The 144,179-nt window shown below is 40.9% G+C and overlaps 2 protein-coding genes and 2 long non-coding RNA genes across 4 annotated transcripts in view; all 4 read left to right on the forward strand.

The window, feature by feature from the left end:
• The first annotated feature begins 54,410 nt into the window (after positions 1-54,410).
• Positions 54,411-88,024, forward strand: LOC148185467 (uncharacterized). The gene is made up of 5 exons (XR_015775921.1): positions 54,411-54,525; positions 59,583-59,738; positions 65,485-65,557; positions 66,970-67,086; positions 87,895-88,024. It is a non-coding gene; the product is annotated as an uncharacterized LOC148185467 (long non-coding RNA).
• A 20,247-nt stretch (positions 88,025-108,271) lies between these two features.
• On the forward strand, positions 108,272-111,444 carry pou3f3b (POU class 3 homeobox 3b). The gene is made up of 2 exons (XM_042513195.2): positions 108,272-110,139; positions 110,441-111,444. The coding sequence occupies exons 1-2, from the start codon at positions 108,928-108,930 to the stop codon at positions 110,537-110,539; spliced, it is 1,311 nt and encodes a 436-aa protein (XP_042369129.1). The 5' UTR covers positions 108,272-108,927; the 3' UTR covers positions 110,540-111,444.
• A 21,839-nt stretch (positions 111,445-133,283) lies between these two features.
• Positions 133,284-136,455, forward strand: LOC148185468 (uncharacterized). Its single transcript, XR_015775942.1, has 3 exons — positions 133,284-133,403; positions 133,644-134,237; positions 135,385-136,455. It is a non-coding gene; the product is annotated as an uncharacterized LOC148185468 (long non-coding RNA).
• A 3,496-nt stretch (positions 136,456-139,951) lies between these two features.
• Positions 139,952-144,179, forward strand: part of mrps9 (mitochondrial ribosomal protein S9) — a 16,848-nt gene continuing 12,620 nt past the window's right edge. The window contains exons 1-2 of the mRNA XM_042513369.2: positions 139,952-140,108; positions 140,432-140,614. Of these exons, the coding sequence (XP_042369303.2) occupies positions 140,010-140,108; positions 140,432-140,614 (282 nt within the window). The 5' untranslated portion in view covers positions 139,952-140,009. The remainder of the gene's footprint in view (positions 140,109-140,431; positions 140,615-144,179) is intronic.

The following is a 144,179-nucleotide window of genomic DNA, read 5'->3' on the forward strand; positions in this document are numbered from 1 at the left end:
CAAAGTACAATCTAGCCTTGTGTGTGTCTTCATCAGTGTGTGTGTTTGTGCGCCTGTGCGGTTGCAGTGACTCACTCTCCCTGACCTCCGCGCTGCCCACACACACAAACACAGAGAGAACGCCCGGCGCTAGCTTTGTGCTTTCTCATCAGCCGACCTTTGACCCCTGCCAGCAGCCTCTCCGACGTGGAGCTGAGCCGTATTAACCTGGACCTCTTCTGTTTCCAAGCACAATCATCCGTCCGCATAACAACCGTGGCCGCCGAATCCGTCGCACCGCTGCTCCCCCCGTCATCGCGCAGGAGTAGATGTGTAATAATACATGCATGCTCACACCACAAATAGGCGCCTTGCCGCTGCACGGCACACCTTCGCGGGAGATCAGAGAAGAGGAGAGGGGGCGGTGATGAATATGAGGGGGGGAGGGCGGGGGTGGAAAAGGGAGGGAGAGCGTGTGAGAAAGAGGTGTTGTTGTAGACGAGGTCTGTTCATATTCTTCACTTCATTGGGTCTCATTATTCCCCAGCATGTGTGTTGTGAGCATGTCCATGTATGATTCATCCAGGAGCACCTCAGCATGGCTCAGGGAAATTACCCAGCGTGCTAGACACACACACACACACACACATACACACAAACACGCAGTGCACAACGTGTTAATAATAGTTGCTCTTTCCAAGAAACAGACTGACCAGATGAGTCCAGGTGATGATTTCAGATTAAATTATTATTTTAAATTCACTTCCATGTATGTAGCCATTATTAAGTCTAGTCTCTCGCTTTCTTGTTAATGGATATTTTCACGTTGTAACAGCATATGTTTCTCACTGTTATCCATACACGCCAACTTATCTTGTTATTGTAACACAAGTTGGTTTGCCATTGTATAGGAAATCTTTACAAAAAGAAGCAGTCAAAGCTGCCACTTGAGTGTGAGTTCAGCTCACTCATAGGCTACGTTACCAAAGGCAGGCTGTTCTCATTCGTTCTTCATACATACGCCTATTAAAAAGAAGGCACCAGTATACCAAATACATAATCAGGGAGGGTTAGGGTTGTAAAGGAAGAGTATAAAGAGCAGAAGTCCGCAGAAAGAGGCAGGCTTGTGTGATGGATGGGTCAAACAGAAACAGGACTTTTCCCCAGTTGACCGGTGTTCATGTTATGAAGTCAGGTGAAATTTGAGTTATTTTAAGGGATGTTGTCTCAATGTTTCCTTTTCTGAACATAATGTAACTTAACATTAAGTACGTACACATTATTAGGAAATGTAAGCATGTTCTAGTAGCAGAATATACAAGTATGAATGTGAAAATGAGCATAATTAGATCCCTTTAGTGTTCTTGTGGTCAAAACAACACTGGAAGGAGGACTTTAACTTGTAAAACTGCGTGCATGTTGTGTCCTGCTTCTGCTTATGATAAGGTATAAATCAGCTCAATGAAGTGGAAGTAATGTGAGTACTTGTTACATCTTAGTTCCTTAACTTAATGAATGACTCTCTGAAATTAGATATGGAAGCCTGAAAAAACATAGTGAAGCGTAGTGTTTTATTGGTTGTACTCTGGGTAAATAACATAGTTTTCATGTCTTCACATTGGTGATAGCCGTGGCCAGAGGTATTATGCTCTCTGGCTGTTTGTTTGTCTGTCTATTTTTGTGAACTTGATATTTCAAGAAGGCCTTGAGGAGTTTTCCTCAAATTTGGCACAAATGTCTAGCTGTACTTAAGAATACGCTGATTAGATTTTGGTGGTCAAAGGTCATGTCAGCATGACTTTGCACCTGTCTCATTCTTGTGAATGCAATATCTCAAGAAGGCCTTGAGGAGATTTCCTCAAATTTGGCCCAAACATCCACTTGGATTAATTCTAGTTCATCTTTGGAGATGGGGAAAGGTGTCAAGTATTTTCAAGTCAAAAGGCTCAAGTCAAAGTAGAATCATTGGTGTTTAAGTCCAGTTGAAAGTCTCTTTTTGATTTTTTTGAAGTCCAGTCTAAAGTCATCAAATTTTACTAGAGTCTGATTCGAGTCTAAGACATGTGACTCGAGTCCACACCTCTGAGTAAAATTTTCCAAAATTGTTTCATCATCAGAAAGACGAATCACCTCATGATTCACAAATAAAATTTGGACAAACAATCAAAGCAAACAAATCTCCATGGCGACGCCTCTCTTCCACACAATCACAACACCTCCACTCAACAACCACACATCCAGCACACCCATCACCTTAAATACTGAAAACACACATGGACCTGAACACATACAGTAACACGCACACACACACACACACACACACACACTCTCTGAGCCAGACCAGTATTTATGAAGCTGCCCGCCTGCCTATCTCTTCCCCAGCGCGGGCGAATGATTTTCTTTGAGTGCTGTAACTATCATGTCACACCATGTTGTCATTATAGTGATTGCCGACGGCCCTGATAACCTCCCCGCGGTGATTTGTACCATTGAGGAGTAGTTTCATTTTTCTCTCTTTCTCTCTCTATACTCTCCGCTCTCATCTTGATTGCGGCGGCTCCCATCAGCACCCCTTCGCCCTGTTTGTAGTCGCGGCGAAAGAGATCTCTCCTCCGTGTGCAACATTTCATCTGCCAGCCGAGGGGAGACGCAACTCCATCATCCTTCTACCGCGTCACTCTCCCTCCTTTTTTTTCTCCTCCCTCCTCCCAGCTCCTCTTGCTAAACTCTTTACCCTGTACCTCACATTCCCTCTGTCTTTCTCCGTATCCCCTTTCATTTCACAGAAAGCATCAGCCATCTCCTGGTATGATACGGCTTGCCATCAGCACTGTTTACCGCCCGCCTTTGATAGAGGAATCAGCTCTCCCCTCCCTTCTCTCTCCCTCTTTTTCTTTGTTTTCTCCCTCCTTTATTTCTGCCCCCCCCCCCTCCTCACGTAAGTTGTCATTTGTTGCCCATTGTCTCGGTGGTATTTAGTGGCGGGGAGATTAGGCAGCTGTGAATGGACTGCAGCTGTCTGTGCTGGATTAGGGGAGTTTAATCAAAGTATTTTCTAATGCGCCTCGTAATGATGATCCATAGGGACGGAGGCTCTTTAACAGATAATGATAGCTAGGCTGGCTGCCGGAGATGACTCGCTTGGAAGCACCACAGTCGCCGTCTTATTGTTGCTTTATATAGGCCCGGCTTTGCTGGAAGAGTGCTTCATAACAGCCCAAATAGTTGCCTTTCAGGAAACAACAGGAGTTGGATGTTGAGGTTTTGACTCATATTTTGTTTTTTTTATGGTTAAATGTCACTTTTGATGCTCTGACACAGAAACGCTGTGATAACAGTGGAAACAGGTGTTAATTGGCCCCTTCCAGTTACAACTCTGGTGTTAATGATATGCCTCCTTCGCGTGACACAACCGAGCTATTGTCTGAGGACTTGGCTTCCCTCGAAGTGTTTTGGTGACAGAGAAGTTGCTTTTGTAAGCCTCTCAATCCTTCTGCGGGAAATTCAGTTCATGGACTCATCTGCAGGTAGCCTTAGTCAGCAAAAATGCATTCATTTGATTCAGAAGCAAGTTCTGGTCATCCCTTTTTAAAGGGACAGTTGACACTAAAATCACATTTTTTTATCCTCTCACTTGTGGTCTTGTTTATTAATATAGATAATTTTAGTCTGAGTGTTGGAGATACCAGCCGTAGAGATGTCTGCCGTGCACACACCATACATAGAAATACACACTAAAATACACACCAAAACAACCTAGACTGATGAATAGCACTACAGCTAAGAGAAAAAATATGTAGTTTTTGATTTTGGGGTGAACTGTCCCTTTAATGCTGATATTTCCAGCATTGTAAAGAGTGGTGTCATCCTGAAAGCTGACATTTTAATACCGCTTGACACACGTTTCAAAAACACAAGCCAACGTTAAGTCTAAACCGATCATTTTAATGTAATCGAGACTCCTTTCAGCCTCACCTCTGAGGGCATGCGTGTGGAGGGGCAGATTGATTGGAATAATTTAAAAAAGAAAAGTAAATATTTGAATACAGTTGTCTGGCTCCTGGCAATGGAAACAATTCATTTGGATCAGGTATCCAGAATATGGCAACAGTGTCAAACACATCTTGAACTGAATCCCAGTCCGGCTAAACTGGCTGGCAGAATCAGTGCCAGGGGTGAAAGAGGAAACTGAGCCAATGGAAATGGAGCAGCACATTATGTGTTACAATGTCCATTTTTGCCTTCTCCTTTGCGATGACTGGGTACATAATTTACCACTTCTCTTTCATTTTAACACATTTTTCTTAAAATATTGGCAGTGGAGAAATACAATGTGTCTGAGACAGAAATTTCTCCCATGCATGCTCTTCTGCTAAAGTTACCACTTAAACAATATCTCGAAAGTTTCAAATGTAGCTGAGCATGATGCCTTAACTTAGTTGCATCTGAAAAAAAGCATCCACAGCTGTTTGATAACCCTGAATCTAAAAGTGATTGTGTTTCGTGTTGATATGTGACAGATGAGAACAGGAGATGAGGTGAAGCACGTGAAGGCCAGCAGACTCGCACTGCTCATATGGGCATAAAGCACACCATGTTGTCTTGAAGATTACAGCTCTGCCTTTGGGATGAATGGTTCTAAAAATGCCACTTTACTCATCCTACTCCAGCCTCACACACTGTTATAGTCCACAGCTATAAATAGACTCGTCTACCTCTTCAAGGACACTCGGAGTTGTCCAGCCTTCACTAGTAAACACTCAGGAGGCTCTTTAAGGTCTGATTGTATTCTTGAAATTGAGGTTTTTGCAGCTAATGTGAGGTTCTGGTTTTGAGGACGGGTCATCTGTCCATTTTTTTCGCATCGGCTTAAACTTGTGGGACAGAAACTGCACAGGGCAATTAGCAAACCGAAGCAACACTGGAGACACAAGTTGAGTCAAGTCAAGTTGAGCATGAAAATCGGCCAAAACTTGGTATATGAGGACTCAATTGGGGTAGACCTAAACAAATACTTCACCCATCAAATGACCATTTGTATGTCAGTTACTCACCCCATGTCACATTGAAATAGTGACGAAGACTGTTTTTCTTGCTTGCCTCCACATTGAACAAAAAGACAAAAAACCCTGAACATTTTTAATGAATTGAAGTAACAACAGAAAACATATCAAAAAATCTGTTAACTCTCAAACAGTTCATGTAGTGTAATCCAAGTCTCATTTATCCAGTCGTATGCTCAGTACTTTCCAGTTAATGCTTTCTGACAGAAAACTGAACAAAAAGTAAAACTTTTCTATACTTAATTAAAAACCTGACTCCACTCACAGAAACTGTAATTTTACCTCGCTGAGGACTGAGTCTGCTGTGCTACTGCTGCCTCGGTCAGTTAGTTTATTTGTGTAATTGTGTGATTCTGATGAAACCATATTAACCCTCAACAACACCAAAGTCACACAATAACACAAACAAAATCGAGTAGACCAGCAGCTCCCGTGTTTAGCGAGGTAAAATGATTGTTTTTGTCAATGGAGTTTGGCTATGAAGAGAGTGTAGTTACCTGTTGGAAAGGGCTTTCCGTTTGGGAAATGAGAGATGAGACTTGGATTATACTGCAGGAGTTCTGTGAGAGTTTGTAAATGTATGTTTTTATATAGTTTTGCTTTTTTTAAAAACATGGCCCCTATGACTTTAATTCAAGTTTTTGGAGACATGCAGGGAAACCAGCATTTTTTCAGCTTAACACTGGGAGAGTAATTATTAAACAAATGGTCTTTTCAAGGGCCAAGTTATCATTTAATACCATAAAATGTATATAATATACAGGATTGCTGACCATTTTCAGTGGAAAAAGAAATACTTTGGTCTTATATTTAAGTACTGCATCTAATCTATATAAGCATGGCTGTCTTAGGGAGACCGTATTTCCTCAAATCTGACTCATCAACTTCCTGGACTGGGTAAAAGTGGATAAATAGCACCCCAACAGAGCCAGCATATGGAGCAGATCATCTCACAGCCAGCTGACTTCATTTTGCACCTTTATTACTAATCATTACAGCTAAAGAGAGATAATATCTGCAGCAATGGGAATTAAATGACTCTTATTACAACTATTAGCCTCACAAAAGTGTTAGATCTTTTTTTTCTGTTTGTTGACAGCATAGTTTAGCGGAAAGCATTATAACTTGCAGATAACATGTCACCCTTATTTGACCCATATTGAGACTGCAGTACTCACAAATACTCAATTGAAAACTAAGTGGTTAGACTGGGAATCTCTTGTTTCCACTGTATTTTTTATCCACCCTTCAGAAGAAACAGAAAAGAGGTACGAGAGATTTTCCGAGCATCCAGGACAGCTCCGCCGTTCGACTATCTGCCTTATCTACCTCCAGTATTTTGACAGTGCAGCGCAGTGTGTCTCAAAGAAATTGTGTCTGTGCAAAGGAAGTGGCGGGGAGCTGGCGTGTCTGGTGCTAAACTCACAGCAGAGCACGTCGTGTTGCGATATGACCCGGCGCTGACTCGCAGATGATGGAAGACAAAAAAACTCACACTGCGACGAGAGGAGGAGGGAGAGCGGGAGAGGAGAGAGGGTCTTTTTAAACTCCGATGTTGCCTCCCAAATAATGAGAAGAGAGAGAGAGAGGGGAATCAGAGATGAAGGGAAGCCGCCTCTTCGTGGCTTCCTCCTTCCTCCCTCCCTCCCGTACGCACGGAGGCCCCATGCTGCTCAAGACAGATGCTGGGGGAAACAGCGAGGCATGTTGCTACTGTGGCTTGTTTCTCAATCAGAGGCTTAACTCGCCACCTAACACACACAGTATCTTGGCACAAAGATGAAATTTGTGTGCTTGTACACACTCACACCCACACACACACACACACACACCTCCTGATAATATCCGTTGAGATGCGAGATTACAAACGCTATAGCTCCACCTGTTCTTTGCCATAACAGGTGCCTGTGATAATTATTTCACCCTCTCTGATGAGCCCGGCTCACACTAGACGGCACGCAACTGTAGCATGCAGAATATTTCATTAAACTATTGCTTTGTAATTACTGTATCTGATTTACATTTGATCCCTTTATCTGCGCAAATACAGTTTTCCTTCCAAAATGAACATTCTCAAGCTTAGTATGTCCTAGGAGCCAACAGATGGTCATGTGTCAGAGGTCACTGTTTGGCTTTGAGGTAACAGCCGCCTTCAGGAGGGTCAATCTGTGTGTTCAATAAGCCACAGACCTGGCGAGTGCGCAAAATTGATTCAGTCCTCAATGGCAAGCTGCTGGGATCCGCTCCTGTGGCTCTCTCCTCGTCCTGTTTATCTGCAACAGTTATCAGGGCTAATCGGAAGTCATGCCCTCATAGACAATAGGTGTGGTGAAATCAGACTCAGCAGGCAGGAGAGGACATGAAAAAAGGTCAAGGTTTGGACATCGAAAAGAAAATGCATGGATGTTTTCCAAATGATATCCACACTAATGCAAAAGAAAATGACATAAATCTTTGAGATGCTATAATTTGAAGGGACTGGCAGATGTAAACAATGCATTGCATGCAAAACTTTTCTGAACTGATCTTTTGTAGAAGAGATCGTCCAAAAACCTCTCAAAGGACTCCTAAGGGGTCAAATCAACAATGATCATTTGCATCTTTGCTTTTTCTGCTATCAGACCCCACCAGTCCTCTCCCATCCATCAGTCATTCTAGGTCTTTTCCCGCTATTTGCTGCCAAGACCAGGTTTGACGTGAAATAAAGGTCAAGGTGTGGCCATCGAAGAGGAATTGCAAGGATGTTTTTCTTGTGATATGCACACTGTTGCTAATGCAAACAGAGACAACAAAAAGCTTTTGAAATGCTATAATTTGCAAGGAATGGCAAATGAAAGCAATGCATCACTTGCAAAATGTATGACCTTTTTACAGAATGCATGGTCCTCACCTGCAAGAACTTTTCCTAAAATTTCTCGAGGAACACCTGATTGGTCATGGCCACCAGGACTATGTGCATCTTATTTTTCATTCCTCATTTCTGTTTTGTTATTACACCCTGCCATAGGCAGCCTGTTCCAAATACCTGTTGCCAAAACCAGGTAAACCCCACTTTGATACAACCTCACCTGTCTGGACATGGAAAAAGGTCAAGGTGTGGCAATTGAGGACAAAATTCATGCTAGTTGTCCTCACGATATGGACACTGTTGCAAATGCAAAAAGAGATGATGAAAAACCTTGGCATAAAAGTTTCCAGTCACCTCTCTGTCAGCTGTGGTTAATTTGTGCTAAATTTAGACTCTTCTATTGTGCACGTGTTGGCGGTGCTTTTTGTGGTTGGCTTTGGGCGGTGGTGGCTGCGAGTCACTCATCAGGATGAGAAACATGACTCAAAAGTCTGTAAACTCACCTTCTATTGACCTCTGCTTGCTAGCTAGGTTAAGGTTTTTAAATGTAATCATCAGTAAACATCGAGGACAAGCACCAGCTGAGCGAGCGTCCTATTGTACAATTGTTCCAAATAAACTGGACGACCTCCATGCTGCATCACTTTCCAGCAGGATACAAGTGATAAGTGTACAAGCTGATGGGATCACACCTCACTGTAGTTGTACCTTGTAGAATTCAGTGCAATAAATAAATATTTGACTGGTTGATTTAAAAACCAAACAAACTAGGAACCCCTAACGGGATCATCTGCATCTTTTGTTCATTGCTCCATGTCTGGTCTGATATCAGAGACCGCCATTCCTTTCCCATCCATCTGTTATACCTAGTGTGTACCTGCATTTGTCTTTGTACCTGTTTGCCTTTGTGCCCCTATGACCTTTTGTATCCTTGAATTTGTCTCATTCACCTTTGCTGACTGGCTACCTGTTGCCAGAACCTTCTCGAACTTTCTAAACCAAGCTTTCTAATTCAACCTCTGACTGGAATCTGCATGGTTAGATCTGGACTCCTAAAATTAAAGTTTTGATTCTTGACTTTAAAAGTCATGACATATTTTTTCTATTGCCCAAGCAGGACTTTGAGGAACCATCAGGGTGGAGTCTGCAGCACTTCCTCCTAGCATCTTTTGGCATTCATGCAATTTTTAATCCATCAATTCAGATGCAGTTGACACCCAAAAGGTTTTTGAGTTTAGCTCCTTTAATAGGCCCCTTGAGAGTCTGGTTATTAGTTTGCTTTCTGCTGCAAAGATTGCACAAGCATTTACATTGTGACTCTTGGCCACAAAGGAACACATTTCTTCCTCACGTCTCATAAATGAAATGGCTTTTGTTTCCTGTATGGATGAACAGAAATAACAAGGCCACGGCTGTCTTCTCCTCGTTGACCCGCCGTCCTATCTGCGACTCTCGGAATAGAACAAGACAAAGAAAGCCTTTTGCGTTGGCGGAAGTTTGCAAAAATAATTTCTCGCAGGGATCCCGGATCAAAAATAATGGCGCGACCGGTTCGTTCTTGCTCTCTCTGTGGGCTGATGCCTGCACTTACTTTTGACTTTTGGCTTTTGATAGCTGTCTGCATTGATAGATGATATCACCGTCGCTGGCTGGAAGTGCACTCGGAAAAGGTTTTTTTTTTTTTTCTTTTTTCAAGCTGTAACGTTGATGATATACATTATAGGACTAAGTGTGTGTGGAGTATGATTCTGGTGCTGCCTCATTACTGCAGGATTACATGTGCATCCATCGGCGTGGTGGTGGGGGGGGGGGGCTCAATCACTCTCCCCTCTACTCGTCTAATTCACAGAATGATGTAATTATCCCTTTTTTCTCTCCCTGACACCTCGTGCACATTCTCTCAAGCACGAAAACATTCACGCCCGCAGTCACAGGTATTTTCTCTGCCCCTCTTGGTCACACACACACAGAAACCAAAGGCCACTCTGCGACAAAAGAGGAGCATTTCGTGCCTTTGACATGATCTCCCCTCCCCACAGTGGACGAGGGCCGACAAAGCCGGGCGGTGAATGAGGGTCAGCTGCAGCCTGGCCCCTGGGAGCCTCCCGTCGAGCCTTTTAATGAATGTCATTTTCTTGCATTAACCACCCCGATTGTTGGATAATGGCCTCCCAACAATAACATTTAACCAATTCCCCTGTCTTTTGGGCTGGCTCATTTGGGCCACAGCAGGGGGTGGTAATTGATTGTGTAATTCCAATCAGAGCTGTAAACAGATTGGAGGTTTCTTCAGAGCTCTCCAACAACCCTCATGCTGGATTACGTCAAAAAAATCTTGCAACAAAATAACCTCCTTTTCCAAAAAGGAAACTAAAACATGCATGCGTTTTTAGCTTCTCCCAAAAAAAACAAAAAAAAAAAAACATGTGGCTTCTGCGTGACCCTGGCTCTGTTGTGTGCTAACACGTTCCACTGCCTTTCCTTTTTTCTTTTTTTTTCCCACCCTCCCCTTCCTTACCCACTCCTCTTTTTTCTCACATTGATTGTATTTCTCTCTCGTCGTCTGCTGCAGAGATCCAGAGACTTAGGAGCTGGCTGAGGAGGAGGTGAGGGGGTTAACTGCACTCGCCAATTTAGATTTACTGTGAGACAAACACTGGTTGGGTGGAGGTGGGGGCGGCGGCGGTGGTTGGGGGGGACATGTTGTCTCCATGGAGATAAGGGAAAACGGCACATTGTGCGTGTGCAAGTGTGTGCACACGCTCAGGCGCTCAACTTATTGTCACCAGAAAGCTATTTATTTACTAATTGGCGTTCACAGAGAGCGCTGTAGTGCTCTGTGTGTGTGAAACGTACACATTTACACATTCGCCTTGTGTATGTTGTCATTTAGCTTAACTGTGGCCTGTTAGTGTGGAGGTGTGGTGCCATCCGAGGGTTGTAAGATACCTGGTCTGAGATCAGGATCTGCTTTTGTCGTCCTCCTGGTCGTTTCCTTCTCGTAAATGTGAATGACGGTGTGTGTGATGCAGGAGAGTGACTCTCAATCTGCCTTGTCTGCTTCAGTTTTTAACTCCTTATATTTCCCAGGATGCCATATGGCGGCATAGACTTGTTGCTTTTAGTTGTGAGTGCTATCAGTTTTTTGAGGTTGTGCTTTACGTCCACAGTGGACTTCTCCTAAATGATTGTTGGATTGTCTTGCAGAAGCATTGATGATTGATCGTAGCTCATCATAGCTGCAGTGCACTTATCTTTGTATCTGTTAGCAGATAAAAAGATGTCTTTGTTTCAGTGTTTGAACCAGGACACCTTTGAAGATATGTGAATTTTATGTCACTTGTACACCTGTAGTTCAGCTTATTTGGGCTGAACAAAGAGAAGAATAATAAATTGAAGCCTGTTAGGACCATGCTTACAGGAAGGTATTTTTAAAAATGTCATATGTCATACACATCATCTACACCAACACATCCTTGAGTAAATAGCCAAATTAAAGCATGATATTGTGACATTTTAGTGGAGGACTTTAAATAATTAGTTCAACTACAAAAGCACAAATCTTCACTTAAACCTAGTTGTAATGAGTATTTCATATTATCATTCACGTTCAGAAAGTTAGACAAGAAGATCGATACCTCACTCAAATATGTTTGATAATAGCATGGCTCAACTGTTTAATGCTTAGCTGTAAGCTCAGCCTTAAAATGGTAAGCTTTTCTGCTTCAGTTTTTGCACAGATTAAACAAACACATGATGTGTTGATTAGGAGATGTTTGTAGGCGTATTGGGCGTAGGCTAGAGGTTACATGGACTGACTATAGACTGTATAAAGTTATAGATGTTGCCACCTTGACAAATGATTTGTGGACTCTTGTTTTGAAGCTTTGAGTTTGGCATTTTTTGCAGTTTCCATCTTGGAATTTTGGAGCCAGAAGTGATCATATTTGAATGATAGTGTGGAGCTAAACCTAACATTAGCTGCTAGCTTGGTTAGCATGGTGCATTTACAGCAATGGTTACCTGTGAGTTATTGTGGTCAGCAGATGAACTTAGGCCAAGTCCATATGTATGCAGGTATTTTGGAAAATGGGCTGTTTCCCCCACATTATTCTTAAAAAAATAAATCCCGTCCCACAAGTACTGCGATAAAAGCAAATGAAAATGCAACAACACAATTGAAGCGCTGTCAAGAGCATGCCTAATCAACGGGCAGAGACATAGCTGAGACCCTAAAGCCATGCAACGTAGAAACCTGCAAATAAACTATTACCAAAAGGCTACCTGGAGCAACTTATTTGTGATGTCTCACAAAGGAGAAAATGGTGCACATTTTAAAGTAACAAGACAACGATATTCAAACCATTACAAAAGGTCGATTGTCAGTTGCCTAGAGTGAAGTTTGCATGTGTACAAAAGGCCAAAACACATATAAATAGCTATTTTTCAAATGTACCTGCATACATGTGGACAAGGCCATAACATTTGGCAACCATACACAACTTTTCAGTCAGTCCAATTACAGAAGTTTGCAGTAGTACCAGAATCACCTACACCTACTTGATGAATGAACCACATTTAATTTAGTGCAGTGTGAATGCAACTTTGACTGTATAGGTTTCATGCATTCGTTGTTTTAGCGTGTTTTCAGTGATTTAATTGGCATCATGATGTGTGAAATGAAGTCATTTAAATTCTGTTAAAACCCACTTTTCATCTATATTTACCTCTGACTGTGCCCAGAAGCTTTGACCTTGTTTGACCTGCAGATTAAATCCAGTCTTTTTGACCAGGTGTACGAGGCAAACATACACAATCAAACAAAACAATAGAGAAAGAAAAGTTATTAGTTGTACCTGTTGTTTTACCTCTACGTATGGCAATATTCAAACAGTCTCCAGTGATATTTTTTTTTTACAAATACTGTAAATCCCACCAAAGATTATCATCGAGATCTCTCCCAGGTGGATTCTGGGTAATAGTTTTCCTTACTCATCATCCAAACACCGGAGTTAGGAGATCAGCAGAAACAACTTCTCTGCCGTCCATTCAGAGATGATCATATTATTTTATTACGCCTCAAAGACTTGATGCGAGCCTAAAGATTTATACCGGCACCCAATCTGCCGATGCTTAGTTTGATCTGGGTTCATTTCAGCCTCTGCCTCCTCCCCACTTTCTGCTGACTCCGTGCGATCCGAGGAGGGTGAGTAAATCTAATATAAAGGCGTTATTGATTTGCAGGTCCTTAATCACTTTGATTTGGCCCAGTTTTCACTGACCCCCACTGCAGCTCCGAGTTCCCCAGGGGTGGGCCTTCAGCATCGCGGACGGGCAGACATTCAGAGGCAAATGCAATTTTTCTCCAATGCCAAAGAGATTTAGTAATCCTATCATCAATCATCTCATCACTAATATTTATACATGTGGTGTGGCGATCGATAGGGTTTTTTTATTCAGCCCATCAGTGTGCTGAGGGAACTTTATGCATGAAGCTGCATCAGTGCACAACCTAAATGACTCTATATGGAAACCTGAACCACCAGACAATTTGGTTTGTTTTGAGTTTAAAAGTTTTGACTTTTTAAACTGGTCAGACTGAAAAAAAGTTGATGGCCAATAATATGTGGACGCTTGCACATCGAAGGGGACCTATTGTACTTTTTCTCATTCTCTCTCATATAAAGTGTTACAATGTCTGCTGTTCATATTAATCTTGGCCAAAGTTTAAAATAATGAGGTAAACATATGAAGAAATATCTGTTAGCAAAAACTTCAGGCTTCAGGCCATCCTGAATACTCTATTTGTAACAAATTTACTGCTTTTTGGAGAAGCTGACATCAGATCTTGGATTTCTATATATGTTCATTTGCTCCAGCACAGGACTGCAAGTGATTACATTGCATACAGCTACATGTAGCCACATGCTAACCCAAACCCTAACCCTAAGCCTATGTACTCTTGGTTGCTGATTTTATTTTATCCCCGATTTCAGATCATGTTTCTGTTGGAACAAGTCAAGTTGTGTTTAGAAGCTTACATAGGTGTTTTATTTGGTTAAAAGTGCCGCTATACTCCATTACAGTCATTCCTTGGCTGCAAGTACACTGCTACATGTAGCTGCGTGCCAATGTCAGGGGAACATATAAACCTGGTTGCAGACGTTAATTTCTGCCTGATTTTGGATCTTATTCCTGCTGGATTGGTCAGGTTGTGTTTAAAAGCTATTATTGGTGGTATCTGCTGGTAGAGTGTTGCTCTACTCGGTTACAGTCATTCAGCAGCTGCAAGTACACTGCTACATGGAGCTACATGCTAACAATAGGGAAACATTTAATTGTGGTTGCTGATGTTGTTAATTTCTTTCTATTTTTGGATCATGTTCCTGCTCAGACATATCTGACTGTGTTTAGAAGCTTTTATTGTTGATTGTTAATGGCAGAAAGTGTTTCTGTGTTCCAGTCATCGCATGGCTACGAGTACACTGCTACTTACATGCTAACATAAAGGAAACTTGTCATTTGGTTGCTGGTATTGTTAATTTTTCTTGATTTTGGAGCAAATTCCTGCTGGAACATGTCCAGTTGTGTTGACTGTTGTTGCTGTTTTTGTCTGGTAGAAAGTGTTGCTATGCTCCTTTACAATCATCCTGATGCATTAATGGTGTAGAGATGCAGAAATACAGAAGACACAACATTTGCCAATCGAAGCTGCCTGGGCTTTTTCAGAGGGATGCTTAAAGAGACAGGCACTAAAAAAGAGCGTTTCAGACAAAGGGTGAATACAGGTGCTCCAGCATAGAAAGTATGACAAAAATAAACCACTTTTTGATCATTATGTAATGCAAAAATGTTCTAGAAGAAATCCAAAATACAAGTGTGAACCTGAAAATGAGCAAAATAGGTTCTCTTTAAACCCATACTGTAGCAGCCGATCATCTTCTGTCAAAACCAAAACGGCTTTCACTTTTCTTTGGTAATATTGGAACCTGGATGCAGTGATTTGCTCCCTTTCATCCACGGGAGATTCGGTGAGGTTAGGAACTGATACTCATTGCAACACATCAGTGTGGATGTGGCCTTTGTTTCTCTGTAGTTTCATATATGAGTTTATTCTGCCTTTTAGTTCTAGACTTTTTGCCAAGGAGGAACAGAGAGCGTTTCCATTTCCATTTTTAGCAACATAGTGCAATAAGATACAGATGATTTCCACTTTACAGCAGCAACATCCACTTTACAGTCAAAGTTTCAAGCAAAAGGAAATAGGTCAATAATTAATATCACTCTTTGACAGAGAGTAAAATAAAGCCAAATATAGCAGCACGTACATTCAAAACAAACTCGCACATGTATGTTTTGTGTGTCTCAGTGTTGTTTTCCCACGTGACAGTGCGAGCCATGAGTCTAATAGATGTGTGCTGCTATGTGCTGGATATCATGAACCAACTGTGTGACTTGGTAAACAATGCTAATTAAGAGAGACAGTGGGATTGCCTCGGTGACCCCTCTCCCCCATCAGTGTTTGTTTGTTTTTATTGTTCATGCTAATTAGGCTTAATCCCCTGTTCTCTCGCTGTGGACTCTGACCGGCGTCGGGTGTCTGCGTCGCAGCCAATCAGGTGCGGCGATACTGCGGGGCTGAGATGTAGAGGAGGGGTGATCGCTGAGGAAGAGAGGAGGTGGGAGTTGAGCTTATAGCAGGACTGTGTGTGCATGTGTGTCTGTGTGTGTGTGTGTAAGGGGGTGGGGGGTATCATGTCGGGTGGGGCCCCTGGCAGCCATTGTCTTGCAGTACAATGATACGGCTCACAAGTGAGCAGTGGGCCAATAATGAGGAGGAGGCCCCGCTGAACAGCGTGTCCCTGCCAATTGTTCTGCCGCCACAGTGGGAGAATGGAGCTGTCCACACACACACACACATGCACACACACACACACTACACATCTATACTCTTAACACCTTCCTTGCAGTATGCCCACTCTCCTCTCTCTGTGCCACACACACACAGCCACACACACACACACACACATGCTCTCCCTCCATCTCATATCTCTGACATGGGGAGTGTGTTCACTAATGGCTAATTAAAACAGGACTATTAATGAATGGCCAAGCAGCAGACATGATAAGGAAACTTAGAGGGGTGAATTAACACATCCTTAACATGTCATCCAAGCCAGCTGCAGCCCACTGCGTGTGTGTGTGTGTGTAGCTGTTGTTTTAACACATGCACATAATGTATATTTTGGACAATGGAATACATTTTTTTTTAAATCAGGCGTGCTGCTCCTTTAAACGCACAATATATTAAGCTCATACTCTCAATAGAGTCCCAGTGGTGGATCTTCCTATAAGATCCTATAAGTAACTAATACTTTTCCACCAAAAAAATATATTTTTTACATGTGGAAAAACGCTCTAAATATAGCCTATATCCTGGCTTTGATAGTGAGTAGCTCGTGCTCCCAAATGGCCAAAGTATCAAGTTAAAAAAACACTGCAGGTGATGACATGATATAAGGAGGTAAAAGTCCCTATCGGGCGTGCCGGAGGGATGGTGGTTGGGTCCAGCAAACTCGGGAGCCTGCTGTTCATTTATCAAGAATGTTTCTAAACCCAACAACATGCTTTTGTTGACATCCCGGCGTTGATTACATTGTCCCAGAAAGTCAACAGTAGACAGAGAAGGATACCTAGAATGAAATATGTAGATGCGAAAGTCCACTGACAAAGTGGCGATACGTGACGGAGGATGAGATCATGTTGGGTGGTCATAAAACTCTCTCAGAGCTGTCAGTCTTTTTCTTGTCTTTGCACTCCAATAAAATGCAACATGTTTGATATTACTGGAAGTTTTAGGTCTTAGCTCATGCAAATAATTACGTAAATGTTTTCAACAGCCAACAGGTGCACTCCTGTAACACCAAACAGGTAATCAGGTAGACAGCAAACATGGACTGGGGAAGTTGTGGCGTGAATAAGATTCTATGTTTAATTCTGATATCTGATCCACCAAGTAGAACTTATTTTAATGAGAAATCTTTTGAAACGGTTCACCTCTCATACCCAGGGAGTCCTCCCACTAAAGTACAGCTAACCAGCTGAGGCTGGTAGACCAAATTGACAAGAACAAAGTCGACATGTGACACCTTTTGCTGTGTCTTTCTAGAGTTAAATGTTTTTGCAGAAACTGAAGGAATTGTTAATATGTTGCATTTCTTTAAAAGAGTTTGGTGTAACATTTTACACCAGGAGCCGGATGGGAAATAATCTCAATCTCACAGAAAAGTGACAGTAATGGAGTAAAACAATCTCCCGGGCCGTTGGCTCACTCAGCCTCGGGTGCTGCCGTGCTGCGAGGACCGTGGCGAGCTCGATGGGGCATGATGGGTCGTGGTGTGCAGGCAGAGGTCAGCAGAAGCCATTACTGAGGGCAGGAAGTGGAATTATGCACGACTACCTGTGGGTTTGTCCCGGCGGTCAGTGGGGGTCACTCACGCCTCAGTTGCTGCCCAGTGAGCCCTGTCTACTGGTGGTAGTGGGATGTGTGTGAAATGTAAAGGAAGTCTGTGTGTGTCACTGTTTATTAAGAGGAAATGCACATTAATGAGTCTGGGATTTAAAAGCTTTTCTCTATTTTTGGTAGTCCTGAGTATTCCAGTTGAAAAAGCGGCACATTTGTGAGTAATGATGGAGTGTAACTGAGGACATTTATAGTTCTGTGCTTAAAATGAATTTGAGGTACTTGTACTTTACTTGAGTATTTTCTTTTCATGGTACTTTATAGTTTTACAAACTGCATTTCAGAGGGAAATATTGTACTTTTTACCTCACTATATTCATCTTTAGTCACTTTACAAATTAAGATTTTTTGCATAAAAAACAAAACAAAAGAGTGGTTTATGAAATTGAAAATATGAATTTTTAAATTTTTATTATTTTTAAAATTTTGAAGTTGTGGTTGTTTTTTTTAAAATTGAGGGTCTTTTTTAAAATCTTTTTTAAAGCTTTTTTTTCTCTTCTTTTAAATAATTTGGTGTTTGCTCTGTTGGGGCTTTTTCTATTTATTTTATTTTTTTTGCATGTGTTCTTTTTTGTTGAAGATTTTTCTGCATTGGGTACTATTACTTTTCCCACTTTAAATACTTTTCATTATTATTCTTAATTACTTCTAACTGAAGTACCATTTTCAATCAAGGACTTTTACTTGTACCAGATTTACTATTTTCAGCAATAGTACTTTTACTGAAGTAAAGGATCTGAAAACTGTTTGTGAGTGACACTTTGGGAGAAAATGGTGACCTCTCCTCATAGCAGAGCAGCAGGCGGTGCTTCCCCTCCTCAGAGCTGCACAGTCAAACTCGTTTTCTCTGCTGAGATTCTTGTGGAGGGAAACGGCGCCTTTTTGTGAGCGCTCAGCACATTTAGAGGTCAGGCAAGGTAGTTCTCAGAGCAGAAATCCTGCTGCAGAGTGCACGTAACTTTCTTCTCTCACACACAAACTGTCACTTTCACACAAAGAAGCGATACGCGAGGGGAGGTGAGGGAGCAGGGTCAGATAGGGAGGAGGAGGAGTGGGGGTTGATAGAGTGAGAAAAGAGAAGTAAAAAGTGCTGAACAGATGAGAGGAAGATGTGTAATGATTAGCCAGCGAGCTGGCCGGTATCAGGAGGCAGTTTGGGGCTTTATGGTCGTCTTCATGCTCTGTCAGGAACGACAGGAAAGCCCATTTCCTCGCCTGTGGCTCTGTGACCAGTGGAGGACAAACTCACGCAAAGACAAATACACCTCACCACATGCACTTTAAACATTATACAGGAAGATTATAATCAGTTTATCATCTTCAGATTAATAGTGTACTTTTAGTTTTTTAGTACTTTTAGAGTAAACAAATGAGACCACAACTGATATGATTTAAAGTTTCCTTTTCACATCAGTGGCATTTTTATGCCTTTATTTTGCCAATTCAAAGTACAATTTTGAATTGGATTTTTCTAGTTTGTCCATCATTTTTATAAAGTAAGATGAGGTGGTGCTAATGTTAAAGTAATGGAGATGTAAGGACACAGCAACATCACTACACTGACATCTAATAGGGCAAAAAAAAACAGATCTGATGATCAGACAAGTCAACAGTCTGAATCAATCATTTTGGACGTTAAAGCCAAGTTCAGATGTACACAGATTTTTTTCCTTATCTGTTCTCAAAGAAATAAATCATTTTCAAGTAAAAGTGAAAAAACACCACTGAAGTGCTGTTGAGACCATGCCAAACCATCAGGTGACAATATAACTCTAGCCCAGAAGAGGACGTAGACCAATCAAAAACCTAAAAAAATGCTGAAGCGGTGACCTCTGCGGCGTATTTTCACGCCTCTGTTCTTCTATATAGTAAAGGGTACCTGTACAATTATGTGTTAACATGTAAAAAAGTCCTGTTTGCAAGGGTTGAGCCAGCACTTTTTTGGCAATGTCCAAAATTACACTAAATGCGTCATTTGTGATGCCTCAAGATGGAGGAGTACCAGTGCACTCTCCGACATTATGACGCAAAGACTTTGTTTTCCCATAAATATTAACACTGAAAACAGTATCTTCATATCTTTAAAGTAAATAAATGATTTTTTCCCCCTCTTAAGACCACATTTACCAAAAATCCCTTTTTTTCACAGTTCTTATAATGGTCACCAATTTTGGATTGGGCTTAACTGAACACATGTTGAAAATGATTTTGTCCATCAGGCTTTTCACGTCTTTTTTTCCCTGTAAATCTGACCTGAAAGCGTTTACTGTGTAAATACGGATCCAGGCTGCTAATCATGTCGACGGCGGTCTCATTTGTTTGCAGCACTTAGACTAATATAAAATTAATTAAGGTATCACCTCCAAACATGCACGCCACAGACTATGACTCACACAAACACACAAAATTAAATGCACACAGTTTGTCACACTTTCACACCTTATATCCCAAAAACACACACTCCCGCAAACACTAACAGATTGGCCAGAGATTGACGTGTACTCCTCCCTGATCAGTAAAGCTGATGGATTTCGGCGGGTGTCTCCCCGGTGGCTGTTTTGCGAGGTTCGGCTCAGCGGTATTAGCTGACTGGCTGCTATTCAGAGGTCAAAGGTCGACCAGCCTGTCTGTGCTCTCCTCAGCAATCTCCCTTCTCCTCGCCGTGCGTCCCCTCCTCATATTAAATCACACTTGACACACCTGGAGTACTGAAGCAGCCTCATCCATATTTTATCCGCCGCGCCGTTTTTTAACGCTGCAGCACTTTTTAAGGGATATATTTATTAACTGACCCACGCTGGCGCGCCGTGATCGGTTTTGTTCGGGAAATAAAATGAAAAGGAGCTGTGACAAGTTTATGAAGTAAGCACAACGGCCCTTCATTACTCTCCTGAAACCCCCTCCGGCGTTTTCTGATGCCAGGTTACTCAGCGCCGCGGCTGCGGTGGCACTCAGCGGAGTGAATTGTCAGGGAGAATCTTCCCTTGTGCTATAACTTAGCTCTTAAAGGCCTATTATTCCTGAAGAGGCCCGCTGCCGAAACCAGTTTACTGTCATAACTCAGAGAAGGAGGCCCTTTTCTTTCAGGTGGCAGGGGGAAAATGTTTATGGAGGAGGTAAATAATTCAATCGGGTGCTTTATCGCGCAGGGCCCTTGCTGTCATTCACCCGTTCTTCACTTTTTTTGGCTTCTTAAACAGCATGAGAAGATGTGCACAGTTTGCCCTTTTTTAACCAGATTTTAGCAAACATGTGGGGGGTTAAGTGAGAAAAAAAACAGGAAAAAAGTTGCTTTTGTGTTGTGTATTTGGTGTGTAAGGATACACACTTGTCACCTGCTCACACAGTCTCACCCCAACAAAGTACTTTTGGGGTTTTCTATGAATCGTGTCTAAATATCCGGCTTGCTTTCTCAGCAGCCTGCAAACGTGGAGCCGCGTTTTTATATTTGCCTATGTGATGGTGATGGTGATAGCCGTTGTTCGAGTTATTGTGTTTTTGAGTTGTCCGTGTATCCTTCCATCCCATTCTCATGAACTCACTGTTTTAGAAATGCATTATGGGAATTTCTTCAATTTTGGCACAAATGTACTCTTGGATGAACTGAGGAGGTTTTTGTGGTCATAGGTCAAAGATCACTGTGACTTTGTGCGTCTCTATCTAGGAGACACAATATCTCAGAAAACGATGAGGGGATTTTTAAACTTGGCACAAACGTCCAGCTGGAATTGATGATGAACTGATTAGATTTTGGTGTCCAAAAGGTTACTGTTACTGGGAATTTCTCAAATTTGGCACAAATGTTTCTTGGAGTCGAGCATGAAGTGGTTAAATTTTGGTTGTCAAAGGTAACTGTAACTTTGTGTCCATTTCATTCTTGTGAATGCTTTATCGCAAGAACACCTTGAAGGATTTTGTTATCCAAAGTTGGCCCAAATGTACACCTAGACTCAACATTTTGTTGGCCGGAGGTCAAGGTCGCTGTGACCTTTTGTCCATCTCATCCCTGTTTTTTGTCACTTTGACGATGCGTCCGTCTTATTCTCGTAAACATGCTATCTAACAAACACCTTTAAGGAAGTTATCGATATCTCAAGAACACCTTGAGGATTGTTATTTTTTTTTTTTTTTTTCAAATTTGGCACAAACGTCCACTTGGACTGAGGAATAAACTTATAACAAATTGGTGGCTGAAGATTTAAGGTCAAGGTCAGTATGACCTCACAAAACATGTTATTGGCCATAACTCAAGAATACTTCGACTAATTATAACCAAATTTCACACGTCACTAATAGGTTGAAGATTATAAAGTGATGAAATTTTATTTTACAAAGGACAACTTCACTGTTACGTCATAGTGTTCTGAAAAATCGTTTTCTGGCCATTACTCAATATCATATCTCAGAAACAGAAGGGGAGACATTTGGTCAGATTTAGAGTTGGTGACTCTAAGCTTGAAACTGTGCTGATTGTGTCGTTTTTCTTTGCCGTCACGGGAAAGATGTGTGTGAAGCATCCATGTTTTCACAGACATGGATGTAAACTGTAACTGTAACAACTTGACTTGTGTGCAGAGGCATATAATTATAGGCGTTAATTCTAGTTTTATTTATACAGAATGTTAGTTTTTGCAGAGTTAAAGCCCAATTGACCTGTATGACTAAAGGATAGGGATATCTGTATTTTACGATCCAGAAAGGTCACGTGGATGAGTTAATCAGCCACTAAATGGTGCTTTTTAACCAAGCTTTCCTTCATCCACCCCCCGAGCTCTCATTTCCTCCCTCGTTTCCTGCATTTCATCTCTGCTTTCCATTCTCCCCACGACTGCCCTTTACTATCCTTTCTCTCTCTCTGTCCCCGCCACATACTTCTCTCATTCTGCGTGTCTCTGTGGGGAAATATAACCAAATTAAAAATCCATAATCATTTATTAAAGACAGTTTCACACAGTCTGAAGTATGCTGTTTAACAAACCAGCCCTTCAAAGGGAGACCTCAGAAAACCTAAAAACATTTTTTTTTCTTCTGTTTGTTGTCAGTACTTGATTTGATTACTTCAGTCATTTTTCCATTTAGTTTAGTTTCCTCTTGCTTGGTCCTTGTGATATATTTCACATCATATGCCATTGCACATTTCTGCAAACCACACACATTACATTTGCACATTTCATACATATAATTTTAACATTTCAAAAATGACATAGTTCTGATTACATATATATTAGCCAACTTCAGCGTCATCAGAAGGTGAAGGAGATGGTGTTAAGCTTGAAAACAAGGTGACCAACATACAACAAAACCAAGTGTTATTCAGTGAGACATTGGCAGCATTTCCAGCCGCAATTGTGCCACCAGAAACGGGTGTTTTACATGAGACATCAGCAGCATTTCCAACAGCAAATGTGCGACCACAATGTGACCAAAATTTAGCTTAACGTGCTGTGATTCTGCTGTCAAAACCAACTTTTTGGGCAAAACCTGTAACTTGTACGCTCACACTTAACAGATTATCCGGTCATGATGTGTTTACTAATTTCCTCAAACTTTTCTGGTTATTTTTATTTTATTTTTTTAAAGAAATCAAACCCTTTTGCTCTTTGACCATGGTCATCAGACCAAAATATCTACCTACCAATTGTGTGATCAGTCAGGTAACTAATAAAGTTTCACGACCCTCCTCAGATTGCCCATCAAACAGCAGGTGATCGGGCAGAAATCAAGAGTCCAGAGCGACTGATTCGAGGTTAATTATTGAGCTTAATCCATACAGTGTCTTAAGACTCATTTCTTATTTTCTCCAGAAATCCTTTGGGAAAAATCAAAAGCATGACAATCTGGCAAAGTAAACCCATGTCTCTTACGGATCTCACTCCAAACTGTCACTTTCAGTTGGCGTGATGACAAGCAGTTTAATGACCTAAAGGAAAACAGGCGCAGGGACGTCACAACCATTATGATTAGCTCAATCAGGAGCTGCTGAATGAAGCATGATTGACACAGTCTGTTGCGAGATTGCAAGAATTTACAGGATGATTTACAAAGAGAGAACGAGGACTCCCTGACCTGCAGCGAGCTCCTGCTGCTTCATTTAATACATTTTGCTAATGGTTAGGGAGAAAATCACAAGCTCTCGGACAGAGTTCTGCTTCAGGGTGATTGGCTTTCACTTGGCTTTCGCTTGAAGTTTCAACTCGAACAAATACTTCTTTGCCTCAGTTTCGGCTGCCAAGAGAGACTTTTCTGTCCATTTCTCTCCCTGTTTGCCTTCTTCTCTTTGTTGGCACGAATTCACACTTTATCTAAAGCATTGTTTGCTTTCAGTCTGGAACACAGAGGAGTAGATTTGGGAGCAGAAAATACTCAGTGTCCCCTCAATTTTTGCGCATCCTGAATTCTAATGTTTGACCTCTTTGTCCTCGTTGTCTGGAACCTTGTTTCATATTTTGGTTTTCTCTCCAGATCAAAACTTTAGCTTGGCAGCGTCTTTCTCACGGACCAGTACTTCTTTTCACTCTCCCATGTCTGCACACTTTTCTCACATTCTTAAACTTTCATTTCGCCTGCAGTTGTGTTGCACTGTGGTCGAGTGTTGTGCCCACGGCATGTCAGCGTGATTTGCCCAAGTGAAACCTACGCCCTGGGTCACAACTCGGAGTGGAGTGAGAGGTTGTTTGGGCATTTGGCGGGTCAGTAAGAGAGTAGTAGCCGATGGCCGAGTTCCTGATAGAGTTCGGTGGCTGGACTGCGAGTGGCCAAAGAACAAATTTTGGCCTGTGTTGGAGCAGAGGACAGACTGGATTTATAGGGCAATTTATGAGAACAGTTGGAGCTGCCGGTCCTCACTTTCTTTCTCTCTCTCTCAATCTCCCGGCACTCGGATGCACGCAGACACACATTCATAAATTTTTGTGTCCACATGAAGCCCACGCGCAGCACCTCACACACTCAATCTGCAACCTGAAGCGGTTCACACACACGCGTTGCTTGGAGGATGACACACCTGGTGTGGGCAGTAAGTCATTCATAGCAGCACAGAGAGGCGGACAAGACACACTCGCTATAATTCAGGCTGAATGTCTGACTGAAGGAAGGATACAAGAATCCGTGCATGAAGGTTTCATAGATCTCAGTGCCTGAGTAGTAAGAGTTTTTTAGCATACTGTGAAAAAAAATGTGTCAGCGGGTCACAACAGAAAAAAAGATCAGTACCAACTGTTGCATATTTTGGATTAAATGTCAGCATTGTACATTTCTGTTATTATTTACCCAATATGTTGAACTCAACTTATTTATATTGCACCTTTCATACAAATATGCAGCCCAAGTTTCTTTACATGGCAAACACAGCCACAATCTAAAGGATACATTTCAGAATGATGTGGTCATAGTGTGGCTATGTTTAGGCACAAAACACACTTGGTTACGGTCAAGACAGCCACGTTTTGGCTTAAAATACCCTTTTTTTCTTCTTTTTTTGCACAGTGGCCTCTAGAAATGCACTGATGTCTTGCTAAAATACACTCGCTTTTGGTCGCACAATCATGGCTGAAAAAAAAGCTACTGATGTTTCACTTAAAAATACTCACTTTGGCATGGTAGCAATGGGAAATGCCAATGATGTCTTGCTAAAAAACATCTGGTTTTTGTGACACAGTCATGGCTGTCTTGTTAAAAAGTAACCACAGTTAATTGCACAATCACAGCTGGAAATGCCACCAATATCTAACAAAAACATACCCGCTCTGTCTCACAGATGCAGCTGGAAATGCTGCCAATTTCTCGCAAAAAAAACACCAACTTTAGGCGGCACAATCATAGCTGGAAGTGGCCGCATGTGTCCTGCTAAAATGCAACAAATTTGGTTGTTGGTTGCACTTAAACAGAGTTGTCGTGCCAAACACCATCCCCTCTGCGTCCCAATGACAAACTCAACTCATGTACATGTAATCACGACTTTGTCACTATAAAAGCAATACGTCTAAAACGGGCAAATGTAACATATCTGTGGCTTGCAGAAGCATACAATGCAACATTTTCTTCTGGCAACTGGGCTGCTTTTTTTTCTGGCTCGTCTTTTCTTTGAATGTCTCTCCAGAGCTCTGGTTCAGTCTCTGCACCTCTCAATTGAGTTTAATTTATTAAGTCAAACAAATAAAATACTACATTGCCGAGGGGAGTCCTTCTGAATAAGCGATACCTCTTACTTTCTATATTACCCATTTCTTATTTTCTGCCGTTTGTAAATACTTTTGAATCCCCTCTTCCCTCAGCCACTCTCTCATCTTTAGTTGACTTCTTTAAATCTTCTTAAGCAAGAGTCCGAGCGAACCTGAAGGTGACATGCTTATTTAAAATTCCCTGCTAACTGCAGCTGATTGCAGAGTGTCTGCAGGGGACAGCAGGACCGAAGGGGGTTGTGATGAATCTTTTTGCCTTTTTTTTGCCGCCGTCCTCATCAGCAGCCATTGATTAATTGGATTAACCTGAAATGATCTTAATCACTGATCAATTTCCATTAGGCATCCTTAAATACGTCTTAATGGGATTGGAGGAGTGTCAGGTGCATGCCTGTGCAGAGTTGTGGTTAAATGTGTGTGTGTGTTGGGTGTGTTCATTTATGTCAGCGTTCACATGATGTGATGCAGAAATATGTGTGTATGTGCATGTAACTGCTTTTGTGTTTGTAGTGCATACTGCAAATCTCGAGGAGTTCATGTGTATTTCTCACAGTTACTTATGTTTGGACCAGCATACCTATGAAGGTGTGTAAAGGCGGAGAATTCTGCAGAAAACGTTAGTATTCCCACATTGGCAACAACTGTCTTCACTGCAAAGAAACTGCAAAAAAGGAAGACAGACTTAACAAAAAGAGTCTGCAGCCTCATGTTCACATTTATGTAGCTAACATTAGCTGAGCTTTGATTTACAGTGTGTCCTCTCATCCCGTTCTCATTCTGAAGTCGTAAAATAGCACTGCTTTGTCAGTGCTTCTGGACACCAAAAGGCTTTACAATGACGATAATATTGTTTATTGCATTTATTTCTGGAACAGTTTATTGTCCACCAAAAGTAAATATCATGACATGCAAGCCTACACCTGACAAAAAGACGACCACGTCACAACTTTTTCATCGTCTCTCTCTCTCTATCGCCTCGTTTGGCCCATGGGAGCACAGAAGTGAAAAAGACTGATGTTTTATTTCATTTCCGTAAATCTGTAGCCCTTCGACTCAGGTCAGAAGCATTGCACCACATTAATCACACCTGTGGGTGCAATGTCACCCTGTGCACACGTGTTTATGCTGCACACACTCACTCGTTTTCTAGTGTAGTGACGGGAAAGAAAAAAGTAGTGATGTTTTCTTTCATTCATCGGTTCCTGGTATTGAATATATATATAATCATTTCTGTCAAACAATAAGCAAGGAAGAAAGAACTGATCCAAAAAGAACAAGACATTTTTAAAAAGTACAAGAATATTACCTGAATTTTCTCTTTTTTTATGCAAAAAAAAAATAAAACAAACAAGTAAACAACCTGGAAAGACTGTAAACAAATTAGAAAAAAATACTGATTTTTTTTTTAAAAAAGGAAAATATAACACAAACAAGTAAAAAGTTATCATAAAAATTATAATAATTTTGTAAAATAATTTTAAATATGTAATATGATAATTAGATATAGTTTTTCCTTAGCCATTTTGTTTTTCATTTGACATTTTTCTCTAGTTCTTTTAATATATTTTTAAAAATCAGCTAATTGTGTTAGCACAAAGTTGCTCATTGTGTTTTTTCCCCATGTTTTTGACTGAAAATTCACCAATTTGCTCAGTTTGCTGTGGGTTTAGAGGGATTTTATTGTTAAAATTAAGTCCTGTAATGTTTGCAGTAGCTCATTTCAAACCATAAAATATCCAGCGTCTTCCCTCCACCTCGTCTCTCTCCCCTCCTCTTTTCTCTCTCCCACTGTCTCTCCTCCCTGCCAGCTCCTCTGTGATCCCACTGTCTCCCTCTGTTGTTGTTCTAAACAAGCAGCAGGGGGTTGTGGGTAGAGGCCTACACTCACGCTGGGTGTGTGAGTCACCGGAGGGGGGGAGAAGGCGAGGGAGAGGAAGGCGGGAGCGAGGCTTCCCTGCATCTCAGAGGTCACTCGCTCGTGTGTCGCCTGACTCATTTGCAGACGTCAAACACTGAAACCCTTTTTTACGCACATCTGGGCTTTTTTTTTTTTTAACTCACGCATACACTGAATAAAACCGCTTTTAATTCACAAGTTTAATTGCACATATATACACATTACGCCGAGTGTAATCGGCCTCAAGGACACATTCATCAACGGAGACGCTCAAGCATAAAATAAAGCAACACACAGAAGAAAACCATAAAAAGCACACATAAATCTTCAACCTGGGAGCGCTCGAGCGGAAAAGAATCCCGCTCCATGGAAAGAACAAAATCATACGCCATAAACATGTAAACAAACTCCCACACAGGCGGCATTATAAATAAACCATACTGTATGTGTTCACATAAAGAAAAGTGTGTTTTCTGGCACTGACAATTAATGCTGTAATGTAACTAAGTACCTTCATCCAAGCGCTGTTCTTAAGTATGAATTCAAGGTACTTGTACTTAACTTGAGTACTTTATTTCATGCTACTTCATACTTTTACTCCACTTCATTACTACATTTCAGAGGGAGATTTTGTACTATTTACTTCACTACTTCTATCTGACAGCTTTAGTTACTTTACCACTTAAGATTTTTGCATAAAAAAAGCATAGAAATATGATCTTTGTTAAAAATTAAATGACCACACAGTTTATACAAGTTCAGCTGCATCAACGTATTAATCAATCAGTCAATTCCCAGAAAATTAACTGGTAACTATTTTTTTTTTTTTTTGTAATTTTGATTTTTCCATTTTTCCCTTTTTTTCATTACTACAAAGTTTTGGGTGTGTTTTTTTTTTTGTATAATTTTGATTTGTCTTTTTTTGTTGTTGTTTTTTTTTTTGCTTTTTAGATAATTATTGGGGAGTTCTTTATTTTTTCATTTCAAAGTTTTGGATGTTTTTTTCTCTTATATGTATATATATATATATATATAAATTTGATTTTTTAAATGTTTTTTTCATTTATTTTTTTTTCTTTTTGATAATGTGGGGTGTTTTATCTCTCTTTCTCTCTCTCTCTGTATTTATATAATTTTTTTAAATTAATTTTGGGTGTTCTTTCTTTTTAAGTTTTTCTGCATTTGATACTTATACTTGTAATACTTTAAGTACATTTTTGTGATTATGCTTACTTATTTTAACTTAAGTCCCATTTCCAATGCAGGTCTTGTACTTGCAACAGACTATTTTTACAGAGTAGTATTAGTACTTTTACTAAAGTAAAGGATCTGAATGCTTCTTCCATCGCTGCTGCTGTGTTGAGGAATCTGTGAGTTTATTAGCAGGGGATGATATTTGTTGATGGCAGGAAGCAGAGGCAGACAGATACTAAAGGAGGCAGCGGGAGGCGAACTTAATTTACTCTATGGATGGAGATATACAGTCTGTGTACTAGCAGAGAGGAAATACGCAGCATGGATCCCAGTTGTACACAGCTGTACGGTCCACACATCTCTGGTGGAATACTTAGCCAGGGGATTATGGGGCCGTCTTCAATTTGCATAACTCCATTAAGGCATCTTTCGCTCCCTCTCTCTCCTTTCTCTATCTCTATCTCGCTCGCTCACGCAGAGACACCTGTGTAGGAAAAGCCATAAAGACGTTACCCCTGTGGAAAGCAGAATTACATTTTCTTTTGCATTTGAGGAAGACGTAATCCGCGCTACAGCTGTGAAAATTGTGCAGTGATACAGAAAGAGTGGAGAAATAAAACATTATGCTGCTCGGATTTCGCTGCTTTGGCGCCGGCCCAACGCGCCGAGGTCGACACCAGATCAGGAGTCAGAGGATTAAAGTGCTGCGAGTCTTACAAGTGTTTGATTCGGGGTGGAAAAGTGATGCAGGGAAATTTTGTGATTAAATGTTGCTAATATGAAGCGGAGAAAACAAAGAGTGGCCCAAAAAGTGACGTTGCTGAAGTGCCTTTGTGCAAAAAAAATGGACCCCTTCTGTTCTTTAGTTCACCCTGAGACCTTGGGCGGTTATTTCATGTTTTCCTCTGTAAAATAATGTATTTGTTTTAACTTTAAAAAAAAAAGTTGATTGAATTTGATAAGCAAAGTTGAGGTTATTATGTGATGTTCCAGCTTGTCTACTTATATTATTACTTATATTTAATGTAGCCACTTATTTTTTTAAAGTTAAAAAAAGCCTGCCTTATTTTTACAGTGTCTTTTGAATGGATTTTTATTTTATTTTATTTTATTTTATTTTATTTTATTTTAGTTTAGTTTAGTTTAGTTTAGTTTAACAGATATTAATATTGTATTTTTTTATTAATGTTTAATTTATTCATTTATTGCTAATTTTCAGGAAAGTTTCTAACTTTTACTAATTATTAGCTAATTTTTCTGACATTTCTTGGCTGATTGCCTTCTGTCTTATGTTCCTTGCGCCGGTTTCGAAGGGTTAAAAAAGAACAAGAATAAAAAGGTTTTGTATGTCTTCAGCAACAGGTTGAAGTTGGAAAAGTCTAGTATTGTCACTGTTTAAATACTTGCAATAACGATGCGTACCGGAAAAAAGCCAAACCATTTAACGTTCCAAAATGCATCTTTCAGTTTGCCGATATTTTTACAGCAGGAAGCTACAGTTAGCGTTTGCTCGGATGCTGTTAGCTTTGCAGGAATAACCGTTCTTTCTTCCTTTAAAACAATAAGATCAGCTATAGATGGCCCGGCTGTGTGTGGCGCTAAGGAGAGCGATGACCCCGAGGTCGCCTCCTTCCTCTAGTGTCTTTATTCCGCCGGCCCCCGCAGTGTCCCCGTCCCTCGCTCCCTCCCTCCTCCTCAGTCACTGTCTCTTCCCCCCTTCGTCTTTCTCACTTCCCCTCTCTGTTTCTGTCTTCTTCAGTGGCGTGAATCATGAAAGCGAGTCCTGTGTAGTTGCCTTTTTTCCCTCGTTGGTGCCTCGTTGCGGGGAGAGAAAGGGGGGAGAGATGAGGTATTGATTTGAGAGCCTATGGGAGGAGAACAATAGGTCCCTTACTGAAGCCACTCTGCAGCACAAACACCTTCCCCGCAGCCTCTCAGCGCCACAGAGACACCACAGAAGAAGAGAGAGGAGTTTAAAAAACAGATCCAGCGCTCTGCACTTGCAGCTGATTGTTGATAGCTTAGAGGGGAGAGGGGAGGAATGATGAAGGGGGGGCGGGGGGCAGACCTTGGCACTCCCTAATTCCCGGCAGACCCACTAGCTGCTCAGGCCAGGACCCCGAACCCTCTGAACCCTTCCTGCGCAGAGCAGCTCTGGGCCAATCGCGTAAATGCACAGGGCCTGGATCTGTGACACCCCGCAGGTCTCCGGTTCAAATCCAATACTTGGACGCTTCGGGGCACGCTGAACTTCTCTCAGCATGTAAACCCATCACACCCGACTCACCCCACCCGCCCCCACCACCACCACCCACAAACATCTTCATGAATTCGGTCCAGGGTCGACCGGTTTGCTCAGGAAAGAAAAAAGCTTTTCATCCAACATGACTGATTCATGACCGCCATGGAGAAAATGGAGCGAGCAGAGGGCTCGGCACATGATGTCACCGCGAAAAGTGCAAGCGAGGTTATCCGCGGAGAGGTCGATGACATCATCAGCGGGAGACAGCAGAAGCACCTCTTCTGTCTGGTTTAGTTTATGAGTTTGTTGTCCGCGGCAAGAGAAACATACAACATAATTACTTGCTGTCACAGTCAGCTGGTGTGAAGCGGCGTTAGCGCTCGAGAGTCGTGCTTTACTGTGATTATTGGGATGTAAGCAATAAATCTATTGACTATAATCACGTAAAAGATCGCCTTAAAGGGGGAGTTCTGGTTTTTGAAGTGGGTTTGTATGAGGTACTTACCCGTAGTAAGTGCATTACATAGTCGACGGTGGTCGGCACGCCCCCGGTTTGGAGAAGCAGCCATGAGTGTGACATGAAAGTTAAATAATGTGCTGCTGTGAATGAGGGCCAGCAACAAAACACGTTTAGCCACCAAAAAAAATGTTCCACCTTTCCTCGTTTTACCTTTCCTTCCGACAGTCAATTATAGCATAGAATATATAAGTTTGCATAAAACTGCGTAAAAACAGAACCTGTTTATCAAAAAAGAAAAATGCCTGCAGAGGTCCTAAAATTTAGAAACATCCTGAAATCCTTAAATGTCCTGAAATCAGAGAAACATCCCAAAATCCTAGAAATTTCCTAAACTTTAAGTCGCTTATTAAAATCCTATTAACATCCTAAAATCCTTGAAGTGTCCTGAAATCCTAGAAAAGTCCTAAACACCTATAAACATCCTTAAATCCCAGAAATGTCTTAAAACCCTAGAAATGTCCTAAAATCACAGAAACTACCAAAAAACATGGATGGGGCTGCTGCGGCTGGCCTGTAAATTGTGATGTAATACACTGACTATGGATAAGTACCTCATATAACCCCACTTCAAAAAATCTGAACTCTCCCTTTAAGATTATCACAAGTTCTCCACAAGGAAGAACATGAGATTTCTTTCTTTTCATGCTTGCTGATTTTTATGGTAATTTGCACATTCAGTTCTCTGTCGTTCACTCCAACACAACTCGCATGAGTCTAACCACCATTAACGGTCGTACACATTTCAGAGAAGTGATGTGTTAAGCAGAATATTTCATGTTCGGCGGAATAAACAAGTCTCGAGAGACCACGGCTCGTCTATCAACTGTGCCAGGTTGAGAACGCAGGCAGGTCAAACCGCCTGACTTTACCTCTTCTCCTACACAAACACTGGCTGGCCGAGGCAACGTGCGGGTCGCCGGGGCTTGTATACGCTGTTTATCTCATTATGCAAAGCGGCTGAGGGATGCAAGAGGCCGTGGAATAGCATAATCTGTGGAGTTCATTTAGAGTCTCTTATATGTCTGAACATTGTTTGTATCGATTTGTGTTTAGAGGGATCCTGATGCTTTGAAGGATCAGGACGAAGTCAGTTGAGGCCTTTCAAACTTTCTATCACATCGATTTCTCTGTATAGAAAAGTTGCATTCCTCTTGTTCTTTGCATCTACTTGCTGCATCCACTCAGCAGAATATTAGATGATTGATGAGGCGATATGCAAATAAACGCGCTGCAACATTTAATGCAAGTTCAGGGTGTTAATAGAGGACAGCAAGATGCAATAAATCCAAACTTTGTCCAAGAAAGTTGTCAGTTGGTGACTGTTTTGTCTGCAAGGTGATGGATGACCAGCCGTGATTCATATCACAGAACCTCCTATATATTTTGCCCACAATGCACTGCACTTCTCGACAGGAAATGAGACAGGCTCCCCTCCGATGGCACGCCGCAGTGAAAAAAAAAAAAAAAACAATTTCCAACTTTTCAATTTTGCCACAATGTCACTCCCTTTGCGTTACCGGTCAGCCCTGTTGGCGGCTCATGCGGGGACTCGTAATGAATGTGCTTCATAAACGGACATCAGGAGCGTCTGCTGCAGCTGTCAACTTCACGTTGCTCTGCTGTGTATCGTCCCTTTTTTTATCTTCTGGTTTCTTATTTGCTGTGTTTACATGGAGCCTAATGTTCCACTGATTATCAGGACTTTTCAGTTGGGTTGAGAGGGTTGGAGACCTTTGATAATGTGTTCAATAGGAAAATATCAGCACCTAATAACAATGTAAACATTCTGTGTTCACACCGTAAGCGACACCGCAACAGTGTGACGAGCTACATTATCACGAGTCGCTGTGCTGCTCAAACGCCCGTGAATGTTGCGTTGTGATGGACCTGTGTGAATCCAGCCCGTTCTCTTTCCAAACTTATAGAAATGGCCACTTTGACAGTGTTTTCGGCATGTGATCCAAAAGGAACCTTTCCCATCTGCATGAAAGGCCCTTAGACGGCAAGCAGGTGGATGGGACCGCAAATACCGCTTTGATGCATAAGTCCGACCTTCACTTTCCATGTGAATGCAATCCTTTCCCTTTCCCTTCCCAAATATTTGCAAGAAAATAGTAAAAAGTACAAGAAAGTTACCTGAAAATTTGTAAAACAAACAAACAAAAAAAGGAAATAATCCAGAAAAAGTGCTTAAAATCTAATAATTCTGTGGCATAATTTTAAATATGTAATTATGATAATTACAAATCCAGCTTTTTCTTTGCTTTTTTTCTCCCCTAGACACTTTCCTGTAACCTTTTTAAAATAATTTTAAATCTACTAACACATTGCTCAACACATTGCTCATTGCCTTTTTACATTTTTTCATATATAACACTTTTTACATCTCCCTTAACAACCAGAATGGACAGAAGTCCATGTAAACACTTAAACTGAAATGTCTTTTTCAGCTGGATTGAAGAAATATTCTTCATGTTGCCACGATGATTTTGTGGCAACAATCTGCATTTCGATCATTTCCTCCCATTCACAGTCAGACGTTGCTAATTTGCCGTAATGCTGTTCCTCTTTCCTGGTTGTCATATCGCGTCATATCTCAGCTGGATCTCCTCTGCTCCTCCTCAAACTCTCCTGAAGCTCCACCAGCAGGGCAGGAGAGGCCATTTTGAACCTCCTCGTCCTTTCTTCTCCCATCCTCTATCTCTATCTTTCACTCATCTGTCTCCCTCCTTCTCTCCCTCCCCGCAGGTCTCCTAAGCACGTACAGTGTTTAATAATGTTCGGTCCCTTTGCTCACCAACAACCACACCAGCGAGCTCCAGGCGCTCTTAAAGGGACCCAGGGGGTCATTTCGCACTCTTTCTCTTTCAGTTCACTTAGAAAAACCACGACAGAGGAATTAATATAAACTCCCCCTCCCCTCGTGTCCTCTTTTTCTCTCTCTCCTTCCCTCTCTGTCTGTCATTGGGCCTTTCTTCTTCTTCATTTCTATCTCTTCCTCCTCGCTCGCGGCTGCATCACAGGCACCGGGAGAATTTTAAATGCTCGGGATGAATTGTTTGTCTTAAGTAGGGGAGTCAAATGGCAGCAGGAGACAAGGAGAAAGGAGAGGTGGTGCTGGTGGTGGGAGGAGCAGTAAAAGGGGCTTGAGAAAGCTTGCCAGGGATGCAGTGACGTAAATCGCAACAAAAAAAAGTGGCTTGGAAACTCGTCTTCTGGCCTCTTCCATCATATGCAAGGCCCCAAGCGGGTGATGGAGAGGTGCGCGTGGGGAGCGGCGGCGGCGGCGGTGGTGGGCGCGATTGTAAGGCAGAGATGGGTGGGTTATTAATTTCCACTATGCAGTATCATGCAGCTGGTGGCTCCAAAGCGAGGTTTGGCGGTAATGAAAATGGCCTGAGTCGAAGATTAATGGCTCATAAAGACAGAGCGTTTAGATGGGACGGCCGCCTCAATCTGGACGGCGGTGACTAATCGCGACGCACGTGCTCACCCGCGCACACATAAACATGCGGTTTCTCAGTTACCTCAACATCTCTCTGAGCCCCTTTTTACCCATCCACCCCCACTGCTTCATCTCTCCGTCGCACCCGGTCCTCCCCTTCTGGTGTGAATTGTGGTGGGGTCAGAGTTCAAGGCGTGCAGAGAATTATCTTGATTTATGCCCCCTGAGCTCGGTGCTGGTCATGGCGTACAGAGTGGCAGGCAGTCCGTGGACCACGGGGCTGGTGAGGTCCCCCCCTCGCCCCTGATTTTTTTTTTCTTAATAGCAGAGACACTGACAGGGCCACCGCATCATCAAGCCGGACAAATGGGCTCGCCGGGCGCCAGCGATTTTTCCTCCTTTGCAGCTGAAGGTGCATCATATATCTCGAAAACCACCCAATGAGGTTGTGAGGAACATGTTTTTAACACAAATTGATTTGGATGCTTTACGATGTGTGTGTGTGTGTGTGTTTGTGTGTTGGTGCTGTAATAGCGGCCTGAGCGGACGATGCAGTCGTAGTTTTAACTGTGATGGTTTCAGCACCAGAAGCAGCGGCAACACAGGCCATAAAACAGGTGATTTTCATCAGGACGGAGAGTCAATCCTGTTTTATACTATTAGGCTGACGCGTGTACACACTATATAAAGCAGACGTGGGTCAAATGCTATTTGGTTTCATACTGCTGAACCTGACACGGAGGATTTATCACGTCAGTTCTGCTGTCCGTCACAGAAAAATGGACCAGCTGATTTTTTTATATGCTTACGGGGGTTGTCTAATTTTGGCAGTGTAAAGAGCCAATGGTCAAAACCTGACTTTATTTTTTGGACTTGCAACTATGCGATGACTATTCTGATGATATGACGTTGATATTTTAAGGGAATACTTCACCCCACAAATGACCATTTGTGTATTAATTACCCAACTCACATTACGTTGAATTTGTGAAGAAAAGTTTCTTTTTCTCACGTCTCCACAGTGAAGGAAGCATCCAAAAAACAGAAAATTCTGGATGAGTAACTGATATACAAATTGTCATTTGGGGGAGTGAAGTATTCCTTTAATTCACATCTTCATTTGTAGAGCAATGATGTAATTTGACTTGACCAGTTATTGTTTAATAGTATTTCGATAACCATTCATCAAACCATTTCATAGGTGCGAGGGTTTGGAAGTTTGGGAGTTTTTCTCACAGTCTGGAGGTGCAGGTGTTTCTTATTTAACCACAGTCTATAAATTATTCAGTGTTGTTGATTTGATTGGCTGCAGTTTGCTGCTTTAGTTTGTTCATCAGGAAGTCAAAAAGTGAAAAGGTAGGACAGAAATGACTGAAAATGGAAAATATCTATCAACACCCCAGTTGGTCCGACTGATTTATAGTCTCCGTGGCATTGTCGGACATTTGCGAGCAGCCCGTAGAGAAGCAAACCTAAATGTGGGTCTTGGCCTAGACTGTGGTCAGAGCCTGAAAGACTAGACAGAGTTTAATCCTCCAATCTAAACACGCAGGCTGCTGGCGTACAGCTGCAGCAGAGCGCCGTCCAACACGACGCAGAGCAAGATTTCCACACTGTAACCTGACGGGTAGAGCATGGAAACAAAACACTGCCAGGATCAGAGCGATGCAGACCCAAAATTCTCTTCAATGGAGCATGAGAGTCTAAATATTACAAATGCAACACTTTTGGTTTAGTTCCCAATGCTGCAAATATAAGCTTTGCGATTGATCTCCTGAAAATGAGGACTCTCATGTTATTACAATCATTGACGTTCCACTTTAACCCTTTAAAACCTGAGCAAAATGGCTTAAATTCTTTCAAAAGTATAGGAGGAAGGCAACAAGCAACTTAACAAAAATTGCCCCCAAAAATAGTACAAGAAAATTAGTCCAAAAAATGACATGCAAATTACCTGAAAATGAGCTTTTTTCTCTTTTTTTTTTTAAGAAAATGATGCTGTTTTATTCTATTTTTTAATTTTCTTATTCTTAACATAGTTTTATATGTCAAATTATTATAAAATATATATTTTTGGATTATTTTCTAATATTCTTCCCCTCTTTTCGAAAACTACTTTTTAGGTAAAATTTCTTCCAATTTGTGGGAAACTTCTTGCCAAGTTTGTCACTTCCTTTTTTCCCATACTTTCAAAAGAAATCTTTCAAAGGGTGAAATAGCTTGTGAAAGGCGTCTGAATGCAGCACACGAAAACTGATGTTGCTCCAGCTTTCAAAGGGTTAATCTAATTTCAGTTTTGTGCTGAGTATCAAACTGATTTACTTACACATATACACAAAGACAGGCATATATTAACATCCCTCATCTGGGAGATTTAGCTCACCTGGACAGATGACGAGACTTTACAAGCTTGTGTCAGTCTCTTTTTTGTTTTGTTCGCTATATTTAGTTCGACTTTAATTTAGCTTTCCTTTAAACAAACGTTCTTATGTTCCAGCTCAGTATGGTCTCCCCTTTTTGTCCTTTCCTTGAGCAATGCTGTGTCAGCTTCGACACAGAAAACTACAGAGGACTGCTACTTTTCTTTCATGCTAAATTGCCCCACATCAACCAGTGAAACATGATGGAACCTTTTGGACAGAAAGTGGATCATTATGCTGTACCGGAGGGCGGCCAGGCCTCACAAAGGTTTGGGAAATGAAAGTAAAAAGATGTAGTTTGATAAGTTGGGAGATTGGAAAGATTACTGTGTTTAGGAGGAGACAGGTGTGTGATCGCATGATGCAGAGTTGGTTATGTGAAGAGAAAAAAATGTGTGCATTGACATTATAACACATTATTAATTATATATGAATTTTATACCTTTTACAATGGACTTTGACTGATGGTTGATGAAATGAATGTGACGTAAGTGCAAAAAGATGGGGGTGAAATGACAAGAATGAGTGTTTTGGTTTAAAAATAGTGTCTTAAAAATGTGCGTGTGGAAGTTACTTACTGCAGAGGCATACTGAGTTGAGTTTTTCCACTTTAAAACGATAGTTTGGACCTTTTTAAAGTAGGGTTGTGTGAGGTGCTTATCCAAAGTCATGGTATTGTGAACATGATATCTCAAGAGCACCTTGAGGGTTTTGGGTTTTTTTTTTTAAGTTCGGCACAAATCTTTACTTAGACTTAAGAATGAAGTGATTAGAAGTTGGATGCCAAAGGTCAAAGGCCGCTGTGACCTGTATCTGTCTCATTCTTGTGAACACAATATCCCACAAAAGCCTTGAGGAAATTACCTCACATTTGGCACAAACGTCCACTTGGACTACAGAAAGACATGAATACAATTTGGGGGTCGACCTTCAAAGGTCACTGTGACCGCACAAAATATGTTTATGGCCATAACTCAAGAATTCTAGTGAATGTGATATCTAATGAATGTCTGAGGGGATTTCCTCAATTTTCGCACAAATGTTCATTTGGACTCAATGATGAACTGATTAGATTTTAGTAGTCAAAGGTCAAGGTCACTGTGACCTTGTGTCCGCCTTGTTTTTGTGAACATGATATCTCAAGAAGGCCATGAAGGCATTTCCTCAATTTTAGCACAAACGTCGTCTTGGCCTCAGTGATGAACTAATTAGAACTTGGTGGTCGAAGGTTGAATTTGTGTGCAAATCTTTTACATTTCACATAAATGTCTAATAGACATAAGCTGTCAAAGGCCAGCTTTACAATGACATCATAATGTTCTGCAAAAATACTTTTCTGGCCGTTGTTCATCGTCATAACTCGGGAACAGAAGGGAAGACACTGAATAAGTGACACTAATCTTGGGTGTCCACCTTGAAACTGTGCTGGTTGTGTAGATCTTATGCGCTGTCAGGTTATAGATGTGTGTGAAGCGTCCATGTTTTAATGGACATGGATTTAAACTGTACTGCAGTTTGACTGGTTTGCGGCAGCATACAACTTCAAGATGATATTTCTAGTAAAAGTGCAGTCAAGAAGTCCCAGAGGCCACTTTTGGACAAGCGTATGTTGTAGCAGTCGCTTGATTTCCAATACTCAATTTGTTAAAGTTGCCAAACTGTCACCTTAAGTTCCTTAATAGCCACAATCAAATCTGTCCACGTGACAAACGTGAAAACGGCGTGTCCAATCCACGCCGTCGTCACATAATCCTCTCATGGTGGAGGAATGTAATCTTCACATTATTCGCATCCACCATTCATAATCTGCGTCTCAGAATCCGTGCTCATTTCACATTGCTGCGGAGACTCGTCTGCTGTGTGTGTTTACAGTGCGTCTATCCGCCGATGCAGCCCGTATGATTACCCCTCCACCTGTCTGTGTTTGCTCCCGAGTCACACCTCGCCGTCCCCATCCATCTGATCAGGAATTGACACCTGGGCGACTGTTTCCTGTCAGCGTAGAAAATGAGAGCGCCCGTGTCAGATTTATCATGCCTCCCGCCATGTCGCCTATTTCTCCCCATGAACCCTCTGTCGCCGTGACTACCCATGCACGGATGTGTTTGAGGTGTGTATATTCTTGTCAACTCTCTGACAGCGTGACATGAAAATTTATTTGTTTTCATGCTGTACGAGGAGACCGTTTGGGGTAAAAGGGGCGGCGGCGACCCCTGGAACCTAAACTCCATCCAAACCTCATCTTCACTGCTACCCCCAACAAATTGGAAGCACTTCCACCGCCTCTTTTTTCTCTTCTTGGCGTGCCCTTGCACCTGGCCCCTCTGGTGGGGCCTGTCATCCATTTTTATCTCTTCTTCAGTGGTCCCTGCATGTGGGCTTAGGGTCAAAGGGTTAGGGTTTGCGGCAGATTCGGTAGGAGCCTATTTGGTCCCTTTACTTTGAGCCTGTTTGACTCGGAGACGGTGTTAAGAAAAAAGAAGACACACCAAGAGAGGCGATGGCGAGGGAATCCGCTGTGCTGATGAGGAGCAGAAAGGGGAGGAGGGGTTTGAAGAACAAGGGAAGGAAGAGAAGGAGGGACATGAGACGCTGCTGATTCAGCACTGCAGTATAGATTTTCATTGCTCCCCCCTCCCTCTACACTCCCTTCGCAGGCTTCTCCGAGTCCTCCCAAATGAAGTTCCCAGTTCGCAAATCTAATTTCTCCCCTTTTCCTGGGGAAAACCTATTGAGGGGCATTAGATTTTCCCTGCCACATAATATCAAGCGAGCAGTGCCTCTAAAGAAATCACCCTCTTGAAAATAAATGACAAATTGGGTTTGGGGTCCTGTGGCGTTTCAGCATGTGTGTCTGCTTTTTACGCGAACCCTGACCCAGCCGAATGAAAAACAATTCCCACACATTTGCTCCCAGTGAGTTGAGAACTTCTAGTCAGAGGAGGCTTGGGGGTGAACTCTGCAAAACATGGGCAAATTGGCTTTTTTTTTTTTTTCAAAAACATGGGGAAAAAAGGCAATGAGCAATTTGTTCAGAAATATTCCATAAGATGGTAGATTTAGAAAATTATTTTTAAAAAGCCTTGGGGAAATGTTTAGGGGAAAATTTGTAAATTATTATTTAAAATTATCTTACAAATTATAAGAATTTTAAAAGCACCTTTCCTAGGTTATTTATTCATTTATTTATTTACTTACTCACTTTCCAAATTTCAGGGTTTTTTTGTACTTTTCTAAACTAATTTATTGACTGGATTTCTTTCAAAAATAATTTAATATTAATATTTTAAAATTAATTTATTATTGATTTTAATATTTATTTATTAAAAATGTCAGGTAATTTTCTGGTACTTTTTAATAATTTCTTATTTTCAGGGGGTTTCTTCTTCTGTTAGACATTGCCTTCTTTCCATGTTTTTGAAAGAAATTAGAAAACTTATTAAATTTCAAACTTAATTTCTAATTTCAAACTTTTTTTTCTCCATAGACATTTTCCCTAGCTTTTTTTTACATTTCTTTCTTTCCAAGTAACCAATGTGCTCAGGATTCAGAGGTTTAAATACTTGCGAAAGGCATCTGAAGGCAGCACAAGAAAAGTGATGTTGCTCCAGGTTTCAAAGGGTTAAGGATGTCTGCAGGGAGAGATTTGCAGAGTTAGAATGAAGCCACAGCTTTGGGCAAAATCACACATGAATTCCCACACATGGAAAGCACCTTATGCATCATGCAGAAATGCACCTACAGGCCTGTAAACATATATAGATATACGCCTACAAATGCATGCAACAAATGCAAACACACCTCCCTAAAGCCCTGATGGATACCTCACTGATAACTGTGCAGCCGAAGACTCTGCTGTCTAATTACCTCACGCGGGAGCAGCGCTGGGTAAGGCTATTCATTTCCACGGTAAAATAGCCCCGATAACGCGCCTTTTTTTGTTGTACAGTATCGCAGGGGCCAGTGATTGAATTACAGAGCATCCCCCGGTGACTAAGAGGCGGTAATTACGCCGTAATTTAAGATTACATTATTAACCGTCTGACTTTATTAGAATGTAACTTCACCTCCGCAGTTAGTTCCATCCTTATCATAAAAAAGGGAGATGATTAAGGGAAAGAGGAAATTGCCGCAATTGTCCTTTTGTAACTGCGAGTGCGTCAGGCTTATTAGCAGAGCGGTGCAAGGGGCCGAGACTCGGGAGGATTTCAACATGGTGTTTTGACAGAGCTGTGTGAGGAGGTAGAAGGTAAAGAAAACCCACCTGCACTGAAGTCTGGGTGCAGAAATGTCTATTTAATGTCAGGACAGATAGACATATCCAGGGATCTGCAGTGCAAAAGCCGTAAAAATACACATGTACTGTAGTTTTTTTAACATCTAGTAGTGATTTTTAGAAACGTGAAAAGGCCAACACATACACTTAAGATCTGACCCCATTTCCTTGTCATCATTATACCCTCTTTTTGTGATCTCTCGTCTTCAGTGTTGCCTTTTGTCTTCTGTGACAAAGCTACTTTTTTAAAAATGCTTTCATACCCAAAAACTCGACATGACTACACTTGACCTGATAATATTATGCATACGCTTCCCGAGTCATTTTGCACCCCGTCTCCTTTTTCTCTTCCATATTGATTTGCTGACAAGATTTAAGATTTATTTTGAAAGCCTGCATGGATGCAGGTGGCTTGAATTTTGCAGAAGAGTCAGTTCTTCTTATGCTCAGACAAAGAGTGCTATTGCACTATATAGGTGGGCGATAGCAGTAAGTGTATTCATACTGAAAATTCATGGTCTGGGGGTCACGGATGCAGAATTGCACCCAGAATTCACGGTATCTAGATTGATGCATGCGATGTGGAACCAAAGTTCATAAGCTCAAGTTATGCCCCAAAACTTCTAGCGGTGCACCATATGGCAGCATATGCTAAGCTTTGCACAAGAAAGATTGGCGTGCAAGTCTGTCACACTAAGTCAAAAAAAAAGGGGGGGGGGCAGGTTTTCCAGGTTTCTCCGAAATTGACCTTAGGTGTGAATGTGAACATGAAAGGTTGTCTGTCTCTGTGTGTCAACCCTATGATCGATTCCACCACCTGGCGCAGAATTACACTCTATATCTTACACGCATACTTATTCTGCGTATCTTGGTATGTTTAATTTCATATCGTAAGAGATACTTCTCAGTTTTATAGCCTGTGACATGTTGCCTTTTAGCAAAACATTTGTTCAGTGTTTAAACACTGTAATACACAAATGTTTGAAATGTTTGGGTTTTTTTATAATGAAAATAGTTTACCAAAATTGCCAGTGGGTATAAAGTTGCCTCAGTCGCCAGTTAGAGGATTGTGTCTGTCTTTGATAATTGCACTGAAATAAATGAAAACAAATGTATCTGTTTTGCATTTGGGGGCATTTTCCATTGTACGCAAAAGTGACTCCTAAACTGGACTGAACTGTGACAGTTATTTAGTATCATTTTATGCAGGATGGATGTGCAGTTGTGTTACATACCTATGCTGATTCCTGAGACAAAACATCAAGGGGCAAGGAGTCAAATCTGGAGCAGGCACTCATCATCCATCCATCTATGCCCGCTTATGCTTTGCAGTCCTAGAGTTGCTGAGCCTAGAAAAAACATCTTTTTTCTCTTCATTTTGAGCCTTTGAGCCTGACTTTGTTGACCTTTTTTCACACCAAAAAGTTAATCATTTTAAACCAAGAAAATGTCTGTCGCTTACTAAATTTTAGTTGATTTTGCCATCATAAAAACAGACTTGACAATGTCTCAGTGAATCAGCCAATGTTTGTTCAGGTGTTTAACTAAAAAAAAAAACCTGACAAATATGTAAATCCAAACGCATTTATTTGTGGGTTCAGCTGTACTAAAAAACAGTTTTGGTGATGATGAAGGGCAGGAGGGGACAGAACAGAGGTTTAACCAGCTGAGACTCAGAGGAGTAACAGGGCGGTGTCTGCACAATTAGGTTGCTTGCTGACCAAATTAGAATGAGGAAGAAGGGGTTAAGCCATTGTCCTATTGTGTTGGTGTTTTATAAAAAGACCTGACAACACTGCTTTGTTAGTTTCACATTAATAACATTTCCAAATTTAGTCAGTTTAGTCCAGATATCATAGTTTTACGATCTAATATTCATACATATACACAGTTTTCTGCTGTTTTGTTTGGTAATGCTGCCTTTGATGAGGGGGGAAAGGATCTGAGATCCTGACAAAAAATACATTAAAATACTCCCAAATACAAATAACATCCACATTTGCCCTTAAGCGCTTGCACACACACACACACTCAGAGAGACAAAGCTCACACACCAAACAGTCCGACTAAACAGCAGCACTGTGTCAAAGTTGACCTGAAACTGAAACAAGATTAACCCCGATCCCTGGATTCTCCCACAAATCCTCTCAAAGTGCAAAAAACACGAGCCAGGCCGTGGATAATGATACCACATCCCTTCATTAGCATCATATCAGTGTTATGGATTAGACTCGACAATAGCAGCCATTGTGGAAGCTGCTATCAAGCATCTTACCACACGAGGGGCTGAAGACAATCCGCACTTGTAGGACAGTGGCTCTCAGTCACCAAGCAACAACAGCAGAATAGACTTTTAAAACATGCAACATTTAGCAAGCAGGGTCATTCTGATTTTAAATTAATTTGCAATCAGTTGCATACAAACCTTAAAGTCCCAATGCAGACACATTTTAATGTGTTTTAACATGGTTTCCCCACAAAAAAGTACAAAACAAAACGACTTTTGCTCTCACATTTTAAAAGTTTGGATCTGGTCTCTACCCCATCATTGTGGCAGCTTTCACTTTCTGCTTTCTCAAACACTTTGTATCACAGCCGGTTACTGTAGTTAGCATCTCTTATTTGTCTGTTGGCTTGTTGGCTCCCTAAAACTTGACTGCCTGTAAGTATGCTATTGGCCAGTTATTTAACACGTTCTCATCCCAAGTCGTCACATATTGACGCTATGCAGTGGACTTTCATGTCTACATGTTACATTTTGAGTATCCTTCTATGTCTGCTCTTTACATTATGGGATGCCGCTACCATGGTGTCAACACAAGCACATGATGGGATAATGGTGCACGTGGTTATTTTGAGACAACAAAAGCACATGGAAACCAACGCCGAGCCGTCAACACACAGTGGCGCAGAGGGTTCGGATTAGGGGAGGAGGCACATAGTAAGGTGTAGGAAACAAAACATCACATTCAAACGGGAAGTGAACACCAGACTGCCAGACTGGGACCCGTCCGCCACCCCTCCTGCCTGCTCCATAAGCGCTCTCGCATTCCTTATATAACAGCATTACTGGTGGCGTCACAACTTGACACCATCTTGAATCTTAATCACCCCCTTTAGGAAAATGAAAACACCTCTCTGGTGACAAACTTTGCACAGATACAGTTATTCATTTTAACAAAGGAAAGGCATTTTTGAGAGAAAGAGGTCTTTAGGCTTTTTTTACTGGGCTCATGCACAACAGGTGGTGTGCTGGAAACCAGCATTAGCTTCACTTGTTAATTTACCTTTGCAAGCTGTTTGCCTGCAGTAATTACTGGGAGAGGCCCATCGGCTGCACACAGTCACTGTTTCAACAAAAAAGAGCTGATCCAAAGCAGAGTGAGAGAGAAAGGACGGAGGAGGAGGAGAGAGACGGGTGTGGGCCGAGGGGTCATGTCAATAACTCTCTTTGCAGTCCAGCACGTGTAAATTGATCTTTTACAATTTCACCTTGTGACAGCTGGAAAAATCGCTACACCTGCGAGTCCAGAGGTGAAGGGGAGAGAGTAAGAGATCTGTCCGAAGAAAAAAAGATGATGCAAGAAGGAGAGAAGAAGGATAAAGTATCGAGGTTCAATATCCTGAATGTCAATATTAGCTTTAATTGTAAACTAACAAAAATCCTAAACTTTTCTGTGATGTTGATGAGGATAAAATCATCTCCATCCCATAACGCCAACACAGCAATTACTGACAACACTATTTCTGCAGCACTTCCACTTATTGTATTGTGAACTTTTTTTGTGCGTGAGAGGAAAGGTTTCTTTAAAAAAACAAAAAGAAAAAGCGAGAATGCTCTTTACAGTAGCTGTTATTAGACGACTAAAGCTACTGATATGTGTGTGTGTTTGTCTGTGTGTGTGTGTGTGTGTGTGTGTGTGTGTGTGTGTGTGTGTAGGCGGCGGTATGTTTTGCTCTGTTCGCTGGGTTTGTCGCCGTCATATGGATGTGTGTGTGTGCATCTCTTCGCCTCCCATCTTCTCACACACACAGTCGAGTACAGTAGCTATTGCTGCAACTCTGAATGAACTCCAGCTTGTCAGAGCTGCGGGCATCAACAGCTCAACAGCTTCTAAATATTTGGGGAGGTAGGAGGAGGAGGGTGGCGTAGAGACGAGTAATGTGTGTGCGTGTGTGTGTGTGTGTGTGTGTGGGATGGTAGGGCACAGATAATAAGCAGGTCCTTCTCTATATAAGAACTAAGAGACGAGACTCGGTCTTCTGCCTTCGAACACATGAGAAGACGGGAAGTCCAAGCAATGAAGATCTGTGTGTGGTGTTTTTTTTATGTGTATGTGTCTCTCCGTCCTGATTTTTGACCTCCTGTCTTTCAATTGGCTCTCCCAGGATGTCTAAGTAGTTGTGTGAAAGATGAAAAGAGAGCTTAAAAGAATTAAAGGAATATTTCACCCCCCAAATGACCATTTGTAAATCAGCTACTCAGCCCGTGTTACATTGAATTTGTGAAAAAAAAAATGTTTTTCTCGCATGCCTCCGGTGAACAAAGCATACAAAAAAACAAGGAAAATTGTACATGAATTGAAGTCATAGGGGTCTAAGTTTAACAGCAGCAAAACTGTATCAAAACATCTGTCTGCAAACTCTCACACAACTCATGCAATAAAATCAAATTCTCATTTATTCAGTCAAATGCAAACAAACAGCTCCTCCTGACTGGACACTGAACACTCTCCTCAGAGCCAAACTCCATTGACAAAACCAGTAATTTTACCCCACCGACCACAGGAGCTGCTGGTTGACTGCTGCCACAATCAGGAAGTTTATTTGTTTTTTTGTGTGACTTTGGTGTATTAAGAGTTAAATCAGATTCATCAAAGTCGCAAAAAAGGACAAACAAAACTACTGATTGAGGCAGCAGTAGAATCAAAGTCAAGACCAGACCACGCATATTCAAAATGTAAACTTTTTAGAAATTAGTGTATACGTATGTCCATGTTCATTGGCTCAGCTTCTTAAGTTAAAAGACTACATGTTTATATTATTTAAAATTTGGAAAGTCACCAAAGTTGGATGATTGTGGTATCCTCCAGAGAGTGAAAACTGTCCATGAATTTTGTTTTTTTTTCTTCTTTATGGTTACATTTAGTTTTGTTATTGTTTTATTTTTAATCTTAGTTAGGTTTTGTCCTCAAACCTCGGCGTGTGTGTTTCTCAACCTTTCACACCTGTTTGTGTCCATGTTTGTCTGCGTGTGAATGCTACCCCCATGCTTGCATGAACACTGCATGTGTGAGGGCCCGTGGTTCTGTAAACATTACCTCATCACTGTCATGCTGCGGGGGCCTGGGCCCCCCCGTCGGCCCCCAGGTCTGTGGGAACTGAAGCCCACTCTGCTGGCTTGAACAAAGGGCAGCCCTCCCTTGCCCCTCGCCCCCTGCCCCAGCCACCGCTGCCCCAGCCCACCTCGCAACAAAGGGGGCCACAGGGCCTTAATTCCCAGGCAACGATATAAATGGTGGCCCCCGACTCCCAAGGACGAGGCAGGAACGAATGGGTCTGAAAACCGAATGTGGGGAGGGGGAGAAAAAAAATGGCAAAGAAGTCATAAAAGAGGTGCCCCCCCTCACCTCCTCCTCCGCATCCAAGAGGTCCTTTTGTTGGTAGGGGTGAGGGGACAGGGGGTGGGGGCGAGGGGACCAGGGTAAGATGACACAAAGGACAGGTCGGACAGAGTGGCAGGGGTCAGAGCTGCCAGCCACCTCCTCCACACAGCCACCAAAAATCACTATCAAACACAGACATCCCATCATACGCACACATAATTCACAGACTGCCATTTCAACCGCCCTTAGGACATGAACAGAAAAAAATAAATAAATCCACAAATTCCTTAAGACCTTAGGACACCAAGTCCAAAACAGAAACTTTTTTGGCAGGTGAAAATCTGTAAATTTCAGGTTCCCTTCCTGCGATTGCATGACCCCAAAACTTTCTTTTGCTGCTTTCAAGAAGAGAGGACCATAAGATCTTACTTACTGCTCGATGACACCTTCTTGTCTCGTATTGCAAATTTTTGCAGCAAATAGAATAATGAAACGCATCAAACTCAGTGCGGGAGGTTTCTGCATGCAAGTTTCTAACACGTGATGGATTAAAAAGATGAAAGAAGATGAAAAATACAAACAAAGGCCTTAAGCATTGATTACTGAGGTGATTTTGCAATAAATACCAGAGCAGTACATCTTCTCCGTTGTATTTCCTGTTGGACATGATCTATGACAGACACGTTTGATTTCATCCATAGACTGTATAAATAATAATGGATATAGCTACCATGACTTCACCCACTGGTTTGTTTTGGGGTTTTTTTTTTGTTTGTTTTGAAGTTTGGCATTCTGCCTTCTTGGACTTTTTTGGCCAGAAGTATCCATGTTTGGACGAGAGGTTGGAGCTAAACCTCGGTTAGAATGGTGCATTTACGATGACTGTTGACGGGAGTTTATCAGGTGTTTTGTACTGTTATTGTTGTGCACTGAATATGATACTTGTCATGAAATTAGCTGTAGAGACCAAAACTTTTTTTGTACCAGACTGCAACATGTTTATTCTTGCAGTAAGGTTGATCATTTCATCATCTATATGGATATCTAACTTTTGTAGCCAGCCTCTAGTGGCCATTAGGGGAGCTGCAGTTTTTAGTTTTTTGCATTGGCTTCATTTTGTGCCTCGGGGGTCGCTGCTTTATTTTATCACGTCCAAAAACAAGATGTACTTGCAGTGGGATTAACTTTGGCTTTAAGTCTTAGATGGGCAGTTAACAGTATCCAATGAAAACTCAGTTAATCAGACACTGTTTGTCTGTTCGACTGCTCTCTGCAAAGCTTATTTTTTTCAGTCTACAAGAAATTTTCCTCATTTTTAGCAATTAAAAAATGTGTAACTTCTGCTGCACTGGTGGTTTCTTTTTTATTTTGAGATGATAAGGTGTTTAGAAACATAAAAGCTTGAATTTCTGTCTGATGTTTTAATGAAATTAATACTTTGAGCCCAAAAATCAACCGTTAGGAGTGATTTTTTTTCTTTTTTTTTTTGCAGTGTATTTGAGGCTGGGAGTCCACTGGGCTGGTGAAGTGGCTGGGGAGAGTGCAGGATAATTGGGGCTATGTTGTATCTAGTGTCTGTGGCACTTCAGCACTGGGGGTCAGAGACCTGAAAACACTGGCTCAACAGTTACCAATCATTTCAAACCCCCGGCCGAAGAAAAGCATCGTGGGCCGGCTTTCTCTCCGGGCCACGGCCTGTGGAGGTTCAAAGGCACAGTGAGGTTTGTGTGTTGTGCGTGCGTGTGTGTGTGTGTGCGTGTGTGTGGACTCTTTTGAAGGGAAGCTTGAACAATTAGAGCAATTTTACTTCAATTTTACTTTCAATTTTACTTATCTGACTTTCCTCACTCTCTCTCACACACACAAGCTTTCCCAAACAAATATTGGCGCTCTTTCATTCACAATATATTTAACTTCTTGATGACATTGCCAACGACTCGGCCTCTGTCCTAAAATTAAACATGATAATGCGCTCTCGAGACCGGTGCGAAATTGAAATTTAATGTTTTGGTTCATCTTTGAGCGCAACGTTTTATCACCACAAACAGCAATAAAGAGAATTCCGGAGCCATTTGCCCCGCGTTCGGTTTGTGAGGCATTTTATTTTTGCTCCTAGGCAGGGGTTTACCGAAGACCTCTCCCCCAATTCCCCGCCCCGACTTCTTCTCCCTCTTCCTCTGCATAACATTGTGGCCACAGATTGTGTGGAATGCAATTAGAGCGCCTAAATTAAGTAGTAATGGAGAACCAGGTCTCCCTACCAGTGTTGCCCTGGCAACGAGCGCTCACAACACCGCCTCTAGTAGTTTTGCTACTTTATCTGCAAAATGCACAATTGAGCTTTAAACCAGCTCTCTGTCTGCAGGAGCCAGGCAGGCAGGGCGGAGGGGAGGATAAAGGATGGGAGGGGAGAGCAGGAGAGAGGGGGGCGATGATTGGGGAGGGGGGGTGAACAGCTGCGTGCTAGGAGGTTTCTCTGCGTCTTGTGATATTGCCGGCCGTCAAATATTTATTCCACAAACTGTCTAATGCGGCGTGATGCGCTCCCGTGTGCGGATGAGGGCCAGATTTCAAAGACCCCCTCAAAGGATGACGTGTGTTCGGTGAGCTTTGATTGCGGTCCCCCCACCCCCCACCCCCCTCCAGTCGCGGCGCTACGTGACAGAGAGGAGAGAGGCGCCGCTTTGTAAACAGCCTGTAGTCGCGGGCCTTGTTGACTAATGTGACAAAAGCTCTGTGAATTGGAGACGCGCGGCGGATTCTCATCACGAGCTGCAGGTTTTAGGAAATGGGATTACATTTGAATGGGAGTAAAAGGTGTGATCACACCTGCAGACTTTTGGTCTGAAGTTTACTTTTGTCTGATGTTTGGCTTGTTTGAGTTCACACTTCTCAATTTACAAGTGATCCAGGACTTGTAAAAAGTCACATGAACTCAGAAGACAATGTCATCCTGCCAGGTGAGAGGTTTCAGTGGCAGCAGAAGTTGAATAACTTATTCTCTGGCATAATTTAGCCTCTCTGGTGTTCAGACACGCTAAGAAAAAAAGGTTCCAAAAGGGTTCTTCCTGAAGGACTGAGGTTCTACCTAGAACTATGTGATTTGGAAGAACCCCTTTTTTGAAGAGAGGGATCTTCAAGGGTTCTCTGTAAGTCTACGGTTTCCCTTCAATCCCCCTTTTATCCAAAGAACACTGTTTGGAAGAAAGAGATCGTCAAGGATTGTTGAACACTCAGATACTCAAATGTTTGTTTTTTAAATGTAAATGTATCTGAATCCCCTGAATCAGTTCATTTTACTTGCATTCTGCCATAGTTAGTATATTTACTTCTTTATTTTTTTGCACTTGCCTGGTGCTGGCATTTTGCATTCTCTTGTAATTTGGAATCACGTTTTAGTTCCCAACCTGATAGCACCATGCACCTGCAACCAACTTTTTAGGCTTTGAACCAATTAATTTTGGGTCAAAATGCTCCGAACAGTTCAAATTTTGAGATGAGGGAGATAAGATGTTTCTAGGTATAACCCTTTATAGGATTCTAGGTAGACCACTCTTATACCCCATTTTCACCAGTTTAGGACTGGTTCTTGAGTTCCTTTCAGGACTCTTGGAACTTTGGTGGCTATTTGGCAAATCAGCTGCGTTTCCACCAGTTTTGAGTGCAACTGTTGTTATCAAGGATATGCCAGTAGGTGGTTTCCATTACATATTTGCACAAAATGTAAGTGATAACTGTAGAAAATGTAGATAAAACATAATTGTGAGATTACTGCGTTTACTGAGTGATACTATGCAACTTCTCGTCTCGCGATAACATAGCATGGCGATGCATGCTAAAAACATTAGTAGGTTTATTTCTATTGCACCAGCCATCAACTTTTGTAGAGTTATGCAATGCAGTAACACCTCTTGTAACGCCTGCTTCATCACGCCAAAAGGAGCCAGCTCCTACCGACAAGGGGTCCCAGAAACCTTCATAAAGGAATCTACCAGGAACCCAAAAGGTTTGTCGAATGGGGACAAACTGAAGAACCCTCTATGGTTCTAGTTAACACCTTTAGTTCTAAAAGTGTAGCATGAGCAAAGAAACCTATGGCTGCATCCAGCATGAGTAACTTTGAGAAATTCTCAAAATCTTCCACAAGGTCTGATCGGTTGAGTTGCCTCAGCTGGCACAAGCTTCTCTATTGAGTTTGCTGTAACTTAAGCTACTTTTTTCTGAAATGCAGAAGGTTAAAAGATTGTGGAAAAACCTCTGTGATACACACAGCAAGTAGAAAAACACTATGAAGAAACACGAAGGCTATGAGGTTTCTGGTTTCATTCACAGAGTGCACAATGTATTTTAGGTAAAGAAGATATCATGATGCAAGGGCAAGCTGATTACTCACCACCAACTAGGCTCATTTTTCCATGCTGCAAATCTTTTCTAAAAAAACACAACAACTTTGAAAGCCAAATGTTCATGCTTTCACAGAATCCAACCTTTCTGACTCACATAGAGCGATCTGATATCAAAGACAAAGCCCACAGTGGACTGTTTGGCTCCATCAAATCCTGCATATTGGTAAAGAGTGAACACTAGTTTACACAAGGACTTAATGAAGAGAATACGACCTTGGATCTGGCGTGCGTGCAAACAGGTAACAGGTGTTGTGCTTATTATTTAGCTGGCAGTCATCTTTGAACCAAGCATGTATGCCACAAGTCAGGCTTTGTTGCAAATCAGACTTAAGTGAAGATAACTGGGCCACCTTGTTGTCCTCGGGGTCGCACAGATGTCCGTGTGGTGTAATTGTACATACACACGCACATGCAACCTGAACGTATGCACGTTTGTTTTTCCTTTTACATTTTCACACAACAGCTGTGTGCATTTAAAGATGACCGCAGGTTTTTAATTTGAATATTTGGACACACAGGTGCCGAGCAAACCTATGACTGTAGCCATGCCAAGATAATGTCCCAAACTGAGGCAGAACAAGTGTATGGCCCACACATGTTGCAAGAGATTAGGAGTCTTTCTGTCTCCACAGAAGACAAAATATATCAGAATCGACTCCATGTGTTTCCACTCGCCTGGAAACGATTTTACTTTCAGTGGTAATTTGTTCTGTAAAAAGGGAGCATGGCGAAACTACTGTCTCTGCTGACTCTGCTCAGAGAGCAGCAAGGTGCGTTCAATACACACTCATAACAAGTCACACATCACCACTTTGAGCATGCACTTTTACGTCTACATATTACTTGCTAGATATCATCCTGCAGCTGAACACACAGCTGATGCCCACATGTCCACAAAAGCACATGGTTGGTTTAGGCATCAAAAGCATGTGGCAACTCATGTTGGGATGTCAACAAAAGCACATAAACACGTGGCAACCAATGCCAGGGCGTCAACAAAAACACATTGTTAGGTTTTGCAACAAAAGTATTTGGCATCCAACACCGGTATGCAAACAGAAACAAGTGGTTAGGTTTAGAAAAAAACACCATGGTCCAGCTCTGCATTCATACAGTCAGCAAACAGAAGGCTCCGGGGTGAAAGTCCGGGTTTTTTGGACTCATCCACCACCCTCGCCCAATAGGAACTTTCCAGCTCCTTGTATTAAGTTGTTACCAGCAATGTTTAAATCTGTCGCCATCCATTGGTGTATTTTGCCACCTGGAAAGGTGGCTTTTGAATGAAAACAGGCCGGTGTCATGTGTCAGGTTTAGAATTATTGGCCTGTTGCTGAATTAGTTTTGTATTGAAGATTGAAGATACAAAAATGATGGTTTAAAATAACTACTGTACTTGTTTCTTTAAGAATCCCATTTTAAGATGGGTACATGAGGTTGAATTTGTGCTTATAAGTTAACAGGTAAGTTTACCGACAAAAGTAACTCATTGGTGGTTTGCACTCAGAAATTCTCACACCTTATATGATGCTGCAGAGGTGTGAACGAACAGACTGCTGTCCACAGTCCGGGCGGTAAGGACCGAGGCGGTATTAAAGGCAACGTGAGATGTCTAACACTTAGCATCACCAATGTTGTGACATCTCTGATGTTTTAGATGTATAAATATACCCCGCTCGCTATTTCGGTGTCTGCTCATCTGGCTAGGTGAGAAAGTAAGGTAAAAAACAAGAGGGGAGGAGGGAAGGAGGAGGAAGGGGAAAGGAAAGGAGGAAGGAGGGAGGAGAAGCTGTTTTGGTGTTTGAGGCTCAGCAGGATGGAAGCCAGGAAAGCCGGCCAAGGTGTGTTGTTGTGGTCTACCGGCGCAGCGATCGCGGGGGTCTGCTGGAGAGAACATCACACCGCTTCATCGCCGTGGCAGCAGCCAACCACAGGGGCCCATGCCAAGACGTTTGGCCAGCAATCCCACAATCCTTTGGTGCGTGTCACTGATGAAGGAAGAGACCTCCGGTCCATAGCGAGAGCTTTTGGATCGGCATCAATTCAGGGCGGAGTGTCATTTGTTTTGATAAAACATCAAATGTATTACAGGAGTGATCACACATTTGTACTGAGCTCTGGTGAGATCACTTGATGCATCTTTTCTGAAGTTGCTGGTTGCCTTGACCCCCCTTCTGGGTTATTTAAAAACTAAGACCAAAAATGCTTTTATTATTCTCTTATTTTCATGACAAAACCAAAATCAAAAAAGCTTTAGTCTGACACGCAACATTGTCCGTCTCCATTTATTGCTACTAAAGATGTAAATCACAAATATTAAAGGGACAGTTCACTCTTACCTGTAGTGCTGTTAAGCAGTCTAAATAGTTTTGTTGTGAGTTTTCTAGTGTTGGAGGTATCTGCCGTGGAGATGTCTGCCTTCTCTTCAATATAATGGAACTAGACCGCACTTAGCTTGTGGTGCTCAAAGCGCCAAAAAAAATACATTTGAAAAACCTAACAGCAATGTCTCTTTCCAGAAATCAGGTTTTTCAAGATAATCCACAGACCTTGTTGTGAACAGTTTCATGTAGAAACTAATGGGCCTCTTGGCTTAGATATGCATTTTTTTTTGTTTTTCCATAGTTGCTTTGCACTATTATGATTTTATGTCTTCCTGGGGTAATCTTGCATCATGTTTTCTGGGTAATTTTTTGTCTCATTGAGGTCTTATGTCTGTTTTGTAGTTATTTTGTGTTTCTTTGCATGTTTTGGGGGTATTTTGTGTCTCTACATGGTCATTTTAAGTCTCTCTCTCTGTAGTTTGCAGGTAAAGTCCAGGAGGGCCCTCGCCTCGGTCCAGTTGGCCCATTCAGGAGTCCATCCATGTCTCCCAGCAGACCAGTGTCCAGAACTGTGTGAAACCAAGTGAACATTGGGGTATCTTAAGGTATCATGTTTCTTTTCACTAAACTTTACATACGTAACATTAAGTACTCAACTTTGAGTGAAGTACATAACGTTACTCACAGGGTGCTAAATCATGAGATATCATATGTACCATCTTATGAGAGTTTCTTGCTGAGGTAGCTAAAGTTACAGCCCATTAATGTTTACATTCTTCTTGTAAATGAGTAGACGCACACTTCCTTCTGTGAGGCGATATGGTTGGCAGGTGTATTTCAGTATAGAAAGATCCTGTATGAAACTGTTCACAATGAGGTCCATGGATTATCTTGAAATTTCTACAAAGAGATATTACTGTTTTTTGGTTTTTTTTGGAGTGAAATGTCCTCTTAATATCTCTTAAAAAAGCTGGGCACAGTAGTTTTTAGCAAATGTCTCTCAAACAGATGTAAATATAGCATTTGTTAGGCACTATTTTCAGCTGCAGATTAGTTAACAAAAGAAAAAAGGACCATCTTAACTAAACATTTACTGGCTCATTCAGTTCTTTGTTACCTAACAGAAGGAAATAAGTATTTTTTTAAATAAAAAGACAAAGAAACAGATATATAAGTAGTGTGCTACGAACAATTTACAAACCAGAGTCAACATCTCGTTCTGAGCTCTCACCTCATATGGAGGAGGTGTGAGGAGGCATCAGGAGGTGCAGCGAGGCTAGAAAAACAGCAAGGAGGCGGCGTGTGCAAGATGGACAGAATGTGCCGCTTCTTCTGTCTTCCCGCCGCCGCGGCTTTCGACATAGTGAAGAGTGTGAATCACGCACATTTCGAACAAACGGTGTGCACATGTCGGTTGCACACTTTAAAGGCAGCGGTCAGGGTGTGAAGCATGAATCAGGCGTGAATGCGCGAGGACATACATGCAGACCCCTCGCACTGAGAATCACACATGTAAAGATGGGCATATCTGTGCGTCAAGCAGAGAAAAACACTTTTCTTTTTTTTAATGACATGTACCGAGACAGCTCCACATCCACAAAAACAGACAAAAACACCAAAAATCTGAAGCAGAAGTGGCTCAAAAAGTTGCAAATGACTCCTGTTCATCAATGAAAAAAGACAGCTTTATTGTTTGGTTTTTTTATCCACAACTCTTCAAAAACAAAAATCTACTGAGAGTTTTCATTCCTGTTGGAGACATACAGTATTTTTGACACGGCTGTCGGTTCCAAACAGCCCGTAATTTACTTTTAAAAGATTGAGATGGACGGCAAAAGGTAGCGAAATGAGAAAAGGAAGGAAAATTTAGTTTATGAAGTTTCGAAAATATAATTGCAGGCTGCTGAGGGAAGCAGCAAAAGAGGAAGTGCAGCAGTGACACACACACAGACACACACACACGAACACACACTACCTGGGGAGTGTGGATACAGTGCTCTCCTCTTTGGCCAGAGGCTGGTAAATAATGGATGTGTTGGTGGAAGCGCAGGCAGTTTGAAATGTAAATGTGACGGATGGAGAGTCGTGTGTGTGTCTGTGTGTGTGTGCACGGGTGGATCATGGCTTTCTGTGTGTGAATGTGATGCTGTCACTTGTGGCTGGGGCTGGTTACGCGTCTAGAATGGTGATGGGTCGTCCTCCCCGAAGGGAAGAAGGAGAGGAAGTGCAGGAGAGAGGTGTGCAAGTGCTCAAAACAGCAAAGAGGAGTGGACGCAGGGGAGAAGGATAGGAAAGGAAGGAGAGAGCAGGAGGAGGGGGGAGAGGCTAATTAGCTCGGCTTTGACCCCAGAAATCCCAAGTAGTCATGAGGTGGAACGAGAGATAAAGTGTTGATAGGGAAGATGTCAAGTAGCGTGAGCCAGGTACTTGGGATTGTTTGTATCTGTCAGTATCAAAAGATTTTTCTGGACATGTTTAAGTCTGAGTCGTGTGGAGCGATATATAGAAGCATCCGTAATTCTCCTCACAAAAGAGGCTTCTTCATGTTAGAAAGCACAAACGTGAGTTTCCACGCATTTGTTGCAAAAGAGAAACAAACCTCTATGCAAAGTTAAAAACGTGCTCTGTATTTATTACCCTGCAAATGCTAAGTTAAGGATAAAATTGTCACTGTAATAACTTTCAAGAGTTGTCCTCACCTGTCCTATAGTATTATAACGCTTGTTACTCTCAAGGTTTGCTCACAGTAAATGTTAAACAAATTTTGCCTTGGCCTTATATGTGTCAGAATTTGGATTTGTGCATTTGTTGACGTCCCTGCATTTGTTGCCATGTGCCGTTGTTGTCTAAACATAACCACGTGCAGCGTAATCCTACCACATGCTTTTGTTGACATCACGGCAGCAGCATCCTGAAACGTCAACAGCAGACACAGAGGGATACCTAGAGCGTAATATGTAGACCCGAAAGTCCACTGCAAAGCGCTAACATGTGACAATATGTGTGAGAAACATGCAGAAAATTTGGGTCATCAAAGAAAACTGCACCGTGGAACACATCCAACAAAGTCTGATTTAGAGCTTTTGCAACCAAAAATGAAATTCTGACAATGTTGATAATTGCAAACCAAATTCTGACACACATAAGGCCAAGGCTACATTGTGAGCTCCGTTCCAGCTTGTCTCACTGCATTCAAGCTTTCATTGAACTGCAACTGTACCACATATTGCATCAGTAGAGTTACTGGTCCCCTATGGATCGTTTAGCTCCCACGGAGAGTGCGGGTATAAAAACTACATCCCTGGTCTAATGTAGCGATGGAGGTCAGCTCCAGCATATGGCTCAGTGTGTGTGTGTGTGTGTGTGTGTGTATGGGTAAGAGTGTGGTGAGGAGATGCCAGCTGGCCCAAACATGACAGAGACGAAGGATGGAGTAAATGAAAGAAAGAGGAAAGTGAAGGAGGTGAAGACAGGAAGAAGGGAAGGAAAAAGTAAAGGATGCATGAAGGGACGGACGGAGACAGAGATAGATGGAGAGAGGTGGGGAGGTGAAACGCATGGAGGGAAACAAACGTGGAGAAACTGGCATCTGTTGCCCTCCCAACCCCCGCCATCACCACTGTCACCACCAGCTCCCATTGGCGCAGTGTGTGCATGAGAGCGAGTGTGTGTGCATGAGAGCGAGTGTGTGTGCATGTGTGCGCGAGTGTGTGTGTAGAGATAAGACAGAGGAAAAGGCCCAGATGGTCTGAGGGGAGAGTGACAAGTGGCTGTCAGGGGATTCAGACAGCCTGGCCCTCTGCTGCCCTGCTGGCGAACACACACACACACACACACACACACACACACACACAGACCACATCTCTTTGTAGGACCTCTCCCTCCTGTGGGGCACCTGTTCACCTGGTGCTGCATCTGTTTTTTGCAGCCGAATCTTTCGTGTCCTGCAGAAACAAGGAGATATTTTTACATCAAGTGTGAAACAGTAAAAAAAGCTCATTTTTGGCTCTCTATAGACAAAACAAAGCTTGCATAAGCTCACTAGAATGTTGATTTTTTTGCTTTTGTTATTGAGGCACCAGTTTGATGTGAGATAAATCAGATATCTGGACCTTTATCACATCAGACGCAATGACCTCTCAAAGCACAGAAAGCACAGGTGGAACTTGTAACATTTTACTTTACTGCAGAAAAATGCATCCGATTATTATAGTCGTTACACCTGTGATGCTTTATGGGTTTTTTTTCTGTCTCTTAGGATGGATATATTCATCAAATCCACCCTCGTGTCCAAATATTTTCACAGTCCATTTTTATTCAGAACTCGTAAAATCACGCCTCTTTGACAGTGCTTTTGGCGCAAGGTTGCAACGCCAAAACCCACCTTTGGCGTTTGCATGAAATGCTGCTGAATGGCATGAAGTTGAAACGTTGCCAGTCACAATGTAAAATAAGGAAGGACACCGATATGGCGGTTGGGAGGGGTGGTGAAAAGGCCTAACAAACCCTTGACATCCATGCAGGAGTCGGGTGTTTATCTTGTCTGACTGTGATTATTTTTTTCTACACTTAACCCCTTCCCCTAATCCTAACCATCCATGCCAGCATGTGTCTTCGTTGACGTCCCACCGCCGGTTACCACAAGTTTTTGTCGCGTAAACAAAATCATGGTAGCGACATCCCAGAACATAAAGAGCGGACACAGAGGGACATTTAAAACGTAATATGGAGATGTGGAAGTCCACCGCATAGTTGCAGTATGTGATGACTTGGCTTGACTTGGATGAGAATATGTTGCATTTTCTTTAACCGATTTTCTGGAAATCCGTTTAAAGTTTGTGTTACATTTGAATGGAAAACCATCGACAGTCTCCCTTTACATGAACTAAAATGGTCCAATATTAACTCCATAATTAATCTGAATATGGCATTACCATATTAACAGCATTTTGTCTCACATATGGCAACCCAACTGTTTGACGACACATACAGTGACGCTTCTCTGCAGGAAACACGCTTCTCTTTACTTCCTCCATTGTTTTATGAATTAGGGGAGCTCTGTACCTTTATAGAATGACTTAAGAAACCATTTTTTTGGATTGTGCATTTGCAAGTCCAAATTTCTCAGCAAATTTAGCATTAAAAAGCCACAAGAGCAACAAACAGGCTTTAATACTTGAGTGAAAGTTCGACATTGCAGCGTGATTCGGACTCTGCTCCTCAGAATAAAAATATCTGAACACTGACTTGCTTTCTAACATTTGTGCCAGATTCTTTGTCCCTCACTGTCCCACTTTTCTAAATTTTCTCTTTGACTCTCTCCAGTGTTTTAACACTACATGTGCGCTGACCGACTGGCCGTCGAGGCCGACAGAGGGATTGTTACAAGCAGTCCGAGTGTGTATTATCTGTCATTTCGGCGCCATGGGACTCAGTTTAATGGATAAAGCCTGCGGAAAGCCCACACCGCCAGCCTCTTTATATCTTTATGGGTCATACACTCATCTTCCCAAACACCCTTAATACGCTTTATCTCTCCCACTCCCTCCTTCTGCTCCTTCTCTTGCTGCGGAGTGGACACACACTCACACACACACACACACACACACACATCTTAGCTCGATTGCCCTTGATTTGTGTGATTTTTTTTCTTTTTTCCCAGGGAATTTCCTCGCCGAAATGAGAGGAAATGAAGGATGGGACTTTGGGCTCCGAAGGCCGTGACCCTCGTTGTCCCACAGCAAGGCTCCCTGGGATATGTAGGCGCCTCCGGACTCAGGGACACCAGGGGGTCTCCCTCATCGGCAGAGGAAGCCATGTGAGTGTGTGAAAGAAAAAGAGCAAGAAACTGGGTGTGAGAGGAGGGAAGAGGAGGAAGTGTGTGTGTGTGTGTGTGTGTGTGTGAGAGAGAGAGAGGGGAGCGAAAGAGTGTGTGAGGATGACAAAAAGAGGAGAGAAATTGTGTGTTAGTGAGAAAAAGAGCAAGTGTGTGCATGTGTGTGAGGGACAGCTCGTCCTTCAGGCTCACCTCGGCCCCCCGGGGTCTTTCTTCTCGGCGGCAGCGGCGGCGTTTTACTGGCCCCGGCTGACGGCCATGAAATGCAAGAAATTTACTGCTCTGGAGCTTATGGATGTGATGGCAGAGTGAGGACATCTTCCTCTTTCACTCTCTCCTTTCTTCTGTCCTTTTAGCCCTCTCTCACTGCTGTCCTCCATCCATCCTTCCTTTCTTCCCGTTCTTTTAATTCTCCTTTCCTTTTCTAATATTTCTTTCTCTTATCTGTCACTTTCTTTGTTTCGTACCTGCCTCCTTTTTTCCCTTTTTTCCTCATCATCTCTCCTCCACTTCCTGTCTCTTTCCCTCTTCCTTTCTCCCTTTTCTGCCCTTATTCTCTTCCATTTCTTATCTACTTTCCTCCCCTCTTTCTTAAGTAAACTGAAAGCTGTAAAACAAATGATAAGTACTGTATTAACCCTTTGAAATCTGAGCACCGTGGCTTGATTTATTTCAAAAACATGAAGAAGGCCGTGTGCAAGGAAAGAAGAAATGACCCAAACATTAGCGAGAAATTGGTAAAAGATACAAGAAAATTAACCGAAGAAATTAAAAAAAAAACAATGAAAAAGAAAGTAAAAACCAACCAAACAAGCAAGTGAGCTGGGAACAGAGAAAATTATAATATGCATGTCACATAATTTTAAACATTTAAATATAAAAAGTATTAGGTTAGTTTTTCTCTATAGCTTTGTTTTCCCCAACACATTTTCTTTATTAAAAAAAAGGGGAAAAAAGTAAAACAAACAGGAAAATGACCTCAAAATAGTGCCTAAAAATGGTAATAAATCTTTATACTTTTTCCCCTAGATATTTTCCTGTAGCTTTTTTTAAAATAATTTTCCAAATCTACTAATTTCTTGCAATTTTAGGAAGATTGCTTAACATGTAGCTCGTTGCCTTTTTTTCCTTTTTGCTCAGGGTTCAAAAGTTTAAATACCTGTGAAATGAGTCTGAAAGCAGCACAAGAAAAGTGACGTCACTCCAGAATTTGAAGGGTTAATGCCCTGCATTCTTCTCCATCCTTCCCCTTTCCCCATTATTTCCTTTTTCTGGTGTTTTTCCTTCTTCTTTAGCAACCAAAAAGTGGAACACAAAGAATTTTAAGCTTGTTGGTTTCCAAAATGCACCTTGGGAGTCGTAGTCAACATATTGCCGATTGTTTCTTCGTCCACAGTCATTTTATCGGATAACCAAATATGTTTTAAGGTGCGTCTTCGTTGTTTGTACTGACAATTCAATCAGGAGTTTCAAACCGTAGAACTATGAGTCATTTGAAATTGTCCATGGAGAAAATGAACAGGACTTTTACATCCGTAACCAAGGATGCCTGAAATAGTTCCCTCCACTTCTCTTTCAACTGTTTACTTCCATCTTCTCTTCCTTTATTCCTCACGCTCATGTTTCTGACTCTACTCCTGTCCTCATCCCTCCCTTTTTTCCTGTTTATCTATATTTTAACTCCCTCACTCCCGTCTTTAGCCTTTCTTTTCCTCACTCATTTTTCCTTCCCTCCTCCTGGCAAATATTTAGTAAAAACTTGTACAGACAAAATATGATTGTCAGGATATTAAAGAAATACATCACCCACCCACCCCCAAAAGACCATCTATATATGAACTACTCACTTCATTGTATGTTCAAATTGTGGGAAAAAAATGTGTTTTTCTTGCATGCCTCTACAGTGAATGAAGAATACAAAGACTGAGAAAATATTTGAATTAAAGCATAGCGGTCCACGTTTAGCAACAGCAAAACTATATCAAAATGTCATAACTAAATGCCAGAACTGATCCAGGCAGCAGTAGACCAGCAGCTTTCGTGTTCAGTGAGGTATAATTGCTATTTTTGTTAATTCACTGTTATTTTAGTTCCCTGTCAGAGAAGTCTGTCTGTTTGGGAAGAACTGAGCATGCAACCAGATAAATGAGACTTGAATTGTACTTGCCCGAGTTATGTGAGAGTTTGTAAACAGATATTTTGACATAGTTTTTGCTGTTGACAAATGTGGACCCTATGATAGTTTTTGGACTTTTCGTTCACTGCGGAGGCATGCAAGAAAAACAACATTTTCCTCACAAATTCAGCAGGGGTGAATAATTGATATACAAACGGTCATTTTTGGGGGGGGGGGGGTATTGCTTTTGTGCATAGTCAAATCAGAGGGAGTCATAAAACAGACAAGAAATAACTTCAATACCCATAAATCCTTTAAACCATCAGCAAATTCTCATGTTTGCCATGTATGATCAGGGGAGGTCGGGGCTGAGGGACAGTTTTGGTGTGTCATGTAAAGCTGTGACGAGTGTGTGTGTGTGCGTGTGTGTGCGTGCGTGTGTGCATACGTGTGTGTGTGTGTGGCCCTGATGTACCATCCACAGCCAAAGAGCCTTTCAGCGTCAGGGAGTAGGAGGGGAATGTAAAAGGATTAGCAGTTCCAAATTAATACTTGGAGAATTGTTCATGCAGAAATGTATTCACACACACACACACACACACACACACACACACACACGCACACACACACATGCTGCATAATGCAAACACAGAGACTGACTCCACACGTTCACTTTAGCTTATTTCTGAACAGTATGCACCCACAAATATGTATTTTATTCCAGCTGAAATGTGAGTGAGCTGTATCGCCTTACGTTGGTGGGTGTTCTCTCCATTACAACCCCGACTACAACTGAGCAGACATGCTAAACTACTACTTGCCAGAGTGCATCTCATATATTCTGACATCTGTAAAGAGAGCAGTGTGTCACTTTTCTGAACACGGCAGTGAGATTTCAGTAAAATGTCAGACTCCTACAGTGTTTGCTTCTACAAGTGCAGTATACTGTGTGGCACAGTTTAGGAATGTAGCTCACACTCTTCAGCAAATAGTAGTAAAAAAGCAAAGGCAGTTCACAGAGGAAATCCAGAGCTGACATGCCGCTTAGAAAGAAAAGACAATAACATTTAAAGGGTTTCACTTTTGGCCTATTTGTTTTTATTCTCCACTTCTTCGTGACTTATTTGGCGAAATCTGGGGATGCTGCAACGTCGTTAGAAGAGAGTCTAATGAGTCAGATAATCAGACAGGTTTTACCAACATATTTGCAAAAACAGAAACAAATACACACATCAAAATCATTGCTCAGTATGTGAGTTGTAAATTGGATTTTGCAGACTTACTTACTACGCTGACGTAACATGTAGCTGTGCATTTGCAGCAAGGGAAGGACAGTATAGCAGCACTTTCTCCTACTGAAAATCAACACAACCGAACATGTTTCAACAGGAAATATTTTCCCAAAATCGAGGAGAAATTAACAACGCCGGCTACAAGCATTAAATATTTCCCTTATATTAGCATGTATCTGTGTACGTAGCTTAGACTCTTGCAGTAGTGTGCCTGGAGCAGATGACCATATGAAGACATCTGTAGCTTACTGATGTCGTCTTGCAGCCACAGTATGAAAAACCACTGGATACAGAGTTTTTTAACGTTTTGAAGCATGAGGTTGTTTGCCTCATTTATTGAAATTTAAGCCACATTTAATATAAAGTTTGTAACATTATAGCCTATATGACAGAAAATAGGGAAAAGCAAATTAGGTCCTCTAATAAAATTTCAGCAGAATTTAGAAACATATTCAAACACAAAAATTATGACTTGAGGCTAAACTTTAACTTGATTTACTTTAGATTTGACTCCTTAAAAACTTAATTTAGAGGCAGAAATCAGAAAGTTGTAACAAAAAAAGGCTCCGGCAGACCATGCAAGGCCACACAGGTTGAGAGAATTTTTGCATTCACTAAACCTTGAAAGCAAGATGTTCAAATGCTGTGTCGTTTTAATGGTCAGCAGTCAAAGACCTGAAAGAGCTGCAGCTTGAGCTGCATTTTGCCTTTTAAGACTTTTGGAACTTGACTTGGATTTGCCCTTAAAAAACTTGCTGCATCTTGAATTGCAGTTGCGCTGAAAAAAAATATCAGCTCTGGCTTTGTTCACTTTTTTGTTTCGCCTCCGTACAAAAGTGTTAAAAATTTGGCTGACCCACAGGTTTGTTTACAGTCGGTCTAATCGCCTGCAACAGAATAAACTTTGATTCGTGGATCATCAGAATAATAAGAGCTGAAAGAGTCAGATGCGACATGCCCTGATAATTTTCCAGTGTGAGAATCAAGGCTTAAAAATAAAAAAGTAAGAAAGTGTATCAGTCCGTGTGTGTGTGTGTGTGTGTGTGTGTGTGTGTGTGTGTGTGTGTGTGTGTGTGTGTGTGTGTGTGTGTGTGTGTCAGTACAGTCTCCAGCATGTCAGCCGTGAAAGGCCTGTACACGCCGTTTGAGCTCTCCTGAGTGAGAGAAGTGTGACAAACAGCTCAACAGGCTTTGGCACGCCAGCTGTCCAGAGGGGACACACACACACACATGCAGGCTGAAAATTCACACACACACCGGTCCATTCACACGCACATTTACACATATAAATGATTGCACACGCACGGGCGCACACGCACATATAAACACACTCAACATGGGAGAAACACACTATAAAACACACACACTGCTGCCAAGCATGGCGCGGTAATCTTTAGTAATGCCATCGGTTCTGGGGGCAGAGCATCTCCACGATGCCAACGGCCACACAACATCAGAGCCTCGGCGCCCTGCCTTCCCACAATCCCCCTCTCCACGGGCAGCCAATCCACTGTCGGACAGGAAAAATTGACTTTTCTGGCGGCGCTTTCACTATTTGAGTTCTTAGGAGGGATGCTGCCGCTGCTGGAGGGAAAGAGAGAGTGACAGAATAAGCGGTTGGCTGAATGTCGCAATGGCCTGCTGCTTTCTGGTCGCCATGGTTATTTTGATCAACAACCGTTAATAATGTGTAAACCTGTTCATTAAATCTGTGACTGTTCATTTTCAAAACCCCTTTTCAAGATATATAATGGCTATATTTAGCATGGATGAAGAAAATATCACAAATATAAGTCGCCAAACAAAGATTTAGAGAAAGTAATCCAAGCATACCAAAACTGGGAACCACATCTTTTACTAAAAGACTGCAAAAAAAAACAACCAAAAAAAAAACCTCACTTATTGCCATCTTGACGTTATAGTTCTGAGGTTATTTTCTCAGTTTTGTCTGTGATTTTTCATGGTGGGGTAGTGTCATTTCAAGAGTTTACTGTCAAAATAAAGTATTACTTAGTGTGCCATGACTCATGTGTATGTGGCATTTGCAAATTATGTCTTGTGTATGAAATGCAGAGTTCATATACAGGATGTACATGGATGAAATTCAGTAGATTATCTTTCTAATGTTACTTTAATTTGTTTGTTTTTTTATAAAATATCATCTGTGGGACATATTGTCAACACTATACTGCTGCTGTTTTTTGAAACAAAGGTAACTAATCATGTGAAAGATCCATCCTTACTTAGGAAATTTCATGTAAGTGTTTCATTTCAATCAGTTTAAAGCTTCCATTTGTAAATGTCCATGTTTTCTCCCCAGATCACTGAAAACATGGTGAGGTATCAAGAGTCTGTCTGCCATCAAGTAAAGAAAAACATCACCGACAAAGAAGGTATCTTCAACCTCATATAATACTTAGATAAAATGCAATATCCGTTCCTTTATGACTACTGATTATCGTTGTATCTCCCTTGCTGCTGCATTTAAGTGAGACAATGAAACTTTTGCCAAACAGCAGCCACTGAAGCATAAAGTGCCAGTGAATGCTACAAGTTTATTTTTAGTGTTGCAAATAAAAGTGAAGTAAGGTGAGTGTCACTTAAACTAACTCAATTGCCTGAAAAAAATGTTGGTATTGTACATTTCTGCAAACCAATATGTTACATTTATAACTTATTATGAGACTCCAAAATATGAATACTTAAGGTGCTTTTGCAAGCAGAAATTACAACCCATATTCATGCATATGCATTTTTATGGGAGAAAAAGAGAAAGTCAGGATGGGAGGGAGTGGAGGTGGATTGGTCAAACAAGCTCAAAACATCAGAGGTTATGTGTGAAGTGAGTGATTTCACATGAGTTTCATTTGGTATTTGTTCAGTTACTTTAGTGACAAATGTACTTATTTTACACCAAACCATGATGTTTTCTTCTCAGCATAGCAGTAGTTTTTGTGCAATCGTTTCATGATGTACTCCATGTGATAACAACTCTGACTGTTGATGTTTGTATGAGCTGTCGTCCACCAGTAAGTGCACTGATTTACGAAACACTCCCGTGGTTCATATTCAGAGGTGTGAACATACGACTGATGCAGTCATATGGGATGGAGAACTTGTTGGTTTTAAAGTAGCAGATTTATAGAACTTGCAGATTTTTCATTGTGGTTAACGTGGTTACATTTAGGCACGGAAAAACACTTGGCTATGGTTGGGAAAAGATAATGTTTTGTCTGAAAATACCCAATTTTTGAGGCTCAACTGCTGCTGGAAATGCAGCCACTAGTCACTTTAATACCACATCCTATTAGAAATGTTGACACAATGTATATCAAATGTGCGATCAAAATGTATCTGTTGTTTGCAGAACTGGACTGATTTCACGGCATTTTTCATGTAAAGACTGACAAAATTTGCAGCAAAACCACAAAATGTATTTGGTTGAGAAATGTGAGAATATTTGCAGATGGCTTTAGCTTTTAATTTATATAAGAAAGAATGTGTTGTCTCCTCTTTCAAAAGTAAGATTGTCTTGCTTTGAAGTTTGAAACTGCAGTCTTATGAGAGACCTTTTATTTTGGTGTCTTTTTTTTCTCTTTTCATGTTCTGATGAAATGTTTGGACACCAACAGTTGCATAAAAGAAAGAATTTATACTTTTTTTTTCAAGAATGTGATCATCAGCAGCATGAAGTTAATTTGTTAAAAATTCAAAAACATTAGCACAATTATTTAAAATGCAGCACAGAGGAGCCATTCAAAAGAAAGGTGAACTGCGTCACACTTCTGTTTACATTTAATTGCAGATTGGCCATTGCCTCGGCCTCAGGCTGGACACCGAGTCAAGGTTGACAGCTCATCAAGCTGAGCGACAAGCGCTGGGGCAGGAACTCGACCAAATGAGGGGGAGGAAGGAAAGGAAGGTAGGCCCAGTAAAAACACCTCACTGGCTCGGGGCGAAAAGCTGAATATCGTAGCTTGAAATCGCCTTCACCTCCTCTGTTTAGGTCATGAATCTTGCAGAGCAGCTGAAGAGCTGTCATCATTTAATTTAAGTTAAAATTAGAATTACCGCCTCGGTGAACCAGTCAAGTTACAGTTTACATCCATGTCTGTGAAAACATGGGTGCTTCACACACATCTTCCCAGGGCAGCACACAAGATTTATACAATCAGCACAGTTTCAAGATTAGCGTCACCAATTCAGAATCTGAACAAATGTCTGCCCTTCTGTGTTCTGAGTTATGATGCTGAGTTATGGCCAGAAAAGTGCTTTTGCAGAACATTATGATGTCACAGTCGTTGGCCTTTTGGGTGTAAAATGTCATCAGTTAATTATGATTTCTGAAAAGATGTTTGTGTATTTCTTTGTCGTAACTGGTATTTGACTTCTTGAGTTATGGCCAAAAATGTGGTCACAGTGACCTTGACCTTTGACCAAAAAAACTTAAGTGGACAAAGTTCATTGTTGAGTCCATGTGGACATTTGTGTCAAATTTCAAGAAATTCCCTCAAGGTGTTGTTGAGGTATCGCCATCACGGGAATGATGCAGACGCAAGGCCACAGTGACCTTGACCTTTGACCAACAAATCAGTTCAATTTATGAGTTCAAGGCATTTGTGTCAAATTTCTCGAAATTCCCTTTGAGGCCTTCTTGAGATATTGCATTAACAAGAGTAAGACAGATGCAAAGTTTAAGTGACCTTCGAACACCAAAACCTACAGATGATACAGATGCAAAGTCAACTTAACTTTGACCTGATTGCAGTCGCAGCTTTCGCAGTGAGGTTTTTCATACAAGAAAAGGAAAAAAGGATTCCCGACCTTCCTTCTCTCTGAGGTGAAAACGTGAGACGTGGGTGGTCAGTTAGTGAAGCCATCAGTCGTGGGAGGTTACTAGTTATTGTAGTAGTCAGGTGGGGGGGGTGAGGCGTTCAGGCACCCACCGTCCACGCCGCCACATCGCCCACAGGGTGAACCTCAGCTGTTCTTTCCTCCCTCCTTTATCCCTCCTGACCTTCCTCCACCTCCTGCTCGTTTCATCCCTCTCTCCTTTTAAGAGGGAGCTGCTGCTGGTGGAGGAGGAGGAGGAGGGGGGGCTGTCAGGAAAGGAGTGAAATGTGTGTACATGTGTGTGTTTGTGTGTACAGCCGAGGGAGGGGTCGATATGATGAGGCTTCAGCGTTGTCGAGATGGATTAGCTGAATGACTTTGAGGGGTTTGTTCTCTTGTCTTTGAGCACACAGCCAACTCACTGTACTCTCTTCCTCTCCCTCCCGTCTTCCCCTCCAAATCTCCACGTCTCCCTCTCAATATTTGTCTCCATCCTTTTCAGTTTTTTTATAGGACGCCTCATTAAGGCTGTGAAGCATCCCAACACACACACACACACACACACCTGCCCTAAAACATCTGATTCTACTACTTTGGGATGGCAAAAATTGACTGATTTATTTATGCAAAAAAGAGGATACAGTTTCATGAATTTATTTTTTGATTTGTTTTTCTTATTTGCCACCATTCTTCCTTTTTCCGTCATATTTTAAGTTTGTGTCTGGCCTATTCAGTGCTGTTGTCATCCACACTGCAATATGAGAGTGAGAAATAGCTTCTTTTTTTTCTTTGTGTCCTTGGTCTTGCTGTAATGTTTATGTGTTTATTAAAGCTAGTATGTGTAGCATTTTAGCATAACATCAATGTATCATTGTCTAATTAGCTGTGATACCTTGAGATAATTATCCTGAATATATGAGACCACAGTCAGGATGATTAGTAGCCTCTATCTCACACCAGTAGGACTGTTAGTGGTTGTCTTTGTTTGATTTAAAACCGCATTTTCCACAATTCCTGCCGCTGTCGCCGAGAAAGGATTTTGCTGTTTCTTTTGGCTTTCATGAGAGGTCCCAAAGCATCTGTTGGATTTTTCCCAAATTCTGGTCCTGACCTTTGCATTGACACCTGGTTATAAAACGTTCTTGTTATTCCAACTCAGTCTGTATTATGATGCGTTTGCTGCGTTTACTAACTTGGGAGACTGCCTAAAAGCCTGACAGGACAAGATTTTGGTATCTGAGGCATTCTGGTTTTTCATTTGTAGTGTGAGTAGTGTTTTAGCTGCACGGAAACGGTCTGTGTGGAGTGTAGGGTTGGGTGCTTACCGAATTATGATGGTGCTCTGAGCTACCAATTCACGTCAGAAAAGTGAACACAAGCAAAGTGTTTTAAACCTTTTACATCATTCCTGTGACTTATTTTTTTCTAATCATTACTGAGAAGGTAAAGAACCAAAAAAGGGACCATTTGGTGCTAGTTCAAATGTGAACAATACCCAACCTTAAGAAATGCACTGGCCAAAATGCAATATTGGAACCCATTGCTATTGTCTGACAATTTAGTTGTATAATAGCTTTTTTGACAGTTATTGCCAAATTGCTCATTTTTTTTCCCCTTTTTTTTTTTAAGATAATTTTTTGGGCCTTTTTTTCTTTATTTGATTGGACAATTCAAGCGTGAAAGGAGAAGAGAGAGGGGTTGACGTGCAGCAGAGGGCTGAGGCCAGAATCGAACCCGCAGCGGCTGCGATGAGGACGCAGCCTCTGTATATGGGGCACCCTTTTTCCCGTGTTATTTAAAGACATCAAACGAATTTCCTCATGTGTCAGAGGTTTCAATGCTTGTTAAAGGCGTCTGAACGCTGCACAAGAAAACTGATGTCGATCCAGGTGATAAAGGGTTAAACCTCTCAACACCTCTTGCCCTTTAGAAATAATCTGAGGAGGTGGAGGTGACGTCTGTCTGAAGTCGGTGGCCATGTCTTTAGTTTTGGAAATTCTCAGTGTCAGAGAGAAATCATCAGAGCAGCCTTTGTCTTTTCTTTCCGACCTGCTGCTTCCCTTCCATTTGGCGCTCCTTTGACATAATTCTTTCTTCCTCTCTCCTTGTTTTGCCTTCCTCTCCTTCCCCTCGCACTCCTCTCTGCTTCCTCCCACCTCCCCGCCCGTCTCACAGTGTGTGATTGATGTCGCGAGGTAGCATTAACACTTCTCACGCTGCTAGTACAAGAAGGAGTGGGGGGGGCTGGCGTGATGTACATGAACGATTGATTACCTTACTGCTACTAGCTGATGACTGCTCCAAAGATGGCTCCCCTGGAATCGATAACCACTGCTCTTTCTTTCCCGTTCCTCCCTCCTTAACCCCCCCCCCCTTTATTCTTCCAAATCAGAGACGAAGAGCTCATGCAGCAATTATGAAGGAAAGGCGCATTTGCATACGGAAAAATAATTAAAACAAACAAAGTGAAGCTGGGACCCCCTGGAGAGAGGAGCAGGGAGGAGCGGGGAGGAGGAGGAAGTGAATAATGTGGGCATAGAAAGAGGTTTAATTGCTCCACGCCGGGGTTGTGCCATTTATCTTCAACTCTCTCGCTCTGACGCTATTTCATTTGTCACCTTAGCGCGGGATGAGAGTTTACGTAGGTGTTCTCGGGGTATCTGTTTCAAGGTAAAGCACCCAGACACACTTTTAAGAGACAGGTACGAATGCGGCGCCGGCGACGTGGAACGATGACTCAGAGCTCTCTAAAGTTAACTGCATCCTCGCTCACATTTTGTTGCTTTAGTTTATGGCTTTATAAAGAGGCGTTACATAAAAGAGTCCAGTTTTCAGAGAGAAATGTTCTGCTCTTTTGCTGTCTGTCTCCCTCAGAAGCAGTCATTATGCTCCTGGAGCTTCCATACCGACTACTTAGTTCCTCGTGTGTGTGTGTGTGTGTGTGTGCACGTGCATGTGTGTAATGTGTGTGCTCCGATTATGTGTGAGTTCCCGTATTGTGTGTGTGTGTGTGTGCGGCGCTTTTGAGCAGGCTCCCTGCTGACGCCGCGGGGTGCGAGTCGTCACGCGCTGAGGGCCGTCCGCTACGTTAGCGCCGGAGAAGCTAAAACTCCATTTTCAGCAGAGTGTTTGAAGCCAGAGGATGAAAGTCACTGCTCTCTCTCCCTCGCTCTTACTCTCTCGCTCGTTCTCTTCTGACGCCTCTGATGGACAACTCAGTGGCCATCCACTTCTTTAATTAAAGGCACAGTCTGCCGTTTTTTCCTCAGATGAAAGAGTATTGACCTGATGGGGCTCTTGGGAGATAGGGACGATGGGAGTGTCACTGAACTCAGTTTGGTCTCCCAAGACAGAGTGTGTGTGTTTATTGTAATGATTAATGTGTGTGTTTTAGTCACATCAGAGTGGGGGAATGTGGCCATAAACACTGTATGTGAGTCAATCACCATGGTTGGACTTCTACTGGTGTTTCATTCTATAATATACAAATAATGCTTTTCCTTTCTAAGAATAAGTAGTGAGACACCGTCATTGTGTGACAAAGCCTCTTAGGTTGGAGGTCGGGTTGAAAAATTAGGTGTACGAAGCGTCAGCTGTGACACCAGAGACTGCTATAACCGTCAACGGAGGTTTCTATAAACTTTGATAACACGGTCTCACTCCGAAGTCGTCAAACGGTAACGGTCAGCCTGTGATGTTTGAGGTTGCCGTTTCAACCTATGGCATTCAGAGTTCAGAGCGTGAACATGTTGGCTAACCTTTTGGCCTGAAATTGAGTTTAACTTCATCTCTGTCTTGATATTTCTGAATCAGCCTCGCTACCAACTTTGATTAGCGGATCATAAATTTAGGGATTTTTTTGGAGGAAAGATGGAGTCATTGGTAATAATTGTAATGTTCGTTTTAAGGACTGTTCGGGTGAACCTTGTTTTAATTCTGGTGGTCCTTGGTTCCTCTATCCAGGTCTGGTTTTTGGTAGGTCTTCCACCACTTGTTTTGTATCAGGTTCAAAATGTTGGACATGTAGGATCCCCAATATGATTTCTATTTGTTACTTGTGTTTGGAGTATCCTTGTTTTCATTTTATTCTGCCAGTAACAGGTTTTTCTCCGGGGTCATGTGAGGTACGATGTATTTTTAGGTGTAATTGGGCACTGTGTTGCTAAAAATGGATAGAAACAGAACAACATGTTTCAGGTATTATCAAACCCTTGAAAACACTCTCGGAGACAATGGTGGGAACACACAGAGTAGAAATATATAACATCAAATTAAAATGCTGCTCCTTATCTGCACGTATAGTACAGCTACATCTCGGTTTCTGAGCACAACAACAAAATTAGCTGATTTAACCAAAGCTGGCATTAAACTCTACACAACGAGAGTGAGCTTGCATGTTTTTTTTCCCCTTCCTTTTCAGATATTTGTAGTCTACATTAGCATGCAGCCAAAGCAGCCTAGTTCACCCTCTGTAAGGAACTCAACATCATCTGAGCTGGCTGTAGCTGCGGGCGAAAACAACAAGGCTTTAAACGCACCCTGTCGAAGAAGAAACACTTTCAGTCTCTCTGAGCTCATTCTAATCGTGTGCTTCCTGTTTTTGTTGCTCTGTGTGTGTGCGTGTGTGTAAACCCCCTCGCTGTTTGGGAGCTGCGCGACACTGCTGGGTGCTCTCCGCGTCTGCTCCCTGGATATCAGGCACCCAGGGATCCTCAGAAGCAGGCATTACCAGTTAATGCACCTCTGAAGAGAGCATCTGCACTTAAGACAATTATACCACAGATGGGTGTGTAGGTGTGTGTGTTGTGTGTGTGTGTGTGTGTGTGTGTGTGTGTGTGTGTGTGTGAGGGAGAGACAAAAGAGTGAGACAGACGGAGAGGATGATGGGAAAATAGAGGGAGCTTTCTATGCCTTCGCGTAAAATACGATCTGCGTTTCATTCCCCCTCTGAACCAAAATCCGTTTTCCTCACCTCTCTCTTCTGGGTTCAGAACGTTTGAGGTTTATTTTCGGGGCCTTGCAATCGCACCTTTTTTGCGACAAAGTCTGCACACACACATCTTTTCTGGCTATCTGGTTTTTGTAGAATCCACTGTGTCTTTTAAGGCAGGTACACACTTGTGTCTTCAATCGTGCCGATTCTTTCCAGAAGTGGAAAACCACCTTGACGCAGCTGCTCTCAACTGGTCCAAAAAATATTCTTCTCACCTGTTCTGGGGAACAAAAATATAACGTCTGTTTTTGAATATTTTGACCACTAACTTAAATTAGGCTGTATGAAAGCTATCTTGCTATTTTTGTTGTTTAAAGCTGTGTAAACCCACAAACTGGCAGCATGTTGATGCATACAGGGCATGATCTGCTTCCCAAAATCAATGCTCTAAGTAGTGGTTTGATTGCATTTGGCCTTGTCTAACATGCTTTGACTCCTTCTATCCTGGAGTGCAAAGAATGAGGTCATATGATCCAACGTAACCCTTTGTGATATGGCCATTGTATATTGCACTTAGAGGTTAAGTTCAGTATTTCTCAACCTATTTTTGCGTGTTTTTTGGTCAAAATGACTGACTGCAACAACCATTTCTGAAAATAGTCCAGTATTGAGCGAGAGCGCTGTAACCACTCGGGGCACCATCAAAGTAGGCCCAATAAAATTTTTTGTTTTTGCTACCTATAGATTCACGCAACATTATGGGCCGTAACCATTTGAGGACAGTGCCTAACCTCAACTGTCCTCGCACATACTTAAAACAAATCTGGTTTTCGGGTAGGAGCGAAAGTGCTGTCAGCTGTCGGGCAACTCATGAAGCTACCTATGGTGCTATGTTTTTTCTATCAAGGTAACATTAGAGTGTACAAGATTAGATGTATAATTTTATAGCCAATATCTTGTCAAAACAACCACCACTGTATCACCAACAAACTGGTGAAAGCACTAAGTTTACGTATGCCTCCAATATGGCTGCCGAAGGTTGCGTTTTATCACCTAAAAGGCCTATGAGCCCAAAATATTAGAGTCAGGTTTAAAAGTTTGTTCCTCTCAGCTGTCCCATGTGTCAGCAGCACCTTCTCCCCTCCAGAGGACAGCAGGACGGACACAAACAGATTGGACCCCCCATATGGCGGGCCAGTCCCATCCTGCGATAAATAAACTGCCGGCTACTCTGACCTCTGCCTGCACCGAGCGCGCTCCGAACATGTGCTGCTGCTGGATGGGGAGAGCTCAGCAGGGGGGGTTCCTCCTCCCGCTCCTACTTCTCCCCTCCGCCGGAGTCAGCGGTCCATCTCGCACCGCAGATTGCCTATGACAGCCGCGCTATTTCAAGTCGGGGGTTTGAGCTAAATTGGAGTGAGCAATACCACCTGTGCCTGCTGAAGGGCCGCACTGGTTTGCGCTGTTGCTCCGTAGAGAGGAACCGGGAGGAGGGTGGGGGGTGGGGAGGGCAAGAGGGGGGCAAAAAAGCTGCTACCTGCAACCATCAAAGCCTCTATTTCACATGCAATCTGCCCAGCTGGCTCCCCTGTGAGGACGGGTGAGCTCAGAGCAGAGCTGGATGTTTGCAGCTCTCTCTCTCTTTCCCATCCTCTTTATTCCTCTCGCTCTGTGCTCCTCACCTCGCTCCCTCTACGGGTGTTTCTTCCTCTCTCTGCTCTCACTCTTTATCTTCCTGGATCTTGCCACCTCGTCTTCCCACCTCTCTCACTCTTTATATCTCTTTCACATTTCCCCCCTCTCACTTTCCAACCCTTTCTGCTGCTCCTTAAAGGCCCCTTTACACTGTGCGGTTCTGAGATTTCCCAAAGTGAGGGTTGACAATTGTGAAAGGCGCGGTAAATCTTTGGTTCTAGATCCAGTGACAGCTGTTTTAGAGCTTCCAAAATCGAATTGGAGACCAAAGACAAAGCTCATCCAAAGTTTGTCCGAAAATTTAGATCAAAATTCAGGTTATCAGTTTTTGACTAGGAAAATCATTTGAAGTCCAACATATTTAAACCTTTATGGTAATAACATTTGGTGAAAATATTCAAAACATTCTCACATATCACTATATTACACCTGAGGTATCCTCCTGTGTCTGCTGTTGACATTCGGGGAGGTCACAACCAACACTGTGACGTTAGTATTAGGCTACAAAGGCACAGGTGATTAGGTTTAGGAAAAAAACATCAAGGTGTGGCTCTACATTCAAACAAGAAGCAAACACCAGGCTCCTGGGTGAAAGTCCAGGGTTTGTTGGACCCATCCATACCCCTCCAGCCGTACAGCCTTCATGCTCCTAATATTATGTTTTTACTGGCAGCGTATCAACCTGACACCATCCACCAGCGTATCACATGGCCATGGCAGGTGCTGTCCAGCCAATTTGTGCGGTATCACCAAGAAGAAGCTTTTTGCATTGTTATCTTGCATTGAAATCATTGCAAAAGTGGTGGTTTTTGACATCTTTGAAATGAAGCGAGCCAAAATATTTCCCTCTCAGAGTTTGTATGCCAAACTACAGAAGGGTAGCACGACCAGGCCAGAAAAAAAGAAAGAAAACCTAGCAGTATCACGTAATAACATGAAAAGTTTCTTGTTCACAAGATTTTCAGGTTTTCACTTTTTATGAGTTGCTCTAACAAACATCGGCTAATGTAATATTGAGAAAAAAACATTCAAACATCGAAATCTTGCGGGACACATGGACTGGCACCTCCATTAAACTCTGCCAAAATGTGAATTATGCAACAACCCTGTCTACAAACAAATCACAATAAAGCATGTAATGATGAAGAATACACTGAATATTGCACAGTATGGACATTTAGACTAGACAGGATTTGGTTTAAAAAAAAAAACTTGTTTACTCCAGCTCATGCACACCTTGAAAAAGTATCACAGAATTCACTGTTGCACTGGAACCGGCCACCGTGTTGGCAAAGCAAAAACACAAGTCAAAATTGTCATATAGCTCTCTCTTATGTTTTATAACGAAAGAAGACTGCTCCATAATGCCATTTTTAGGTTTAAAAAAACATATTTTTTTAGCTTCTGTTTTAGGATCGCATGCTCATCTGAGGGCTTTCAAAAGGTGTATGATTCATCCGAAGCTTATGTAATAATTCAAAAGCATCTTGTATTACCTCTAAATCACATGGTAGCTAAGCTGAAAACAACCCTGTTTATTTATATTATTTAAATTAAAAAGAAGATGAGAAAAAATGGAAAAAGCAGGGTTTTCAGCGAGTAGCATTATTTAATATAGAAGTTAAATGTTTTGATTTCATTACTTTCTATGAAATATATATGATTTGCATCCCAAGAGATGCGTGGTGAGTTATCACCTGAGATTGAAAACTGGTCTATTACACTATGACTTGACATGATTTGCTTTCTATTAAAATACGCCAGATCCTTCGGGTGATCTGAGATCCACGTATGTGTAAATTATGTTTGCAAAAGGACAGACAAAGAAGTCTTTTTATGGAGCTTGCAAATGTTTGATTTTATATAGAAGAATACTGAAAGTTTTTTGGCAGTACTGATTGTAATGTTGTACTGTTTTTGCAGAAGTACAGTGTATTCTTGTGGCTTTTTGAGGTGCTGACCTTAAAACAAGAGACTCACAACGGCAGGAAGTTCGTCCGTGCTTGTAGCCATGCAGTAGTTAAACTCAGTAAAATAAAATACCAACAGTTAAAAATGTTTCCACTTGAATAAGACTGTATATTTTGTTTTTGTTTTTTTTCTATTGACATTTTGATTTGTCAGCGTTCCAAAGCCCAGGAGGCATTCGCTAAGTTGGATCATTAATCATTAAAAACTCATACATGAACACATTATTCAAACCCACACAACTTTTATTTTTAAATTCAACATCCCAAAGTTTTCAAAGATACAAAATGCAGTCTGTCAGACTCAGTTTGGCATGTTTGTGAAATGTTTGTGTGTTTGCAAGACAAGCATTTCCGGTTTATTATAGCGCACGGTGATAAAATGAGAACATCTTAGATTTTTCTGCTTGCAAAAAAAGATATATAATCAAAGCCCAAAGCTCAAGCGCTATTTTGTCTTTAAACTGGTCTTCAGTGTACGAGGTTATCCCAGGTTTGTGAGTGCCAGAGTTGGTCATGAGATATCGGTTATTCATACAATGGTTATTCTTATATATATAATCTTGGTTCAAAGATGGTGTGTTGTGTCGAAAGCTATAGTTTCAAGTTAATGAGATTTTTTTTTTACAATTTTGGCCTCTCTATATTGCAAGAGGCATGCAAGAAAAACAAAGCTTTCCACGTGAATTCATTGTAACTTTGGCTGAATTACTGAAATACAGATGGTCTTTTGGGGGTAAAGTATTCCTTTAAGTTATCGAAATGAGTCCTTATATCACATAAGCAGTCACAATGTCCTTTGTAGATAGAATTAACATGTCTTTGTGCTGATGAGAGCAAACTGGGAGAGGCGCTGAGGGAGTTTAGGCTCCATTCTCCTCCTCCTCCTCCTCCTCCTCCTCCTCCTCCTGAGCAGGATACAGTAGGCATCATTTAGTGGGGAGAGCGGTGGAAACAGTGTGGGGTTAGCCACGAGGTCGCCACACTTACTGCACGGCCGAGCTCATTTCCACTGCTGTCCACAGCTCGGGCTTCCCCTCCGAGAGAGACACAGAGAGAGAGAGGGAGAGGGAGGAGAGCTGCAGCCAGTGAAATGGCTCATTCACTTTCTGATCACAGCCTGCCACTCTCTCCCTCACACACTCAAACTGACACACTTGCTGCACACACACACACACACACATCCGAGGCTGTCTTCATCGTGTGGTTATTTGCTATTTTCGTCCCTCACTTCCCCCGATGTCATGAAATATTTCCTCAGCTCTGACAGTTCACTTTGTGACCGCCATTATTTACCAGACTCGCCATATTTCATTAAAAATAGACTTGTTTTTTAAACCTATCAGTGCATTATGTTTCCTGGGATCAAATAAATGTCGAAAAACTTGTATTTTTTCATATTTTTGAGCTGCTGAATAAACCAGCATACAGGCAGCCAGTATCACAATCACGTTAATCCTTTTCTCAAACTAATCTGATAAGTACGGCTAATGATATTTCAATGAGGAAGTTGTGCCAAAGCTGAAAGCGTGTTTTTTCACAGGAACACACACACAAGCTTGCATCTTTTCCCCCTTCCACACACACCCCAGAAGGCACGGCAGTGCTGAACCAATCCGCTTTTGTTGACTTGTACCTCTGCCAACTCCCAGTATGAAGACGTCTGAACAGCCAAATGGTCAAATACCTGAGAAACACAGCGCTGACTTACATTTTAAGCGTTAAGCTAATGTTGTGTGCTATACTGAGTGAGTTTAGTCACTGAGAAAGTACATTTTTAGCATGCAGGATCCAAAAATATGGAAATTTTGAAAATTAGTATACGTTCAAGACATTAAGGTCCTGATTTCAAAATAAACGCAGGCAGCAGCCACAGGTTTGTATGTTTTCTAACAAGCCATCAAATAAACACCTGTTCAACCCCAGAATGCCTGCTGAGATCGTTAGAAGTCTCAAGACTTTGACAAAAAACGTGACAAAATATTAAAGATGTACTGTGCAGGATTTTATTTTTTTTAGAAAGAAGAAGAAAGAAACAATGTTTAGAGTCTAACAGAAATAATCCCTCCCAATCAGCACTTATGACTTGCTACAAGTGTGTGGCAATGCATTTTTTCTGCAGAGAATGTCCTCTTCCTTCGTACATTTCATTTCTTTAGTTCTTTAATGTGTGAAAGCCTTAGTTGCAGGCATTATGTTTACATGCACCGTCCATCCTATTCTTGTGAACTCATTATCTCAAGAATGCCAAGAGGAAATTTCTTCCAATTTAGCACAAACGTCAACTTGAACTCAAAAATACACTGATCAGATTTTGGTGGTCAAAGGTCAAGTCACTGCAACCTTGTAATCATTTCATTCTCATGAATGTTCTCATGAGTGTGCAAATTTGGCACAAACTTCCACTTGAACTTAACAATGAACTGATGAGATGTTGGTGGTCAGAGGTCAAAGTCATTGTGACACTGGATGCATCTTATTCTCCTGAGCAAGACATCTCAAGAAGGCCCTGAGGGCATGTTTTCTAATGTGGCACAAACGTTTGCTTGGACTCAACGATGAACTGATTAGAGTTTGGTGGTCAAAGTGCAAGTCTCTGCAACCTTGCAATTGTCTCAGTCACATGCATTCACATATGCACATATGAAAGAGGATGTTGGGGGGTTCCTTGAGGGTCAAATACTTTATTTCTTTATTTCCCGCCCTCTGGTGATATTTTCTTCACAAACTTGCCTCTTTTCTGCATCAATTTGTAGTGGATACGTCTTTAATTTTGTTACAAAATTAAAGTTTTATGGTACTTTAACAGAGGCACGTCCAGAAAAACTTTGTGTGTGAACCATAGCTCCACAACCACTCAGATATGTTTTCTTCGTCATCTTTGGGTGCCAAAATGATGTAATTTTATATAAAGGTTTTCATTCAGTTTGGGGCAAAAAGGCAAATTCTTTCCTCCATTACTCCACGTAAAACATACTGAAGGACATTTGTCAGACCCATGATTATGTTAATAAGAGGAATCAATTTTCATAAATCTCTCCAGTTGTTCCCTGTTCGCAGTGTATTTGGGCGAGAGGAATTCCCTTCAACTCTCCGCAGGAAGAATCTGGCCAAATGTTATTTCTGCTCGTTCCAGTTGGTTGCAGATAGCACAACAGTTGCTGCAGCATATTTTGGGGAAGTGTTTTATTTCCTTAAATCTTTGTAGATTCCAAACAAATGGAGTCAGGGTGTCGGAGTGGTGTGAAAATACATTCGAGGACCAAAAAACATCTTGTAATAATATCAAAGGGTTCAGGCAGCGCCGGTTTCAATGTGTTCCTTTTGTATTTTCCTTATTTACGTTCGCCTGACAAAACTTCCACACACACAGCTCGACTCTCTGAGCTAAAAATCGCTCTCACTCCGATTGTAAAGTTGTCTTCGATACAGTTTCTCTCGGCGGCCCCAGTGTCTCATCCAGAGATCAATACCACCACACACCACAGCCCTTTACTCACACTCCCGCCTGCCAGTAAGGGATTGCAGGGAGCCGGTGGGTCAATGGCCGGGGTCCCGCTCGGTTGATGGCCGTTCGTTAAAGAGCAGTCGACACGGCGGAGCTCGGTGTTAACGGTGTCAGCCCCCAATACTCCCGCCGGGGCCGCTCTCCCCTAATGACCAGCCAATCAATAGCAGTCTGCCCTCAGTACTGACCAATCAAATTGACATCTCTTGTTGACACATCGAACCGGAGGGAAAGAGGAAGTCTTAGCTGTGCTAAAAGTCCATTTCATTAAGAAATATGTGGATTGTGATGTGCAGTTACAGCCACTAATAAAATATCATTGATTGATTGGTGGGAACATTACAGTTTGTCAGTGCTGGAGCTAGCACATTCAGCACCCAAGGCAAGCCTCCCTTTCTAACTCTTGTTCTTGTAATTATTACTAACAAAATCAAGAACTTATGAGAAATCCACACAAATAAACAACCGAGCTGACAAACAATCATTATAAATAACAACCAGTAACAAAATTCAGCATGTGCAATAAGCAAATTTGTCTTTTTGTTTTTGTACTGCCCGCAGGATATCTTTTGCCTTTTCACTTTCTCCTTCTTATTTCAAAACTAACATTTACTTATGTCTCATTTTTGGGGATGTCTTGAGGGACTCAGTGAGGAACTAATTAAATTTTGGTGGTCTAATGTCAAGGTCACTGTCACCTGCATCCGTCTTATTCCCGTTAACATGATATCTCAGGAACACCTTGACAGAATTGCTTCAAATTTGGCACAAACGTCAACTTGGACTCAATGAAAAACTAATGTAATTTTGGTGGTCAAAGGGCAAGGCCACTGGGACTTGTGTCTATCCTATTCTAGTGAACATGATATCTCAAAAATACCTTCAAGGAATTCCTTCAAATTTGGCAAAAACGCCCACTTGAACTCAACAATTAACTGATCAGATTTTGGTGGTCAAGGAACAAAGGTCAAGGCCACTGGGAACTGCATTCACCCAATTGTCATGAATGCCATATTTCAAGAAAGCCTTGAAATAATCCTTTTAAATTTGGCTCAAACATCAACTTGGACTCAATGATGAACTAATTAGAAGCTGGTGGTCTAATGTCAAGGTCGCTGTGACCTTCATCCGTGTTATTCTCTTGAGCGTGATATCTCAGGAACACCATGACAGAATTTCTTCAAATTTGGCACAAACATCCACTTGAACTCAACAATGAACTGATTCGAATTTGGTGATCAAAGGTCTAAGATCACTGTGATTACACAAAACATTTTTTTGACCATAACTCAAGAATTCATTTGGTAATTAAGACAAAATGTCACACAAATATCAAATATAATAAAATTATTAAATGATGACAGTTTATATCCAGAAGGTCAAAGGTCAGCTTCACCATGATATCATAATGTTCTGCAAAAACATTTTTCTATCCATTATTTGACATTACATCTCAGGAACAGAAGGAGAGACATTTGGTCAGATACTGAAATGATGACTCTAATCTTGGGTGATTATGTAGCTTCTTTGCAGCAACATCCATATTTAAGGCATCGTCAACTTTCATGGCTACATATGAGTCTGGCAGACGCTGATGTAAACTGTAACATCAACTTGACTGGTTCAGGGAGTCATAAAACCCAAGGTGGTAATTCTAGCCCTTGAATGTCTCCCAAAAAAGGTGGGCAATTTTTGCAGCTTTCTGTGTCACCTTTACAAAGATTCAACACTGCAGTTAGGTGGTAAAAATGAAAAAGGAAGAATTATGTCCAGTATGGTGGTGAATATTAGGTTGTTTCTGTAGTAAAATAACAAATTGAAGGTGTTTTTTTTTAACAATTAGTAAAGGTTTCTTCTATTGTCTATGCAGACACAAACTCCACAATGCCACTCTGTATCAGTTTTTGGCACTATTTTGTTTCTGTGACAAATTCACCTGTGTGTCTGCTGGTGAACTTGTTTTTTTTCTCCCTCTTTTCTCTTTTGGGGTGAGATATTTTTATCAGCTCCATGGGGTTTCTTTTCTCAACCGCACAGTTTGTACTCCTGCCTCTCTTTCTCTGTGCTCTTGTCAGCTTTTGGCGTCTGTATTTGCAAAAATATTTATATATAAATAAGGCCAGGAGCTGTTTGAAAGCAGTTGTCAATGGGAAACAGCCCGATCTTGTTGCCTCAAAACGCCAAACCTTTCCTTAAACCCATCTGTGTATCCGTCGCCGTGTGCTGCATCATGGTTTGGTGTGTTTGTGCGAGCTCGGGGACAGGAAGTGGACGTGTTGTGGAGATGAAAGGGAATTGAAGCCACGTGGCGGCGGCTACACTGGAGCCTCAGTCCTCTGTGTCTGTCGCTGAGTCTCCCCGTTCATCCATCTGTCCATGTGCCCTCAAAGGGACATTTGTCCCCCCCACAAGGGTCATTCAGAACACACACACACATACAGCAGGAAAGAAAGAAGCACACCCTCTTCTGACTGGACAAATGGACACTCGGTGACTCTGAGTGAGCCACTTCAGGACCACTTTAATCGTCTCGCACAACGAAAGTAAAGGACTTTGTTTTTAATATAAAGAAGGAAATGTAGACATTTAGAGGACAAAGCTAGACACGGAGCAAAGCTTCTGTTGTGTTTTTATTGTGACGTTTATTACATTCAAGCAAGGAAGTAGTTCATGCACAGAAAAATAATACATGTGCAGATTTTGATTAATTAATCAACCGTGAACGTACAACCGTGTCACTGGCATTTCTTCCAGTAGTCCATTGTTTGGTTTCTTTTGTCTGTTTTTTTGGACCATGTCAAAAAAATGCATTGTTGTTGTCCTGTGAAAACCTTTTGTTTTTGTTCTTAGGTTTGTGACCAAGCATTTTTCAGATAGTCACATTCAAAATAGATGCATTTCTTCAACCCATATGGGAAAACTATACAATTTGTCTGCACAATTCAAAATCACCAAATTCACAGTAGTGTGGTTTCCACTGGACAAAAAGGACGTCACTGTCAAATTGTTTCACGTCATCTGCTGCACAAGAAACACTTCTGTTGTAATTGCAGTCTAGTTTTCCAGGGTCCTAAAATACTGTGCAACAGAGCGAAGCTGCTATAAAAATGTAATTGTTCTCAGTGGGGTATAGAATAAAAAACCTCTACACATTTCAGGCACAAGAAATTCTTTCAAGTACAGTACAAGTGTGTTAGCTGACATTATGACATAGTTGCAAAACTTGACATTTGGATATGTATGTATGCATGACAACTTAGTTTTGTTCATGAAAACAAAAACAAAAAGAATTATCCATAGCTGCACATTCTGAGAATTTATCTCAAATTTACCAACATTGCAGACGCACGGTTTTCACCGGACAGTGACGACATTTAATATGCAGCAGAGACTGTTTTGCAACACCTTCTGCACAAGACACTACTTTTATATTAATTGAAGTTTGGTGTCTGGAGTCTTAAAAGCTGCACATCAGTATGCACAAAAATGTGGAAAAAATGATACTTTTCTCAATGGAGTTTGGAATTTTTTTAAAAAAACTACACATTTCAGGCACACGAAATTCCTTCAAACAAGTAGAAATGCATCATTTCATAATGTACAGTTGAAAAACTCAACATTTATCATGGCATTGATGTATTCATGCCATATACAATTGTAATGAAAACACTTAAATTCTGCGGCTGCAAATCGAATTATCTGAACAATTTGACACGAAATTTGCAGATGCATGGTTTTCACTAGACAGCAATGACATTAAATGTGTCCAATTTTTTTAGCAACATCTGCTGCACAATAGACCACTTTTACTTTATAGAGTGTGGTGTTATACACACAAATGTAGTACACATAAATTATAGTACAATAAGAACGGCCATAAAAATTATACTTTCTCACTGTAGTTTGGTAATAAACGCCTCTACACATTTGAGGCACCAAAAACATTCCTGACAGCACAAGTTTGTTATTTGATATGATTAGACAGTTGCAAAATTGATTACAACATTCATAAAAATACTAGAATTTATTCAGATCATCACATCATAAGAATTTATCAGAACAATTCATTATCACCAAATTTGCCGATGCATGGTTTTCACTGGAGAGCAATGTGACACATCACAACATGTGATATGTCAAATTGTTTAGCAAAATCAGAAAAAAGAGACCAGTTAATTAAAATGTGCTGTTCTGGAAACCTAAAATGCTGTACAAGCAGACTGAATAAAACAGCAATAAAACTATAGATTTCTCTATGGATTTTGGAATTGAAAACCTCGATATATTTCAAGCACAAGAAATTCCTTCAAATACAGTAAAAATATGTTACTTGACAATTGCAAAACGTGTCATTTTGATGTAGATGTATTCATGCCAAGTTGAATTAATTCATAAAAACACTAACAAATTCATCGAAATCAGCACATTATGAGAAATTATCCAAAGAAAACAAAATCACCATATTTGCAGTGACAACTGATAATATGTCAAATTGCTTTACAACATCTGTTTCACAAGAGACCATTTTCCTTTATTCAGAGGCTTGTGTTATTGTCCCAAAATGCTGTACAGACAGTATGCGCAAAATGTCAGTAAAATTATATTTTCTCAATGGAGTTTAGTATTAAAAACCTCTACAAATTTCAGGCAAAAGTAACTCCTTCAAATACAGTGCAAGTGTGTTATATCCTTAATAAGTAGTATAATAATAAGTAATAATAAGTATTCATATATACATATACAACTTAAAATCATTCAGAAAAAAACTAAAAATCACCCATATCAACATTTAAGCATTTTTGTCCTATTATGAGCACTGAACATCACATTTTACACAGCATTAGGTCCAAATAAATTGTACATGGTGTAGAAAATTCCCAGTTACATAAACTGATAAGTCCCACCTCAGCTCTGCCAAAATACCTTATGAAACAGTATATCTGAGAGGAGCTGGCGACGGAGTATTTTCAGTAGGAGACGTGACAATGTGACATCATGCTGAGGGGAAATGAGCACGAGCACAGATATATTCCAGAAAAAAAAAAAAAATCTACCGGCTCTATCCCTGAGCTTCACTGACAAAAATGTCTTTAGGTGGTGAGGATTATGGATTAATCTATAATAACTAGTGAAGGAAAAGAGAAAGGAAGAAAAAAAACAGTCTCCCGAGCCCTGAGTCTACCACAGAAATACTGCCTCATCATCTAATGTTCCCGCTAATATTCCCAAATTATATCGTTTAGACCTGTATCAGCGCCGGAGAATTAATCATCGTTTCTCTGACACTGCCCGTCCCCAGAGTTCATTAAATAAACTATATCTCCCCTTCTAATTTCTACAACTTTTTTTTTCTTTTTTGGTCCCCTTCACCCAAACCCCACCCCTCCGTTCCTTGATAATCTGTTTATCCGTAAGTGTCACATTACATTTGCAAAGCAGCTGGGGGGACCACTGCCATCTTGTATGGAGGGGCTTGAGTGTGATTACCCGGCCTCATATTTGGCGCGCACTCAGACTTGTCAAATCCTTTGATCTGAACTGTCTTCATAATCACTTCAAAAAGTCTTCCAGAGAGCGTGAGGGCTTTACAAATGGGCTTCCCACTATCACAGAGCTACACTCTTATTCTCACTCAGTGTGTGTATGTGTGTGTGCGTGTGTGCGTGTGTTTTCTGTCTCTATAGTTTCGACTTTTGAACATGTGTGTGATTGTCTCTTTTCATGTCTTTTTTCTGTGTTCATGTTCTTCATTTCTCAGAGTGTCGCTGTGTATTTTTTTTACTTTTGCAGGTAAACGTGCAAAACATATGATCACCTAACATATTAATATTATGAAAGGGACATTGTGCAGCTTAATCGTTATGGACTGTTTGAGGCATTATACAAGCTCTTCATTCTTCATTTTTTTGGATAATTAAATAAAGAGTGTTAATGCATATGGCATATATTTTAGCATTACATTTTTTAAACATAAGTTTTAAATACACTGTGCAAACAAAAATGTTACTTTCATACTGTTAAGGCCAAAAAATGTGCCACCAGACTCGACTGACAAAAACAGTCATTTTACTTGCAGAATACTAGAGTTGCTTGTCTGCCACAGGTTAGTGTGTTAGATAAAGCAGAGCAAATACACCAAATATAGCTTACAGTTACACTCATATTTATTTTTCTAAGTGGCCGAAAAATGTTTTGTCTACAGTAGAACATTATTTAGTTTCCATGCTAAAAGATTTGGTTAATCAAAGATGCAAGCAAAGCACCACAGTACATAAATTAAGCACAGCAGAAACGTCAGATAGGACCACTGTGTTGAGCTTTTAAATGTTACTGGTGTGGATGAAAATGGCATCAGAAATGAACAAGTTTGCTGAGTTTACTGATCTCTGCAGTTTGCATTAGTTGCCATTTGTTAGCACAATGTCACGGTGATTCAGTCTATAAAGTAGCCACAAATACTTATACATATATAATACATATGTATATAATAGCAAGAGGCCATTCTACATGAGTACTTTTTACTTTCAACTTCTGGTGTTCAAAGAAATACATTTAAAAAACTCAACACCAATGTCTCTTTCCAGAAATTAAGACCAGGTTACTGAAGGTAATCCACAGAGCCTGTTGTGAGCAGTTTCGTGTTAAAACTATTTTCTACTGAAGAAGCGTGCATCGACTGCTATCTCACCTGGCACCCCTGAGCTCAGCTCAGGGGTCACGAGCGTCAAGTCCATGAGCAGATGCATGTTTCCTCCTGCCGAAACGGTATGTGGGTGTAGTTGGGTAGAAAGAAAATAGTTCCTACATGAAACTGCTCACAACAAAGTCTGTGGATTATCTTGAGTTACTGGGTTATTATTTCTGATAAGAGACATTGCTGTTGAGGTTTTCAAAATGTATTTTTTGGCGATTTGAGCACCACAAGCCGAGTGCCATTTAGCTCCATTATAATAGAGAGAAGGCAGACATCTCTACGACTGATATCTCCAACACTCAGCAACTCACACCAAAACTATCTAAAATGATAAATAACACTTCAAGTAAGAGAGAAAATATGTAGGGGTTAACTGTCCCTTTAAATTATATTTTTTTGCTGATGATGCGCTTCTATTCTTTTACATAACTTTTCCTTGAAATTGAGTATTTTGTTGTTTGTCCTCTTTTTTACTCATGTGTGTATCATTTCAATTCAAATAAGATTTGCTGTTGAGACTCCTAACATGTAATGCAGTCAGCGCAGTGTGTTTAGTCACAAGCATACATTATAATGTACAGTATCCACTACATGATAAAGGGATCTGCCTCTCTCTACGTCTCTCAGGGACATTTGTAGGTCTGGCCTTGTGGGTTGTGTGATGGATTTCATTATCTCAATGGCTGCATGTCTGTGTGTGTGTGTGTGTGTGTGTGTGTGTGTGTGTGTGTGTGTGCGTGTACAATTGGGTCCAGAGAAAAAGGCCTGAACTGAAACAGACAATAGTGGCCTTTCAGCATATTTTTCAATATCCTGCCGTGTTGTCTCTCGCTTTCTCAGACCTGAAGCCCCCCCCTCATCCTCTCTTCATGTGATGGATGGATGGATGGATGGATGGATGGATGGATGGATGGATGGGTGGATGGATGGATGGGTGGATGGAGGCGGAAGCAGCACCGGTGGCAGCGGCGGCAGCAGGGAGGTGAGGGGGTGTAAAAGAAGCGCCCCCCTCTCTCTCTTCGTTCTGTGCTTCAACAATAGCATTTGCATATTTTTATACTCTCTCTCCCTCTGTCTCTCTCTCTGTCTCTCTCTCAAAGAAAACAGCCTGAAGCGTGAATACTCCAGCAGCGGGCGTGCAGAGGAAAACGGAAGCTGGGGAGACGGCGTGTCCGCTTCTGCTGGGGGAGAGAGAGAGAGACGGTACACACACTCACACACACACACACACAGGCTCAGGCCCTTACCTCCAGAGGTTGTGCGTCAGGGGGGAGGATGGGGGACAAGGAGGGGAGTCATGGGAGGACAAAAGTTTGGTGTGTGTGTGTGTGTGTGTGTGTGTGTGTGTGTGTGTGTGTGTGTGTGTGTGTGTGTGTGTGTGTGTGTTGCCAGGGGACTCTCCTGAAAGAGGAAGAGACAAAGAGAAAAAAACATTAGAATCAGATGCGTGCACTTAAAAACAAAACAGTCACACTAAATTAAATATTACGTTACGACAGAACAAAACCAGTGGAGGACAACAAGTACAAGTACATAAAAGTAATATTTTGAGGTACTTGTGCTTGATTTTAGTGTTTCCATCTCACGCTATGTTATATATCAGCGCCACTTCAGTTCAAAGGCCAATGTTGTACTTGTTTCTTCACTACATTTGATTGATAAAAGTTAAATGCTACTTGGACAATGATGCATCAGTTATGGTAACATCTATACATTTTCAGACAGCACATTGCCTATAAAACATCATACAAAATATACATTATGTACTCTCAGACAGTTGTTTCTACTCAAAGGTTTCGATCAGTGATCACATGATTGGTTTGTCTTGCGGCATGTTTTAAGTGTTGCTTTAAAATGCTGAAACTCGTGAAATCTCTGAAGTGTTTGGGAACTGAGCTCCATTTATTCAGCGCTCTGACGAAATACTGATTGTGTGAAAGTCTGTGTTTGTCTGCGTCGAGATCGTTTGCTTTTCACGCTTTTAGAGCATTTTGCTACTGCTTCTTTAGTACCTGGGTTTTCAACAGGGGGCGCTCAGAGGTACCGTGAGGGGGCCCACAAATGAGTGCTTGATAAGGGTGTTGTAGGGTGATGAGAGGAGCCAACGCCTTTTTTTTCTTTTACCTCTTTAGTTATTTATTCAATTTACTTTTTCTGTCTTTTCTTTTCTCTCTCTTCTTTCTCAGTTGCAGACACACCTAAACACATATGCACAAGTAACCTCAATAACCAGCCATAGCAAAGTAAAATAACCACTTTGTCCTGCCCTTTTGCATTCACTTATAATAATTAAGATATGTCTGAAAACACACATTAAACATATTAATGGTGAAGATAAATTGTCCTTTTTATAAAAGCCATTTAATATACAGTACACAACATTAATGACAGGCTTAGTGTTACCCATAAATCCTTGAGTAATCATGTAAGCCAGGAAGGTGTGGCACCTTTTATTCACATATTGGCCAGTTAGCTGCATTATTATTCAAAGTAATCAGACGTTCTTGTGAGCCACAGTAGATGGTTTCATAACCTTTCAAGCAAGATACATACTGTCCACGTCATAAACCATAAGTAAAAAGTGCAAACGGGGACTGCTGCTGAGTTACCAGCTCCAGGTCAGTGCAAACAAGATGATTCCCTAAAATTATCCGAGAATTATCGCAAGTGCGATTCAATTTTATATCGTATATATAGTAGGGGACCCCTGTGCTCAGAGGGCCTCGGTCTGAAAAACATTGACTACCTCTGCTTTAGTGCTGACGTAATATTTTGAATGCGTGACTTTTACTTGTAATGGAGCATTTTAATAGCGTGATATTATGAATGTAACACAAATACAGGGTCTGAATACTTCTGCTACGACTTTGTTTCTTCATAGTTTTGCTCCACCAGACTTTTGAAGTCTGAAATATTGTACTTTTGGCTCCTTATCTGCTGGCTCTAGTGACTAATTATTGACAGTAAATGTTTTCTGTTGGATCAATTGTGTGCCTTGGCATCCATTTTCCTTTTGTAGTAAATTCAACATGCTTTTGTATGTTGACGCACGTTGACCTCAGACAGAGTATCAGAGTATCCAGCTCTGCTCTGATTGTTTCATTCAGAGAGCAGATTGATTCTTAATCAGGCCGACTGCAAACACGGTGAGTGTGTTTGTGTCTGCTCTGCTGCTTAGTCGACGGTATCTGATGAAGATCATTTCTTTGATAGAAACTTTGCTCTGTTGCGTCTCATTTATTGGGCGCTATCGGCAGAGTGTGTAGCTCTGACTGTTCTTCTTGTAACTTTGCAACAGTATAAACAGTGACTTAAATCAGCTCTACATTGACCACTTTGACATGTAACAGTCTAATACTGTGCTTTCATCGCTGTCAAGTTAAAACCATGTTTCTCCACTTTTGCTGATTTTTAGTTTAGACCAGCAGCTGTAAAGCTTGCTCTGTCAGTTGGTTGGCCGGCCCACAAAAAAATTCTGCTACCCTTTTTCTGCCCTGGGAGGCTGAAATTTGGTGTGGAGTTAAACTGTGTGTGTGTGTGTGTGTGTGTGTGTGTGTGTGTGTGTGTGTGCTTGAACTTGCTACATAATGAGGATCAAGAATCATATTTTAGAAACAAAGTGAGGACATTTTGGCCGGTCCACTTCAAAGGCCTGCTCGAGGGTTGAGACTTGGTTTTAAGGTGCAGGTTAGAATTTAAGTTTGGCGTTTAGTTGTGATGGTTAAGGTTGGGGTACGGGGTTAGGGAATGGACTGAGGGTCCTCACAAAGATATTTAAGTACATGAATGTGTGTTTGTGTGAGTTTGCGTTCATGGCAATTTTGCGAAAAGGGGGAGTAAGAATGGGATCAGTCCATCGCAAAAAGACGCAGATTCCTAATTGGATTCACAAACTTGTGCAATATTTGGTGAAAAGTGAAAAAAAAGGGCAACGCGTGGATGCATGCGCGCTTATGGTTGCAGCTTCTGTGAATTAGTGCTTGTTGTAGATAAACGAATTGTAATAGTCTTAAGTCACCAAGCTAAAACAATTTTTCTTAGCTCATTGAAAGTTGTAATTTTACAGGTATAATAGTTTACAATATATAAAAATACTCCTCATGAGTGCATGTACTTGTATGTAAGATCATTTGAAATATAATTATATTAATCATATATATAATTATATAATTCTCTGGACATTTCCCTACATTTTTTATATCTAATATTCCCCTCAACTTATTTTCAGATCGTGTTGTCATCTTTTAGTATCTTGCCAAGTTTCTCATTGCTTTATCCCCATGTTTTTTTTCCCAAAGAAATTTTTGCCAATTATCTCAGGTTTCAGAGCTTAAGTGCTTGTGAAAGGCATCTAAATACATCACAACAAAACTGCTGTTGATCCAGGCGTTAAAGGGTTAATAATCTATAGTGTGTTGATAATACTTCTCTACTTTTGTCCAAGTAAAATTCTGAATACGGGACTTTTACCTGTATGTATTTTACTAAAGTGAAAGTACAAAACAAGATAAAAACATTCACTGAGACTTTAACTCATCATCTGTGACATTTTCATGAGCCTCAGTTTGTCCTGAAATAGATTTGTGCAAATATTTGTTGCCGTCCACCGCCTGCCTGCCTGACTTCCTGCAGTCCGGCCTTATAGCAAGTTCATGAAAGCTTTCCCATTCGCCGCTCCGAACACTCTGTGTCTGGCAACTCTTTCCTGGGAACATGATGTGTTTTCAGTTTGTTTGGAGTAAGCAGAAGAAGAAGAACAGCACAGTTAGCATAAGCGGCGATGGCCCTGCTAACTGAGAAAACATACAGCTAAAGAGACTCAGAACGTCAACAACAGAGGATGTATGTAAAGGGACAAAACAGTGCCGCCTACACGGCCTGATTGACAGGTGGTTTCTTGGAAAGTGCAGTGCAGGAATACAATAACAAAGCAGTGAGCCAGGAGGGATGTGATAAATGTTTACAATGAATAGATTATTATTTTTTCTAGTTTTCACCAGAGCTGCTTTGTTTTCAGAGCTTAAGAAATTATATTTTCCTGATTCGAATCTTGTTTTTTTGAAGCTTTCGTAGAGAAGTTTCTGTCGTTTTCAGTAAAATAAGAACTGAGCATAAGATTAAGTTATTACTGAGGCTGTTAAATACAAAAATCTGAGTGCACAAAGCCTCACAGAAGCAAGAGTTACTCTCTAACCTTGAGATCAGCTATTTCTTCAAACATTTTGCGTATAAACAGACATTTAAACATCAGAATATGGATCACAGCTCTGACACAGACTCTTGTGGGTGCAGCTCTTTCAAACACGTACAGTCAGATTACTGGGAGAACAGAGCAGCGTTACGTAACAGCGTCATTCAGAGTTTTAGCTGCAGGAGAACACACAGGTTTGATAAATGTAGGCTAAACAGAGTGTCTGTGAAGACGTGCGTTACTTATTGTTGGGAGGATTTTGTGTTTGTGGACTGCTAATCCGAGAGGTCGACGACAAACACAAGCACGCACACCGGGGAGGGTTGAATTTGAAGCACACAGTCGCCAACCAGAGGCGTAACCGCCGAGAATTGGCCATGCTTTGCTAAGCTTTCGTTTCACACCTACAATATGAAGGTTACAGTCCTGAGAACAAGACGCTGTGCAGAGGAGAGAACAGCGAGCTGCGTGTAATTTCATTTTACATGACACCCTGCATTATCTCAAGTTCAGCCATACAAAGGAGGCGTCCCTGTGGAAGACCTTGATTTGGAGGTTGTGGGGACATAATACACGCACTCTTTTCTCCTATTTTGACAATGAAGACGTCTACATGAATAGTGATACTGTTTTACGTCATCGATGTATTACAGAACAGGCCAACAGGGCAAAGGGGTGCCTTGGCCCTCCCTTGCAAAATGTTACTCATATTAAGGATTACTCATTAGGAAGAGATTCAAAATGACTGCAAAGAGATGCAAGAAACTGCAAAGAGAAACAAAATAGCTTTAAAGAGGGCAGAGCAACCTCAAAGAGAAACAAAATTATCCCCAAAAGACACAAAATTACCACAGAGACACAAAATTACCTCAAATAAACACAAATAACTACAGACAAAAAAGACACAAAATTACCCAAAAGACACACAAAATAGCTACAAAAAGGGACAAAGCAATCACAAAAAGACACAAAATGACAAAAAAGACACAGAATCATGCCAGAGACACAAAATTACCTCAAAAGGACACAAAACCTCAAACACAAAAAGACCACAAAAAAGATACCAAATTACATAGACACAGAATTTCCAAAATAAGTCATTAAATGATCTCAAAGATAAGCAACATTACCTCAGGACACAAGAAGACACTAAATTGCCCCAAAGAGACACAAAATTACCTAAAAAGACACTAAATTACCCCAAAGAGTCACAACATTACCTCAACGAAGCACAAAATGACCGCAAAGAGACACAAAATTACCTCAGACACAAAATGACTCAAAAGACAATAAATTGTCCCAAAGAAGCCGACAAAAATGACAAAAACATACCCCAAAAATACAGAATTACCCCCAGAAATGCACCAAATTAAAAAAGCCCACTGAATTACCCCAGAGAGTCACAACATTACTTCAAAGAGGCACAAAATGTCCTCAAAGAGACACAAAATTACCTGTAAGAGACACTACATAACTACAAAAGGTGCTTAACAACCCTGAAGTGACACAAAACGACGACAAAGAGATGCCAAACAACAACACAAAATTAGGTCAAACAATTATAAAGTGGGTGTGTCTTCCTATTTAGGAAAGATGGGAGTCTTTCCCATATCTTTGCCCAGGGGCCCGTTGTCTGATAATCTATCCCTCTTCCAGGCAAAATATATTAATACCAGTATGCACTGTGCCAGATGTTGCTTTGAAAAGTAACAAAAATGTGATTTGTCCCAAACTGACGATACATGACACGTTGACTGCGACATCACCTTTCCAGCAGTGTGAGAAATACTCCAAAGTCATTTAACTCAAGAGAGAAAAAACCTGTTTGAATCCTCTGATGGACAGATTTAATGTGATCCTGCTCGGCTGAAAACAAAATCCTGCTTTTTGAAGAAAATGCTCGCCAAAAACAGGCAACAAATGGAGACACAGTCAGCATCACTTCCTGGAATGACGAACTGACAGTGCACGACCAAAAAGCCAAAAGCTGGGAGGGATATTTGACTTGACAGTCCATGCTGAGGCAATTTCCCAACACGGTTGAATAACAAAGTTCTATTGTGCTCGATTCTGTGCTGCATTGTTAAATTCCCCTCTCATCATTTATACAAGCTAAAGATTCCCCTTCAAAGTCAAAGAAAAACGCTCTGAAGCGAAAACAGAGGAAAGAGGTTAGTAGTATGACTGAGTCCCCCCTCCAGCCCTGTGTGACATACACTATTTCCTAGCCTGGCTTGCAGTCTGCACCGAGGCCTGCTGGTGAGTAATGTGTGGTGGGTGTGAGCTCAGAGGGTCGGCGGCCAGCATGCAATCCCCTCAAAGCCGCTTTTGTGATGCTGCTGGCTTGAGCGCTCACGCCAGGCCTGGACGGAGAAGGAGGGAGGAGATAGGAGGGGGGAGAAAGGGGCGAGCAGCAGCTCTGTGAAGCAGGGAAGAGAGAGTGGGCCTGTAAGTGTGGCCAATCATACTGCTGTAGAGGCTTTGCAGTTGTCACACATCCAGAAATCACGTCTGGTGTCTCTACTCGAGACTGTAAAGTTAAAGAGTTCAAAGGTCAGGAAGACTTTTATCGACTTCTGTGAGTGCAAAGGGAGTGCAATAGCATATATTATACTTTTGAAATGTAATTAATTCACAAATTAACCAGAAAGTCTGGTTGTATGTCTGCAGAAAGTCCTGCAATAACTGAAGTTTGAGATAATATATCACAAGTATTTGTAGGTAATAACTTAGCAGGCTAATTTAGCAAAGTAGCGTTAGTGATAGCATGATATTGTTTTCCATAAAATAATGATAATAAAAACTGCAACTCTTATTTGTATGGAACTTTTTAAAACTAACACACTAAAACTGAGGGTGTAAATTTGTTTCAAATTGGGGGGAGCAGCACATACAAAAGAGGGGTTTGGGGTCCTCCGTGAGATCATTTTGAGCATCAAAAACTACATTTTTTGCATTCTGATGAATGTTCAAAATGATAAATGTCTTTAATTTTGTCAAAAATAAAAGTTAAGTAGTTTCATCTTCTGTTATTCTTGTGATAAACATGCATCCCAGATTAATGTAAGCAGGTCCGTAGGTTGCATGTCAGCATTGTGGATAGGGCAGATATATAATGGTGGAGTCCACTAGAAAAATTTGAGCATCAAATACTTGATTTCCTGCACTCTGGTGATGTTTTTATATCCAAATCTGTGCATTATCTGTATCTATTAATGATGTTATTTGTGCTTTTTTGCATTAGTACTCGTAACAAAGTAGGCAGCAATCCAAGTAATACTTACAAAAAAATTTCATATTGAAAAACTAATTCAGTGTGTCAAAAGTCACATACTGTGCACCACATACTCAATATTTGTGTGATCATTCGGCATGCTCTCAGAAAAACAGAGCCGTTTTGCACCTCCTGGTTGGAGATGGTAATACGTGCCAACCTGAACTCTATTGGTAATTTTTAAATAGTTTTAAACAGAAAAAGCATCAAAATAGAGCTTGTTTATCAAAAAAGTGCCAGTGGAGGATCCCCTGCACCCCCCAACAGATGTCCTAGGTAAGCCCCTAAATGTCTTAAAATCCTAGAAAGGTCTTAATAACCTAGAAATATTCTAAAATCCCAGAAATATCTTAAAATCTGAGTAATGTCCCAAATTCCTAGAAACGTCATAAAATCCAAGAAGCACCCTAAAATCCTTTAATCCTTAACAAGTCAGAAAATCCAAGAATGTCCTAGAAATTTAACACACATGCCAAAATCTTAAATAAATAACCTAGAATTCTTGAAATGTCCTAAAATCTTTTAAAATGTCCTAAAATCCTAGAAAATTGTATGGGACTACTGCAACTGGTCCCTGGCCTCCTGTCATTGTGCAAAAGTGTCCCCCTGCTATGATGCTCTTTTAGCTCAAAAAGCAAATCCAAACGCATAAAAATGAAATACAAAATTAACCCATGTTTGCTGAATCTCACTGATGGAAGCATAACGAGCTGTTCATAGCCACCATACAACTGCAACACGGCCCACAAAGGATGACTTGCATCACCTAAATGCCCTCTGTTGCAGTTCATAGCCGCATGTTTGTAGCTTCTAGTTTACCCATTCTGCGTGTGTGCGGGAGCAGTAAGCTCAGGGAGGGGAAGAGGGAGAGTCATTTGGAAGAAGATGTATGTAAACCCATTTCCAAACAAATGGGCCTGACTGCACGGCAACAGGGAGAGGTGCCATAAGCGTCCGGCGTGCATAATGCCCGCATGAATCAAGACTTCCCCTGCTGCCGAACGTGACCACACAAGCTTGCGTATGAATAGCACATGTCACCCGCGGCCGCATATCATCAACAACAGTCGCCGACCCCAACAGCAAGGCCCCATTCTGAAGTTGGGAGTCAGTGATCATTATTATGGACGCCTTGAAGCTGCAGCTAGCTCCCCACGTTCAGCCAGTCATACATGTTTACTCTGTGGGTGTGATGGAGATATAATACATGCAAAGCCTGCGTTGCCTAATGCAGGGGGCTCAAAGTGTGGCCTGGGGACACACGGCGGCCTTGTGGGAGCTTTATAGGGCCATGCATGTGCAAATTTTAGCTCTTTTTACAACTGCATGTATATTTGTGCAGTAAATATTTTCTAATGCATGTTGTGCAGTTCGAGTTTTGGATTTATTTTTCAAGCTGTTGCAAGCAGCCATTGATTTCCATTATTTTCTATATAATATGAAAGTCAATCACGATACCTTTGACACAAATATTCTGCAAATCGTTTTGATGTGTTTTAGGATGCTGGTAGCATGTACCCAACTTTCCCGGGCAGCCATTGTTATCCATTCATTTCTCTGCAGTCTGAAAATGGAGACTCTTCCAGCTTAGTTAATTTTTTTCTCATAGCGAACATTACTCTGCATAGATTTTTTATGTAGCAGATTGATATGAAAGTCTAATCTGCTCTTGTTTTAAGACTATGCTGATAGGTTTGGAAATCAGTTAAAATCAATGGCTGCTGCGACAGATGAAAAAAACTATAGTCAAATTTGTAGAATTCTGCAGCATGCTTAAAAATGGCAAGCAAAGCTCTAAAGTATACCAGATTTGCAGCAGTAATGTACGATGTACTTTTTCATATCGTATAGAAATGACTGGAAGCCAATGGTTCTCTGGGATTGTTTGAAAAATTATGTTCAAATTTATAAAATTTTGCAGCATGCTTTTTAAAATGACCAGCAAGGATTTAAAATGGTCAGAAAAGCTCTAAATTATTCTGGAATTGCAGTGATAATATACAAAGTGGTATTTCATATCACATAGAAATGACTGAAAAACCAATGGCTGCCTGGAATGGTTGGAGGAATACATCAGGACTCTAAAACACACCATGATAATTACCGCCGCAAACGTAATCTTTTAAGGGTATAATAGCAATGTAAACAGTCAGCCTACATCTGCACAGTAACACCATCTTATCACAAGCGCTGATTTCGGAGTTTACAGCACATGCTTTACTTCCCCCTCCATCCAACCTGCACTGGTCCCATTAGAGCTGTAGATTTTCTGCTCATTTGCTAAGCATCGTGGATCATCACACGGTGTGTGATGGCGAACAGTAGGCGCTGTCTGTCTCTGCATCACACCTGCATCTCGACACATGTATATAATGTACTGTATGAACACACACACACACACACACACACACAGGCTGGGTAAACTTGGCAGCTTTGTATACAGAAGTACTGCACTCACACATACACTATAGAGACCAAATGTGCAGCTCTACAAGAGGAATATTCCAATACAACGCTTGTGCACACACTTAGTCCATGTATGCATGCATGCAGGCAGGCTGTCTTTGCCCCGAGAGGCCTGGCTCTGAGTCAGGGCCCTGCTGGTGACTCCAGCTACCCTGCGTGCCCTTAGCATACATGACAGCAGCAGTATGTGTGTGCAAGCATGTCTTCAAACATACATTTGAGCCCCTGTGTGTGTTCAGGGTGGCAGGGTTGCCTCCAGTTGCAATGAGGCCATCATTTATCCCTGATTGGGACGAAGGCAGCCGCGTTGAATTGGCACTACAATGCCCATAAAGACCGACATTTCCTCCCCATTTCCCTTATGAATATCAAAGCCACCGCCGCTGCAACACATAAGGAAAAATTACAGCCTATTATTTTATTTGCATTACCTGTAATAGGAAGCATATTGGATGCTGTATTTATTGCCTTATCAGCACCGGCTTGGCTGTAAGCATTTGTTGATTTATTAGCTGGCATTGGCCAAACATCACACGTAATTACTTAGCAAATAGCGTAAAGACGGTATCAGGATTTTTTTGTTGTTTTTACTACTTTGTGGGGTTTTGCGATGGATTGACCAGACTTAGTGGAGAGAGAGAGGGCCACTTTTGGTGTTAGAGGTTGACGCTTCTATTACACATGGGGGGTCTTAGAGGCTCGATTTTTTCTGCTGCTGCTGGCTGGGACCCAGACATGCCTACAGCCTGCACTGTAAAATCTGACAAGCTGATTTTACTTAAAAAGAAAATCTAGAAAACCGATTGCCTTGAAAAATGTGAGTTAATGTAACTTTTATTCTTACTTTATGCGTACGTTTATTCAAATTGTTAAGTTTACTTTAAATTTCGTCATATTTGCTTAATTTTGTGAAGTTTTTGCAACTTAAAAATGACAGTTTTTAGCAACATTATTAAACTAATTTCACTGTGCTCTTTATTCCACTGGTTGTAAACTAGTGACTCATATTTGTGTTTTCTTAAACTTGTGAACAAATCAGAACCTGCAGATCTCATAACTTCATGGTTGGGACATTTTCTGTCATGATTAAGTTAAGTCAGACTAACTTGGTTTATTGAAGTTGCAACAACTTCACAAAATTAAGTAAATACGGCTACATTTTAAGTAATGTTAACTATAACAATAACAATTTGTTATAGTGTAAAGATAAATCAATATTAATAGTTCTTTTTACTCTCATTTTTCAAAGCAATCAGGTTCCAAAATGATTTTGAGTAAGATCAACTTGTCAGGTTTTACAGTGCGGACGGGGAATCAGAGAAAGGCTGTTTTTTGTTTAGATCCAGAGTCACTCCTATCGGGGATGTGGTTAGTGTTGTTTTTTTCTCTACCTGAGCGCCCGCTTCCATCCAATTATGTTGTTTGTCTTCTCAAAGGCCTCAATACCTCTAGCTTTGCAGCCCTCCCCTTCGCTAACACACACTGTTCCACAAAGTTAGATAGAACTAGATCCATTAAGTTGGTGAAATGAGCAAAAAAAAAAAGAGAGCGAGAGAGAGGGTTACCCTAGATGCGCCCGTTCTTCTGTTATCCAATTTTACTGGGATTTGGAGTGATTTGCGCCTGGCTCCCCGAGGGAAATAAATACTTTGATTAATGTAATCCTGGGCAGGGAGGTGCCACAAACCCCCCCGCTCTGTATCCTCAGGGAACGCCACTGTTTAACAAACAAAAACAAAAAGCAGCGACTATGGAGAGACATGCACAGTGGCTACAAACCAGGCTGCTGAGGACTTCTATAGATTTGATTTCCTGCGGATTTAGTTTATTTATTAATTACTCAGCTTAATAACACAATATCATTCTTGATTAGCATGTGTAATACAGTCTAATAGAATAGAAAAATACCAGCGTGTCCGTCCTCTGATTTGCATACACAATAACGGCGTGGTTTGTTTTGATGCTGCTGCTGGAGGTGGGGGTGTTCAGGCATGTGTGTCCATGCTGATGTGGTTTACATCTGTATGTGTGTGAGGAGGGATGAAGGTGGGGGTGGGGTGAAGCTGGAGACTGACAGACAAAGTCCCCCACCACCACCCCTTCCTCACCCCAAACACACACACACACACCTCTTTCCTCTCTCTCTCCTCCGCCACTCTGACTCAGAAAGCTGCACTTCATCTTATCTCTGCCGATCTGTCCCCCGTCACTCACCTCCTCACCAGCCGGCACTCGTGGCTTTTTTTTTTCTGTGTGCGTGTGCAGTACAAGCACCTGCATTTAGATCCGTCCATACAGATGAATCTTTTTTTTTTTCCCCTATACATCTTTTTTTTTTCACCAAAAACTAAATCCACTGCAACTTTTGACCTTTATTCTAAAATTAATTCACGCCTCAAATTTATTTCTAAAGCCACAATGTGACTCGTTTTAGTCTGTTGCTCATTCTCTTTGCCCCCAAAACAAAAACTTCATTAATTTTGTCTAATTGAAATACTGTGCCTATGCTGGAAATTTTAATTTTATTGGTAGAGAGACAATTTTATTAATTTAATTTAATGCCAGAATGGGGGCTTAAGTTTTGTTTTGAGATTGGGGGGGAACACAGGGTGGTTTCTGGGGTTGCATCTAACACTTAAAACATGACAAACATGAAATGCACATGCTGTAAATGTCACCGGCTCATGTCCCCTGTGCCACCCCCACCCCCCGAAATCTACACCTATGTGCCAAAACACACAGACACAACATATGTAATGGGTGTGTTTTGCCTTTTTTTGCATCAATTTATGATGGAAATGTCTTAATATCGTCAACATAAGAGGGCGGCATGTTTCATGTTTTTACTGAGGAGACAAATGCACGTGTTCTAAATATTGACGGGGCACGTGTCCCCTGTGTCCCCCCTGAAATGTACACCTATGTGCCAAATCACACATAATAGACACAACGTATGTAACAGGCATGTTTTACCTTTTTGCATCAATTTATGATGGAAGTTTCATAATATCAACAAAATAAGCGTCTGCCAGTTGTTATTGTGAGGAAAAAAATGCACGTTTTAAATATTGAGGGGCACGTGTCCCCTGTGTCCCGCTGAAATTTGTGCCAAAACACACATAAAGGACAAGTACTTTAAACTGCACACCAGACAAGTATTTCAAGCCCAAATTATGACATCCACATTGATTTCCAATCCCAAATCAATACTGTTCTGATCCGTGCCTCCGTGAGCCATGACTCCTGGTGAAATGAGCACCACTGGAGAGTCCTCTGATGACACTAAACATATAATCTTTACCTGCATGTTAGCCTATTTACAAGCAGTGTGCCCACAGTGTCGCGTGGCTAATGCAGGGCAATTACTAACTCCACGTGGAGGAATCAGAGGTGTATATAACTCTATACTGGCCTTTATTAATAGAATATTAATAAAAAGCCTTTGTCTCATTTGAATGGCTTGAGAAGAAAAAAAATCCCATTCATGTCTGAAATTGAAGGCATGTTTAATGCTTACACTGATATTCAGTGTAGCCCATTTAATTAACGGTATAGTAGCTACATTATCATTTAAGTGCTCCAAGTTGGATTCGGCTTTAAATCAACGTTTGGCCTGACGTGAGACACACTCAACGTATGTCGTCTCGGATTAGTGACTGGACCAAGGGGGAGAAAATAAATTATGTAGCCCATAGGCAACTTAAATAGGCCGTAATTAAAACGGCGGGAATTGCATCAATTTAATCTGAATATTGTAACCAGGAAAAGTGGAAGCTACAGGCACCCACAGCCGGGTTTACCCACCTTTGGAGGACTGACATAAATCTGCATGTCAGGTGTCATAAATTAATGGCGACTGTGGAATCAAAGTGATGAGCCTATGAGGATGTTTTACGACGGAGAGGGAGATTAATGTTGTGGGTGAATTGATTTTAGTGGTGTTTTTGTCCCGGACTGCATGTTTATATTACATTTTTTATTAAATCATATTTTCTAAAACTAGATCTGTGCACGATTTTGGAAGCATGCATGCAGCTTTTGCAAGTTAATGCACTGTAAAATCTGACAAGTTGATTTTAAATATAGGAAACCAATTGCCTTGAAAAATATAAGTATATATAGTTATTAATCTTAATGTATCTTTACTTTATAATTTTTAAGTTCAACAAAAAAGCAGTTATATTAACTTGATTTATGAAACTAGAAACTTAAAAAATGACAAGTTTAATCAAATCAATCTTTCTAAGTTTTAGCAACTTCAGTTCACCAAGATTACTGTACTATATATCTGTTTACTTAAAATGTAGTTACCAATACTTTATTTGTTGAGTTGTTGCAGATTAAACATGAAAAGCTCAATAACATCAATCTAAGTTTTAGCAACTTCAGTAAACCAAATTTAATGTGCTATATATCTGTTTACTTAACATTTAGAAATATTTATTAGATTTTGTGTTTGTTGCTGTTGCAGCTGAAAAATTACAAGTTTAATTAGAACAATTTTAAAGTTTTAGCAACTTCCAGGTTAACTGTGTTATATATCTGTATTCTGCTGGTTGCAGACTAGTCAGTCATATTTTAATCATAATGGTCTTTGTCATTATCAAGTGAAGTCCGACTAACTTGATTTACTGAAGTTGTAAACACTTAAAAAGCACAAGGCAATTCCTCTAGTCATTTTAAGTTGCAACAACTCCACAAAATTATATAAATACGGCTACATTTTGACTCAACTTAACAATTAGACAAAGTGAACATCAATTAAGATTAATGGTTCTATTTACTTTACTTTTTCAGTCGGTTTCCAAGATTATTTTATGTAAAATCAACCAGATTTTACAGTGTGCAACCATCTTGATGCATTAGACAATCTGCTCCTGCAGGAATAAATAAATGGCCTCCTGCTACCAATAATCATTGTACAGCATGACAGAATGGGTGCATAACGCAGAGTAATAACGCACAGTGCTGCTTTGATGCTTTGTTGCTGCTGCTGGTTGTGGTGGTGCTGCTGATGATGACGATGATGAAGAATAACAGTAACACACTAAATAGCCGGTCAAGCATGCGGAGAAATTGCAATGCACTAATTCCCGGGATGATTCATGAGTCCTGCCCAGCCCCTCGTTTGCTAATAATTCTTAAAGTCGCCGGTTCGTCATACGTTTTCCACACAGACCTGCTGGCTGAGACTTATGGCTTATAGGCGACTGCAGATGGCGACTGGCTTAAAACAGCGCGCGGGGCCTATCTAATCACAGACTATTTGCATATCAACTAGGGCTGTCACTGATAGCACGCTTGCACTGATCAATACGAGCAGTTTTCAGCTCTTGATGCTGATTCCTGCAGAAATATGTGAAAAATGACAACACGTGCGGGTCTTGCCTGCAATGACATTGGGTGGGATATCTTTTAAAAATTGGATAATTAAATTAAGGTGATTTAATTGCCTCTGGGATTGAGGGATGAACCAGAATATAGTCGGAGCCCTCGTTTGTGTATGTTGCATTTGGCCTTTTTTTCCAGGAATATGCAAGATGCATCATATTTATTAAGCAGTGCATGTGCTGCCTCGGTGTGTGTGTGTGTGTGTGTGTGTGTGTGTGTGTGTGTGAGTGTGAGAGAGAGAGACATTGTTTCTCGACAGTGACCCTTTCAGTCATTTTCCTGCTGCAGCCCAGTGATATCTTAATTGCCAATCGTGTCATCCAACCATCAGTTCATGTCTGTTCTGGATGGCCATAAAATAACACAACCTATACACTGCAAAAAAATAATAATAATATAATTAAAAAATATATATATGTGTATTTAAAAGTGATATGCATTTGAATGAGTTTCATTCAGTATTTCAGCCTTAAAATGTCACTTTTAAATTGTAAAATAAAATGTGCACAGTGCAAAAATGCTATTTTCGCTTGGAAATGAAATTAAAATAAATTACCCAAAAATGTTATTGAATTAAAATAAAGATTTAATTCTGCAGTGGGAGCACGTGCAGTCAGCTCATCGTTTTTGAAAATGAATAGTTAAATATTATTAAAACGTTAATTTATTTAAAATGTGCCATAAATTGTGCATGTTTTGCAGTGTAAGCTATATGATGTTTGCATCATGCGTGAGCGCGACACCTGGTGGCAGTTATGATTTTTTTATTATCTATGAGCCAACAAGACTCCCAAAATCTGTCACCTCAACCCATGACTCGAGCAACAGCTGCCTGCAGGAGGGTCACGTAGGAGATAAATCCAGTTTGTCTTCTACATTAAAATCACAATAATTTGTGAGTTTATTCAAAGTAATGCGTTACATTACTTTTCCGTTACGCAGCACAAAATTATTGATTATGATGTGACTTTAAACATCGCGATAGCTTGGTTGCCTCAGCAATCAAGTCATGTTTTGGCTCAAAGATCCCAAAACTATCTGCTATGCTAAATACGATTTTCACACATTAAATGGCGATGAAAACAGACATAATGACGACTGTTGGATAATTTAACGTAAAGTTACAACTAGAATAATGAATTGTTGTTTCTTGGTGCTACAAATGGAGTAATTTCGTTACTGTAACGCGTTACCGCCCAGCACCGAAATGCTGCTGGCCCGGGACACCGAGTCCCTTTTCATCTCGACTCCAGTGCACAAACATACAGCTTAATGCGACTAGTGTTTCCCCCTTTTATTGGGCTCACCATGGCTACCAAGTGCTGGGCTCAGAAATGCACTCCCCATCAATGAAGGAGAAAAAGGAGTTAACCCGTGAGAAAAAAAACCCCGAAAAAGTGCACCGAGCACCAAACGACTTCTTCTCCCCTCTGCACAAATTCGGGTTAATGTGTGATAGATCCTCAGTGCCGGACCGAAAGTTGTGACAGACACCGGAATGATTATCGTCTGCCACTAAATAATTACTTGTGAGCAGATCTCTTTTGCATCTGCGCTTCCTTTAAAAAAAAAAAATCTGTCCTTTTAGTTTGAGTTTCCGTGACATTTTCTTTCTCCTCGAGCTGTTCCGAACCCCCCCCAAAAAAAAAACAGCAAATGAACAAAACCGGTCAGCATCCATTAACATCTCGGGCTATTTATAATCTGTGTCTGTCTTGATGGGAGCACATAAACTTTAAACAAACTTTGCAGCGGCCAGATCGATTTATATTAAACGATTTCATATTGCACTTGCCTACGCGATCTCTCTGGAGGATTCAACCGAGGGGTCTCTCTCTCTTTCACTCCCTCTCTCTCTCCCTCTCTCTCTCTCTCTCCCTGCTTAAAATGTGATTGATTGCACTTTTCTCCGGTGGACATTCACTACAAAACAGCACAGCTTATCCATCTGCCCGCGATTTATAGAAAAAGCGAAAAAAGGGGGAGCCGGGGCGCTAAAGCAAACAACGGGCGCGCACGTATTGATTTTTTACGCATTCTAGGTAAAATACGAAAAAAAAGGACTCGCATTTGCTATTTTTTGAATATAAAAGACTGCGCAAGAGTGAAATAAAGCAGCGAGGAGACTATAAGGAAGCCACAGTGGAGCAATGCGCGATAAACTCCAACGTTCCTCATGCGTAAAAAAGAAATCCGCATAGATAATTGTTGACTTACCTTGTGTCCAAGCAAAGGGGAAATAGCTTCACATTGTTCACACGCAGCCTGTAAATGGTTATCTCCCTTTCCTACGACTCGGTGCGCCCTAAGATTTTCTTTCCTCTGCCTCAACTGAGCAGGAGCACTCCTCGGCTCCCGCTATTATTTTCACTAAAATATATGAAAATTTATGCAAATGAAAATCAGCACTAACTGTTCGTCTCTTGTTATACTTGGGGATGATTTTTTTTCCTCTCCCCCCTTTTCTTTCTTTTTTTTCCGCATACAAAATAAATGAACTCCCCCAGCAGGGAACTTGGGGACCTTTTATAATAAGCAAATAAATAATAAACATATATCAGAGAGGTTGTTTTTTTTTTATCGCTGCGCGGTGATTTTCGGGAGCATTTCTGCAACGCTTTTGACTCCTCTTTTATATATATTACATTATTATTTTCATTTTAAGGGGTTATCTTGGAGCCCTCTTCTCTACACTTGGTGTCACGTTTCTGCTGGCCGCCTGAGACGCCCTTTCAAAGCGTGCAGTGTGGATTGAACAGCAGTAATTTAGACAGAAATCCTCACTGTATATTAATGAATAGAGGGCCCCATGGTTCTGGCCCCTAGCCTGCCTATTCAATGTAAACAAATCCACGAGGCTCCCTCGGTTTTGAGCCCAGTCCAAATTAAATCTACTGGGATGAGAAGGAGGAGGAGGGGGGTGCTGGCATGGCTGCACAAGTCTTCCTCTGCCTTATATTTGCCCTTAAATCCCTTTTGCAATAAAATCCATGCGTCATGTTTGATTTGGGGAGCTTATGAGGTGGCATTTGGGGGGTTACACATGACACAGAGGTCTAACCTTTATACAAAATACAGTTAATCCTGTCAGAGAATCACCTGCCACAGGCCTGGTCAGGTGGACTCAACAGGCAACCAGTGGGAGCCATATCTGGCACTTACTGCCAAACATGGTCCAAAGGCGCACAAACAAAGGCCCCATTCATATCTGGGGTCATCTTAAAGGATGCGTTTTAAGGGATATCTTTGGATATTTTTCCTATCCTTAAGGAGACGTTTCCAGCACACGCACAAATCCCCCAAGGACTGCTCAATTTGCCCTTGTTTTGGTTGCCACTTTCTCTTTCTCTGTGCTTCACTGAGGTTGCCTGTGCGCGACGTTTCCGCATGGAAGCATCCCCGCAACCTTTGTGCGTTAACTCCTGAGGAGCCGGGGCTGCACTGGCTCATGGCTGCAGTGACTCTATTGCACTGTGTTATGTTTTGGTTGTGTGTGTCACTGAGTTGTTGTTTTTTTTACTTTTTATCTGCCTATAAACAATTAACCTGAGATAGTAAATTACAGTGTATAGCAAGATAAGAATGTACCATATAGTGAGCCATTTTTTTAAATTCTAAGGCTCTCCTGTATTTTTCCTGGGTGGCCCAGAGGGAATTAAACCCCTAACCGTGGTAGTATGGATGCATTACTCTGTTACACAATCAGGTCAGGCTACCAGATAATTATAATTGTTACTAATAGATCTTGAAATGTCAGCTGCAGATTTGAACAGCCTTGTACTCACAGGTGTAGATTTCAGGAGGGGACACAGGTGAAGCCCCCCTGAATATTTAGAACATAAAGTGGCAAAGGACTTTTATGTTTAAAGTTTAAGACATTTACACCATACATCAATGCAGAAAAGCCACAAATTGATGCTAAAAATGCCAGAATTCAGGGAATTTAGTGTTTGATGCTTAAAATTAAAAGATAAAACTACTTAAATGCAAATATATAAAAGGTATTCGAAACTTTCTGGTGGACCTCACAGTTTCATACATGACCCCCCCCCCCCCCAAAGTTTAAATGTATCCTACACCCCCACTTGTATTATTCCTGGATGCAGTGTTTGTTACGAGAATGCATTATATAAAAGGCACAAAATGGTGACTAATAAAATCAGCAGATCTCAGGAAATTCAGTGTTTGATGCTCAAAATTGTCTGGCAGACCCTGCCATTTTCTATGTGTCCCCTTAAATGTTCAAACAAAACCTACACCCATATGCGGTATTAGTCCTGGATGTGTGTTTGTTGCAAGGATAACAGTATAAATCAATGCAATTATGCAAAGGCACAAATTTGTACATTAAACTTCCAAAGATGCAGGAAATTATGTATGATAAGCTTGAAAATGTTATGGCGGACTCCGCCACTTCACATATTTCCCCCCAGTATTGAAATTAAACTTGCGCCCCTGCTTGTTAGTTAGAAGAATAAAAGGCACACATTTGTGTATAAATCTGGGCAGAATGCACAAAAGTATGTGTAGTACTGCGTTAAAAATCACCAAAATGCAGGAAATTATGTGTTTGATGCTCGACATTTTCTGGCGGACCACACCAATTCATATTTTTGTCCCCTAATGTTGATGTGTGACCTATGGTCCTGCTTGCATGCATTTTTATTATAAGAATAACAGCAGGTCAAACAACCTAAATATAATCACTAAATAGAGTTTATCCATGTATTTGAGCTGACACATCTTTTTAACATGTTTTTATAATAAAATATATGCTCATGAATAAATAAAAGGGAAAGCATATAGTGAAGCTTTTCAAAATAAAAGATCACGATTTGATGCTCACAACCTAGAGGTCACAGTTTATCGCCCCACTGTTTGTGTACTAATACCTCAGTACTATTTACTACCAAGTTGTGTGCCCCGTTTTTGTTTGGACTGCAATTAAAAATCAACCAATCGGAACAGCCGGAAGGAGGGCTCGTGCGCCCTGGAGCAAGGGCTGGCGAGGGCTGCCAATCACACGACGGGTAGCCAATGAGCGGGGACGCACGGGGTAAACATCCGTGCGTCGTCGGACTGGGAGGGGGGCGGGACTCGACTTGCCTGTCAGGGGGAGAGAGAGAGCGAGAGAGAGAGAAAGAGAGATATAGAGAGAGAGGTGGAGAGAGAGAACAAGCGAATGAGAGAAGAGGCTCGCGAGCAGCGCCGTACACTGTTATACTGGATTGTACTTCATCGGGAGTTTGCGGTTTGGCAGGTTTATATACATCAAAACAGAACAAAGAGATAGGCTCTACAGTGCTATAAAAGAAGAGAGAGAAAAGAATAAAGCGAAGGAGAAATCTCGGCGACTGAATTACAAAAGAACTGAGGACACTCTGCTAATGTTTTTCTCATCCAAAGGGGACATAAACTGGGACTTTGTACATTGTGGAGAATTTGCAAGGCTTTTTGTCTTTTGCGAGCATCAAAAGTTTGTATGGGACAACGCTTTTTTGCAAATATTTGAATTTTAATGCTCGCAATTTCAGTGCAAAACTTTCTGCACATGGTTTCAAAGGGCTTTTGAAAATTCTGGATTTTTTTTTTATTCGCCGATAGAATGTTGTAAATACATGCGGATTTTATTCAGTTTTTTTGCCAGCGTGTTTCCAGGCTTTTTTGCGTTTTTACGCATGGTATCGCCAAAAACCTACTCGTACTTTTAAAGTTTGAATAATTCATGAGATACAATTTGCCTGCTCGAAAGAAGTGACTGTAAAAAAGGGAGGGGGGTTATCCACAAACATATTCATAAGGGTTGACGGAATGGCCACCGCGGCTTCCAATCCTTATCTGCCCAGCAATAGCATCTTATCGTCCGGCTCAATCGTGCACTCTGACTCCGGAGGTGGTGGCATGCAGCCGGGCAGTGCTGCGGTTACCTCCGGGTCTGGGGTCTACAGGGGGGACCCCTCAGTCAAGATGGTACAGAGTGACTTTATGCAAGGCGCGATGGCAGCGAGCAACGGGGGACACATGCTGAGCCATGCCCACCAGTGGGTGACATCCCTCCCGCACGCCGCAGCGGCCGCAGCTGCAGCCGCGGTCGCTGCAGCTGAAGCCGGATCGCCGTGGTCGTCGAGCCCGGTCGGGATGACGGGCAGCCCGCAGCAGCAGGATGTGAAAAACTCCGGCAGAGACGATCTGCACACGGGCACCGCGCTGCACCACAGGCCCCCTCACTTAGCGCCACATCAGACTCACGCCGGGGCTTGGGGGAGTACGACTGCGGCGCACATTAACTCCATATCTGGGGGGCAGCAGCAGCAGCAGTCGCTCATCTACTCCCAGCCGGGGGGGTTCACTGTGAACGGGATGCTGAGCCCCGGCAGCCAGAGCTTGGTGCACCCGGGTTTGGTGCGAGGGGACACCCCAGATCTGGACCACGGCAGCCACCACCACCACCATCACCACCAGCACCCGCATCACCAGCACCACGGCGGCGTTAACAGCCACGACCCGCACTCGGATGACGACACGCCGACCTCGGACGACCTGGAGCAGTTCGCCAAGCAGTTCAAGCAGCGGAGGATCAAGCTTGGTTTTACGCAGGCGGACGTCGGCTTGGCTTTGGGCACCCTGTACGGGAACGTTTTCTCTCAGACCACCATCTGCAGATTCGAGGCTCTGCAGCTCAGCTTCAAGAACATGTGCAAGCTCAAGCCTTTGTTAAACAAGTGGCTCGAGGAGGCCGACTCGTCCACCGGCAGCCCTACCAGCATCGACAAGATCGCGGCGCAGGGTAGGAAGCGAAAGAAGCGCACGTCCATCGAAGTGAGCGTCAAGGGGGCTTTGGAGAGCCACTTCCTAAAATGCCCCAAACCCTCGGCGCAGGAGATCAGCAGCCTGGCGGACAACTTGCAGCTGGAGAAAGAGGTGGTTAGAGTGTGGTTTTGCAATAGGAGACAGAAGGAAAAACGGATGACGCCCCCAGGAGTGGCACAGACGCCGGAGGATGTGTACTCTCAGGTCGGCAATGTGAGTGCAGAAACACCGCCCCCCTCCATGGACTGCAAAAGAATGTTCAGTGAAACATAGAAACAGCACAGAATATTTTATATGAAATTGATAAAAAAAAAAAAAAACTATCGCCCAAGATAGAATTTTTTGATACTGTGATTGTGAGGGAATATGAATGAGACTGCAAATGTGTTATCTATTTTTCATCAGAAAAAAACAAAAATCCCCTTTTTCTTCCCAATTTTCCCCACTTCAAAAAAACGCACCTTCTTCCAGGCCCTGAAATGTCTAAAAGGTTCCTTCTGCTTTTTTCTTTCAGGGGCATTTTTTAGTAGATTACTTAAAAGATGCAAGTGAAGCGAGCGACCAGAGGGTGACAACTACAAGTTCATTCCACCAGGTAATTTTGGCGCATTAAGAAGAGGAAGTATTGTTTTTATTTCTCTTTCCCCTCCTTACTCCAAAAAATATCCCCCCTCATTATCCTGTGTTTGATTGAAGAAACAAAGGAGCAGGCATTTTGTATATTTAGAGGACTGAACCGCCTTCCCTCTATAACAATAACAAGAAAAAGGGGGGGAAACTGCAACAATATGAACAAGAGTGACATCCACGAAGCTTCCATCATGATTTACAGCTTTTGATTTCTGACATGGACTGCATGGAGGATAAGGGATTTTTTTTATTGAGGCCCAGAAGGACTGTCCCCGCCTGATCTCACCATTTTTGGGTTTTTTATTATTATTTAAAGGACACCGTGAGTGGATTTTCCCTCTTTCTTTCCCCCCAAAAAGACATTTGAAAAAGACTTCAAACTGCACTTATTTGAGGAAAAAAAATCTGTTGCCAAGTGTGACTGAGTGGGTGCTGTGGATATTATTGCTGCCCTTTCTAAGCAGTATTCTTTGGTAGGTTTTAATAAACAAAACTCTGTAAAGCCGGCAATATAGATCACTAGATCAGATACTGATCTGAGTTATTTACTTTATATTTTTCATCAGAATGACTTGTTTTAATATTTTATTCGGAATACATATGAATTATTCCAAACGGTAATTTATTTCCCCTCCTTCCAGGAACTTGTGTAAAATGCTTTCCCCTTTTTTTCTTAATTTCCTCTTATATTTTTTTTTCTTGTTGCCCTTATTTGTTTTTAATTTTTTTTGTATTATCGTTTTTAAAGGAGCACAAATCATCATAAGCTGACCGTTGTTAGGTAATAAGGGTATATTTTGATGTGATAATTTGATTGTAATTTAATTTCCAGTAGTGGTTCCGTACGAGCTGATTGAGACACAATAAATTTGTTAGAATGAAATGCAATCATGTTGTGTTTTGAGATTCATATTCTTACCGTATTTGGGGCTTTTATTTTAAAAGGGGTGTTATCGTTTGCATGCAGAATGAAGAAAATGGTGCGTGCTTATAATTACCTCTATTAAAATAATGCACAACAAGGAAAGAATCTATGTATAAAAATTACGTTTTGTATTTACTAGAATATTAAAAAATTCGCATTATTGTGACATTTACGGTATTAAAATCGTATGAATTATTCCCTGAGCTTAAATAAATGTCCACCAGCGCTCTTATCTCCATCCCATAACTGTGTATTACCATTTAAATGAAACATCGCGGTCAGTTGAAGGCCCTGCACAATGCCTCGTCTGTTTGTTTACATCTGCTGCCTCTTGAGGCCTTGGGCAAAACGCACGAGCCCTAACCCCAGCCCGCAAAACATGCATGCACCAGTTTCTGTGTGCGTAAAAATATTCGAGAGAAATTAAAACGGCTAACGTGGGTTGAGCCTGACTGCATGTTATGTAATATTTAGCTTACAGATCCTGCATCTCTTAATACTGATAATTAATAGATTCGTGCGCTCGTCAGTGCAACAAAAGCTGCAAAATAATTGATTTGCACTCGAAATTGAATTTGCAGCTGCAAGATTACGCACGCAAAGCTCCAATGCGATGCGATGCTCCCTAAAAACACTCCAGGTAGAGAGCTCCATAACTCGGTGAGCTGACATGTTGTGTTAGGATGCGGGGCACTGGGTCAGAGAGCTTATTGATTCTGTCTGTCCAGAGCTGAGCAGCCCCACAGGCTCAGCCTCCAACTGCAGTTTACTGAGGATGAAACGGTGAAGTGCTGTTTGACATGTCGGAGTGGTGCAGATTAATATCTGGGTTGTTGTTTCAGGACTTTTGACAGGCTTAGTGCCGGGTAGTTTGCAGGACAGGTGGGGGGGAATAATATTCCCTCTAACGCGCTTGTGCAGTTTGTTATTTTTTCCCATATAATAACTCTAAATGATAGTCAATACTTTTACTTTATTTTTTTAACAGGACTATTTTTCGTCACGGCTGCAAGAGGCAAATGTCTTCAAACTTTATTTTTTTCTTTTTTTCTCGCTCGCCTATTCAGCAAAACTCACAAAACGTGTCCTCTCGCTGCAGGATTTGAATTTCGCGGATGATTTCCCATACTAGTTGCTTAGCAACTGAATTCAATGATATAGAGAAGTGGGCATCATTTTTCTTTGTCTCCATTAGTAAAAGTGGCAGCAAAAGACACGCTATGTGTGCAGTGCAAAACTTTATATTTTAGAATATAGATGCAAATGTGTTGATGGCTTGACAGAACGTTTTAGACTAAAGAGAAAAAATTATTATGAAGCTGTTTAAAAATTTTAAAAAGCGGGAGGTTGGACTGTTTTTGGATATACACTGTTTATTGATGACCCCCTCCCTGCAGTGCTCTAAAACTTTGTATTTTAGAATTTAGACGCAAATGTGCTGATGGCATTTGAAAGAACGTTTTAGACTAAGAAGAAAAATAATTTGGAAGCTGTTAAAAAATTAAAAAATAAAAGCATAAGGTTGGACTGTTTATGGAAATCCATTGTGTGTGGATTACCCCCTCACTGCAGACCTCCAAAACTTTATATTTTAGATTATAGATGCAAATGTGTTGATGGCATTGAGGGGGCGTTTTAGTCTAAAAAGAAAATCAATTATGAGGCTGTTTAAAACAACATAAGGTTAGACTGTTTGTTTGTGGGTGCTTACAATTGTGGATAACCCCCCTCCCTGCAGCGCTCTAAAACTTTATGTTTGGAACTGAAATACAAATGTGTTAATAGTGTTTGAAAAGGCGTTTTAGTCGAAAAACAAAATTAATGATGAAGCTTTTTGATCTTTTTTAAAAAAAAATAAATAAAAAAAAAGCCTAATGTTGGACTGTTTGTGGATATGCACTTTTTGTTAATAGTGTCCCTCCCTGCAGTGCTCCAAAAGTTCATATTTTAGTATTTAGGCACAAATATGTTAATGGCATCTGCAGTAATGTTTTCGTCAAAAGATAAATAAATAAATAAATAAATAAATAAATAAATCTTATGAAAGTATTTTAATCAACCTCAGGCTAGACTGTAGGTATCCACTGTTTGTTGGTATCCAGTGTGGATAAACCCCTCCCTGCAGTGCTCCAAAATGTCATATTTTAGAATTTAGACACAAATATGTTTAAGGCGTTTAAAGGATGTAGTAGTCTGAAAAGAAAATTATTTATGAGGCCAGTTAAAGGAAATAAGCTTGGACTGTTTGCGGATTTTTACTGTGGATTACCCCCTCCCTACAATGCTGCAAAACTGTATATTTTAGAATATAGACGCTACTGTGTTGATGGCGTTTTAAAGGACGTTTACGCCTAAATAGAATTTTAATAGACTTTTTTAATAGGAAATAAGCTTGGATTGTTTTTTATATCCAGTGTTTACGGATAACCCCCACATGTTGTACTCAAAACCTTTATATTTTAGAATTTTGACACAAACGTGTTTACGTTGCTTTCAGGGGACGTTTTCGTCCAAAATAATAATAATTATGGGTTGGATTGTTTGTGGATAACCATATTTTGTGGATTCCCCCTTTCTTCAGTGCTCCAAAACTTCATATTTTAAATAATTGTATTTAAATGTGTTGATGGTGTTTGCAAGGACGTTTCTGCCTGTAATGCTGTTTGGGGTGTTCATTATATTATGCTACAATAATTAGCACATTTGCTTTTTAAAAATAAAAGCATGTGTGCAGTGAGGCTCCACTTTGGCCTCACCTTTGCTCATTAACATGCACTTCCTGTACTCCTCTGCATAAAATCCAATGCAAAGTCACATGACGTGCTGAGATAAGCCCCAACGCGCAAGAGAGGAAGAGGTTCTTCGCTGCTCTCTTAAGTTGCCCCAAAAATCCCATGCAGCGAACCTTTGCGTTTTTACGCACAAAATACCTCTCAGAGCAGCCAGCTCTTGTGTACGGCTTTTGCAGAAATATCACAATCTAGTGAGAGATTTTTTTTAGGCGACACAAAAAGAGTTTCAAATCTCATAATGGGTTTTGGTGCGCCTATTCTCCAACAGCTTTGCCTTTTTCATGGGTCTTCAAAACCATGTTGGCAGCAGTATGGGTGTGCGTGCGTGTGTGCGCGCGCCGTGCGTTCAGGCCCTAGGAGAACTCCGCTTTCCCCCCTTGCTATTGATTTAGGACGCCAGTGGCCCAACAGGCTCGTCGCGCCCATTCGCGCTAATTAAAGCTGCTCGTTGTCACACCACTCTGCTCTTTAAAACAAGACTTGAGCAGGATAGAGAGGGGATTTGTCCCTTAAAAGGCAAACTTTTAATGCACAATAATTATTAATAATATTTCACGTGTGGCTGTGAGCAGCCAGTGCCCTTCAATCACTCACTGACATGTTAAACATCTAATAATCTCTAGCCTATATATCGACATAAACAAATAATAGCGTAATAAAAAAATACACGTCTGTTTTGTTGTAAATGAATATAGATTTAGGCCTAAATTAAACGTAAAAAATATTGAACTTTTATACTTTGTTTTATCATTTTACTCTTGTAAACATCATAATAAGTCTCATTATAAGGCTACAACTTCAGAGTTGTGTTTGCACATTTAACACACACTTTACATCACTTTTAATTCTATGTACACACAAGGGCGTTAGTATTGTTTCAACATTTAGGGGACACACACACATGAAACGGGTTGGTTTTGGGACCTTTTGCCAGAAATTTTTAAGCATCAAGCACTCAATTTCCTGTATTTTGGTGATGCACAAATTTGTGCATTTTCTGCACCAGTTTACGTTTTTAAAAAAAATTAATCGAAACAAAAGTCCTCTTTAAATTTTGTGTTTTTATTTTGGGGAAAAATGTTTTTAATATAAAGGGGGAGGTGTCCCCTGCGTCCCCCTTGAAATGTACGCCTGTGTACACGCGTTTAATTATACTTATTATCTTTGGTATATCGCTTTTTAGACGCTGCTTGAATCCAGGCTGTTTATTCTCTTATATAATAGATGCTTCTGCTTCACAACACACTCAGCTTTTACTTGCAGTCGTAATGTACTTCCACTATAAAAATCTAAATGCATAGGTCGGTGTCTAACCTGGTGCAAATGTGCACGCACACAATGCTTTCCCCCCTCTCTCATACTGTATTTACTCCACGTGTCGAGCCCATGAATATGGATTATTCTGAGCTGCTCTCCGCAGGGAGCCTTCCTCTTCCACGTCCACATGGATTTATCTCTGCTGCAGAAAAGACGCGCAGGAAAAATATCCCTCTGTCTGCTTGTGACTGCTGACTTTTGATCATTATTATTACTGTTGTTTTTTGCAGTAAGTACGGTGGCTTTATTTCTTTGATGCGCCCCCTTGTTTGTGGTGTCGTCATGCGGGGTGACTGCAGACGCCTTGCAAAAAATATTATTATTATTATTATTATTATTATTATTATTATTATTATTATTATTATTATTATTATTATTAAAACCATAAACTGCAGGAAAAAAACACGTTTTTAGATTGTATTTAATTTATTTAGATTTAATTAAAATAATTTATTGCTGTCAGCAAATTCACTTGTGACACCTTGGAGTCAACGTATGAATACATATAAATACATTTTAAAAACTACATGCAATTTTTAATTTATTATGACTATTATTATTATTATTATTCAAGTTTTATATACATTAAAAATACGTCATGGCAATGCATTTACCATACACATTTTCTCTTCTTTCGACATTAAAATACCAAATAACAAATAAAAAATAAAATATAAAAATAAATGAAAATAAAAAAGTAAAAGGCAGTATCATAATAGGCCTACATGTAAATACAGCTTATCAGGTCGTTTTTGTGGCAGCAGCAGCAGAAGAAGAGCAGAGGAGAGAAAGAAGAGGAGGACGTTTTAAAATATGACGTGACTCTCGGGGGTTTCCTCTCTATAAATTGTGAAGGTCATGGTTTTGTGAGCAGGCAGGATGGATAGGTAGAGGAGGGAGGGGGGTGAACGGAGTGTGTAGGCAGCTCAGCCACACAGAGGTAATGTGCTTTAGCATCTCATCTGCCTGTCTGCATTTCAAACGCACATAAAGCTGCTGGAGTTTTTTTTTCTTTTCTTCTTCCCCTCTTTTCTCTATTATTTTGTTTTTAAAAATGCGGATTTCACGCGTTTAATTCAACAACTTGACGGATTCTGGTAGATCGCATTTCAGCATGTTTTTTAACCGGCAGTCTTTTATAAATCATTAATTTGTTTTATTTAGATATTTAAAGTAAAGTGAGAATAAACCTTACTGCAAAACGCCTTTAAAATGCGCATGTGCACAGGCACAAAAAAAACGCAGAAACACAAAATATTACGATATGTTCGTGTTGTTCTCATAATGTTCTAGTTTTAATCTATTTCCAAAAGGTGTTATGTTCTACTTTTTAATGAGGTATCGCCTGTTTATGCCTGTAATAATCCTATCATATTAACATTATTCTTCTAATTTATCCATTATATTCCATGCGTTTCTGTAAACTTGAAATTACTTAAACCATAAACTACAGCATATTAATAATAATATTCCTATAATATTACTTTTTGGAACTTTCTAAGTTTATTTTGTCTTAATACCGTCTTATCCCCACTCTCTATATATTATTTACCATGGAATTAATTACTATTGATTTTTAATTTTTTTTCAAGCACACTTTTGTATTATAAGTTGTCCTTTCTGAGGGAAGTTATTTCTGCGGCCAAAAAACTTCCCTGAAAAGCGTCGTCCTGCACGGATAAATAAAAAATTGAATAAAATAAATCCTATTTGTCAGTGTGAGGGGTTCAGCAGCTTGTGTGCGCCTCTGCTTGGTCACTTATTTGTCTCAGTCGTGTTTGAATTTATCTTTTAGGGAAGATTTGGAGGAAAAGTTGCAGCAGGAGATGAAAAACATTCATGCATCGCTACAGAGCATGCATATTCAGTGTGATCGATATTTTCATCATTTACTTTTTGCAAAAAAACTTCTCTTTGACCTCAATGAGCAGGAAATAGTTTGTTTGTTGCAGTGCGTGACAAAAGCGGCATAAATTATTTAATTAGAAACATTTAAAACGTTTTATTTACACTTTATTCACCATCAAAAACCGAAATATTAAAACATTAATCCCTTCACTATTTTATAAATAGTATCTGCACAATCAAACACTGCTAAAATCCAAATCTATTCACTGTGCTTCTTGTTGAATCGCTCAGGAGTGACTCTGTCCTCTGCAGTTTCTCTGACCTTACAGCGCCACCCAGTGGCCGTTTGTGCCAAAGCCTCAATTCAAACGCCACTGTCATTATCTGCAGCAGAATCAACAGCTTTAATCAAAGGTGATTAATAAAGATGACATTTAATGTAGTTTGGATTGTGAAGAGTGAGATTGTGCACAAGTTTGAGCCCATTTTACAGGTTATTTAAGGCTTTTTTGTAAGCGCTTGTGTGCAGAGAAGTACAGGAAGTCTGAACAAAATTCTGTCCTGTATGCAATTAGTAAAGTCTGTTTATCATTTATTATTATTTAAAAGTGCATTTTTACATTGTTTGCATACAGTTCCGTCTTTAGTGGGATGAATAGCACCTTTATGTAATTATATTCCACTTGTTGCTCAGTTTCTTATGTGTGTGCACTCTTTTCAGCTTTGTGACAATTTCCAATCATCAATTTTTCCCCTCAGCCTATTTCTGTCTTGGATTTTGCACCAGAATTCATAAAATATGCATTTGGCAAAAGTGTTAACAGTGTATTGTGGTTACCAATGAGTTTTTTTTAATGGGTTCTTCATCCAAAGAAGTGGGAGAAAACTTTCAACCCACTTAATCCATCCACATTTGTGAAAAATTCCAAATCTCCAAATTTGGTAATACGTAGTTTTCACTGGACAGCGAGGAAATGCTGCTATGTCTGTGAAAATCATTTTGTCCTCTAACCCAGGGAAACTCAACTAACTTTAGCTGGGGGGCACTTGTGCAAAATGACAGGAGGCCAGGGGCCACATAATGAACATACATTGATAACATTTATATATTATTATATAACTGAAGAATTGCCTTCTTGTTTTCAACCTTTCTATGTTTGCTGTTCTATCGCATCTTGAACAAGTGGCAAATCCTGTCGCCCAGCAGGACAGGTGTGCATAGGACAGGGGTGTTTCTAGGATTTGAGAACATTTGGGGCTTCTCACAGGATCCCCTGACCCCCCGGCACTTTTTTTTCAATAAACAAGCTCTATTTTGATTTTATTAAATGTACTCTGGCACCTTATTTACATTCAAAGTGCAAAAAAATCTCTGTGTGAATTGGTTTATTTTCATTGCAAATTAGACGGTGTTTGTCTGGTCACCTAACATCCTGCCGCAAATGATATTTGGCTGTAACTCGAGTGTCACTACTCGAGTCTTTGGCTCAGACTAAGTTTTAAGGATAACTCTGGTGGCGACTTGCTGACTTTTGCTGCTGTGATATAAGACAGACAAATCAGATTTTTGTGCTCAAATCACATGCATCATAGGAACTTTATGACAGGAAAAATATTAAACTTTTCTGTCTATCTGTGTTGTAGAAAACCACACATTTGAAGACAAACAGGTGTTTTCCTTATTTACTGTCCTGGTTTGTTGCTGTAAGTGAGGTCAAATCTCAGCAAGGTGTTCTTGTTCATGTTGGTATAGATAGAAAGTTTATTTTTTCCCTTCAAGTAGGAAATTATTTTTTATACTAGGGGCACAAATAGGTAACAGATACAGAGTTGTGCAAAAATTAGCCAATAAGGATGAAAACTGGCATTCTACACATGACAGATTGGATTTCTTGTAAAGTCAAGAGGCACTTACTTATTTACTTTTTATTCTTTTTTTTAAATTTAGTTTATTTCCCTTTTCCTTATTTGTGTATGTGCAGTGACCAGAGGATGGTTGCATTAAAAGATGGTGTCTTTTAAGTTCTAATCCCATGTGAGTGTGCAAAGGCTTGACACCAAAATAAATTAAGATAAAATGAAAATATATGCGCTTTGGGGAGCCTCCATATCCCATAGCATGAAAGTAGCACTTTTAAAGATATTTGCACCATGAATTGATGCAGGAAAGTCACAAATTGGTGCATAAACATTTACCAGAATGCAGAAAATTAAGGGTTTGATGCTCAGAAGTTTTTGGCGGTGGACCACCAAACCCCTCGAGTCCCCACCAAAACATACAGCCTTGCCTCCATTACATTAGTTTTTCTGCACAAAGTCAGTGTGGCTGCACAGTAAAAAACATGCAACTCAAAATCCACTTTATAAGCTAAATAAATTTAGGACTAACATGGTTTTCCAAGGCGGCAGCATGCTAAGGGGCTTGCCTAATTTTCCAAAGTCACAAATCTCATCCACACTATTTCTGAAGTCGTGCTTCCACCTTAATTGGTTTCCTGCAGAACTCTGTTGTGCAGCCTGTTTTATTCAGCCTCTCTCTCTCACTGTATCTTGTTTCAGCCAGTCAATCTGCCGGGTTGAACACGTGCTCCACCCGTGCTGATGATCCCCCATAAAAGACAGCCCGACCCTGCTTTATTGGTTGCCATGGGAACCAGGAAGCTAGTTAGTGATCTTTCACATCTTCCCCTGTTGTTAATGTGTGTGACATGTAGAGACGGCTTTTCAGTCAGAGCACACGTGTTTGGAAGAGCATTGTAGCAAAGATGTGATAATATTTGAGGATTATTGGGTGTAAAGGCGACTTTGTTGATGCTGATGGTATTCAGAATCACCCCGAGGCTGGTATTGTGAGTGAGTGTGTTGTGCAAATCTTTCATCAGGGACGCTCAACTTGCTTTGCGTGGGGGTCACTTTTGCAAAGTGACACGAGGGCAGGGGGCAGCAGCAGCCCCATACATGTTTCTCAGATTTTTGGACATTTCTTGGATTAAGGGACAGTTTGAGGATTTTAGGACATTTCTAGGATTTTAGGATATATCTCAGATTTTAGGACATTTCTAGGATTTTACGATATTTGTAGGATTTGAGGATATTTCTTGGAATTTGGACATATCTAGGGTCTTTGAACTTTTCAGAGATTTCAGAACTTTTCATGGATTTTAGGACATTTCTAAGATTTTAGGACATTTCTTAGATTTGAGGACATTTCTAGGATTTTAAAGACAATTAGGGGCTTGGCTCAAACATAAGAAAACGGTTGTGAGTCAGATTTGGCCAGTGGGCCATAAGTTGAGTATCACTGTCTTACATGCTGTAGAAGAAGAAATGATATCATACAGTGAAATAAAATTCTTCAAAGAAAAGCAAAAATATGTCAAAAGAGGCATCATATTCTTAAACTTCTATCTGAGTAGTTGGTTCACTTGTAGATTGAACATCTACGTCTGTCTTCAAGCTGGCATTTTTAGATATATTTCATAATGAAAACTTTCTGAAAAAGATGCATTCAGTGGACAAACACCCCCTTTCTCAGGACCTTGTGACTTGTGTCCATAAAGTTATCTTTGAACAAATTGCCTTGTGATGTAACACTTCTTGGTCCCTACCCATAATTCCCCTCCACCGAGAACTGAACCCAGCCTCACCCCGCACACAGCCGAGCCTGAGTCTTACAGCGAGAGGCTTCCAAAGTCTCGTGTCAAAAAGCTGGTCAGCATTTCAAAGGACTCCCGAATATTCGTGGAGACTGACGCCCACAGCCGCCGACGGGCCGCTGCCAACAATCGCTGTTTATGTTGGCTTCGAGAAGGATCATACAGAGAGAGGAATTCAGAAGTTGCCAAGTAATGACTCTGTAACCTCGAAAAGTAGAAAAGAAGAAGCAATTCTCCAAAGAAGTGCCAGGACTTTTCTGCTTACGAGCACAAGCATCACATGGAGGAGGACTTCTGTCTGAAACAGAGATGCATTTTGAGGCTGACAGGATTTTGAGAGTTATGCTTTTGAGGACATTTTCGGTCTCATTTTGATGTAACTGAGAACAATAACACCAGAATCTATTTTGGCTTTCTGGAAAAGTCCATACATCACATTCATGTGCAGTGGTGGAAGAAGTATTCAGATCCTTTACACAAGTAAAAGTACAGCTTGTGAAAATAATCTGTTACAAGTAAAAGTCATTGAAAATGTGTAATCAGAGAAATGTACTTCTAAAAAATAAAATAACATCACACAATGCAGAAAAATCTTCCAAAAGAACACACACCACCAAAAAATTAGCTATTAAAAAAAATTCCCCCAAAAAAAGACCCCCCCCAAAAAAACTCAATATTATTTCAACGAAGAATAACAAAAGAAATTCATTAAAATCTAAATTCGAAACAACATTGAAAATAATACCCCCAAAACTCAAACGTATTTCAAAAATATAGAAAAAGACTTAAATGTTCATCAGAATGGTTGGCAATTAATTTTCTGTGATTCAGCTGATTGATTAATCAACTTACAGTTGCATTTGTACTTGTACAAACTGTTAAGTAGTTCAGTTTATAACAGATATCATATTGTATAAACCTTTCTTATGTTTTGAGCCAAAAATCTTAATCTGTAAACTAACTAAAGCTGTCAGATAAATGTAGTGAAGTCAAAAGTACAATACTTTCCTCTGATATACTGTGGAGTCAAAGTATAAAATGGCATGAAAATACAATACTCAAGTAAAGTACAAGTACCTAGATTTCATACTTAGGTGTAGTACTTGAGTAAATGTACTTAGGTATGTTCCACCACTGTTCATGTGTGAGCGCTGGTGATTTTATGTGTCTGTGTGAGCGTCCCGGGTGGTGACGGATCTCAGCAGCAGACGGATCGATGGCCGGGGACACATTCAGGGGTCGGCCGGTCCTCAGGGGTCCGCCGGTGACATCTCCTGCTGCAGCTCGCCGTCCGGCCAGCAGCTCGGGTCAGCTATCCCAGCAGGGCCGTTCGCTCTGGCAGCAGTTACCAAGGTGACAGCATGTCAGCACAGCCCTGCAGCACCGCTGAGGGCGAGGGGGGGAGGCAGAGGGGGGCGAGCTGGGAGCCCGATGCATCACCAGCTCTGATGGGTTTGTCAATACTGCTTAGATCCAGGGGGAGCCGGCCCGGCGTGACACACACTGCTGGGCCCCTCCAGAGAGCTAGCGCACACACATACCTGCAAACACACACAGGAAATATATGAAAAAAACATTTGCTTTCAGTCATAAAGAGACACATCCACACAAACAAATACACTGTTTTTTTGTCATGTAGGTGGACATTTTTGTGATGTTTTGTCCCTAAATGTGCAATTAGTCCCCAATATGTGACCTTGTGAGAACAGATTTTAGTCCCTATAGATAATACAAGTACCCCTGCAAAAGGCATACTGCACAATACATGCACATAAACATTCGCAGAGGCATACTGGATGAGGAACATATAAATTTCAGCTTAAAAACAATCTCCACATACCTGCACGTGCATACCCAGGGCGCAAGATATGCACAAATATTACATGCATTCACTAAAATTCATGAACAAACAGTTACAAGCACATAACATTCACTTAAATTCATTCCCTTTGGACTTAGCCTAATCTTAATCTCCCATATTGCCAATTGCCAATACTTGTTATTATCCGTCTTGAAAATCTCATTGAAAAGTTTTGAAATTACGTCCCTGACAATGTGTGGGAACCTTATTGTGGGATGATAGTAACAGTGGCATGACTATATTTAAATCAATTTTTCAAACTATACATGGTTCATAAAATCACTTACATACATTGTGTCAGCATTTAGCACACTGAAGGTTAAAATATAGCAAACACGCTATTCCAAGATGAATGGTTTTTGATTTATTGGAAAAACTACACCAAAAAATATGGTACAATTGCCCCCAGTCTCCCCTATTTAGTAAGAAATTGGGACACATCTTATGTTTTAACCCTAAAAATTTATTGGTTGACCTTATGGGGACCTTTTGTCCACAAATAGACAGTCAGTGTCCACAATGTAGTGTGTTGACAATTGTCCCCACAAAGTCATCTATAGGTACACACGCAAACACACATTAGCATGCACATAAAAATTCCCATAGGTGTCCTGCATGTGCATATTTAGTTGTGGTTTTCTTTGCACATTGAGATTTGAGCAAAAGAAACATGAAAAACAAGTCCCTCATTAGCATGAACACACACACACACACACAGAGCCATACACATCTGACAGGCTGATTGTTTGAGGAGACTGCATGGATGCGTGGATTAAGCTGTTGGTGCAGGAGTCGAGAGCGAGCCGGCAGATAAAAAATGACTGTGGCGTGTGCTGCAGGACCGGAGAGGAAAAGAAAGGGAAAAAGAGCGAGGTGAAGGGAGAGAGAGCACGCTCGGGCCGTCTGACTCTGTATCTCATTAACCAAAGCGAGAGGAGGATTGGAAAAGCAACATCAGCCGCGTTTGGCTCAGAGGGGCTGGCAGTGTAACCATTTCTAGGCCGTGGATTTAATAGATTACTAATGATCGGCCACAGGTATTTCCAAGTTAGACATTAGTCGCGGATGCCCAAAATGAGATCATTTGCTAATCCGTACATTTTCACCTCTGTGATTCTTAAAAACCTGCTTTGATATGTGAATAAGAGCACTGTATACATGTTTTTAGAGTTCACATGGTTTAATCTCGTGCTGCTATCTTGGCATGGTGCAGTGTAAGTACAGGAGTTGAAGGTGTGAGGATATACAGAGAGCTCATGATTCCTTTTAGGCTCTATATCCAATCTGACCAATCCTCTTAGCGAGAGAGTTGAGCTCTGCCTCCCCAGAGAAGTCTCTTTTTCATTCAACCTATTATGTCAATGTTTAATGCCCAAGGAGGGAGAAGAGAGAGGTAAAAACAGAGCTTGTTTGCAGCTAATGCTAGGCTGTCACTTTCTCTCATGGTTGTTTTGAAACTACAACAACGTCTGCATCTGCTGCAATCTCCTCTGATTTAAACAATTTCACTTGTGGCCACGGATGGATTACTGAAGTGGTCCACCGGGTACAGGCCCAGGGGCCCAAAGCGTCAGGGGCCTTGCTTTGCCTTCACCTGCAAAATGTCACTCAAATTAACACATAAGAGAGGCACAAAAAGACGTCAAACAGATGCAAAACCAAAAAGAGCCACAGAGTAATTGCAATAGCGATGAAACGACCACAACGAAACACAAAATAACTATTAAAAAGGGGCAAAACAACTAAAAATAGACAAAAAATGACTACATATAGACACAAAATAACTAAAAAAAAGGGCAAAACATCCAAAAACAGACTTAAAATGACTACACAGACACACAAAACAACCAAAAAGATGCAAAATTGCTTCAAAGAAACCCAGCATAAATACCAATATTACTAAATAGAGACACAAAACAACTGGAAAAAGCCCAAATCACCTAAAAGAGTCAGAATGCAACCATAAAGACACACAGAAGACAAAGAGACACAAAGTATAAACAGAGACACAAAATGACTAAAAAGAGACACTTAACAACCCAAAAGGCACAAAATGAAGTCAAAGACACACCAAAAAACACAAGAAGGGGTAAAAAAAAAACAACAACAATAAAGTGGAATAAAATGACTAGAATAAAGATACAAAATGGCCACAGAGGACATAAAATTACCCAAAAGAGACACAAAATGACTAAAATGAGAAACTAAATGCCCCTTGTGTGAATCTCAGACACACGAAATGACCAAAAAAGACAAAAAAATATCTCAAAGAGATACAAAATAACTAAAAAGAGACACTAAACAATTAAATAAAGACAACAAATGCCATTAAAGAGACACAAAATAACTACAAAAAGCAGCACAACAACCAAAAAGACACACAAAACAAATAAAAGAGACACGAAATGAGAAAAACACCACATTCATCTCATTTACCAAAAGAGACAAAATAACAACAAAAAGACAAAGAGCAACCAAAAAAAGGCACAAAATGACAAAATAACTACACAAACAAATCACCACAAAATGTGTGTGTGTGTGTGTGTTTTCAGTCCTATGACGGAGAGGTGGTGGGGCCTTTTACATGTCTCTGCCTGGGGACTCATTGTCTCACAATCCGCCCGTGCACTAGACGCGTAAATGCTCGTCTCTGCAGCAGCAGAACACGACTCTTACACATTAGCAAACACAGAGGTTGCTTGCACTCAAACACGGGCGCCATCCGAATGGCTTCCGCTGCCGTTTAAAAGCTTTGCTCGCTGAAATAAAAGTAATTAATTGGTGTTATACACCAAGGACATAATTATCTTTTCCAGTAACTGGCACATATTTAATTACCAGTAATTGTTCCCCGAGCCTTGTTCAAAAGTGTTGCGCGCCAGACAGTTCTGATATATTATACACTAATCCTGCACTTGATACTCAGTCAATTAGGAAATGTGTGTCAAAGAGCAATCATGTAAACAGCACAGTGGTGCACACACACATCCTTCTGAGACATGACGCTGATGTGGGCCTTTGTCAGTGTCCACACACACACACACACACACACACACACACACGTGTCTCGCTGCTCTGCACTTCCTCCTCAGGGTACAAATCCCTACCTATCCCATTCCTTCCCAAGGTGTTAATGCCTGCCAGATTGGAGGAAAGTAATTTGAGATCATTTCGCAACAAAAGGCCGCAGATACTGATTAACACGGGGGGCTACTTTCTAGCCAAGTGGCGCGGTCCCATTTAAAGAGCGTCAGGAGCTAAATTTACTCCCCTGTGCCTTGGGGTGTGTGGGGCCAGAAGCTGCAGTGGGGCCCTTGAACATGAGAACAGGGTTTAATAAGTAAACAGAAGAGGCAGAGAACAGTGCTTCTGATCAGGGCTTATTTGCCCAGCCGAGCCCCTGGTACGCGCTACTAGCTGATTAGCCCTGCCGATTGTACCTTGTAATTGCAGTGCCTTGACCCCCTCTAGGCAAATATTAGATTTTAGTGGTTTAACCTTTCCAGTCGTCAGAGCGGGGTAAATTGCCCAGCCAGATGTTAAGGAGCCCAGCGGTAGTCTGCAGCCCTTCTGATCAGCGGGGGAAGGAAAAGAAAAAAAAGCTTGCAGATTGAACCTTTTCTTTTTAATATTGTCTCAATTTCCGCCGGCCTTTCAAGCTGATTTCTCGCAGTGGTTTCCTTCCCAGAGAAATACTCCACTCCTCATCCCCTCCTCTGATGTCAGGTTACAAGCGAGACATATTTAAAATCAGTCCAGTCACAGTCATTAGTGGGGGACAAATGATCAATGGAAAGATCAATGGTAGATATTAACCAAGCAACTAGTCCCTCAGTTCAATCACTCCAGCAATTTGTCACCTGGAGAGGTGCAGCACATCCACTTTCTCGTAATGGTACTGGAGAAAATGCTACTTATTTACATGTAAAGAATCTGACCCACTAAAATGCACCCAATGTTATGCAGAAAAAATAGAAGAAAATGTTGCAACTGTTCTGTTCTGTTTAAGACTATTAAATTTCAAGAAAAGTCATTTGCAACCAACTGGCTACTATAACTATTATTATAGATGACTTTCCTTGTTTAAATTACTACATTCAGGCAAAGTTTTTTGCAACCGACTGCCAACACTTGTGTGGTTAGATTGTGAACACACCCATTTTCTCCAAATTATCATGGAGAAAATGCCACTTATTTACAATCACAGAATCCACAAAAAGTTGTGTCGTTCTTCAAAACAACAGAATGTAATGATTTGCAAGTGCTTTTGGACCTAAATTTAACTGGATGCAGTCCAAAGACAAGATATTTAATGTTAAAACTCATGAACTTTGTTGTTTTTTTCTAAATATATTCTCATTTTGTATTTGATGCCTGCAACAGGTTCCAAAAACATTGGGGCAGGGACATGTTTACCACTATAATACATCACCTTTTCTCTTAGAAACACTCAGTAAGCATTTGGGAACTAACAACGCTAATTGCTGAAGTTTTCAGCAATGAAATTCTTGTTCATTCTTGCTTGATATGCGACTTTGGTTGCTCTACAGTCCAGGGTCTCCGTTGCTTCCTCTTGATGGCAGCATTTGTTGCTCCAAAACTGGTATATACCTTTAAGCATTCATGGTCCCTTCACAGATGTGCCAGTAACCCATGATGCCATGGGCACTAACATACCCCCCTAACATCACAGATGCTGGTTTTTGAGCTTTGAGCTGCTAACAATCTGAATGTACCTTTTTTCCTCTTTAGCCCGGAAGACACGACATCCCTGATTTCCAAAAACAATTTGAAACATGGACTAGTCAGACCACAGCACACTTTCCCACTTTTGTCTGTCCATCGCAGATGAGCTCGGGCCTTGAGAAGTTGAGGACAGTTGTGGATGTTGTTAATATCTGGCTTTCACTTTGCACAGTAGTCTGTATTTGCATTTGTAGATGCAGTGATGATGCAGTGCAGCCTGAGGGTTCAAAGGTCATGGGAATCCAATATTAGTTTTCAGCTTTGTTCCTTTCTGTTCAGAGATTACTCCAGATTCGCTGAATCTTTTCATGGTATTATGGATTGTAGATGCTCAAATCTCAATTTTTTTTTTTTTGGAATTATGCTTTGAAAAACATTTTTCTTAAACTATTGGACTATTCGCCCACCCAGTTTTTCACAAAGTGACCATCCTTCCTCATAAACAACTGAGCCTTTCAGGGATTCTCCTGTCATACAGACACAATAATGATATTGAACCTGTTACCAATCAATCTCTTAACCCATGAAATGTTCCAAATAGGTGTTTTTAAACATTTAATAACTTTCTCAATCTTTTGTTGCCCCTGTCCCAATGTTTTTGCAGACATACAATTCAGAATAAGTGTATATTTTACAAAAAAACAAAACAAAGTAGGCTACTTTGTACTGTATTCAATAGAATATACGTCAGATTTGAAATTTGAAAATCATTGCATTCGTTTTTATTTATGTTTTACACAACGTCCCAACTGTTTGGGAATTGGGATGTAGAAGATATTGCCAGTACACCCAATATTTATGCAGTTTGTCACTGTGCAAAAATAGAAGAAAATAGCAACTGTCTCTGTTATTATTAGACTCATTTCCTCATCTAAATTATTACATTTTAAGCAAAGTTGTTTGCTTGCCAGGACTTGTGAGGTTAGATTTTCAATGCTCCCACTTTCTCCACAAGCCAGTGAACTTTATTTTTTCCTTTAGTCGTTCAGCGCAGCACAGAGGGAAGATTCCCTTCGAAGTACACTGCAGAGGATAGAGAACAACAAATTGCAGACAAAGCAGCAGGGTGTAGATGTCGTCAAAACCGCCTCGCATTCCAGCTCCAAGCCCGATGTGAGGTCAAACGAGCAGCAATTATGCAATCCCATTCCTCGTATAAAAAGCATTATTTTCCGCCAAATCCCCCCTCTGTAATAAGGCAGTGATTGATGTGCGACTGCATGCGAGAGCTCGCTCGAAGCGTCAGTCCAGATGAAAATGGAAACAATATGAAAACGCTCTCTGAAGGATGGAATTTCCCTGACTTTTTAGATCCAGACCGGCATTTAAAAAATTCACCCAGATATGTAAATCTGCCTCCACCGCAAGACGAACAGCTGTGCCTGGTTTCTGTCGTTCATTGCAAACCTGGAGGTGTCGGAGCAGCCAAAACAGAACTTGGAGGAGGTCATAGACACAGCAGGGCATACTAACATAACCTTCAGTCCTGTTTTACAGTAAAGTTTACAGCTAGGATACTCAGCTTGCTTTGCTTGGGGGCCACTTTAGGAAAATTACAGGAGGCCAAGGGTCAGTCACAGCTGCTCAATACTTGTGCTCGGATTTTAGGATATTTCTAGGATTTTAGGACAATTCTATGATTTTAACACTTTTCTAGGACTTTAGGATGTTTCTCAAAATAAGGATATTTTTCTGATTTAAGGCTGTTTCTAGGATTTTAGCACTTTTCTAGGATTTTTGGACATTCCTCATATTTTAGGATGTGTCCTGGACTTTTGGACTTTTCTTATTTTTGAGATGTTTCTATTATTTTAGGACTTTACTACAATTTTAAGACATCGCTAAGATTTTATGACATTTCTAGGATTTAAGAACATTGCTTTTAGTATTTTAGCACATTAGGATTTTAGAACATACAGCACGTTTCTGGGATTTTAGGACATTTTTCAGATTTTAGGACATTTCTCCCACTTTTGAACATTTAAAGGATTTCAGAACATTTCTAAGATTTTCAGACTTTTTTCTTTAAGGATTTCACCTTTTTTTTTATTGCAAATTAGAAAATGGTAGGGGGCCACCTGGCACCCTATCGGGGGCCAAATTTTGCCCACTGGTTTATCGTCTTATGTGTGGTATAACCTCAGACTACAGTGACATGTAGTATATGTGCCTGTTCCCATGGTGTGCGTTCATGTTTTCACACATGCTCGTTTGAGTCTTTGGGCCTTTAGGGAACCCCCGCCGCCTCTGCAAACTGAGACCATTATGGGAAACACTTTCGGACAGCACAGGACGAGACGAGGATGGTGGAGGGGCGGCGGAAGTTTTTCTTGGGTCATTCCCAGCCGTTTCCAGAGATCTCAGGTTTCTCCCCGTCCAGTGTCGGATCCTGATCCTCTTCCTCCCCGACAGGCCGGGGCAGGGCTGGCAGCTGCGTCTCCAGGCCCCGGCTCACCCCGTGTGTAATAGTTTCCTTCCTCCCCGAGCCTCTCACCTGAAAAAAGAGTCACATGGAAGAAGGGGAGGCAAATAGTCATCTTTTCATCCCAGAGATGGACCGAAGTAACCCTTTCAGCTGGAGAGGAAACCCAATACTGCCTCCAGCTCGCTGTCTGAGAGGACAGAAAGGAGAGGGCAAGGGGAGAAGGGGGGCAAGCAAAGTGGTTCCATGTGAGGGATGGAAGTGGAGTCTGGGAAAGACAGGGATCAACACCCTGAATACCCCTCCCTTTTACTCCCCCTCCTTCCCTACTCAAAAACCACCTTACTGAGTCCCATCACTCTGATCACCAGCATCGCTCCGAAGACGTCTGTTTTATTCTGGTTAATGCTTTCCAGAACTATTCTGTAGACGTTTCTTGTCACTCCATTTTGTTCCATTCATATGCTTGAGAAGTATAAACCTATTAAGTCCCTTCAGTTTCATTTCTTCTGCACGGTTTGACTCGACTTAACTCCGTTTTGGTACCAGGTGGTAGCCTTTCTCTGTTTCGTTTTCCGATGCAGATAGCACCCCTTCAGTGTGGACGAGATTCTTAGCTGATTGTCGTAACAGTGCAGCGTGAAAATGCTGTGACATCATCTTCATTACGTGACACGCACTAAACCCTTTCATCAGCAACCAAACAGAGGAATTTGCTCTTCGTCAACTGTATAGCTTAGATTTGCAGCCTTCCTTTTTTTGAAAGCTTGGTCGAGCACTCTTGGAACTCATCGACTATCAGTCTGATGATGATAAGCCTCTGGGCCAATATTTCGGGCAAATCCAGTGTAGCCATTGGATATTCAAGCCAAGACCTTTTTCATGCACCAATCATCTCAACTAATCTCCATAAACAGATATCGGCACGAGAATGCAGAGAAATTTAAGCTAATTTGTCATCAGATGACAGTTGACAGGTTCTGAGATTGCATTTTGTCTAATGCATCCTGCCTCTACACACAGACTGTTTACTTGGAGTTCAAATGTGATTGTTAAATACAATTCAGAGCCCAAACAGACTACAAATGGCAACCGGAGCACTAACAAAATCTTGTCCTGTTGTCTCCAGATTCTGCATAAATACGAGATTATCAGTCGTGCAAATAAAAAAATTGTGGTCGTTATTGGTGCACAAATCTGCTGAAGAAGATTGTGCAAGATTATCAAGAGCTCCAGAAAAACGACTAAACCCTTGTTTTGTCAGCCACTTTTTGCAGGTACAAGAGTGACAGCTGTCAAAAGCCAACATGGTCAACACAAGAAAAATGGGCAAACACAGCTACTTAACTGGACCTTGTGGTGAGAATGTGTGTCTATTTATATTTTATTTTTGATTTATTTTGACCGAAATGTGTTTTATTTTCATTTGCACTGTTTTGTTAAATTCTGTGTTTTGTCTGCTTTGTGTCATTCTATTTTATTTTATTCCACCATGTTCTATTCACGTTTGTTCTTTGGTGATCTATGCGGTTTTCTTTTATACTTTGCACCTTGCTTCCTTTCCCAATTCTATTAAATTTTCACACATCCTGTTCTATTCTGCTTTATTTTTTCCTTTCCTTGTTTTCCCTCTGCACATAAGAGATTATGTGATCTTTCTTTAGTATCGTCTTTGTGTAGCCTACTGTTTCTGTTATGCTTTCTGTTCTATTTTCCTCTAATGCTGTGCTCCTATTTATGCTATTTAAGATTGTGCAATTGTATTAGCTTCAGTCACAGTCATCTCTGCTCTAATCTACCTGACTGGTGTCTGTTTTAGTATGAAACCCTCTCAGACTGCCTCCTCCTGAACCTGCTGGTGCAACAGAAGCAGCAGCAGCAGCTCCAGTCTGTTCAGGTAGCTCTCTCCCCTGTGGAGCCGCTCTGAGGAGGAGGCCTAATATCTGCAGACATCTATGGCCACCGCCCAATCTGTTGCACGCTCCGTTCATTTCACGCACTGCCAGAAGTGCTTTGTAATTATCCTGATATTGATGAAGGCTGATTCCAGCAGGTAATCGCTGGCAGTTCAGCTGTTTTTACGCATCTCAGCAAAATGTCTCTATCCATTACCAGTGGCAAATTAATTTCCACTCAATGACCATACTTGTTGATAATCTACGAATTGGCGTGTGTGCTTCAGTGTGTGTATGTGTGTGTGTGTGTGTGTGTGTGTGTGTGTGTGAAGGGGGAATGAGTAATCTCTGACAGAGCTGTGAACCATGACATATACTGCAACTTGGTTTACCTCACACAAAGATAACTGTGGGTGTTAGCTTGACATTACACAGTGGAGCGTAACACACTGCTGCAAGTGCTTCAGTATTACTGTATATGCATGTTCTGTTTTTACAGTAATAGTAGTAGTGGCAGCACTCAATATTACAGAAACGGTAACGGGAATAACAAGGGGAATGGGACTATGAATGGAAAAAGGAATAGAAATCAGAATAGAGGTGGTATAGGCAAAAAAAGGAAAAACAAATTGTAAAGGGATATGATTTGGCAAAGGAGCAGGAAAAGAAATGGGAATAGTCATGGAGATAGAAATTGGAATAGAATGACTATATATGACTTAAAAAAGGAATAGAAATAGTAGTGCAAATGAGAGAGGGAATGGGATAGGAAAGGTAATAAAAATTTGAATGGGGATATGAATTGTCCTAAAATGGGAGAAATTGTTGTACTGTTCTAAGATGTTGAATAGGAGAAACAGTAGAAATGAGAATAGTAATGGGGACGATTTGAAATATAAAGACTGGACATAAGATAAGAATTGAGACGGAAATAAGAAGAGGAATAGGACTAAGAATGGAAATTGAAATTGTAGTAGGAAGTAGCATTGGAGAAAAGAAACAGGAATAGTAATAGGGAAACATATGGGAATGTAAAGGGGAAAAGAAAGGGAATGGGGCTAGGAATAAAAAATAGAAATCAGAATAGAGATGGGAAAGAAACAGAAATAGAAACTGTTATAGCATAGGAGTGGCAAATATAACAGTAACAGTTGGGTAACATGCACATCATTCACACATTTTATGAAATCTGAGAAATGTACATCCAGAATGACATGAAATTAGTTTTGAATTTGCACTTTTCACAAACTTATGAAGGCACAAACGTTATAAACTATTCAGTGGATGTTGTGTTTTACAGTATTGCAGCAGTGGCATTTGCAGAATGGGTGGCACCAGCAGAAAATTGACCTGCAGAGGGAATGGATCCCCTAAAACTGACCGAGGTAGGGCTGCACTTAATCACTGACTGAGCTGAGCCACACAGGAACAAAACTATTACCTTTGGGAAATTCAGCAGAGAAATGGTGTAACACATGCATCACAGACTAAATACTTTACAAATAAATTAAAAGCCCATTTTCTCTTATGTTGATGCATCGTTAGACCTTCGTTTTCAGGATACTTATCAATGAAAATATGATTATTAATCTTTAAATTATGACTTCTCGTCTTTCTTTTTGCAGATTGATGCCTGCACATCTGTATATGCTGCGTACTGCAAGATCAACATGTGCCCTCCGAAGATATGCAGCTAAGTATACTTAAGATGTGTGATTCATGGCATAAATGACCACTTATGATTAAATACACCATTCCTACATCCCGCTGTGATGCATTGTGGGGTATTGGAGATCCCTTCCACCACGGCACTAAGGGTAAATAAATACGCTTTAAAAGAGTAAATGAGCTTGAGCAAAGTGGCCCTTTGAGTCCCCATGTTTGTGGAGCAGCCATAATGGATTCTTTAGAGCCGTGAACGGTTTATAGGCATGACAGCCATGTTTCGGCACGATGGGCTTATCCCTACGCAAGGCGCTAAGGATATTAGGGAATCAGCGTAAAGCAGCATGGAAATGATGACTGGAGCAAAGCCTCAGCTCGCTGGTATTATAAGCCCTCAATTCTCCTGCACTCCATCCTTGGGAGAGAGGGGGAAGGAGCGGACTTGGCTCAGCTCCACGGTGTGATATCCTCCATTATTTCGTACTCCATCTCTGTTTTGGGCATACAATTAAAAGGATGTCAGTCAATCTGGGGACGGGGCAAATTGAGAGGAGGTCAGTGTCGCCTATTGTGGTGTTTCCTTTTCAAGATTCGTGTTGTCCATATGGGGATCTGTTGGAACAGTTGGATGAGAGCCAGCGCTCCTAATGCCTGGCACTGAGCTACAATTGAAGCATTAATGGCACATGCTGAACATAAAAACAAACGCCCATAAGGTTTCCTAAGTGAAATCCTTTTACTTTCACGTCATAACACAGTGCAAAGTCATTATTTTCACAACAAATGTCAATGCTTGGTTCTCATTAAAGGGTTAGTTCAAATTTATAAAGTGGGGTTGTGTGGGGTACTTATCCATAGACGGTACATTACATACAGTAGATGTCAGTCAGCACACCTTCAGTTTGGAGAAGCAGGTGTGAGTCCGACACAGAGCCAAAAAATGTACTGCTGTGGATGGGGACGAGCAGCAGATTTTAGCCACCTAAAAAATTGGTTTGATTTCTTTTAAAAACATGGGTGGAATAGGCAATAAGCAAACTGAAAAGATGTCACACAAATTGCAAGAAATTAGCTGAAAATTATTTTTCTACAAAAGCTAGGGAAAAATTTACAGAGAATTATAATAACTGTATATTTAAAAATAGTTATTTTCAGGTCATTTTCATGTTGTTGTGGTTGTTGTTTTTGTTTTAACTGTTTAACTGTTTTTGTGGTTGTTAGTTTGGGGGTTTTTGTGCTAATTGTATTTTTTTTTATTCATTTCTAGCTAAGTTTGGCATAATTTTTTCTTAATTTGCTCATGGCCTGCTTCCCATGTTTTTTAAAGAAAATGCAGTCATTATATTGCTCTCTTTAAAGCCAGACTTTGTGAAAATAGTGATTTAACATCACTGAACACAGGAGCTGCTGGTCCACTGCTGCATTGATGACTTAATTTGTTTGTGTTATTGTGTGACTTTGGCATTTAAAAGCATTTCTTCGTATCCAGCAAAGTCACACAAGCACACAAAAATAATTAAAGCATTGGCAGACCAGCAGCTCCTGGGCTCAGCGAGTCTACGACGAAAGCAAAAATCTGAAAACTGAAGTCGTTAACAGCTTTCAAGTCATCCCGGTGTTTGCTGCCATGTGCTTTTGTTGCCGAAACATAACCACATGCAGCATAATCCCACTGTGTGTCTTTTTTCTTTTACATCACAGTAGCGCCATCCCAGATCATCAACAGCAGATGCAGAAGGATGCCTAGAGTGTAACACGTAGACGCAGAAGTCCACAGAAAGCGGCAATATGTCTGAACTATTTCTTTAACAAGATGTATCCTTTCATTAACTTGAAAAATGACCAAATTGCACTCATCACAGTGTCAGGTTGTGAGTTCCAGGGTTTACCCGAGTCTGCAGTGAGCTCACCAAACGAATATCTCCACCCAGTCCACCCACGGTGGCTCGGCTGTCAGAGACGGGCCACAGCAGAAGGATGATTAATGTCCCACCTCTCACCCCCCACTGTAAATTAGAGACCATGGGTCGAAACTATTTTTCTTGGTGAGCACCACGCTTGTGGCTAAAAAACGGGGCAAACACTGTTTATCATCTGCCTGACGACAGCCCTCCTCGGGGCAAATTAACCACGCGGCCATATCGACTGGCACGGGCCGGGAGTCAGTGCCCCTTCACTTTGATTAATCTCCCCGTGTTCCTGTTCCAACTCTATCAAAGTAATCTAAGTGAAGACACACTGCATTGATCTGTAAACACAGCATAGGTGCTGTGCCGAAAACGCACACACACACACACACACACACACACACACTGAGGGAGAAAGAAGTCACAATTACTGGAGCTTCTCCTCCAGTTATAATTAACCAAATGGAGTCCTATTTGCATGTGTTGTAATTGGCAAACATATCTTTTTAATTGGAGATGATGAACTAAAACTCAAAATGACTAATCTGAGATACAGCGGCAGCTTTTAACTTGAAATTCAGCTTATAACTGACAACTTTACAACCCTCACCTCACAATAACTCAGTTTCATAGGGAACAAAGATACATTTGCAAGAAAGAGGGTGGTTTTTGGCATTGTTTGTACTAAATGATTCAAACATGATTAAAAAGTCATATAGTTCGTACAGATCCCATTCAAAATTACATTAATTCTGCAGGCATGTTGTTCTATTTAACTCACTTGAATAACTTTACTCATACCTTAAAAAGTGCAGAGCACATAAACATATCTTAAGACACAGGACAAAATAACACTGGTGTTAGAGGGAGGGAGAAAATGAAACATGAACATTAAAATTAAATATTTTCCTATTTCATGCAAGCAGCATTAACTCAGAGGTCAGAAAAAAACAAAATGTACTGAGGCCCTGGGAGGCAAGTGTGAAAAAAATGGTGATCTATTTTCTAAATGTGATCTTAATTGTAAATTAATTGTAATTGTATTTTTTTCTCCTGTGATTATGACTTACAGCCAGGTGAAAAAAAGGGTTTTGTCAGGATGATTTTTCTAATTTCCTTGTTTGTTTTTTTTTACATCTATGAAAATATGCTAAAAGAAAGGTTTTGCAATGTAAAAAAGTAGTTTTCCATCAAGTATTGTTGTTGTTGTAATACCTAATTTGGCCACAAGAGGCAGAAATGCAATATTTTGTGATAGCACAATATGTACCTACGGCTGCTGCTGGCAATTTGGGTGCTCTAAGAGTAATGACCCCCAACTCAAGACAATATTTGGTTAATTGCATTTATCATTATTATTATTATTATTAGTGGTTGTTGTTGTTGTACTAAATTTATATTCAAATTAAATTGCCATATCGTAGTTTTACATATAACAGACACTTGACACGCAGACAGAGACTAAACCTGAGCACTCTCCAAGGTGAGTGTGTGTGTGTGTGTGTGTGTGTGTGTGTGTGTGTGTGTGTGAGAGCGAGAGAGAGAAAGAGACAGCAGAGGGTAAGAGAAGGTGGAATGTGGAGTATTGCATGCAATGCTTTCGTAAGTTATTAATAACTTACCACCAAACCCCCGTCCCTGTACTGAATGACGCAGAGGAGAGACAGACATAACACGTCACTGTGGTTCAGCCTTTCTTGCTTTCTGTGGTTGTAATATAACTTTTGACCTGTATTCTATTTTTGTCCTCGTAGCAATCCACAGAATGACGACAGAGAAGTGAAATTTTAGTCAGCAAGCGAGAGAGAGAGACAGAGACAGGAGGGACAATGTATAACTATAATTCAGCTTTTAGTCCTATTAAGAGCATGAGATAATGATGCATTTCAACCTCTGGTGGCTAAATGGGTATTACAACAACAAACACTTAAAAAAAAACAGTACAAACAAAACTTTTTTTTCAAGTAGGCAACTTTTTTAACCTGGTCATAAGTCCAAAAATTTAAATCCGACTTAGAAAATGCACCAGAATTGTATTTCTCACTGGCCTCTCTGGGCTTCTGCAATAATGGCATGAAGGAACAAATACACATGCTCTTCAAGGAATCCACACAAAATGTTGGGTTAATCCATCTCTGCGCTGCCCAGCACTGACTGCACCACATATGCAAAAAAATAATCTGTTTTATGTGTAGCCTTGCCATCGTGTTTGGCAGACGGTGACTGAGCATTTTTTGTTGTGTTATTTCTGATAACTCATGTGGAGCCGCTGCTTTAAATCCTGTGGCGTGACATTTACAGTACCCCTCTTATTGTCAGTGACTCTGCATGCAAGACAGATGGTGCTCACATGCAGTTCGCATTAAATCGGACAGGGCATCAGAGCCTTACAAGTGTAATATTGTTGGGTCTTTTAGGTCAAAGTGGTTCCAGATAGTTCTGTGATTGTGAGAAATTGCTTGTATCCAAAAAATGGCCTCTGATGTAGTGATTATGTGGTGTTGAAGTCTGAAACTTTGGGAGAAATAAGGATCTTTTTTCTGCAAATTTCTGATGGTAACATAGTGAAACCGACAGGTGAATTTAGTTATTTTTTAACCTGTTCACCAGTCAACTTACGGCCAGGTGAGGCCCCAACTGTTTTCAAATTCAAAGTAAGAATAAAGTGATTGACACTGGGAATTGATTTGTTTTCTTGGTATACATAAGGTGCCAGAGTGCATAAAATAGTATCAAAATAGAACTTCTTTATTTAAAAAAAGTGCCATTGGAGGATCCCCTGCATCCCCAGAGATCATAGCTAAGACCATGATGTCCTAAAATCCTAGAAACATCCCAAATCTGACAAATGTCCTTAATATCCTTAAAAAAACAAAATTCTAGATATGTCCAAAATCCAAGAAATATGCTTAAGTCCTCAAACATCCTAAAATCCAAGAAATGTCTCAAAATCCGAGAAAGGTCTTAAACGTCTTAAAGTCTGAGAAATATCCTAAGATCTTAGAAATGTCTTAAAACTCCACAAATGTCCTAAAATCCCGGAAACATGTATGGGGCTGCTGCGACTGGCCCCTTGCCTTCTGTTGTTTTTCAATAGTGGCCCCCAAGCAAAGCAAGTTGAGTGTCCCTGCTCTACACAAGCAAGTTTAAAGTATTTCTGTATTTAAGATTCGGGCGATGGCTGTTGTTAATTTATAACCTAAAAAAAAAAGGCCATGAGGAACAGTTTTAGTGTGCAGGATCACTGCAGATTTAGCTTTTAGCTTCGTCATGTGGCCAGCATGTTTTAAATTTCCACAATGATGCTGAACAACACATGATTTCAATGAGCTGTGACATTGTGAGTTGATGTGGACTGATGGCTGCGAGAAAAAAAAGACGCTGTGTAATCGAAGCAGTCGCTACACTCAATTGTTTTAAAATGTTGTGTCCTTGTTGGAATTTACACTTTTTTATTTGACTCATTTGTCATTTCAGGCAGATTATGCAACGTTGCGGTTTGCTGGCGTGTGGTTTGGATTATCCAGTTCATTCTCTTCTTTTTCTTTCTTTCCTTTTTTTCCCTGTTTGTGTGCTTTGATCATTCTTTTTTGGCCATAATAATGATTTTTTTACACTCTGAAAACATACATTTCTACATCCCCTTTCCATTTTTTGGTATTTTTTTAAGTGTAATATTTTACTACAGTTTTTATTAGTGACTTTGATTAATTTTTACTGTCTATATGCATGATAAATTTTATTTTAAACATAGGCTACTGTTATGATACGAGGATCTTTGCCATATAGTGACATACAGGAAGTGGCTGTGTAAAATGCAGTTGTTTATGATGGCTCAGGGTTTGGCATTTTCTTTACTCATCAATTCAATGCAACTCAACTTTATTTTTATAGCACCATTCATACAAACATGCAACCCAAAGTGCTTCACATAGCAAAAGTAAAAGAACAGGCACATTTTCAAGGATAACATAAACAATAAAGTTTTGCAATACGAGTAAATTACAATGATAAAACAATAAATACGTTTAAAAATAATTTTAAAAAAAACAGACAACTAAAGGTCTATAAAATTAAATTAAATTAAAGAGAAATAAACAGGTGGGATAAAATAAGAAAAAGAAACAATGATTAAAACATTAAATGAAGACTTTAATGTTTCTCAAAATTTTAAAGTTAATGAACAAACATTTATATTTGTGCTGCCTTTCCAGGGAATAGGCTAAATGAATAAATAAAGCTGCAAAAACATTTTATTTTAGTGTAATTTTATTTACATCTCTGACATAAATGGCTAATGACATTTCGGATAAAATGATTAAAAAGAAGAAATTAGGTTATAATTTTTGATTTGTATTCTGTGTCACGTGTCTGTGACGTGTATCAACATCCGCCGTGACGTCACCGCTGCCAGCCATCATGGCGGCGTCCTGTGTGCGAACTGTGGGATCGATTTTCGTAAAATGTGGGAATTGCAGCTCGAGAATAAACACAGTCACGTCGCAGTTAAGCCGACAGGTGAAGTGCGATTTTGTCTTTAATAAACTAACAATCAGTATTTTTTAAACAAACTCGAACGGATGAAAGTGATCTAGTTTGCACGCACAGCGACGTCCTTGAGTTAGCATCCGGTAGCAGCTTCTGTTAGCCGAAACCTCCTTACCGGATATATGAAATTAAACTTAACCAACGTTGCGTTTATTTTTATCGTGATTTGATCGAGTTTGAGATATTCACTTTAACTAAATGAGTCGTTAGCTAGAGTTCGGCTGTGTGCACTTTAAGATATTGAGCATATTTTTTGTGACATATCTCATAATAGCATCACCCTGTCTCCTTAGGTCCTGAGCAGGCAGATATGTGTGAGCTCTGTCCTGAACAGAAAGAACCTGGCGGCTGCAGGTCCAGAAAAGTTCACTATGGAGTTTATCGAGAAGCAGGTGGAGGAGTTTAACATCGGGAAAAGACACCTGGCGAACATGATGGGAGAGGACCCCGAAAACTTCACCCAGGAGGACATAGATGTGAGTTTACACGTCTTTCATTGAGCTGTTCTGTCTTCGGTTTGAGTGAGTGCTCATGAAGCGTTTCTGAAGTCAACAGAAGGACCGAAAAAGGCAAGTTTGATGTGAAAGTGGTGACGTTTGTGAAACATTGATATTTGGGTCAGGATGCATGTTTTGGGTGAGGGTATTTTGCAGAGGGCAGCATACCAACAGTACATCTGCGAAGGGTATTTGAGAGCATTTAAATATAATTCATAACTATATTGTGAAAAGCAAGACTCGTTTTGGGGAATAGACGGAGAAGCATGTGGTTTATTTTCATATATGTCAGGCAAATATGAATAAATCTACTGAAATTGTAGGATTTGTTCTGCATTCATAGTGCCTCCTTCATCCTTCATTTTCATGTACTGGCTGCATGAAAAAAAATCTGAGATGTATTAGTTCAAACAGCCTCAGATCATTTAATCATCCGTCAGTCAATTCCAACTTCTCTGACTAATATTTTAATGTAGCAAAGTCTTCATTGATTCTAAGTGTTAAAATTCGCTAATTGAATATGATTTTAATAGCACTTCTAACACACACAGGATCAAATTTTTCTCACTTTCCAGAATTACCAGCCCTACCTTTAAAGACAAAATCCAAACACATAAAAAACATAGTGCAAAACAAAATTCATTTTCATAGATAAAATCACCAAAATGCAGTTCTAAAAAGATGAGACTTTTAAAGTGATGTAACAGATGAGACAGGTTTGCAGTCAGTCACTTCATGCAGGTTTCTCCAAAATCCAGCAGCTCTGACTGCAAACACATTTTAGACTAAATCCAGACTTTGGAAAAGCAAAGCACCTGAGGCATTAGGGTGCAGTATGGGATAAAGGGTAATAAGAGGTGTGATAAACACCTCGATGTGAGGCCTGAGTCATTAATAATATCTAAAAGTCTACTCTTCGCACAACAGGTAGCCGAATAACAGTCAAAATCCTGGCAGATTGAGATGAGCTGGAGGCAGGAGAAGGATTGTTTTATTACTGATGCCATTTAAAAAAGAGCCTGTAACAAACCTACGTAACCACTGCTCTGTGAAATCTATTAAAACACACCGTTGAGCTTCACTGTTAACCTTGAACGCAGACCCTGCCAGGCCTGCTACTGGAAATGCTCACCAAAAGTGTATCAATCCACCACTGAAAACAGTCCCAAACAAACTGTTTACACCCCTTTGAGTCATATTTGCTAAAAGCTACAGTGACCGACCGATTTAGGAAATTCCTGAGTCTTTTAATGCCATCTGTCTGTCCGTCATTAATGCAAAATCTCCCGCAGGCATCGTGTCGATGGAGTTTCCTCAGACTCGGCTCAGACATCCATCCGCACTCAAGAATGAACTAATTAAAGTTTGCTGGTTGAAGGTCGAAGTCAATTCTAGTTTTAAAAGTGAAATTAAATATTTGTGGATTTGTGGACTGTTTTAAAAATGAACATGAACCAATTGGGATTCGTTGACAATAAGAAATGTTCCAGTTTTCTGGTCATATTATGTTACTGTGAGAGATTTGCTCACGTTATCGCTGCATTAGAAATCTGACAGAGGCCGTCTATGAAACATGGATAGAAAATGATTTTATTTACTTTCCTTATTGCACATTAGAGGACTTTGTTCCACATTCAGTCTCAGACAAACATGATTATTCAACATTTATCCTCCTCTGGCGAGTTTAAAAGCCACACGCAGTTTAAGCATTTCAAACACCGATTGGGTCGCATGTTTCAGGCTTTTAAAGCTCTTATGGTCTCTTCACATCATCATCATCATCATCATCATCATCATCATGATTAACATCGCTGCTCCACCAGCGGCAGCCAGGTGGGGCCACCTCTGGCTAATCCGCTGCATCAGGGATATTAGCAACGCCCGCAAACACACACGCCCACATGCTTATTCCACATTTTGGCAATACATTAGCTCTCACTGCTCCAACCATTTAGCTTGATTTCCCGCTCCCCCTTTCTTGGTCCCCAGTGTCCCTCACGAATAATGAAGAGAGCTGTTGGCGCCGGGCTGTGAAAGCCAAAGCGACGGCGAGCAGCCCGAACTTAGATGTGTGGAGGGAAAGGGGAAAATTTGGGAGGACTGGAGAGGTGCGGAGAGAGGCACCTGATAAATCCCACCGCCCTGGTTTGGAGTCCAGACTCCTCAGGTGTGACGGTGATAAAGACTCGGGAAAAATCAGGAGGATTTTTACAGGCAGGGGGAGAAATTACCGCTGATCACAGACTCCTGAAGGCCCGGAAACATTTGTTACGACTGATAAATATTTTAATTTTTTTTTTTTAACTATACCGGGCTGTCAGTTCTAATTTCCCTTTAAGCTTTTAAAATATTTCTCAAAAAATTCCTTTTTTTTAAGGGACTAATAATACCCGACTATTAGTTTGAGCCGAGGTTGTTGTTGATGTGACAAAACAAGACTTTTTAAGACTTTTGCTGAAGGTTGTGATGATATTTTGTAAAGTAAGTGAGCAGATTTCTTCATATTTGGCACAAAAGTCCGCTTGGACTCAGTGATGGACTGAGAAGGTTTTGGTGGTCGAAGGTCAAACTCACTGTGACCTTTTTTGTCTGATTTATTTTGGATGCTTCATCTGAAGAATGCTTTGAGGGAATTTCTTCAAATATGGCACAAACTTGTCGTTTTTTGCCCTTAACTCTAGAATTCATGCACCAATTATGACAAAATTTTACTCAAATGTCTGACACGATGAAGTGATGAAGTGATGACATTTTATACCCAAAAGGTCAAAGGTCAGCTCCACTGTGACATCATATTGCTCTGCAAAAAGAAAGGGAGACTTTTGTTCGGATACTGAATTGGTGAAACTGAGCTGTTTTAAAGAGCTCCTGTGCCGCCGGGTTAAAGACGTGTGTGAAGCATCATGATTTTGGGCGACTGTCATGGCTGCGTGTGAGTCTGGACAGACACGGATGTGCACTCTCGCTGCAGCTTCGTTAATTCTAGTTTTCCGTGTCTGCTGGCTTTTTGAAGCTTTGAATCCGACCTCATTTCCTCACGAGAGACAGTTTTGATTTTTGTCACCGGGCTCGTTTAAAATTTATCACGATTGATTTCACCGTGTCGATGAAATTTGTAAAATTGGACGCCCTCCTGCGACGTGGCGCTGCTTGACGGTTGGACTCTTTCTTCCTCTGTCACTCCGTCTTCGCCCCTCGGGGATCTCTGCCATACCGCGCTGAGGCTCAGGGGACACGCAGGTGTGTCTTCATCTGTTCCCTGCCTGTCTTTCCCCTTTTCCTCTTTTCTTCTTACCCTTTAACTTCTCTTCCTGTCTCTCACACCTTCACACACACACACACACACTTCTCTCGACCAGCCTTTTTCTTCCTGCTTTCCGTCGTTTTGACAACCTTAAAGGCAGCAACCTGCTCCCTCCGCGCTGCACCTGCTGCCTCACTAATTGAACCGACAGAGAGGAGGGAAGAGAGGAAGAGGAGAGATGGTGGGATGGAGGAAGAGAGAGATGAACAGACTGTCTTGATGAGTGTGGCGGGGCCAACA

This window comes from Plectropomus leopardus, chromosome 24, assembly GCF_026936395.1.
Source record: "Plectropomus leopardus strain MGB_pleo_1.0 chromosome 24, ASM2693639v1, whole genome shotgun sequence".
Taxonomy (NCBI): domain Eukaryota; kingdom Metazoa; phylum Chordata; class Actinopteri; order Perciformes; family Serranidae; genus Plectropomus; species Plectropomus leopardus.

Coding starts and splice junctions, on each gene's coding strand:
- pou3f3b (XM_042513195.2), top strand. CDS start 108,928: ATGGCCACCGCGGCTTCCAATCCTTATCTGCCCAGCAATAGCATCTTA. Junction 110,140..110,440: donor TGTACTCTCAGGTCGGCAAT/GTGAGTGCAGAA, acceptor TTTTTCTTTCAG/GGGCATTTTTTAGTAGATTA.